The following is a 144,179-nucleotide window of genomic DNA, read 5'->3' as shown; positions in this document are numbered from 1 at the left end:
TGTCCAGCCCCTCAATCTGTTGCACCATCGGACTTTATTCCGTCTGTGGAACGGCCTCAAAACGGGTCCAAAAAACGGCCTCCTGGGTCTTATGCTATGTTGTCGCAGTCGATTGTGGATTGTTTATGAGTTAATTCTTCTCAATCCTGGTATCTCACCTACAGTGACTGTTGCGTTAACAATTCGATTCCGTAAATGAAATACTCGGATGAAGCGATCTTGTCCAGGAGTCGTTTCCCGAAGTCGTTCTCTCCTCGGGTGGTCCTTAGTACAGCCAGTCTACTGGTATCTGTCCAAAGACGCGAAATTGTGCTCTGATTAATATTTTCAGTTCTTGTTACTTCACTTTGGGACACTCCGGCCTGGAGACGGCCGATGTCGAAATTTTGAATAATAAGGGCCAATCAGGGCACTGCAGCGTTTTAATGTTGTGGTGAATTAAATCGTTGGTCCTGATATGTGCATAAGTGTAACAGTTGAGTTGACCACAAAATTCTCGTGAAAAACGTTATCAAAATTTCGCGGCCAAAAAGGTCATATGTACTTTTAGCGAGTCACAAATTTCGTGTGACAGAGAGCCAAATCAACAGAACGGGCATCTAAAGTTCAAACCTTACCTGTAAAAATTCGAAGATGCAATTGACCGTTTCATATTTCCATGTGAAATATATATTTTGCATTTTGAAAAATTCCTCCGAGCTATGTGTTTCTTTTTTTTTTCTTTTAACAGTATATAAATCGCCTGAATCTAGAAAATGTCCAACATCTTACACCAACAATCAATCTTTATAGATCAAACTTTTTCAGACAGCTACTGATTCTATGCGTATATATAATTATAAATGAACATCTAGATCTTCTAAAAACGAAACATATAAGGCAACAATTTATAAAAAAAATAAAAACAGACGCAAACATGCATATACACATGTAAGTCAAAATAGAGATTTTCAGAGATAACAACTGTAAAGAAGCTCATTATGGAAACCAGGATTGTTGCACGTTTGATCGACAAAGGACTCATCAGTGATGCTCCAATCAAAAAGTTTAAAAAGCCCAAAAATATGTACGAATTTGAAGAGCATTGAGGACCTAAAATTCTATAAGATTTTGCCAAATGCAGCTAAGGTAATATACTGGTACAATGTATGAAAATCGTTACGTAAGCAAAAAAATCCTAATGCAAACGAATTTCTACGGTGTATTGACAACACTTTTGACGATATTGTCTTTACATGTTCTTATAATGTTAATTTGTTTTTTGGTTTTATTTTTGGAATTATTACTGACAACAAAGAAACTCATTCATATCATTTATGATATACTTTAATAAGAGAGGTAAAAGATACCAAATGAATAGTGAACTCATAAGTCGAAACAAACTTAGTAACAATGCCATGCACAAAACGAAAAACGACTAAAAGACAAAAATATTAAAGATGCATTTCAGAAAAAAAAGACATTGGACAAACTAAAACAAATTGTTTTTAATGGTCTGTGTATGTTTATTTTCTTGCTTTCCATATTTTAACTATTTCTCATGCTCTTCCTTTCATATGTCTGAAAGATGTCTTTGCATTCGCTTTGATGCATTCATGCTGTAGCACATGTGAAAGTATATGTCGATACTCAATTTTCAGGTTGTGGTCGAATCATCAGAAGACGGCAAAACAAAAACAGGTAAATGTCATTATACTTTTTATATTCTACAGAAACGTTTTATTTCTGAATCGTGTATTTCATAACTTTTATAGATCAACTAATGATGCAATTCATAGCTACTTTTTAATATATATATACGAAATAAGTTAAAAAGACAACAGCTATTGCTGTACGTGCTGTCCGTGACAATGTTAAAACAATGCATGACATTATAATTATGTTGAATTACTCCCCTTAATTTTCATATTTACATCTAGTTCTCAGTTAAGTTTGTCTTATGTCAAAGTTTGAAAAGGTATTTCGAAGTGCAAGGTTTTGTAACTGTAATTTTCTAAATGTTTGACAACAAACATGGATTCTATAAATGCTATATATATATATATATTGTTATCATTATATTTTATAGATTTCATTATAATTGTGGTCATAGTAACAGTTTCAGTAGTTGCTGTCATTGCTATAACAGGTGTAATTTGTTTCAAGATGAGGACCAAAGCTTCAAAGTAAGTGATGAAATGAATAATTCTAAATATCAAAAGCTGTTAACCAACTCATTTTCGCTCATACTCTATTTTGCGATAAGATATTTCTTGCCAACTTCACGGTCATTTATTTTCGCGATCTTCTCATTTTCTTGATATATTATATAAGAGATGATTAAAGTTTCACGTATTTGCGACGATTTAAATTCGCGTTAATTTTCTAAACGCGAAAGTCGCGAATATAAGCAATTGCCATCAAATTCAATATATTTGACAATGTTGACAATTCTTAATATTATGTTACAAGTATGTTATTGTGTAAGACTATACAATTCGATCAGTCAAAGCAAGAAATTATAAGTTTTTTTCTATCTTGAAAAATGCTACACACAACGCCGAGCAGACACCAAAATATCACATGACTCACAACAATTTTGATAAAATTTCAAACGAGAAAACATTATTAATAACATAAGACAGTACTTAAAAGTAAAGAATCGTGATGATGAAAAAGAAAATCCTGCACTATATCTAGTGAAGAGATCAAAGGTCAAAGGCTCTTGACAGCGCTTTGGTAAAACGTTTTTGATTTAACTGTTGTTAAAATTGTTTATTATTTTGTCCATAAATATAAGGAGATGTGGTATGATTGCCAATGAGAAAAACATCCAGCCAAACTACACATGAAGTGAATGTGAGCAATTATAGAAAAAATAATGAGAAAAAACCCATACCGTATAGTCGGATATGAAAGTCCCCGACATGGAAAATATGAAGCAAATCAATTGTGAAAACTAACGGAATAACTTATGGTACCTTTGATAACTAATTATAGCTGGGGATGTCAAAAGATCTGAGGTTAATTCTCGAGTACTCGAGTACTCGGATAAATTTTAAGCGTCTAGTGAAAAGTTTAGATTTTTGTTGGGATGCGGTTTTTTTTATTATATATAAACCTAATAATAATATGATAACATCGCTAGACATTTTAACGAAAGACATACGCTTTATTGCATAACTCATACTGTATGACTACAAAATATAACTTGATTCTTGGTTATGTGTATTACTAGTCCTTTTGTGTCAATAGAACAACGAATAAGTTGTTATAAGTTATAACAAAACAAATATGACAGACATAAGCCAAAGACAACCACTAAACTACAGGCTTGTGACTTGGGATAGGCACATAAAGAATACCGCGGGGTTAAATATGTTTGAATGCGCCCGCACTCTTCTATCCTCGGGTACAAATAACAGCAATTAAAAACCACTCAATTACAGGCTCCTGGTTATGGATAGACACACATAAAATGTGGCGGAATTTAACATGTTCGAAGAATCCACTCCCTACACTTTTCCCCCGACCGTGTACTACGTGTACTACAACATAATAAGAACAAACTATAAAAATCATTTGAAAAGAGCTGAACCCATCACATCAATGGCTGCTTGTTTTGAATTGTATTATTTTTAGCATCCCACATTAGTGACAGTATTACGGAGACAGACACACAAGCGGGACACAATTTTTAATTACTTTAGCATCTGACGTATCTCACGTACAAATAGTGCATGTGTTATGAACTTTTTGTTCATTTGAATTATATTCTGGTAAACGTGAAAATGTTCCGTCGCTCATTACAAATGCAGTATACGTCTGAGTCTTACATAAAGTAAACATTATGTATAGTTGCGTTGCTTGTTTTTCTTTTTCACACTCACACATAAAAACGTATATATTTTCACTGAAATAATGAATTTCTGAAATGGCTTTTTACAGAGCAAAAAGTGCTTCTTACGGAGATGAACCTGATCAGAAGACCACGTCATCAGACAATAGGATAGGTAGAGAAAATACTGTTAGCGAACTGGAATCCAATTTGAAGAGAACGTAGATGTAGATGTTTTTGAAATGCAGTATCCTCCTCGAAAAGAGAATAGTGGTGTTTTATAGAACGGCAAATTTTAAGACTTCTAAATAGCGAGTTCTCTGTTATCAGATGAGATATTATGTGCCTTTAATTTTTCTAATTTTTATGTCGTTATTTGTTTTTTATCACTTTAAAATTTATTGTACGTGATCATCATATTAAGCTATTGAAGCATTTTATATTCTATCAGATAGATAGATCTTTATTCTCATTAACTAAATAACATAGTTACAGAGATGAAAATATAAACAAAATACAACATATTTTGCATGTGTGAAATATACATAAATAAATGTAATTTAATCAGGAGGACAGACTTTCACTGATATATACACATGATATAGTTTATAAATCTACACATTTTTTCTAGTAAGACAATATTGACTGTAGTGAATACATTTTTAAATTTAAGAATATTAACATTTGTACAACAATAGTGTGGTAAATATTTATATCGTTCTTTTTTGAAAAAAGGACCAGACATTACATAATGGAATTTATCGCCGATGTCAGTAGATTCACAAAGGTGGCATAGTCTCTCGGGTCTTTGAACATTTTGCAATTTTTCAGTTTCAGTGAATTATTTAACGATAAAATTGAAATATAATTTTCAAATTTAAGTTCTGTTTTGAATAATTTATAACATAGACCTTTTGATGATTGATTTACATTTGCTAGCCATTCTTGTCTAAACTGATCTTTTAACTTTTTTTCAATGCTTAATACAATCCATATTTTTGAGATACAATCTTGATTTTGCCATATGTTTGACATTCCACAATTATCAAAAATACTTTTGATACATAACAACCATTTGTTTTCAATTCCATACTTATTAAAATTAATAATTAATAATTGACGAAATCTTGTTATCAAGTGTGTTATCAAGAAGGTTACACCAAAATTTTATCATCCGTAATTTAACGTATAAAGAAATAGGATATCTTCCCAATTCCCCGTAAACCATAAAATTTGGAGTTGATCTTTTTAACCGTAAAACATGTTTACAAAAACTCAAATGTACCCTTTCCAAAATGTCAAGATTTTCGTATCCCCAGATTTCGGCCCCATATAAAAGTATAGGTAAAACAGCTTTATCAAACATATCGAGCTGGCATTCTATAGATAGATGGTTAGATCTACACTTCTTAATAACACAATACATAGCTCTAGTAGCTTGGTCTTTAAGAAATGTTGTAGTTGCAAAAAAAGAAGCATTTCTAGAGAATATAACACCAAGGTATTTATAGTTCTTAACAATTTCTATCTCTTCGTTATTAATATAAAACTTCAAATTATTCTGTGGTCTACCTTTTGAAAATATCATTACCTTTGTCTTGTTAACATTATTTTTAAGTTTCCACTTTTCACAATATTGAGAAAAACTATTTAAAAGTAATTACAAATCTGTGCTTGTCTCAGCGAGTAAAATCGAATCGTCAGCATACAATAAGACAAATATCTTAAAATAAATATCCAGTTCATCTTCTATATCAGAAGTAATTGAATGTATACCTTTTAAATCACTATTTTCTAAAAATCCATGAAGATCATTAAATATAAAGAAAATAATATAGGAGAAAGATTTTCTCCTTTGCGGACTCCAATATCACTTACAAACATGTCAGATGCTTCATTATTATGTACAACTCTTGATTTAACATCTTTATACAAATTTTCTACAATTCTAAGAAATTTACCAGTTATCTTATTTAAAACAAGCTTATACAAAAGTGAGTTTCTTTGAACAAAGTCGAAGGCTTTTTCAAAGTCAACGAATACACAATGTAATTTTTTTCGTTTGACACATAGCAACTCGAAGAGTGCATATAATGAAAAAATATGATCGTTGGTAGAGTAGCCCTGTCGGAAGCCTGCTTGGTTTTCGTTCAAGATATTTAGTTCATCAACAAATTCCCCCAATCTATCATTAAGAATAGATGTAAAAATCTTACCGAGGCATGACAATAAAGTAATAGGCCTATAATTTTTTGCTTCTTATTGACATCCTTTGTTCTTGAACACTGGTATTATGTTTCCAATAAGCCAGGCCTCCGGCAGATACCCGTATCAAAAATAAGATTAAACAATTTAGAATATACATCAATCATACTGTCAAGAGAATTTGCAACATATTCATTGATTATTTTATCTTCACCTGGCGATTTGTTGTTTTTCGCCTTTTTAATAGCTTTAATAATCTCGTCATGTGTAATTACACCATTCAGTGTCTCATTTACATGATTTGAGTTCAAATCATTATCGATGACAAACTCGTCTTCAAACTTGTTGTCATTCAATTCTTTAAAAAAATCAAATAAAGTTTCAATATATTGCTTTTTTCTCGTTGTCTACCTCTGTTAAAAAGTTTCCAAAATTCTTTGGGATTTTTGAATTTTAATTTTTTCATATAATCACTTATTTCTTTATTATACTTCTTAATGTGTTCATCCATTACACTTTTATAGTAATATTCACAGTGTCGTAATCGTTCTTTAAATAAATTTGACCCATAATGTTTATACATTCTTTGTGCCTTTCTCAGTTCTTTCTTTCCCTTTTTACAATCAAAATTATACCATTGTTTATTATGCTTTCTATTACAATTCAGCATATTTCCATTAAAATTATGTGTACCAAATGTTGCTTTTGCAGAATCAATTAAAATATCAGTAATATTTGTAACTACAGTATTTATTTCATATTTTGTTACATTTTCTTGATTACTATAAACAGATAATTCATCAATAACATTTCTTATTTTGTCACCATCTATGTTATTCTTGAAATCATTCACTTGCTCAAATTTCCATTTTCCAATTTTACTTTCTTCTTGGTAGGATAACTCTGTAGTGTGTAGTTCAAATGAAGGGTTCACGATATTAATAGATAGTTTCATAGGCGAGTGAACATCAGAAAAAAGTTTAGAAAATTCGAGAATTTCAAAATTCGATACGCATCTTAAAAAGTGTGAAGTACAAACAATATAATCTATAACACTATTATTTCTACTGGTAGGTCGACCAATAACATCTTGACCAACTCTACCGTTTAAAATAAATACTTTGTTATTTTTACAAAATTCAAGAAACTTTCTACCATAACAATTTACAACTTTGTCTGGATTATTTCTTGTTCTTGATATATTTAAATCGTCTAACATATATACATCAGTATAATCAGATTGATCAGTAAGGTAGTCAATAACAAAATCATCTATATCATCTTCATCATAAAAATCGGACAAATTTGCTGTTCGACTGTTAAAGTCTCCGACCAAAATAATATAATCAGATTTTTCAGAAAATCTCTGAAGTTCAAGTTCTATCTCATTAAAAGCTTCTTCAGATGTATAATTTGTATTTACTGGTGGTATGTAAACTATACCAATAAAAACGTTTTCAGGTAAATTTAAAACTTTCTTATCAATAGTATACCAATAAACACATTTGCATTCAGTTTCAATAGGTTTAATATATTTTTCTAAATACTTCCGGTAACCCAATGCAATACCACCAGATCTATGGTTAGAAAGTTTGTGTCTATTTTTAAAACTAAAAATAAATTCATCACAATTAATTAAGTCGCAATCATCTAGTTTAGTTTCTGTAAGACAGATAATGTCATGATTACACAATAGGGATTTAAATTCAGGGTAAAGTAATCTATTTTTAATACCACATACGTTTAAACACAACAGATTAATAATATTGTCAGTTTTATTTACAGTTAAATTCGAATCACAAAGGTGAAAGTCACAGGTATCGGTTGACTGGTCACTTCGTTCTGTATCTTTGCCTCCAGGGTTGTCCTAATATTGTTTTTGGAAACGTCTCCCGTTGTTTTTTCTTTGAGTTGATTTTGGGCGAGCGCCTTCATCATCGTAGTTTCGTCTCGGTTGTTGTCTTGACACTCCAGAGTTTTGCTGGTCGGTTTTCTCTGTTGGAAAAAATGCAACTCCATCTATGAAGAGGCGATCCCTCCTAAAGAAAGCCTTTTTACTCTGTCTTCGTGCTTCTTGTATGTAAAGTATTTATGCAATTGGACATTATAATTACTTTAAGTTCATCAAATAACATTTGATAATTACATTATAATCGTTGACAAAATTAATTAAACTTTTAAATAATTTATCCATCAGTTTAGTTTTTTTTTAAATGCTAACAAAATAACGCTTGATAACGTGCTCTTTTATAATTGGCTGTTTCGGACCAAAGATCGGTGTTTGTATCTGGCTCCCACCACCGAGAATAACAGGCTACTATGATATAATCAAGAGTGCCATTAAGGAACCAATCGAAATTTTAAAGCATAAATACATTCAACGGACATAAAACGTATCTTAATGGATGGCTAATGTACCAAAACATTTGGTTGTTGCTTTTCCACACCTAATCTTTGAAACAAAACGATTATGTCTTTACAGCTGAAATATCATAGCGTGTGTGCCACGTGAATATAAGTTGAATTTGCAGTAAGTGTGTATTTTACATGTTAATACATGCATTGTTTTATTGTTCATTTTCGAACCAAACAACCGTAATGGCATCATTGCTGGAATTCGTATTTTAAGTTCATTCGAACGATTTAATTATTCAAAATTAGTATAAATTCATCTCTAACATAAGATATTCAATATGGTTTTCAACAGAAACCTGTATCATTACTTTTATAAGAGAACAATTGCAGCTAAATAATCGCAGTAAACAATGTGTCAAACATTTAGCTGAATATGATCTTTCGGTCGAATCCCGGTTCATGGACACGAATCAAGGGGAATCAAAGAAAACAGGCGCTTTTGCCGCTGTCATTATCTACAAATCAAAAGTAAGGCCTTCAATACGAAACAAAAACTCCACCGCACTACTAGTTTAAAACGACCAATTCCTCCGCTTTAAGCACCACACAGATTACATACCAAACAAATGAATGGAATATTCTTTCTTAAGAAAAGACGTCGAAATTAGCTAGAAGAGATAAGTAAATACATAGCGTTTGTATTCTTAATTAATATGCTCAAAATAGTCGGATCCACAAGACGTGGGTGGTACACCCGCTTTCAACTTATTGAGACTAGAAAATGTAACTTTATCTCACATGTAGTTCATGTCAGATTTATGTTATCAAATTAGCATTAGATTAATGTAATATTTCTGATAATTTGAAAAAAGTATATTCATTAATCTTGAAACTTATGAAAAGGTTTCTACTATTTTTTAAGAAAGAGTTTCATTCTCTAAACGACTACCCTAACATTGTTAAGATATAGTGTGAGTTACCAATACAAATATGTTTTTATATATTTTTAAATTAAATGTGATTCATGGAAAGTAAGTTTTGGCTCTACATATTGAGAGTTTTGCCGATAAAGCGTAAAGTCCTTTAACTTTTGATTTGCATATTTGTCCCAATGTTTAGTACTAACAATACGTTTTATGCAAAATTCCTAGATCTCTATTATTTAAAAGGAGCGAATATACCATAAGGATGACCAGAAAACAACATAAACAACACAATGATCAACAGAAAAACAACGATCCACAAAACAAAATTAAACCAAAACAGAGACAATCTACAAATTGTCAAAATCGAATTGCAGCTTACTTTTGTTAGTGCACATTGCCGGCACACATACGCTTAGTCCACTTGTGGCACCAACGTTATATTGAATATAGCTATGGAAGCTGACAGGTGTTCTGAAAAACAAATTTGTTTTATAAAATGTTATTGTTGAAGTGAAATATCACTACTTTGTGTCTTTGTGTTTTTTTTTTGTTTTGTTTTTTGTATTTTTATTTAGCAACATTATTTTAAGAAGTGTATACTCTTGTAAAGATAATGAAGGCAATAAACGAAAAGCATCTCGCAACTTTTCAATACCAAACATTGTGTTTCAACATTATGGCGTTAGTCTTTTTTATTAAATAGAACACGAGCCTTGACTACATATTTTTTGGTACATGGTATTTTTCGACTTCTTGTTTTTTAAACCTAAATTCTAAGAAACCCACACTTCACCTTGTACTGCTGTTGCCTAGTGAACAAAAACCCCGTATCGCACTGCAGGTAAATTATGACGTTGTGATTGGTTTAACGCCGTCACATGGTGACCCCCTATAGATCCGTAGGTGGTTAGTAAATTTCTTATGGGGTTCATGACGTCACGTCTACTGTTAATGGTAACGTAATCTATTGATGATGTTGTATTTCATTGTTTTGTTTTTCTACAAAACGCAGCAGGAAAAGTCCCGTGTGTAATAAATTCGTTATACGGTTCACTACTGACCCCCTACGGACCATATAGGGTGAGTAAAATCCATAGGAGATTCGGCCTTCAGCCAAACCCTTTGGATTTTACTAACCCTCTATGGATCCGTAGGGGGGTAGTAACGAACCATATAACTTATAATTAGAAAATTCATTTTTAAGTTAACGGAACAAAATTTGAGTAAAAATTGGTTTTGAAATTCGCCAACGTAGACAATTTACATATCAATTTGCTATCGTGTTTCTTATGGAATGTACGAAATAATATACATTACGGGTGACATCATGCAATGTTCTAAGTCAGTCCATTCGTCTTTTTGTCCATTTGTCGTTCGTCCGAAAATTTCAAATCGTCATTATATTTGGAACTGTATAATTCTAAGTTATACTTTAAAATAATATTAAGATCAATCAGAGAATTCCAGTAGGTGAAATCAAGTTTGTGGTATGCCTAATTCCCCTTTGTACATGATTAGAAGTTTATAGAAAAGTGAGCAAAAAGCAAGGGAGGAACACGAACTTCAAAATTCAAAGTACTAAATTTTTGCCCGAATGCCGATAACGCTATTTTTGGCAATTATTGAAATTTAATATTTCAATAAATTGTTTTTCTATGGAAAACACTTATGTCCTATAAAACACTATTTTCATTCGTGTTGTTACCGCACTCAAATATATAACAATAGTATGTGTTTTCAGCCGTGTATCACCTTCACTGGTGATCCAATGGATGAATGGATCTGTCGTGTAGTTGTCACTTATTTATACGTACTTATCAAATAATTATTTCTGTGACTGCATCTTACGATCCTTTACGATAGATAATTTAGCTAATCTGCAATCAATTACATCTTAATGCCTAATCTATCATGTACTGAGTTACAACTCTAGATTCTACTGACGAGGAAAGTTAACACTGGGTCACCGAAAGCTGAATTTTTAGTTCAGTCTAGGTGGCCGAGTGGTCTAGAGCGCTGGACACTGTGCAGGCGTAGTTCTCTCGATATCCCAATAGCATGAGTTCGCATCCCGGCGAGAGAGGATCAAACATTTGCTTCCGCAAATTTCCAGATTTAACATTGTTGTGCTGATATTTAGAGTAATTCTAAACAAGTGACAACTCTACGACATATCCATATATATATATATATGTTCTCATGGATGGCTTTTCTTTTGGAATTCTTTGGTTTTGTTTACCATACATTTTTACCTAACCATTTCGCAGAAATTTTCTGAAATTTTGATAAAATTCCAAAAATCGCCAGCCCTTCATAATATACGTTTGAGGACAAATGTGTGCTTGAATTAAACTTTATTCATAATGCTTCCCAGGAAAAAAAAATTAAAAATTATATAACAACCAATCACAGATATCTGGCTTTTTTTTTATCTGTATGCCTTGATTCCTTCGAGAATGGCTGCGCCCATGTAACTTTATTTAGAACATTGTAACCTTCAGATTCCAACTGGAACATACAAGGAATTCGGAAATATGCAAACTCGTGTTTCTAACGGAAAACATACACCTATTGTTAATTATCCATTTCTAGATGGTGACTTCCCTTGTCACCATCTGATGGTGTTTATATATCTCAACTTGTTCGATTTGCTCGTGTATGTAACAATGTTTTGATTTTAACGAAAGAAATCTCTGTATTACTGAAAAATTATTACACCAGGTTTTCGATATCACAAACTAGTCAAAACACAAAGCATTTACTAAATTTTATCATCGGTACAGGTTGCACTTTGTTAATATAGCTGTTTCACAAACAATGCCTCTTTTGGGGAGGTATAATTATAATATTCATAGATATTTTGTTTTGTTTACGTACTGGTTCCACGATGTGAACTCTATGTTTCATTTTATAGAGACATAACTTGGGAATGTTATCAGTATAAAAACACATGGTAGCGGTGAAAATTGAATTCTGAGGAAGACCAAAAGTGAAGGTAGGAGTAGTACAGAATTTTAGTATAAGGTTAAACTCTTAGAATTTCTACGCATATAAATGTTGCAAACATGCCACACAGTCCTATGTTTTGACCTTTGAATAAAATAGTAGTGCACATAAACTTTCCGTTTTAGGATATATTTTTTACGAAACTCTATAGTAAAAGTGGCACAGTTTTTACCGCAATGGGAAATTGCATTGTCTATATTTACAGTAGTGCAACTTACAAGGACTTCATTCGTAAATATAAATCAACATGCAGACATCTATTACGTTCAGATATTTTACATCCAATCTTTTATGGTAATTTTCTATACAAAGCACACAAATGTCGTCATTCACTTCAAAAGCTAACCAAACCTTTAAACAGACTTATAAAGAAGGGATATAGTTACGATACTGTTGTCCAGTCATTAAAAAAGATGGCATATTTTGGAATTAATATTGATTCACTAATAGGGTCTTTGCATCGGAAATAAATACATTTGCTCTCAAAGAAATTGTTGGCATGATACGGGTTATATTCTTCTCATATACTTTATGATGGTATGATACATAACCCCTAACGGGAGGTACAGTGCTTGATTTTCATATGATGAAGACATAATCTTTCATTCAGTTTAATTGATGTCTGGAGCTGGCATGTCAGTAACTGCTAGTTGACCTTTGTTAATTTATGTATCATTGTCATTTTGAGACAACTATCCATCCAAGTCACAATGTGTAAAAAGTAAACAATTATAGGTCAAAGTACGGCCTTCAACACGGAGCCTTGGTTCACACCGAACAGCAAGCTACAAAGGGCCCAAAAGTGACTAGTGTAAAACAATTCAAACAGGAAAACCAACGGTCTAATCTATATAAAACGAGAAACGAGAAACACTTATGAACCTTATCAACAAATAAACGTGTACACATTTGTGTTTAGGGGCCAGCTGAAGCCCGCCTCCGGGTGCGGGATTTTCTCGCTGTGTTGAAGACCCATTGGTGACCTTGGCCTGTTTTCTGCTCTTTGGTCGGGTTGTTGTCTCTTTGACACATTCCCCATTTTCATTCTCAATTTTACCGTTCTCCTTCACATTCTCGTCCTTTGATCTCAGCTAGATTGTTGTCTCATTGGCAATTATATGTAACATCTCCTTATTTTTATGAGTGTTTAAATTAAGACTGAAGAATTAGCAACAGCATTGGGAACTCACATGCCAAAAGTATAACAAAAATATCGAACTCCAAGGTAAATTGCAACAGCCATAGCGTGGACTTAAGGTGATAGGGAAAGTTTTGATGTGTTGCTGGAATGCAGTCACATTAATGGAGACCCCAGTTTCCCAGGGGTACACATCATAACCGAGCTTATTATATGGGACTACTATTTGATTTTCTAGGGCGAGGGGGGGGGGGGGGATTAAAAAAAAACAAGTACACCCTCTCTGTCCCCAAAATCAAACGAGCGTTGCTTTTACAAAAATATAATTTATCAGTACATATCTTACGTTTCTAACAAGAAAACATACAATGCTGTCCTTTAGTAGCCGCTTTAGTCTCTGGAAGATTTTTTTCGATTTTTGAACACCCAAAAGAATATACAGTCATAGAAATGTGCTTACCTGTACTTCTCACAATTGACAGTAAAGTCCATTCTAAGGAGGAGCGTTTGGTTGTTCGGTTCGTAAATACACACACACGTCGGTTGGTATAGGGACTAACATAAAATGCTTTTGTACAATAAGACGCTCTGCACGTACAAAAACGTTCTTCCCAAAACTTAAATACACTTTTATCATTAGTAATCATATTTGTTTTTTCTCTCTCCATTCTGGTCAACCGATTTTGCAGATCCATGCTTAAATGTCTAGTCTTGTTTCCTGACACAATATTGTCTCTATATATACTAGTACCGTAAGCGGACTTTCGGGTTGAATATTTAAAGTGAAGCTATTGAAATCGAAAATATTTCATCAGGAGACCTAAATGTCATGATAAAGTAAAAATGTATGGGCAATCCCATAATCTCAATACGAGGCATGTAAATCAAATAATCATCCCCGTAGCATACCTTTGACATGTATAATAACAAAACATATGTTATGTATGGGACAAAATCAATATATGTTTTGAAAAAGAAATCGTCATACATCTATGCAAACTTTTTTTGTATCTCCTTTGAAATTTTTGTTTTGATTGCCCATTGTTTTCCTTACTCTGAGAAATGATAATCAAAGGAGTGGGCCCGGTAAGACCCCTTTCTGACCCCAAAATATAGCACTTTTACAAATTTGTTAAAACGTAAACTTCTAGCTATTGATTGGAAAGTAGAATACTTTTGTTACATAAATATGGGCTGTTTTTGACAATACAATGCACATGCATCAGGTACGAGCATCATTAATTCATGCAAAATTACAAATATATTTACAATTTTAGCATTTGTACTAATTTTTTGACAGATTTTGTCTAAAATGGAAGTGTGTTCAGTCTTAATATTTTAGTTTTTGTTGTATTTGAGGATGATACATAACATACATGTATATAAAAGAGACCGAACACGTATGCGGCTACTTATATTTTAGACAAGAAACATCGGCAAAGTGACATTTTGCGGCTTTTTTGACAGATTTTGCATATTTAAGCTTGAATTTTAGCGTCTTTAATGACCAAATCAGTTTAATGTTTTTACACCAACTCATTGAATCGACTGCGGTGTTTAAAAAATGTTAAAAATCATTATTCAGATGTACTTCAAATTGTAGGCCAAAATTAGCCTTTACCGGACCTTCTCCTTTAGTATTAACTAGGACAGCTTAATTTAAATGGTTGCTTGTTTTTGTTTAGTTCAACCTCAAATGGCCATACATGTCATCATCTTCAAGTCCTTACTGATCGTTAATCATCTGCAATCCTCTAATAAGTTAGAGCAAATGAAGCTTGACGTTCAAACAGATATGTATTTGGTCTCAGACAAATAATACTTCATAGGATGGAAATTTGAAACTGAAATATGAAAGAAAACCCGATAAGGTCAAAAGAAAAAGCAAAATAAAACCACGATCAACAAAACATTACATAGATAGCTATAGGTACAAAGATTGTGCAACCCGAATCATTCCTTAACCTGGATGAATTCTAGTACTATGGACATTGGTTCGTTCCTGCACTTGACAATTGACCGATGATTTATGAAAAAAATTCATATTTTCCATATATTTATATATCGTTATAACAGATGCAGACGTTGAAGGATTAGATTATCTATTATGATTTTCGAGATATAAAACAATAATGGATTTTACCCTTGTTTTCTATTTCTAGCCCTGGGGCCAAATTTGTTAACTGAACGAAAAAAGTCAAACTTTATGCATGTTCTATATAATCTAAGGTTCATTTTTCCAAAGTTTAGTTGAAATTGGTTCAGTAGTTTTAGAGGGAAAATTCTTTGAAAAAGTACAGAAAGTAAACGAAAATTTAAGACTATACGCAGTAGACACATTGTTCAGTTGTATTCGCATTTTTGTAGATGTTCTATATCTGATTAGTTTGCTTTATACAGTTTCTTCCTAACTATTATACATGGTTTAGAAATAAAAGGCACAACAACCAAATTTAGCCAAAAATCGTCATTTAAGGGCATTGACTCCTTACGTAGTTTTCAAATGGTTAAGGTCATATATGCATTTGTGTAGTTCTTGTATTTCTGATTATTTTTAACCATGACAGTTTTTACTTATCTGATATACTACTGTAGTTGTTTTAGATAATAGGTAAAAACATGAAAAAATGGCAAAACATCGTCATTTCAGGTCAATATTATATGAGGGTCTGGATGAGGGTCATTAAGTTCTGTATTCTTTAAAGTTTTATGGCATTTTCTTTATTTTTAAAATAACGCTTGTTCTGTAAATTGCTCATGAAATTAACTTTACTATTATTTTTTTCTGTAATTAGATATTTTTTTTAATTCTGTATAGCATTTATTTCTGTAATTAGTATTATAATATAATAACCTAATTGTTTTACATTCCACAATTATTCTCTATTCTTTTCTTTATTGCTCATGTTTCTCGATTAACTTTTTTGCCATTATTCTCTATTCTGTAAACCCCATACATACCCCGTTATGTCTCCTTAGGGATTCATCAGTCGAGTAATTTTGCTGAAAAAAGGAGTTAGGTAGATTTTGATATTTTTTTTTTTTCATTTTTTGCCCTGCAAATTATCTCTATCTATTATGATCAATATCATTCACTCAAAGTTTTGTTGAAATTAGTTTGGTAGTTTTAAAAGGAGAAGATCTTTGCAAAAGTTTACGACGACGACGACGGATTCCGTGTGATGAGAGTAGCTCATGTGGACTAATGGCCAGTTGAGCCAAAAAGGACATAACAAATAGCTATATTTACTACTGGTCAACTTTGCCTGAAGGGGTACGAACCTTGGTTTCTTAATAATTTCTCAAATTTATTGACGGATAATTTAATCGCATGTTTAAGTTTGTTATAAACCATGTCAGTACCGAACCACTGACAACTCAGCTGTTGATACCCTAGAGGAGTAACAGTCCATCAGGGAATATACCTGTGATATCAAGTTTGTTGTCACAATGGTAATTTCCTTAAAAAAGAAAACATGGTGTTACATGTATTGAAACTAAGGTGTCAACTCCCTCAGGCAAAATTAGCCTTAGGTGGATTTGGCTATTTTTAGGTTCTTTTTGGTTATATAGCTCTTCAATTGTTTTGGTTCTTATAAATCCTTGGCTTTCAAATAGTTGCCTTGAGCGTTCCTGGTGAAGGTTAATCCAGAAAAGCGCTTCGGACGCATGGAATTTATATAACGTGTTGTTTTCATGTTTTACTTACAATTGGAATAAAACTTATGATACGAAATGATTTCTTTTTGAATTAAACGACAGAGTGATGGGTGTCACTAGTGAAACTGGTTGTGGGTTGCTTTTCCTGTCAGAGCATTTTAGTTCAGTCCCGCTTTAACTGTGTTTTGCACAGGCACTTGATATATGCGATGGTAAAGCACCTTTTCTTTCTTAACCAAAGAGGGAAGGTTTTTTTTACCATGGCATGAAACAAGTACATTAGGTATTGTGTTATTATAATAAAGGGTCTGGGTGGGACTCTCAGACTAGAGAATAATAGATAAAAAATAAAGAAAATAGAAAAATGAGTAATAAAAGGAAGAAAAATGAATAATTGGGTTCTTAAATATAAATATAGAATAGAAAATAATTGGGTGCTTAAATTTAAGTAACAGGGAGCTAACACATAAAGAATAAAGTCTAATGGGTTGCTAGAAAATATATAAAAAAACGGAGAACAATAGGAGGGGTGGATAATGAATAGAGAAAAATGGCCTAAAAACTTTTAAAATACAGAAATGAAGACCTTGTTCCTTCTCTCTCTATCTAATCCTCTTAAGATGTAAAAAGGGAAATCAGGAATCGCCAAAAAAACATTATACACAGACGACATCACATTTGTTAAAATTTTACCGCTTCTTCCTCGATTTATGGGGTTTCATTCTCCTGATCGATCTCCGGCACACAGATCATTCCCGTTCCGTTCCATACTGCGTAGTTCTATACCTTAAAGTATTGTAGAGCACGTTCGTAACTGATATGAACTCTGTGATGGAGATTATCGAGAAAGTTACGATGGTGCTAAGAGCGTATCTCCAAACCCCCTCGTGGGTTACTCTTAACAATTTTACAGCTATCTTAGTATACACATACGACTGCGAGTAAACATAGTACTCCTATCGACTTTTCGAAGTGATCGCCTTTGATTTTTGAAGAGAATATTAAGGCAAAATCGATAGTAAAAGTCATCTGTGCGTTTAATAGAACGGTCGAAAAACATACTTAAAATACTTGTTTTTATTGGTTGTTCTTATGTTGTACTGTTACACCACTGTCCAATCTTAGGGGAGGGTTGGCGCTTAGAAACATATTTAACCCCGCCTTATATTCTATATGATCCTATATGTGCCTGTCAAAAGCTCGGTCCAAAGTCATTAGTTGATTATTGACCATTGATTGCTATTGAGTGGTTGTCGTTTTTTTTTTTTTTGCTCATATGGTTGTCGTTAGTATATGTCTGTCATATATGTTTTTTCGTGAATTGTTTTGTTATAAATTAGGCCGTTAGTTTTATCAATTGAATAGTTTCATATTTTTCATGTCTATTCCTTTTATAGCCGACTATACGGTATGGGTTTTTCTCATTGTTGAAGACCCTACGATTGCCTATAAATGCTTACATCTACTTCATTTGAACTTTGGTGGATAGTTGTCTCATTGGCAATCATACCATATCTCTTTTTTTTTATACTAAAGAAATATTTTCAAACATTGAATAAAAAACAAAAAGGGCAGAAGGAGGTGCTCCAAACGGTCCGAAGAAAACAAGGGATGATTTTTCTTTCCCTATTGTTAATTTTTCATTTTTTGACGGTGATGTTTCACTGGCACCGTCTTGCGGTGTTTATATTTCCCAACTCGTCCGCTGTGTCCTTGTCTGTAGTGACGTTTTAGATTTCAATGAACATAATATATGTGTTACTGATAGATTATTAAAATGATTAAGTCCAGGATTTCGTTACCTCAAATTACTTAAAACCTGAACTAAATTTTTCCATAGATACACAGATTTGGATTGCGAGTTCGGCTCTACCTGTAGAAAACGTATTTCAAACAGAATAGCAGATCCTAATTTTTACGGTGATTTTGTTTGAGGGTTGTAATGGGGGTACCTTCATGACGAATAACGGTAAAAAAATCTTGCCAAATGACGTTAACGTAATTTTTAATACATGACGATAAAATGTACATTTTCTTAATGACGATAAAAACGACTGATTTTGACGAATCACGATAAATTCTTTCCAAAAATAAAACGGTAACGAATGATTATTTGAGACCTGTGACGAATCAAGACAAGGATATTTTGACAAATCACCATTTTTGACGTTAACGGTAGCCGAAAATGACCGTTTGGCGTCTGACGGTAAAGGGCATTCTTACCCTCTTGTTTACCGAGCCTGAAAATTTAGAAAGGATCCGGGTAAACTTATCAGGACTTATCACTCCTTCAAATAAACTTATTCTAGAAGGTTACCAATTCAACACTCTAATCATTATACCTTTAATATTATTTTTATTGGTATGAATATTGATTTTGTTATCAGTAAATCAGCAAGCTGTCAGTAACTGCGAGTACCCTCAGATCTATACTTTGTGTCTTTTTTGTTGTTAGGGATGTATAAATACCATGCGTCATGTCCGGTTTGTGTATTTGTTAGCTGTTCTGCTTTGTATCGATCTGATTAGTTAAGCCTTTTTCAACTGATTTACAGAGTTTGCTCTTGCTGTAACTCCACTGACCCAGGTTAGGGGAGGGTTGAGCGCTCTCAAACATGTTTACCCCACCACATTCTGTATGTGCCTGTCCCAAATCAGGAGCTTGTAGTTCAGTGGTTGACGTTGGCTCATGTCTGCCATATTTGTTTTTCGTAAACTGTTTTGTTATAGATTAGGCCGTTGGGTTTCTCAATTGAATTGTTCATATTTTTCATGTCGGAGCCTTTAATAGCCGACTATATGGTATGGGTTTTTGTCATTGCTGAAGGCCGTACGATTGCCTACAATTGCTTACATCCACTTCATTTGAACCTTGCAAGATAGTTGTCTCATTGGCAATCATACCACATCTTCTTATTATAAGAACAGCCAATTTTAACAAAGATGAATCGAAAACAATGCTGACAGTTATTCAGATGAAAAAAAATACTGTTACATGTACTCGGGACATTTTCCGATATTGTAATCACGGATAATTCTACTGTCGTCTAGGAAATCCAATGGATTTGTTCCATCTCTGAAGATCCTCATGGATATCCTATTTTGCTCTCTTGAACGCACAAGCAAGAACATTGCAAGCGCCATTTTATCAACTAAGAGAGAGATAGGGGTGCCCCTGACCACTCTTAGAAATTTCTGTTCAGTTTTCAGTAAAAAAAGAATGCTGATACACTTAAAATTTGCTAAGAGTAATCAAAGACGATCTTAACTTGATTGTCGACGTTCAAGATACTCGGTGGTTAAGATTAAAACTAAGAGAGCGTTCCGAGAAGGATAAAGAGTACTCTTAGGGTTGCGAGTGCGACATGCATTTTAAGGGCTGTCAATCATTATAAGATTACTTCAAGATACACTCTTAGCAGATAAGATCATCTTAAGATCATCTTATGCACTAATATTGCTTCATGATACTAGCACAGGTTTAGTTCAATTTTGTTAAAATAAGCTAAAAACATCGCTTATGAATTTTTCACTTGCAAGTGGATAGTTCGACCTCATTGGTCCGTATCCATGTAACCTTCAATTTAACCCATTAACAAGAGATTGGTTACGCATGTATTAGTCGTGTTCAGCGATTAAAAGTAAAAAGAATGTCAACATTGAAAGTGAAACAAAGGTGAACCATTTCGTTGACTGATTCGATCCAAAAAAAATCATTCTTATACAGGTAAAAAAACGACGAATTTAACTTATTTTTATCTTTTAACCTAATAACATGAAATCTAACAGACCAAGAAAAGTCCAATTGGACGAGGTCGCTATCTTTTTTTATCTTACCTCTTATACATTTCTAGGTATATGATTAGTTAAAAGCAACGGCGTGGAGACCGTTTACATTTCATATGGGGTTAGTAGGCGTGATTTATTTCCATACACGGTTAGTTCTGGTGTTACGTCCCTTTGTAAAAACAACACGGTGTTGAGAAAAAATCTGTAAGGTTTCAACAGACGAAGAAATTGATGATGAACGATTGAAATAAATTCCTAAAACACATTAAAAGCTTTCAAGTTGTTTCAGTTGGCATTTGTTTTTGTAAAGACCAACGGAAGACTTTGATATGCCATTAGTTTAAATACCACACGTTAAGATAGTCGGTAAGATAAATTTGTTACACAGTGTGCTAGTGACCTAATACGACATATATGGGGTCAGTCAATTCCATATGGTGATTTTAGCTTCGCTCTCATCCAATATGGAATTTACTGACCCAATATATATATCGTATTAGGTCAATAGCACACTATGTAACTAATAATATTTATGTTTATGTTTATATCGGGTTATGTGACCGTCGGCAGTCTTCGGAGATCTAGATGGCGTACAAATATATAGACTAAAATACAAACGAAATGCTGATATATATTATCGAGTCAATGCAATGTTAATTGTTTATTTCAGACTTATTGTAATTTGGATATACGTTTCAGTATGTTATAGATCAAATATGAGAATTTGAGTCAAATCGGTGAATATGAATTTGACAGCTAATGCTCCTTTAACTAAGACAAAACTAGATAAGCCAAATCCTTGGGCAAACAAGGAAAATGTTTATTCTCGGTAAACAATGGTGAGGGACGAGTTTTGTATGTGATTTCCACTTAATAAAAGGACTAATATGTGTTCAACAAACAAGTCAAAGCTTAATTGCATCAAACTACTATAATTTTACGCTATTTTTCATATGTGACCACTGCTACTTCGATATAAAGTTTAGATCTTGTCAATATATTGAGATATGAGATATGTGGAACAACTTTAGATAAAAAGTTATTTTGCTACTAGATGTATTTTACATAGATTTTAATATGTGTAAACTATCTTATCGGTTTTGGTGAAAGCTAGCTGTCAAAAGGTTAAAATATGAAATTTATATTGACCTGTTCATTTATCAATACAATTAACATAATACTGAAAGGCTCGAGTAATTTTACTACTTTTTTTCAATTTCAGGGGCCGAATAATGGCTCTTATTATACCTCCTCCTTTGTATTTTAGACACTTGGGTATGATAATTGCTTACATGTGGCAACTCGCAACTTATTCAACTAACGCCACCATGACTTGGTTGACTGTCACATAATACTAGTAACTTTGCCACAACACGATTTATCACTGTGATATTAACTTGTCACGAACAACTAACCGAAGCATACGAGTTCACCCCGAATTTTAGTAGGGTTTGTTTTTTTCAGTATGGGAAGTGTTTTGTTGGAATTTGGTATTTAATTTATACTTCGTGGTTTATGACTTAATTTTTGACTTCTGTGTGGACATGACTTATTATTTATATGGTCATAAATATAGATTAACTGTTTACAACACTTAGAATTTTTCGAAATACTAAGGATTTCTTCCCCAGGAAAAGATTACATTAGGTGTATTTTGCAAAACCTCTCGGAATTTAAGGTCCGCAATGCTCTTCAACTTCGTACATTATTTGGCCTTTTTGGCATTTTTGATTCTGGCGTCACTGGTGGTTCTTTTGTGGATGAAACGCGCGTCTGGCTTACAAAATTTTAAGCCTAGTACGATGTGTTTATGATGAGTGTTTTACTTTATACAAGGGTCACTTTGGGTTCTCGGCGTATATAAAGACTGTCTCATATAATGCTGATATCAACCCATACAGGGAGGTTCCTCATCGCAGTTTTTGTTGGTGTTATACATTTTGAAAGTCAATGAAACGTCTTTGATTTCCCTTCTAGCTTTCAGGTTATATAATGTAACTGTTTTTGTATATTGGGAGACAATTTTCTCTTAACCATATGTTTGTTGTTGTTTTTTTTTTTAGAAATTAAGAAATTACGATCTCTACGAATTTGATTCATAGCAGTGCATTATAAATTGTACACGACTTTGGCATACGTTTAGTAGTTTGACAAAATTATTTGATTGATTGGTTGTTGCTTGCTTAACGTACAGCGGCAATGGACCTCATTAAAGTCCTGTTTTCAGTCAGATAGTACCGTAGCTATATGAATCAATACTGCAAAAAAACATGTTTCAAAGGTATTATTGAAAGATTCACCCTGATGTTCTGGTAATAAACTGTATGATTTATTTTCTTTCTACCATTTTAGCAAACAAAACTACTGTTAGCCTCTTGTTCATTTACTGTTTGTAAAAGTACAACAACGTTAAAATCTGGTTAAATAAACATGGCGCATCTTATCTAAACAACCTGTTGTTACATACATTTAATATAAAGTTATTGTCAATTCATCAAAATTAATATAACTATGTTTTTAATCTAACTTTATTAATATACTGTTTGTCTAGCTTTTTGATATATCATATATCGATAGTATATTGTAGATACAAAAAAAAACCAAACGTGTTTCTAAAGAAAACAGATAGATTTTTATTTCAAATGTATTTGATAACGTTTATTTTCGAACAAAACAAATTGATTTGAAACATTTGTCATACAGACGTAGAATATAATATAACTATAATAATTATATAATATGAAAATAATTGATATTCTGGTCTCTAATTTGTATAGAAACTTTTTGTATATGTTAATTTTGTCATTTAGATAGGCAATTCAAAGTCAATAAACACTGCTGTATGGTAAATAAGATATTAAAAACTTTACATAAGTTCATATAAACTATCCTTCACTTTTAAACTGCCTTCCAAAATTTTTGGTTTCGAGGGATTACGTGCACATACCGATAAAACCGGAAACATTACTTTAATCGGTATCATTCGTCCATTTTGTTTTTTTGAAACATCGGTGACTAAATAGTCTAGTATGCATTAATTTATGTGCAACAATGTTTTTTAAATGCAATGTTGAACATTGAATGTATGGACATTGTCAATCAAAACAATGAACTGTCGTTTTTGTTGAGCTTCATTTGATATTATTTATTATTTTTTTCTTGATGATCAGAACCAAAAGAAGAAACAGCCGCGAAAACCATTAAACAAGTAGTTAGTTGTATATTCAAAAGGGACCTAAATTTCTAAAAACAAATATTATACAAAAATCGTCAATTGTAAACATTTTGAGTGCAACCGAATATGCTTTTTATAAGGTTGCACTTATATCAATCAATACATTTCCAGCACATTTAGTGAAAACAGTCTAAGAAAGAAGGACCTTGTGTAAGTTTCAACAGGATGTAGGAGCATAAGTGTTAGATCAGCATTTTGTGTGTTTTGTCATTATGTTAGTGATTTTTGCACTTCATACCGATCTAACTTGTCAAGCTGTTTCCAACTGATTTTTGCAGTTTGTTCTAAGCTTATGTTGTGCTGTTAGACAACTGTCACAGGTTAGGGGAGGGTTGTTCACAAGATGTAGAGAATGTCATACTTCTCTTATGATGCAGTAAATATCGAACTTTCTGGTAATTGTATGTCCAACTGTGACTGTTTTCAATCTATGTCTATCAAAGATTTTACGTACAGTTTTGTAGGCTTTTCTTTGGCTTTGATAATGAGGCTCATAATACAACTGGTCATCCGTAAGTAAATGACTGACTCATATAATTATGATGATATGAATATTCTATGCAAAATAGAAAAATAATTATTTTCATTTATTTGCATTACATCTAACATATTTTCATAGTCGATAAGAAAGTATTTGATACGTGGTGCATTGTCAATGTAATTGATAAAAAATCGCATGATATACAAATCTGTAACAACCGATGGTTACATTATTACAGAGTATAGACTGCATCGATAGATTATAACCACATAGCAAGTAAGCCCATAAATATACTTTAAGCAGCCTTGAAGTTCTATGAGTAGAGGTAAACAGACCATTTCTATGAATAGAGGTAAACAGACCATACTTCAAAAAGATATGAATAGTCTTAGAGTGAAACTAATATAAAAATAAAGGAGATGAGGTGTGATTGCAAATGAGACAACTATCCACCAAAGTTCAAATAAAGTGTATGTAAGCAATTATAGGCAATAGTCGTAAGGTTTTCAACAATGATAAAAACCCATACCGTATAGTCGGCTATTAAAGGCCCGACATGAAAATTATGAAACAATTAAATTGATAAAACTAACGGCCTAGTCTATAACAAAACTATTAATGAAAAACAAATATGACAGACACGAACCAACGACAACCACTGAACTACAGGCTCCTGACTTGGGACAGGCACATAAATAATGTGGCAGGGTTAAACATGTTTGTGAGCGCTCAACGCTCCCCTAACCTGGGACAGTGATGTAACAGCACAACATAAGAACAAACTATAAAAATCAGTTGAAAAAGCTAAACTCATCAGATCGATACAAAGCAGAAAAAAACATCAAACATAAACCGGACGTAGCAGGATATTTATCCATCCCTCATCCCTAACAACAAAAAGGACACTAAGTACAGATCTGAGAGTACTCGCAGTTACTGACAGCTAGATCAAAGCCAATAACAACTATGAAAAAATCATGTATCTAAGACTAAAATATCCATCAGTACACATCCAACATCCAATAAGAATATACTTATAGCTGACTATGCGGTATGGGCTTTGCTCATTGTTGAAGGCCGTACGGTGACATATAGCTGTTAATTTCTGTGTCATTTGGTCTCTTGTGGAGAGTTGTCTCATTGGCGATCATACCACAACTTCTTTTTTTATATTTACGATTTACGAGAACTTCGAAGGCTAATTGCTAACTAGCATCATACGGTAGGGTCAGACAACCCTACCAAACCGCTTCTTATAAAGAGGCCTTATTTACCAAGATACTTGTTTTACAGTAATAATTGTAAACATCATAATCAACAATACGTATATTAAAGAAATTAATGGTAATGTCATTTTGATTATGAAGACTAGGTTGGTAAACAATCATATCTCAACGAAAAAGGTGAACTTTAAATTTTTACTGGTGACTCCTGTTGCCAACTTCTAGTATAACACGATGAAAAAGTCGACACAGTAAACTATTCTTGTGGTATCTAGCTTTACGTGTTAGTCCTTTAAAGCAATACACTTCATGCCATAGATAATTCGGTACTTGAGTTCTTGATTTAATTTTAACTCGAGGGCAAGTCCGTTTGAAATTGACTAGGAAAGACCTTTGTATATAGATATAAGAAGATGTGGTATGAGTGCCAATAGGACAACTCTCCATCCAAGTCAAAATTTATAAAAGTAAACCATTATAGGTCAAAGTACGATTTTAAACACGGAGCCTTGGCTCACACCGAACAGCAAGATATAAAGGGCCCCAAACACTACTAGTGTAAAACCATTCTAACGGGAAAACCAACGGTTTAATCTATATAAAAACGAGAAACGAGAAACACTTATGAACCACATCAACAAACGACAACTACTGAACATCAGATTCCTGACTTAGGACAAGTGCAAACAAATGCAGCGGTATTAGACGTTTTAATGGTACCAAACCTTCACCCTTATCCGAAACAATAGTGTAACATCACAACATAGAAAGACATTCTATAAAATATCAATTGAAATGGCTTAACTCAATCAAAAGACATATTTATACCAGTGAACATACACTGAACAAATAAATTTGATCTATGATACAATGTAAATACAAAATAAATAAACTAAGGGAAGAATAATTAAAGTAAAATGTTATAACGCTGTGAAATGTTAACCAATTTAAGAAAAACAATATGCTTGAACAAAAATATCAGCCATTTGCAATTACTTTAAACACAGGTAAATGAAAATAATTTTGTTGTTAGGTATACGTGTACAGTTCAAATAGAGAAAGGAAATATTTGTACAAAATAAATAATTTTGATGTTCATAGTACGAAGAAGTGAAAATCTATATTAATAACAAACACTTATCAAAGCTGGTATATAGACTAGATTTTACCCTGAATAGCATTAAATAACAAAAAAAGCATTACAATTAGTATCAACAGGTCAAATAAACAAGAAAGTACGATTTGAAAGTTAGTTAAAAGCCAAAAACAATTAGTAATAAAAAATCATGCATCAGAGACTAAAATCAACTAAAACACATCCCAGGGATTTAGTATTTTAACGTCATGGACAGTCAAAGAAGATATGACTTGTGCAATGCCAAAAATAAATGTATCGACAGGCAGTAGGATAGTTAGGAGTTAACCTCTTTATATATCACAATGAACGTGGGTGTGTCTTTTTACATCCCGTTTGAAAAGACTACAAATTTAGTTATGTTTTAATTTGCTATCGATATCAGTGCCAATGTAAACTATATTCAAAGATCTAATTACAACATTGGTAAGATAACCTTTACTAATACGTTTGTTTAAAGGTTCGATGAGTTTACACATATCACATGGTGATTTCCGCGCTTTGTGTACAACATTTGTACCTACTTGCTTATGTGTTTTGCAAAAGAAATCTAAGCGTTATGAAAAAAATTGTTTCATGATCTACATGTACAAGTATTAGCTTGTGCATAAAGATACACAGTCAAAGAGGATATAATGTTTCGATCTTCTGTTAAAATATTAAAATCTTCTGTCCGGCAAATAGGTTGACTTCTAAAATGTGAATTTAATCAGCGAAAAAACGAATGTCCAGAATAATTTCTCTGTCATTTAGCCGTACACAAACCATCGTGAATCGTATGTTATGGTTGTCATTTTTGTCATATTGTTTCATATGTAAGGAGCCTAGGTGACCGAGTTGTCTAAGTAGTCATTAGCCTGTCAACACCGAGGTTGTGAGTTCGAACCCCGCACGTAGCAGTTACGCTCGACTCTTATCTTAATTGACTAGGATAGTTAGTTTTCCTGCAAAAGGTCGGTGGTTCTCTCCGGGCACTCCGACTTCCACCACCAATAAAAACTGACCGCCACGAAATAGCTAATAGTGCTGACAGCATGATAAATCAAATCAAATTTAATTAGTTTTTTGAATGTTCAATTTTCATTTGAATCAATCTCAAACATATTTTGGGTAGGAAATATTTTTGATTTCATCTTTGACCTAAGCGTTCATAAGTTGGAAAGTATTGGAATATAATTACATTGGGATATATGTAAACAACACATCACGAAAACACTAAGAACACCAAGAACCGCCAAAGACCAGCTTTTCCCAATGTAAATTGATTCACAATAACTGATTTAATCATCTTTAAAACTATGTCTAAACGTCTGAACAAGCGCATGTATATCGGTAAAAGATAGACACACCAGAAATCAAAGCAAAAAAACAAACAACAAAAAAAACAACAAAAAAGAAAAAAAAGGAATAGCTCAAACTATTATAATAAATCACCATTTTACAAACAGAATTAAACTCAGTTCAATCTGTACATGCAAATGACGAAAAAAAGGACACCTATTATAGATAGACACATATCGGATATAAAATAAATAAATAAATGATCTTTATTTCAAGAGAATAATCCCATTAGTTAAAACTCTCTATTCCTGAAAGTCCTCAAAATAGTAATCATATATTTATAAAGTACATACAATATTATAATGATCTATAAACAGTAAACAATTTTATATATATATTAATGAAAAAGGCATATACATTTGCACAATTTATGAAAAATTTGTAACATTTTGCTTTAAAAGATACAAGTGTATTACTCATCTTTATTTCATTTGGTGGGCCATATATTGCAACAATAATCAAACAATGGCAGAATATAAGCATTACAATAAATAATACGTATATGCATAGGTAAATACTTTCTTATCTTTTGTAATAAGTTGATTGTATTTGATATGGTACATGACATTTTATCTATTTGCTGATTCCAATTTAGGTTTTTGTCGATATATAAACCAAGAAATTTTTCACAATCTATATTCTCTATTTGTTCATCTGAAATATTGATATCTAAAGTGTTCCCAGTTGACATATATACACATATAGACACATATACATAGATAGACACCTATCGGGACATATATATAAATAAGAAGATGTGGTATGAGTGCCAATGAGACAACTATCCATCCAAGTCACAATGTGTAAAAAGTAAACAATTATCATGATTATAGGTCAAATAACGGCTTTCACAAAACGGAGCCTTGGCTCACACCGAACAGCGAGCTATTAAGGGCCCCAAAAAGACTAGTGTTAAACAATTCAAACAGGACAACCAACGGTCTAATCTATAAAAAAAAAGAAGAGAAACGAGAAACACTTATGAATCACACCAAAAACGACAACCACTATACAACAGGCTTCTGACTTAGGACAGTTGCATAAAAATGCAGCGGGTTTAAACGTTTTAACAGGCGCCAACCATCACCCTAACCTGAAACAGTGGTATAACATTACAACATAAAGACACACAATAAAATATCAATTGAAATGGCTTAACTCGATCAAAAAGACAATACACAAAAACAAGTAAATATACACAGAACGAATAAGTTTGATCTATGACACAATATAAATAATAAAGATGTTTCAATGTCAAAAATACAACTTTAACCTAGGACAAAAAGGCGTTAAATAAAGTAACATACACAGGTAAATTTAAATATAATAATTTTGTTGTTAGGAGTACACATATAGATAGACACATATAAGAACATATACACAAATAGACACATAATAGGACATTTACATGATAGATAGACACATATCGGGACATATACATAGATAGACACATATCGGGAAAAATACATAGATAGACACATATCAGGACATATACATAGATAGACACATATCGGGACTTAAACATAAATAGACACATATTGGAACGCATACATCGACACATATTGGAACATATGTATACATAGTAAGGCGCATATCGAAACGCATGAATAAAAATAAAGGTAAGTTAGGAGAGTAAGGGGATAAATTAGAATACGCTTCCTCTTCTTATTCGGAAAACCCGTATAAGGGTTTCTTGTGTATTTAAAATCATACTGTGGATTCATTTATTATGGCACCCTCAACTCTCCGTTGGGGTGACATATTGTTTATATACTGTTATTCTACTTTTCTTTTTTTCTGTTTTTATTTTTCTTCCACTTATTTTGTCCAGCTTATATCTCGAAATATTATGAAACAATGTCATGGAACTATACCATAATGTTTACCAGCATGTGCAGATTTGCAATCAGTGTATGTCATTTTCAAGAAGGCCGCCGTTACCATGGAAACTGCAATAATGTTCAAAAATCAATATGCACCAAAGTTAATGAAACTTCACACAAATATTGACTGGCATATGCAGATGTCCCGTTTGACTTTGGAATTTCCAAAATGGCCGCCGTTACTATGGAAACAGCAAAATTGTCAAAAATTTCAAAATCCTCCAAACTTAATGAAACTTTATAATAATGTTTATTGGCATGTGTAAATGCCTTTTTTGACTTTGGAAATTAAAAATGGCTGCAGTTTTCCTGGCGATTGGGGAACGAGGGTGTCATCCGTTATTGCTAGCAATTACAAATCTAGTTTTCGTTGGTACCAGTTTTCAGGGATTAAAGAAACATTGTGTTTTCGTGGATATTTGATTACATGGTTTTGCCAAATATATATAAGAAGATGTGGTATGAGTGCCAATGAAACAACTCCCCATCTAAGTCACAATTTATAAAAGTAAATCATTATACGTCAAAGTACGGTCTTTAACACGGAGCCTTGGCTCACACCGCACAGCAAGCTATAAAGAGCCCCAAAAATTACTAGTGTAAAACTATTCAAACGGGAAAACCAACGGTATAATCTATATAAAAAACGAGAAACGAGAAACATTAATGAAACACATCAACAAACGACATCTACAAAACATCAGATTCCTAAGTCTGTATACAATATAAAAATAAGGAGATGTGGTTCATGTATGATTGCCAATGAGACAACTATCCAAGTGGATGTAGCCTATATAAAATTTGTATTTCGTTGAAAATATAAATTTGTGGTTCACCGGTATCTACGAAATCCGTGAAAATTGGTATCCCACGAATAATAATAATCCTCGATATGCAAATGCTACATTTGCCTCTTGGTTGATGATCTACAACGTTTTGATAACTAGATTACGTATCAGAATTGTATGAAACAGTAGTTTTTCCTTCATTTTTAGATTTTGATTTTAAGAGGCATATATATGCAAGCTGTTCGCTTTTCTTTTCTTATATCTTTTCATCATTGAAATAGTTTTTCTCGTACTTTTTCGTTGTTTGCTTACCATATTGCGTAATAAATATCATTTCTACATTTTGAAAATACTATAAAATTATTGTTATGCAAGCTGCTGGTAACTCAAAACGTTTGTTCTTAATAAAACATTTGACAGTATATATCCAATACATATCAAATATTAAACAATATTTTAAAGTAAACAATGTTACATGAAATTCAACGTGTAATCAGTCGAAAAATTAACACTTTAACTTCAAATGGTTTCAATGTAAATACAAAACACGATTACATTTGCTCAATACGATAAGTCTGATGTCCTGGCGCGCAGTATGAAAAGAAGTAGTTTTCAAGAAGATATATTTTTGTTCATCAAAGAATATAATCTATCGGAATAGTTTGAGTACAAAATAATATAAAGCATATGTGATGAAATTAGATAACGACAGTCTGCTAACAAATTTCAATGACACGCCCACCATATATAGATATATATATATTCATTATAATCTCTGTTTAATTAAATTTCACGCTGTAGTGTATAAGTGTTTAAGGTAAGATTATGTTGAAGATTTAAAATGCAAAGGACTGCCGAAAGTTTTGAGTTAAAAATTGAAGAAATAATCAAAATTAACAAAAAATGGCTTTAAGTTAGACAAATAAGCAACAAAATAAATACCAGGAATTTCTCAGTGTATTTATGACTTGATTTTTTTAATAAGTTTTAAAAATAAGTTTAATTTAAAAATATGAAAGATGTATTAAAAAGTCAACATCTTCCTTTATTTTGATTAAAAAGTAGTATAGTATTATGAAAATTGCAACAATATTTAGTTAACTCCGAGAAATCTTTGAAAACAAACGAATGCAACGGAATAAAATGTTTCTCAGTGTATTTATGACTTGATTTTTTTAAATAAGTTTTGAAAATTATTTTAATTCAAAAATATGAAAGATGTATGAAAAAAGTCAACATCTTCCTTTATTTTGATTAAAAAGTAGTATAGTATTATGAAAATTGCAACAGTATTTAGTTAACTCCGAGAAATCTTTGAAAACAAACGAATGCAACGGAATAAAATGTTTCTCAGTGTATTTATGACTTGATTTTTTTTTATTTAGTTTGAAAATGAGTTTAATTTAAAAAATGGAAGATGTATTAAAAACTCAAACATATTCCTTTATTTTGATAAAAAAGTATTATTTTTATTATGCAAATTTGCCATGAGTTATGCATCTAATATACCTAAAAGAATTTAGAAAAGTGTTTGTTTCTATCCCTGTGTCTTTAAATGCCTTTCGTTTGTCCTATAAGGGAACAACAGTGCTCTAGACGCAATGCTATGAGTCTTCAATATAAAAGTTTCAAAATATAGTATTGGTTTTCATGGATTTCTTCAAGCATTTTTTGTATACCACTGAACCTCGACAAGCATGTCGATATATTGAGACTGAACTCTACTTTTCGAAATTGATAGAACAGCACAAAACGTTTAAGACATATGCTTTTATTAACGCGCATGTACAAATAAATTGAATTGATATTGTTCATATGTAGAGATTGTATATTGTATATTTTATATTGTTTTTCTTTAATTGTTTAACATTTCTTACCGATATAACATGTTACTTTTATTATTCTTCCCTTAGATTATTTATTTTGTATTTACATTGTGTCATAGGTCAAATTTATTTGTTCAGTGTATGTTCAATGGTGTTAATATGTCCTTTGATTGAGTTAAGCTATTTCAGTTGATATTTTATAGTGTGTCTTTCTATGTTGTGATGTTACACTATTGTTTCAGGAAAAAGGGTGAAGGTTTGGTACCAATAAAATGTTTAAACACGCTGCATTTGTTTGCACCTGTCCTAAGTCAGGAAACTGATGTTCAGTAGTTGTCGTTTGTTGATGTGGTTCATAAGTGTTTCTCGTTTCTCGTTTTTTTATATAGATTAGACCGTTGGTTTTCCCGTTTGAATGGTTTTACACTAGTAATTTTTTGGGGCCCTTCATAGCTTACTGTTCGGTGTGAGCCAAGGCTCCGTATTGAAGACCGTACTGTGACCTATAATGGTTTACTTTTATTAATTTTGACTTGGATGGAGAGTTGTCTCATTGGCACTCATACCACATCTTCTTATATCTATTATATTAGGAAAGAGGAAAACGATTTTCTTTTGCAATTTAGTATGTCTATTGAAATACTACAGTTGTAGATACGTGTAAAATACTAGTGTAGATACGTGTAAATTACTACAAGACTTAGTGTAGATACATGTAGTTTTAAATTTTACTGAAGATATCCTTGACCTGTCGCTGTTTATTTCATTCGTAAATTCTCTTTAGTACTTAAATAAATTAAACATGTTAAATTCATGGTTTTCTTTATTTTGTTAATTTCATAATATTAAACAATGATTATAGAACATTGAAATTAAAATGAGCAAAAACATTGTATTTCACGTCTGAAATGCATACGGAGATCTACGATACATCATGTACCGTCGTATTCACGAATTGAACACGATGCGACATTGCCCAAGGTGGACGATTTATCGCGTAAAATTTTATTCCCCAAAATACTTTCTTCAATATTAGTCTTTGAAATTGCATATCCTATCTAAGGTTTATTTTCTACACTTTTTATTTAAAATTGAATGAACCATTTTGTCTATATCTAAAACGTATTTGATCGTTTCTCAAAAACATCCGGGAACTCACGGTGTTATCCAAAATACGTCCAGTCGAAAAGCACAGGAAAATCCAGGAATGTCCTCTTTGCAGACTCAAATATGCAAAATTCATGACTTTATCAAAAAAGTGCAAATACATCAACTGTTTGTCAATTTTTGTAAACTGTTTTTGATAACTTCGATGGTTAAAATGAATTTCTTTTCTGTAGGAAACAACAAAATAAAAAACTTTCGTAAAAATATGAGAATATTCACCGTCAGAAACTTCTTCGATCAGACCGTAATTAAAAATACATAGAGAAGTCAGTTTAATATACGAAATTTCTTTTATTTGATATAAAATAAAATCAATGGAGCAGTAGGTTTATTGGAAGAAATTTCTTCTATCAAACGTTAAATGAATAACTTCAAGTTGCATTAGCTCCTTAGAAGAAATTTCTTCTATCAGATTTAAACCTGAAATAAAATATTTAATCAAAGCAGTTAGTTTGTTGGCAGAAATTTCTTCCATCAAAACTACATTAGGATCTGAAATGAAATACATGTAGCTGTGAGTTCGTTGGAACAAATTTCTTCTATCAGAACTGAATTTAGACCTAAAATAAAAAAAAAATAAAGTTGTTGGTTCGTTTTAAGAAATTTCTTCTATAACATACATAGACATAAAATGAAATACATGCGACAGTTTATAGTAAATTGGAAGAAATTTCTTCTATATCAGGCCATCATTTAGATCGAAATTCAGATACATGTAAATTTCTTCCATCAAACTAAGACGTAAAATGAAATACATTTATCTATAAGTTAGTTGGAAGAAATTTCTTCTATTATACATAAACCTGAAATGAAATACTTCTGGCAGTTAGTAATTTGGAAGAAATGTCTTCCATCAGACGTAGACCTTTAAGTTAAATTAAATACATGGAAACGTGAGTTCGTTGGAAGAAATTTCTTCTATCAAACCAAAATGAATTTCATTGAATGTTTTCCAAAGCTATTAATGTCTAAAAAAAGTTGATAAAAAAAAACTCCAGACTCTATCTTAATATTATCTGCCAAAAAAAGTTTGTCATCAATTTATCAGAAAAAAAAACGGAAAAGGGGGGATTTAAAATTTTTTTTTGGATGTTATTTTTCGATTATGAAGAAGCCTTTCCAAGCTTCATCAGATTTCATAAAGATTTACAAATGGTAATTGACGTCTAAAAACTTAAAACTTAGACTTAAGCTATATGTTAAGTTCAAAAAACAAATTTATCCATTTATTAATAAAATTTGGAAAAATGAAGGAAAAAAAATATTTTCAATTTTTTTCTGTAGATGCAGTCTCTCGATAAATGAAATGGTTCTGTCCAATTTTCATTCTGTAAAGTTTTGAGAAAGTTATTTATGTCTTAAAAATACTTTACTTCATTTCAACCCTGATTAATATTTGTCTCAGAGGCAATCATACCACATCTCTTTATTTTCAATATTGAAAAACAGACTGAACCTAAAATGTTGACGGCAGCCGACGACGACCGAATGTAAGATAAATGTTTTCTCGCCTTCGTGACTTTTGTTCCAGGCAAGACAAAAATGAATGTTTATTCAAATGAACTGTCGAAAATGTCTCGCCTTTATGTAATTTTGATAGTATTTTCAAATGTTAAAATCGAAATGGCAATATTCAAACATGTAAATTATGCAAAACATTCAAAGTCATTGAATCATGAATGAAGCTGCAGTGCCAAATAACCTCCATAGAAAGGAGAAATGCCAATGTTTACGCAACTTCATATCAAGTATACTATTGACTTATCATAAGTTAACTTTAACATGTAACCTATGCAAAAGTTTCAAATCGATGAACCATGATGAGGGGACATGGCATATATAACCTCCATGAAAATGAGACTTGCAAATGCTAGTACAACTGCAGATCAAATATCATTGACCTTATCGTAAACTGATTTTATAACAAACTTTAACATGTAAACTATGTAATACATTCGAAGCTCATTGAACCTGACTGAGAGGGACGGTGAAATAATCTACATGGAATTGAGATGTGTCAGTGATAATACATCTGCATACCAATTAGCATTGACAATTAGCATTGACCTACCACTATTGGTTCACCTTAAACTGACCTAATCACAAAATAATACAAAAAGTTTCAAAGTCAATAGACCATGACTGAGGGGAGGGTCATGTAATCTTTACGGTAAATATAAGTGTTAAGAATTAGAACTGAAGTAATAGAGGTTACAAAAATGATATACACTTACAGCCAACAAGAAGGTCGTAATGTCCCCACCGTCAGAATATGCACGATGGTATTGGTTGGTCTAACCCCGGAACCGTTCTTTCTGATTTAAAGGTTGTAAATAAAAACAGAGAAAATGTGAACACAGAATTCGTGAATGTTATTTGAAAATCCATACATAGAAATTATTAAGTACGTGCGAATCTATAAAGCCATGTTACGAAATAAAAGTATATTTCTGTCAGGTATTTTGAGGCCTGGTAATATTCATTAATCAACCTCATTTCTGTTTAAAAACACTCTTCAATTCCTCAGAAATGACGCAAACCTTCTATTACAGTCCCTGAAAAACGAAAACTATACAACACTGTCGGAAAATAATATGCATGCATCAAATTCCGTTTACTTTTTGTTTTAAGTTATTATATATTTTTTTAAATATCTCTACAGATCAACCAATACATGTAGCACCATAGATATGATATTTTTACCAGGATGAAACGATTAAATAAGCTTAGGATTATATAAATACAAAACAGAATACTAAACATTACAATGTAATAATAGTTAAAAATGTAAAAAAAACAAACTTTTAGAACTATAAATAATTATTGAATACAATACACTAGTTATCTCACGACTTTTCAAATGGTTCCCTTTTCAAATACAATAGCATTTCATAGGATTAAAATAATGGTAAATAAATACTGACCAGAATAACTTTAGTATCATGTTGATGCTTTTTAATCCAAAACAGTCCAAAATATTATATTGAGACATATAAAATGTCTCGGATTAGAAGTATGTGTAGTATTAAGAAAATATAATGTATGATATATGACCAGTCTTATCAGCTGGATAGTAATTAATTAACTAGTGTTAATTTTGAGCATTTCTATCAAGCTATCCATGTGTCCGTTGAACCAGTACAATAATCTTTAGAATTAGAGCTAACACTGACTGGTTCTTTTTAACACACGAATGCCATATAACACGTACATGTGTACATGTGGTGTAGTCAATCACATCATCATTCAGATTCATTCATGAATCAGTCACGTCTCAGTCATTACAACCGGTCAGCTCCTCTTTAAACACTATCTGCGATTTCGGTTTACTTATAGATGGCTCATCGACTTACTACATTCGATGACAGAAACCAATCCAACGCTGTACAGTCTACATTGTAGTCTTTGTAAATAACCGCGTCAGCATCCACTCAAAAACCCATTATGGATGGGGGAGTGTTATGCCGAGTGACGTCCGAGGGCCTGTATCCTAGGTGTTAGATAATGGACCGCCATTTCACTGTCTTACGACATTGGTCCTGATAATGCTTCCTGTCATCGTTATTACTATGTTCGAGACTCATCGACCAGTACTCCAAACCAAAAAGATCTTACCAAAACCAATCAGTCTTTCAACTTACGGCCATTTTGTGTAATGATATTTGAATAAGACGCACACCACCTATTTTTGTCCCCCATTGCTTTCTTCGTTACATCTTTCACATTCAAAAATTAAACGGAAACGGGGTCAATTTACCGTTATTTACATATTAGACCGTAACGGAACTTTGGATATACCAAACCAGCTGGTACTTCATATCTAAACAGGCAATATATGCCCTCAATTTTAGAATTCGTTCATACATTTTTGTATTATTCAAAATTATCAGTCAAACTGTGTTCTACAAAAATGTATTCTACATAGTTGATATTTACAACTATATATGCGTAGGAACTATTTTGTTTTAAATATGACTTGTACTACTTTCCGGTATGTTCTTTTTGACCGGGCCCGAGTTGTTGGTGTTACGTCTTACATAGTCTACCCGAACTATTTGCCATATACTTGCAGTATTTTCTGCTAAGTTATCTTACATATATCTCGATGTGCCCCATGGCTGTCTAGATGTTTGTATTGTTTTTGAACTTGCACGCTTCAGTGTGATTGTCGGGCTAAATTACAATACATGTTTGATTTCTTTGCGAGATTTATTTTTTGTTATTTTTTCCATGGCTTTGTTCTTCAATTCACAGTTGTAGCGTGATCGTTAGTTTGCAAGGAACTCCGCTCAAACCGGTACTAGGGGTCGTTGTAAACTTGCAGTGAGGTGAGAGTGTTTTTGCTCCTTGTTGAAGAACTCACTGTCACTTTGAGATGAAGAACATCAATAAAAGCGCTGTTTCTTTGCTTTTTGTGTTTTTGCTGTGAACATACTGATTTTGTGTCATGGATGGATCCCCTATATTCTTTCTTTTTTATTACATGTATATAGTTTAATTCAGGCCATCATAATCTTTTATCCTTTAACAAACAAACATCTAAAAAACTCAGCGATTCCATTTTAAACATATCTATTTTTTTTAACATTGTTGAGAATTTTGTGAATGAAAAAAAGATGATGTATATGTTTAAAAGATATAAACAATGCGTTTACAAAATAATGGAGGTAAATATGCTTTTTTGAGTGAACTTGTGTTGTTGTGTTTTAATCCCACATCTATTTCAATTTTTACTTTGTTAAGAAATGTAATTTTAATCTTATTTTGACTAATATGATTAAAAGGAGATGTGAGGTATATACACCAATAAGAAAGCGACCCAACAAAAAATATAAAGACACTCAGAGGTCAACATACGACCATTAATATATAGCATAGATATAATAACCATAGATAAAGTACTGGACCCACATCAAAAGCAGATGATATTTGCCGAAATTTTATCACTCTCTTATTATATACATGTCACGCTTGGTGTTAATTAGCCTTCATTGGCAATTGCCGTCGATCGATATCTAATAAATTGTGAATCGGGAGACTTTTAAACACACGAATGTGCTACATAATGACTTTTAACCATAATAAAAAAACTACTTTTTTTTTAACTCTGCCAGGTCCAAAGATCGGATAAAATAGGAGGGAAGTCATGAAAAGTAAATATTGTAAAAGCGCAAATGTCCTATATAAAAAGCGCAACTGTCCATTTTGAAAAGCACAAGCGTCCTATGTAAAAGCGCAAACGTCCCACGCCGGAAAGGATATATAGCTGTATTTATAGTACGAATCACACCTCTAACACAATTGTAAGAAAGAAGAGGAAAAAACCATGAATGACACAGGACAAAACTCCTATATTTTCATTTTATCATAGCCATTATAACGCTTAATCTATATATTGTTTACTTCAAAAATGAAATCGACAATCAGATTATACCACCATCTTTTTAATAGCAAAACAAGCACAAAAATGGTAAGCGGAAAGGTATATAGAAGAAACAAATTCAGAGACATGATTGTGCTATTTCCCAATTATTCAATGTATTCAGTGTGTCCACTACATACGTTTTCTTCACCAAACGGCGTTTAATAAGTGAATAATGTATTCCCTTTTTTCTTCTTTGTTTTCTAAAACTTCGTGTTACGACAGAAAGTTTCAACACTTGTAAAAATCTTTTTTCTTTTCTAAAAAATAATAATTTCTTCTTTCTGGCATAAAATATGATTACACTATTTTGAATCTCGATAAAAAAGAAATTTCTTTAACTCGCCATAGAAAAATTCGACCAGGTTCGACCTCTTAACCACGTATACCATCAGTAAACGATATGTCTCTTCTGGTCAATCATACAGGTCTTATTTTCCGAGTGCAATCGATGCAAGTGCTATGACAATTTAATTTTACATGCCTGTTAAGTCCATTTTCCATGATTTCTCTATTTTATTCTTTTAACAACAGCATAATCTTTTCATTTGTTGACCGATTTTCTCCAAATAAATTACAATCCGAACAACTTTTACATCCAGACGCTTTATATTGCTTCCGCGTCACGGCATATTATTACTTGAGACAGGTAACGCATATTAATTATCGGTTGATAAGACGAGTGCCCGATGATTTAAATATAATTATGATAAGTAAGTAGTCTATTGGGAGGATGTCGGCAAATATTATCTACATCATAGGCCACTACGCGCAGTGCCTTGCTTTTGATATTTCAAAAGAAACTACATGGGGCTCACAGTGACAAATTATGGGTACTTTATCTATGGCTATTATATCTATGCATATAGTAAGTGATTGATATTAAAGCTCAATAAGGTTATAGCCAATACTATAGATGATCATCACGTCTCGTGGTATCATGCGGCTCTCAAATTCAGGATTATGTTAAGTAACTTCCCTCTTAGAACAAAACTTAAAAAAAAGAGTGGACCGCAGTGTCCCATTATTACGTTAAAGCGTTATTTGGGAGTAAATTTTATAAAACTATCATGTGAAAATTTCGGAAAAATTTGAATTTGGTATTTATCCTATAAAAACAAAGGTGTTATAATGTTAACATTTATTTCGACCACTAACTGAAATTAATTCCTTTTTTTTTTTACCTTAATAAACTCGTAAGATTTCACGTCACATAGATAAAGTACTAAAAATATTACCCACTGAGTACCCTGTAGTTCACAGTGAAATAGCAAAGGCACGGCACTGGGTGTTGTGCTCTATGGTGTACATGATATTCACCGACATCCATTTATGGTGATTATAATTTTACCCGTATGTTATATTTCACACATGTATAGTAGCTTGAACACATTTTAAAACATCTTGATAACTATATTGAATTGCAGCAATAGTGTTTGGGTTACTTAAGAATCTACACAGATCTCATTTAGCTACATGTAGGACAGTTCATTCACATGATCAATTTCTTTAATTATGTAAATTAAATTAAATATATACATGTTTACTTACAAATACCGCGTACATGTAAGTCATCTGGATATTATTGAATAAGATATTATAAAGGGTAAGGTTACAGTGTAACTCCGAAATGTTTTTATATACTAGAGCTATTTTAAAACAGTTATTTAATCTTTACCACCATTTAACAATTGATGAAAATCAAATCAAATTATACATGCTTAAAAATGGTTCAAAACTTTATCATTTTTCTTGGTTGATTATTTAGTATTTGGAAAAATATGAATAAATGTTTTATTCATTACAAAAAAAAATAATTCAATTGGAAGTAAAGTGGTAAAATGTTTTTTTTTTTTCGAATATACAAATATAATTGAATTTGGGTTGCAGTCTTATTAATATATCACTCTTATCTTATTCATACTGATAATACAAAGCGTTACATGCAATTGTCTTCATCAATAAAACTGTACATGTATTGTGATTTTAAACGTGTAGAAAGACATGCTCATTTGATTTTTGTAACAAATGATGTAGTTATTTTCAATGTTCAATTTTTTTACACAGCTGTCATTACTTAAATCGATTAATCAGCATGCGTTCATGTATACATTTACTTGTTCATAACAATATAGTATTTCAACGCTTTAACATTCTGAGTGTCTCTGAGAACAGGTAAAACAATTACATATTCTTTTGAACATTGTTTTGTTTTTAAAATTAGAAAATGTAAGGTGGACATATCCTTCAAACGCACCGATCATTCTTATTCTGTCTGTGCAAAATGAATTATTTGCTTGTCAAACAGATTTTTTTTTTATTAAAGTGTAAAGTTGTGTGACCCGAAAATACCCTTCCCCAAAATAGGACAAAAAAATACCATACCTAATTATGTTCTGCTGCACTTCTTTATTTATGCTGTTTGATGCCAAAATGTCAAGTAAATTCATTTGATCTCAAGATAAATTTCCATACAAGTACATCTGACCAGTTCCTGAGTATAACTGTGTTACTCACAGTCACGTTATTTGCTTCATAATTGATAGAATTTCTACCAATGATCTAACTTTATTTAAGGCTATGCGGTATGGGCTTGCACATTGTTGAAGGCCGTAGGGTGACCTATAGTTGTTCTGTGTCATTTGGTCTCTTGTGGAGAGTTGTCTTATTGGCAATCATACCACATCTTCTTTTTATAGAAATGTTTCCAACGATCTAAGTGCTCCAAATATTCTAATTCAGATTTTATATTTTAGGTCTAAGTCTGATAGTTTATTTGCAGAAATTTCTTCCAACTTTCTAACAGCTACATGACTTTCATTTTAGATCTACATGTATGTCTGACAGAGGACACTTGTTCCAACTTACTAACTGCAACAAATATTTCACTTTAGGTCTATGTCTGATAGAAAAAATTTCTTGCAACGGACTAACTGCCACAAATATTTCATGAAGATTTGATAGAAAAAATTCTTCCGACTTACTAACTGCCACAAATATTACATTTGAGGTCATGTTTGATAAAGAAATTTCTTCCACCGAACTAACAGCTACATGTGTTTCATTTTAGATCTAAATGGAGGTTTGATAGAAGAAATTTCTTCCAACGAACTAACGGCTTAGATTAAACATTTCATTTTAGGTTTAAATCTGATAGCAGAAATTTCTTCTAACGATCGCTAAGCTCAAAGTAATTCATATTACGTTTGATAGAAGAAATTTCTTCCAACGAACTAACTGCCATGAGTATTATATTTTAAACATAAGTCTGATAAAAGAAATTTCTTTCAATGCTCCAATGATTTTATTTTGTATTGAATAATAGAAATTTCTTCCATTAAACTGACCTCTCTATATACTTCTTCTATAAGGTCTGAGAGAAGAAATTTCTGTCGTGTAATATTCTCATAGTTTTACATAAGTTTCTAATTTTATTGTTCCTTACAGAGACGAAATTTCTTCTAACCATTGAAGTTATCAAAAACCTTTTGCAAAAATTAGTAAACAGTTGATGCATTTTTGTATTTTTTGATAAATTCATGAATTTTTTTATATTTTAGTCCACAAAGAGGACATTCCTGGATTTTCCTTTTTTATTTTGGACTGCCTCATACGACTACAAGTTTATTTGGTTTTTATATATTTACTTGCAGATACATCCTATGTAACAATGAACAAGTTTGTAATGTTGTCCACATTGGTGGCGCTGGTTTCTGCTGTTTCTAAAGATGACTGCCACAGTAAGCTTTAAAATATTTGAGAGTAGAAAATGCATTAAAAAAAAAAAATAACCACATCCTTTTAACAATCTTGAAATCTTGAATCTTGAAAACAAAATAATTCATATAGAGAGACAAAACATCTGTAGACAAAAGGGAAAAAGATATCAAGGAGCCCAGAACAAACATGAGTGGAAGAAAGACACACGATCCAATGAGCAATTCGCCGTTTCAGAATCTAATGCATTCTGGGGAATATTTTAAAAAGAGTACACCAAAACGATTCGATTGGTTTAAAACGTTCTAAACAATGCAAATTTAACCAATGACGTTATGTTATTTTCATTTTGGTGTACGAACAATGAAATTACCCATAATCCTTTAGATTCTGAAAAGGCGAATAACATGTATAAAGAAAAAATGACGAACACAAAATTTACAGAGCAAAAGAGGATACACAATAAAGTAAACCTCGAGCAACACGAATCTCACACAAGTTAATAGGTTAAATATCTTAAATTAGGTTTTTTTTCCAAGACCAAACAGAGTGCCTTATAATTTTTTTTATTGGTTTTTTTAATAGTAAAATTATTGATCATCAGTGATCCGATATTTATTTCAAAATAAAAAAGTTTGAAGTATCCCCCTATACAATCATGCACTTCCATGAGTTATATATTGAATATACACTTTCAGTCTTATACCTTATGTTTTATAGACGCAGGCAAATGTTTACTAGAAGTTGAGGATCAAAACATCAGCGAATGTATGGACGTTTCTTCAGTCAAGACTGTAAATTGTGCAACTTACAGCTGTAACGACCAACTCTCAGTTAAAATTATAGAAATGAGTAAGTACTGTTATCAAAAACCAAGTTAATCTCCACAAACCCCTCGCTGACATGGCCGACCCGATAGTTGTCGCCGAAATCAATCAATTTATAAACGTGAAAAAAAGATGTTGAAATTATCATATTATCGGATATCTGTATCTATGAAAAGGATAAAGGAAACCTAGAGTGTTTTCAATATAAATAAGATGTGGTATGAGTGCCAATGAGACAACTCTCCATTCAAGTCACTATGTATAAAAAGTTAACAATTATAGGTCGAAGTTTAGTCTGTTTGTAGTCGTCTTACCTACAGGAAGATATTTCAGAAACACGTCTAGTACGAACAGAAATCGGTCTAACATTTATATAAAAATAAGAAGACCATGTGACATAGAAGTTAACACCTATAGGTCACCATACGGCCTTCAACAATGAGTAAAACCCATACCGCATAGTCAGTTATAAAAGGCAAATGTAAAACAATTCAAACATGGAAACTAACGGCCTGATTTATATACAAAACAATATACAAAAAAAAAAAAAAAAGTTTATTTTACTACAGTGATTGGTCGGTACGACTGTTGATAGATTGATATTTCCCGAGGCATCTTTCGCCGAAAGGTCAGTGCTTTAGTTCTGGAGAGATTAAAACAATGTGATTGTTAATATTCAAGGTAAAATCTCAAACCTAACGCAATTTTGGATCGTTTTTTAGTCTATCCATAATTTGTTGGAGACCTTTATAATAAAACTAATACGTAAAGCAAAACTCAAAGAAACCTTGTTATATCTGACAGACTAACATATTGTGAATATATTTAACAATGTCATTTAAAAGATTTATCAGAAGTGATTGATCCGACCTTCAGAAAGAAAACAGCGCCATCTGCGTTCTGAAAATGTTATAGTATTGTTTAACAATACAATAATTTAAACAACAAATCTATTTGTAGAATGTAAGTACGACGGACAATGTGTTAGTGATGGAGTTGAACAGAAAAGCACAACATGTACAACATACAGATGTGAAACAAGTTCAAACGTTGTTGGCGACGTGACACACTACAAATCGTCAATGGTGATCATTGACATAGGTGACAATAGTTTTTACAAACTTTCTTTAAATTACGTAAATGACTTATGAGTTTGAATTTCCCTCTTGTATCCTTCGCCTCTCTTTAACAGCCCCTGTAACTGATAAATGATTCCAGAGAAACAATTAAGAAAAAAAGGAGATGGATCATAATCTATGGAATTCACCATTTGCATCATCTTACATAACATGCATTTATTGTAAGAGTTGCAAACGGGACTATTGTCAGAGTTCATGTACACTTTTCCATTTTATTTTATCTTTTATATCTTGAAGATTATTATTGTGCGGATAAACTCTTTTCCTTACTTTTTTTGCAATTTACTCTTCTTAATATCGAAAAGAGGGGAACATAATATGTTTGTAGTTAAATAAATTGCCCTGTAAATAAACGAAGCAGAAGAGGTTATTCAATAAGGTTAATTCAAGATGCTGGTATCGTTTTATTTTTCATTTAAGAATTGAATGCTTCTTTTTGTAACTTCATTGGGGTGTAAAAGCGTTGACCGAAGTACATCTTGTATGAAGCGTTAAAATCCCTTTTTTTTAAAAAAGGGATATTAAAGCGTTGATCGTGCGCACATTTTTAATATGAAGCGCTTCATACAGCATGCTGTATTCAACGCGTTTACATCCCAATAAAATTACTTACAGAAGCATTGAATACCTAAATGAAATTACAAAAAGAAGCATTCGATCCTTATAATTACATCTTTATGCTACAATCATGGAACAACGAGTTAAATCAAGTCTTTCGTTTGTTTTTGTTTTTTGAATTGTTGTAACGTTGTCACAGAGTGCACGTGCAGTCATATATGTTGCATTTTATTTTAGAATTGAAAAGTGTTTCCTTTTAAATCTTAATGACATGAAAGAAAGTGACCATCACATTTTACATGACGCGTGGCATATGAAACACAAAACGTCAACAGAAATTGTCTAGTGAGATTAAAGCAGTATCGATCCACGTGAAATCAATCATTATTCGTCATATAGCTGAAACTGGCACGGTTTCCTCCGCCTCATTTTTAGACTTATACATCGACCGAATTTGACAGAAACGGTCATCTCAGTACCAGGATGTATGACAAACGAGACGATTTTAATTTTGTAATTATCAATTTTCCCCCACCTTAGTAGCAATATACCAACTTCACCTGCATATGGTATATACATTGTTTTGTACATTTCCCAACTCATACGGTAATCAAGAGCTTGCAGCTGCTACTTAGACTTTATAAAACGTCACCAGTGTCTGAGCAGAAAGTTGATAGGAACCAGGGTTATGTCAAAGAACGTCTTGTCCTTTTTCTTAAAAAGTTCATCGGAAGATACCAAACCTTGTTGATAAATATTCCGTATTAACTTCACAAATAATACATGATGGTCTTGAAGTATAGATTATAGGTACTGTTTATCATCTTAATAACGTGTTATAGTGTTCTTTTATTTGTCTTTATAAACTATTACCTTTACTTTAGTCCATTTTTGATAACATCTCTTTGGCGTGGCTCGGTACTTATACATCCTGTCATTGTGTTTTTGTGCTATGGTCAATTTTTGTATTCTTGTCTTTCATTTTTGCTTATGTGCTTTGTCTTTATGCCATTTTGTTTTTCTTTGTTGATATATTTGTTTGTTTTTATAGTGATTGAGATTATAACACAATGTTGACTGCTGTACCCCTATTTTTGACATGTTCACCTATTATGTCTGTTTTTTTTTTGTTTACACATTGTTGTCAATATATTGAATTTAATGCGACTGTCATACAAGTGAGAGGTTGAGCTAGCTATGAAACCAGGTTTAATCCACCATTTTCTACATAAGGAAATGCCTGTACCAAGTCAGGAATATGACAGTTGTTTTCCATTCGTTTGATGAGTTTGAGCGTTTGATTTTGACATTTGATAACGGACTTTCCGTTTTGAATTTATCTTGGAGTTCGGTATTTATTTTACTTTTTTTTTTGGCATATGAAGAAGTCAATTTCAAAGTAAATTTGAATCAGTATGGTACAAGTATATAATAGGATACTAATTAATGTTATATGTTTATACCAATTATCGATTATGATGCTAACAAGATATATTGTCAACTACTTTTTTTTTTAAATTTGTGACTTTTTTTAAAGCATAATCATTTGCACAAAGTACATCAGCAATTGCGAAAAATAAAAAAATGTGTTTATTAATAAGGTAGGCGGAGCTAACTTAATAATTCTTGAGTAACTTTCACAGTATGGGCTGATTTCATATGGCAAAGGTTGCTTTCATACGAAATGATAGCATATGTCGGAATCAAATTATTCGTCTTTCAGGCAATAACAGATCAGCATTTGCATACATTGAACACCTACTTTCACTTTTTGAATGCCTCGGTATATCAAACCTATGGAATCGTATGGAAGTTCTATGTGATATATATTAATTTAAATTTGTAAATAACCACCTTTTCAAAAGTAGCATTGGATAATTGTATTGTATTGCGCAATGTACGTATCTACATTATAGCCAATAAAAAAACTGTTTTGATGTTTACATAAAGCTCAATCAAAATTGAATGTTCAACCTCAATTAAGAACACGAGTAAACACTATTGTGAAAGCAACATAACGACATCAATGTCCTAGGAATAGTCATAATATAATAGATCATCCTGCAACCATTAATGTCACAAAATACCTAAAGTATAAAGAAACCTCTTATTGTCATTGTCAATATATTTGTAAGTCGAGAATGTTCTCAACACAGACGCCATCAATTTTGTTTTCACCGAATCAATAGACAACTTTCGAGTTCGTTGCATTTCCGTAAAAAACTTTGGTTTTAGTGAACATCATTCTTGCTTTTAGGAGCGTCGTCACTTCCGTTCCTATGTTGAGTTATTGGTTGAAAAATGATAATGCTATATTGCACGAATTATTCGGAAAATTAAATTCTTATAATTGATATTCAGCATTGATATCGTTAGGGAATTGTAATTAAGTACTTAAGGAACAAATATTATATCTAGTTTATCCTGCATAATGGCGACCACAAAGACTCTTAATGAACTTTAATAGAGCAGGGATACAGGCGATCCCCTCTATCTGGTAAATGACGTCACAAAGGCGCACAAAATTGACGAACTCTATTGAATGCAGATAACACAAATAACAAGGACAACCACTAATCTTGAACTACATCAACACGTTGTTTAATTCTCTTCTCATTTAGCTCAATTCATGGAGTAAGCAATTAAATCAATAATATCGACACTACAGAAAACATACATGTAAATATAGATAAACATTACATTAGTTAAATGGTGTTTTTATTACAGAATGTACAGACGTGAATGGAGATTGTCATGCTGACCAGGAAATCTTACCATATAAGATAGGAGACAAGATATATAACTGCAAATGTAATATCGATTTTGAGAATAATAGCATTCGCTATACCGCTTGTATGGCTATGCCATAATACCAATGAATGCAGGACAATTATATTTCAGAGAATAAAATTCGCTGCAAAATAATGATTTTGGTGTTGCTTTTTTGTTGTTGTCCGAAATGTTTTTTATGGATATACCTTTGAAAGGAACGCTCAACCCATAATCCAGCCATTTAAGTCAGACGTTTGTCTTAGTGTGTGTTAGAGAATATCTTAATATGTTTATATGATCCGTTCATCCTATTTTGACTACTCAAAGTTCAAGAGTCTGTCCTAAATTGAGGTAAATTGTATGGCTTTCCAAATACCGGTTTGATTCCTAACATCACTGAAGAGACATTAATTGTCGAAATCCGGATATGGTGTACAAAAACCTTTGCACCGTTTGTTTGCGGTATACCATCTTTTCCGCAAGTTTATTGTTTTCTGTTTAGTATTAAATTTATAATTAAGATCAATTTATTACATCGGTGATCCGTTTTTTTTTGGCAATCGCCAATGGAAGTAAGCAGGGTTTAAGAACATTTGTTGTTCGACGTGTTAGCCAAATGCGTTTTGTTAAAATTTACCTTTTTCACTGTTTTGGTCTTTTGGAAAATGTTGTTTGTGCTGTATTTAGACCCCTCTAACAAGAAATTTGTTTTGCATGCACACGTATAAAAATTGCGGTTTTTATCCAACGCAATCATAGGTTTGAACGTTGTTTTCAATTTAGTATATATATATATTACTAAATTTAAAAATTAGGTTTTATCAGCAAGAACTCCTTTTAAAATAAAAGAAGAAGAAAAATAATGTGGCATGCCCGGTTGCATATCAGGTATTGAACAACTGATTTGACCTGGTCATAAAGAACATACAAGAAAGTAGTACATATTTTAAACAAAATAGTTCCTACGCATAGCTGTAATTTTGGCAATAAGTACAATATTTGGATAATTTTGGTATCAAATGAAAGCTTAAGGACTTGGGATCACTGTAGAACTCTTGTTAAAAGTTTCCTTTGAATATTAAAAAAAAAGTTTGAAATTAAGATAGACCGGCATATTTTCCCTGTTGCTCAGATCAGAAGTACCAGTTTTTGTACTACCCAAATTCCTGGAACGAGTGTGCTTTTATATGCAAATAAAGGTATGTTGATTTTGTGTAGAACAAGTCAGGATAAGGTATAGTTTTGACATGAAATGACTACCACTTTATTTAAACTTAAGACAAATTAGCTATGAATGCTTGAAGCTGCAGAATTTAACATAGAAAGCAAGGGGTTATGAATTAGTGGTGTTATTCCATCAGGGCTTTGTCATTGAGGAATCTTACGATTATTCTCTCTCTCTCTCTTTCTCTCTCTCTCTCTCTTTGTCATTGAGGAATCTTACGATTATTCTCTTTCTCTCTCTCTCTCTCTCTCTCTCTCTCTCTCTCTCTCTCTCTCTCTCTCTCTCTCTCTCTCTCTCTCTCTCTCGGAGGTCTTCGGATTTCATCAGTATTTTTTTTTATGCAAAGATATATTTAAAGTTATTTTGTCATCATAAAATGAGATTGGTATGTTGTCAATCTCTTGCGTCAGACATTTGTTTTTTTTATACTAGTACGTTAAAATGCCAGATTTTGATTGGCTGATACGAGGGAGGTAATTTACTCAATCTCATGGCTCAGCGGGAGACATTTTTTTCTAAATTTCGCCCTTTCGTGCAGACCAATGTACATCTGCTATATCAAACGTCACGTTAAAATTTTAGATGTTGACTGGTTAATACGAGGAAGATAATTTACTCTATCCAATGGCAAAACACTCTATCGACCTTCAAGGAGACGCTTGATTAATTATGCGCTTTTTTAAGTACGGATTGTTGTTATGTACAAGACATTATAGATTATTACTTTGAATTTCAAATTAAATAGACAGCAATAAAAGAACATTCAGTATGGCAAACTAAATAGCACATAGCTAAGAGGGTGATACAGTAGATTGGAACCCCTCGAAAACACGTTGTCAACCTTGGCTTCACCTCGGTTGACATGGTTGACCATGTTTTCTCGGGGTAACAATCTGCTCTATCACCCTCTCAGCAATGTGCTATTTATATATTATGCAATTGAGTTTGGTATACAAAAATAGTCTCCATAAAAAATTAGTACAATGAGTGTTTGCGTAAAAAAATCGCATAAACAAAAAAAAAACTAAAACAAAAAACACCCCCCCCCCCCACGCCTTTTCAAAAAAAAAAAAAAAAAAAAAAAAACATACTATGATATTGCAGTTCTTATTGTTATTGAACGGAAGACCAAAAGGAAACAATGCAATTTCAAAGCCAATTGTTTTTTTTTTTTTCAGTTAAAAAAACCCTAAACAAAATTCGATTTACAGTTGTCTTCCTTTTTATGAAATGCCGTTTCTATTAATTAGAGGTTTAGTAATGAAAGGGCGCTTATAATGTTTCTAGATTTTTTTAGCTTTGGCCTATTTTTGTCAGTCAATTAATGTTTTACTGTTTTGTGCTACTGTATTGATGTATACTATTATACTTCCTTGTCATCTACATGTTTGTGCTCACGTCATTTATCTATTTTCGGATGCTTTGTGTTCCAGTGTATGCAAAAAGCTCATTATTGAGCCCAGTGTTTGTATTGATATCTGCACTTAATCAAAATAAAACGTATTCGTAAGAGTGTTTTCCATTTGAAGTAACGAAGCTATTCATTCATTGTTTTGCCATTGATATCCTTAGTTCATGATGACAAAGCTATTCATTTATTGTTTTACCATTGATATCCTTAGTTCATGATGACAAAGCTATTCATTCATTGTTTTACCATTGATGTCCTTAGTTCATGATGACAAAGCTATTAATTCATTGTTTTACCATTGATATCCTTAGTTCATGATGACAAAGCTATTCATTCATTGTTTTACCATAATGATTGATGTCCTTAGTTCATGATGACAAAGCTATTCATTCATTGTTTTGCCATTGATATCCTTAGTTCATGATGACAAAGCTATTCATTCATTGTTTTACCATTGATATCCTTCGTTCATGATGACAAAGCTATTCTTTTTTTGTTTTATTCTCATTTTTTATATAGATTAGACCGTTGGTTTTCCTGTTTGAATGGTTTTACACTAGTCATTTTTGGAGGCCCTTTATAGCTTGCTGTTTGGTGTGAGAGCCAAGGCTCCGTGTTGAAGGCCGTACTTTGTCCTATAATGGTTTACTTTTACAAATTGTGACTTGGATGGAGAGTTGTCTCATTGGCACTCATATCACATCTTCTTATATCTATATAAAGCTATTAATTCATTGTTGCACCATTGATGTCCTTAGTTCATGATGACAAAACTATTCATTTATTGTTTTATCATTGATGTCCGTAGTTCATGATGACATTCATCGATGCTAAATTTCATTCATTGAACATCTTCATTAAATATAAAGCACACATTCAGTGTACTTTCACAAAAATACTATAAATATTTAAAATAAGACATTACTTTTACATCTCTTTTTATCAAATAGTACGTTATGATGTGTTGTAAATTATATAGTTTGGTGGTATTAAACCAAAAAAGGAGTTCGAACTCTGCATGTGATATGTGCGTTCGACTCCAATATTAATTGACAAGAATTGCAACTTTTCCTGCCGAAGGTCAGTATTCCTCTCCAGGCACTCCAGCTACCTCCTCCAAAAAAAAAAAAGCTGACCGCCACGATATAACAAATAGCATAGAAAATGACATTAAACACCAGCAATCAATCAAGCAATATATTGTACTATAGCGCTAAAACATTTACAAAACACAATACTACATATACTGTACAACGTTAGTGTTTCATTTCTATTCAAACACTTATATGAGTATAAACCTATTTTTCAAAATTTCTTTCTTTTATCTTAAAACATTATTTTTTCTAACTTGATTTTTTTTCAATTCTCTTTTAAAAGAGCTGTTCTTATACTAATTAACCATAGTCTTGAAATAGCGAAAGCTCATTGCTGAGAAATATTCCTACATTTTCTATTTCTAGATCTAATCGTTTCTTCAGAAGACCAAAATGGATAGTTTTACATAAACAATTTCTTCAAGGACATTTGACAATTTGTTAAAATTAAATCAAGCAAATTATTTGAAGGTTGATGTTTTATATTAACGGCATTAATCGGGATTTGGTTTTATTTATTATGGATGAGGGGTGGTAAATATTGCCATCCGATCGACCTAATCCATATCATCGTTAAGTAAGATTGTACACCAGATTGACAGTCTTTCTCTTCTTAAGTTAATATTAATAATAACTCTGTGAAATTTCATATTCTAATCACTGTAAAAGAAGACCGGGAGATAACAAAGGTATGTTCAAACTCATAAGTCGAAAACGAACTGACAATGCCATGGCAAAAACGAAAAACGATGAAAAGACAAACAAGTCTACTTAACAGAACATAGAAAACTACAGACTGAGCAACATGAACCGGGGATGATCTCAGGTACTCCGGAAGCATAGGCAGATCCTCAACATGTACAATTATGTGGTATGATTGCCAATGTGGCAACTATCCACCGGGGACCAAATGGTGTAGATGTAAACAACTTACTGTAAGTCACTGTACGGCCTTCAACAGTATGCAAAGACCATACAGTATAGTTAGCTATAAAATGCCCGAAATGACAAAATTTAAAACAATTCAAACCAAAAAAACAACCAAAAAACAACGGCCTGATTTATGTTCAAAGCAATAACAGAAACACACACACAAAAAAATGATACAATAGACACCGACAAACGACAACCATGCACTAAATAACAGGCTCCTGATTTGGGACAGGCACATGAAGAATGTGACGGTGTTAACCATGTTAGCAAGCAATTTTTGACGTTTTTACCTTTAATGTCTGTTTGACTTGCTCACACATTGTTGTCAATATAATGGAATTCGATGCGACTGTCATACAAGTGAAAGATTTAGCTAGCTATAAAATCAGGTTTAATCCACCATTTTCTACATAAGGAAATGCCTATACCAAGTCAGGAATATGACAGTGGTTTTCCATTCGTTTTATGTGTTTGAGCATTTGATTTTGCCATTTTATAAAGGACTTTCCGTTTTGAATTTCAGTTGCAGTTCGGTATTTTATTTTACTTTTTTTAACCCTCCCCTAACCCAGGACATTGGTTTAACAGCACAACATAGGCACACATTATTAAAATCAGTTGAAAAATTACTTACTTATCAGATCAACAAAAGCACAAAAACCAAAACGACTAACAAAAAAACTAAAGACACAAAATTTTTGAAAAAATATCCAAATTCGGAGACCGTTATCGATCCGTGTCTTATACGCTTTCGCGCATGCTCAGTCGACGTACTGCTCGACAACTTGGCCCACGGCCAACTTGCCCCACTCAAACACTCTCACTAATTATTACAACTTGCATTACTTTATCAAACTCGCACTAGTCAAAAAAAAAAAAAAAAAAAAAATATAACAATCTCGAAGAAATGTGTTTAATCATAAGATTGTTTTCTTCTTCTCTTAGTAAATTCCTCCTTTCTCGGAGCACCCGTGTCACACAGAGACAGAACTCGCAACACTCGAAAAAAAAATACTACAAACTCGCACCACTGAAGAAATGTTTTAAATCATCAGAGAGTTCTAGACTGTCTCCTTCTTCTCCGAGTTATTTCTTCCGTTCTTGGAGCACCCGTATCACTCAGAGACAGAACTTGACTCGCACCTTTCGAAAAAAAAAAAAAATACTACAAACTATCACCACTGAGATATGTTTTAATCATCAGTGTTCTAGGTTGTCTCCCTCTTCTCTGAGTTATTTCCTCCGTTCTAGGAGCACCTGTGTAACACCGAGACAAAAGCTACTAATTGGACATTCAAACTCCTATGGAAGAAGAACTGACAAACTAATAAAAACTATCAACATAATGCATCATTGCATAAAAACAGTTTAAGAAACACGAACCCAAGCTGTGTATCACCATAAACATTTCAACTAGTCTTCAAGCCGCGCTCGCGCGGGTTTTTTCTAGTATGATTAAAATCAGTCGAACGATGGACGTTTCATGTGTGATATGAATTGGTACAATTCTAAAATTTCACAGGTGACGACAGTTAAGATGTTACAACAACGATAGCATGGAAATACATTTCCAATAAACAGCACTGACTGATCTACGCTGGTATACTATTTCAAATTTGACAACAGTAGAGTAGTAACAACAGAGGTTGCGTATTTAAACATCCAAGATAAATCGCAGTTTGATAATGATTAAAACAATAATAATAAATTTTGACAAAGGTTAAAACACCAGTTTAAATTTGCTTGGTTCTATTCATTTTAGAGAAATGAACAAGTACGCAGTATCGTTCAATTATTTAACCTTTGCCAAAATTTGTTATTATTGTTTTAATCATTATCAAACTGCTATTATTTTTGGATGTTTAAATACGCAGCCTCTGTTGTTACTACTCTACTGTTGTCAAATTTGAAATATTATACCAGCGTAGATCATTATCAAACTACTATTTATTTGGGGTGTTTAAATACGCAGCCTCTGTTTTAATTACTCTACCGTTTATTATTATTGTTTTTATAATTTTCAAACTGTTATTAATTTTGGATGTTTAAATACGCAGCCTCTGTTGTTACTACTCTACTATTGTCAAATTTGAAATATTATACCAGCGTAGACCATTATCAAACTGCTATTTATTTGGGGTGTTTAAATACGCAGCCTCTGTTTTAATTACTCTACCGTTTATTATTATTGTTTTAATCATTGTCAAACTGCTATTAATTTTGGATGTTTAAATACGCAGCCTCTGTTGTAACTACTCTACTGTTGTCAAATTTGAAATATTATACCAGCGTAAATCATTATCAAACTGCTATTTATTTGGGATGTTTAAATACGCAGCCTCTATTTTAATTACTCTACCGTTGTTAAATTTGAAATATTATACAAGCTTAGATTGGTCAGTGCTGTTTATTCGGAATGTATTTCCATGCAGTTGTTACATCTTTACTGTCGTCACCTTTGGACTTTTAAAGTTGTGCAAGCTCATATCACAAATTATTACTATTTTTATTTTAGGTATGTCGTTGCGCCGTGTTTGGAAATACAATTTTACTAGCATCTCTATGATGTTCTGGTAAAACTGGTTTTTTTTGTATAGAATTCAAGATTGCTATAGTTTTACAATCAGAATAGGTTAATAAGATTCATTTTACATCATGATCATACTGATGAAGAATATCTGTTATCCGAAATATTTATAGTTACATTTGTTCATTTTATTGTTATTTTTTTAATTGATGTTGTACCCTTTTAGACTGGTTATATATTATATTTTGTAGTGTACTGTATCATAATTATAAGATCCATCGCCCCGTAAGATTTATCGTTGGCTATTATTTAGTCATTATATATATGGCAGTCAGCAGGGTTTAAGAACATCAGTTGTCCGACCTGCTAGTCAAATGCGTTTTGTTATAATATATTTTTTCACTCTTTTAGTCTTTTTGGAATATGTTGTTTGTGCTGTATTTAGATCCCTCTACAACGAAATTTGTTACATGCACACGTTTAAAAATTGCGGTTTTTATCCAACGCAATCATAGGTATGAACGTTCTTTTCAATTTAGACTTGTATATATTTATTTCGTTTGGGCTTGTCTTATATTTTCCCTCCGGTTAATATAATCCGTTCATCCTATTTTGACTCATAAAAATTCAAGAGTCTATCCTAAATTTAGGTAAATTAAATGGCCTTCCAAATATTTATCGATCCCTAACATTCATTGCCGAAATCCGGATATGGTTTTAAAAATAGCACCTTTCGTTGTGATTTACCATCTTTGACGCAAATTTATTGTTTTTAACTTCGTATAAAAATAATATATAGATCCATTTTGTTACACCTTGTAATCAATTTATTTGGCAATCGCCAATGGCAGTCAGCAGGGTTTAAGAACATCAGTTGTTCGACCTGCTAGTCAAATGCGTTTTATTATAAGATATTTTTTCACTCTTTTGGTCTTTTTGGAAAATGTTGTTAGTGCTGTATTTAGACCCCTCTACAACGAAATTTGTTACATGCACACGTATAAAAATTGCGGTTTTTATCCAACGCAATCATAGGTATGAACGTTGTTTTCAATTTAGACTTGTTTATATTTCTTTCGTTTGGGCTTCTATTATATTTTCTTTCCGGTTTATATAATCCGTTCATCCTATTTTGACTCAATAAAATTCAAGAGTCTATTCTAAATTGAGGTAAATTAAATGGCATTCCAAATACTTTTCGATCCCTAACATCACTGAAGAGACATTCATTGTCGAAATCCGAAAATGGTGTAAAAAAATTAGCACCTTTTGTTGGGGTTTACCATCTTTGCCGCAAATTTATTGTTTTTAACTTCGTATAAAAATAATATAGAGATCCAATTTGTTACACCTTGTGATCAATTTATTTGGCAAACGCCAATGGCAGTCAGCAGCAGGGTTAAAGAACATCAGTTGTTCGACCTGCTAGTCAAATGCGTTTTGTTATGATATATTTTTTCACTTTTTTGGTCTTTTTGGAAAATGTTGTTTGTGCTGTATTTAGACCCCTCTACAACGAAATTTGTTACATGCACACGTATAAAAATTGCAGTTTTTATCCAACGCAATCATAGGTATGAACGTTGTTTTCAATTTAGGCTTATATATATATATATATATATATATATATTAAGAATTAAACAATTAGCTATGGTCAAATATTACATAATGTATTGACAAGTGTAAACAAGTTATTTTCTAGATAAAGAAAGATAAATAATTAACAACTCTTTAAGCAATATCTCTAATTTAAGAAGGATAAAGAATTAAGCCGTAAGGTATTATTGTCACTTTGTATATAATGTTTATTGTCAATAATGTATTATAGTATAACTTATTGTCTAAGGAAAATTATATAATATAAAACATAATTAATGATAAATTCTTTGAGTCTCAAACATAGCATTAAAAACGTAAACACAGCTGAAAGTCATTTTAACTCTGTCATAACTAACAAAAGATGTTTATCTTTAACTTCAGAAATATATCTTGATACATGCCAATTACAAATGAATGAATTTCACAATGGATAAGTTCTGAATATTAGATCAACTCTTTCAAGAAAAAATGTTTTTTTTTTTTATCAGAGAAAAATGCAGGCGCAAGGCCAATTTTTTTTCTCCTTTTCTTCATCTTTCTCTAAAAAACTCCGGTATGTTGTAAGGTTTTGTATAGGTAAAAAAAAACAAAAAAAACACACAAACACACCACACAAACGTAATATTGAACAAAGGTAGGGGTAATTTCTTTTTGAAGAATGCAACTTTCTGGAACCTGTTCGACCAACACGATATGTTTGTGTATCACGTCACTACCGACGTGTTTTGCAGTCTTAGATCTTTAGATACCAGAAAAGTCGTGTAACCTGTAAGTTTACTGGTTGTGTCCTATTCCCGATTTTGACATTTTCAGTGATAGTGAATTTAATTTGCATGGCGGGGAATACATGCATAGTAGAAGAAATGCTTACCCTGTCTATGCACCAGTTCTTGCTTCTTTTGAAGTTCAAGCGATTCCGTAATCTTTTTTGTGTAATTTGTCTTTTCCTATCGATTTATGAGATTTTAACATAGGTAAACTACTGTCGCCTACATTTATGTTTAAAAGTGATCATGTACTGAACATATGAATATTTCTCTATTATTAAGTTAACAAATTATTATTTATTGAACTAATTGAAATGATATGATAAATTTTAATATGAAATATAATTATCCTTCAAATAATAAAAAAAAAAAAAACATTTCGGACACAAACACGTTTAGATTTAACCCAGCCATATTCTTAATGTGACTGTACCAAGTCATTAGTCTGTTTTTTCATTTGTTGTCGTTGGTTGCTGGCTATGATAAAAAAAAATTGAATTGTTTTGTCTTGCATCAGGCCGTTTGTTTTCTCGTTTGAATTTTCCCTCTTTGTGTCATGTCGGTGCGTTTTAAAGCTGACTATACGGTATGAGTTTTAATCATTGTTGAAGACCGTAAGGCAGATAAATAAGTGCTGATATCAACGTCATTTAAACTCTTATGCATAGTTGTGTCTCATTTTTCATTTGTATATGCTTTTTCAAGTGAGAATTTTCTATAAGAAGAGCTAAGTTCTGAATAGATATACAAAAGACCTTTTGGGCTTTAATACTTTTTTAACAAAAATATCTCAGTTTACAGATAATAGCTGGATATGTGTTATTTTATTGTGATATTTGAAATGTAATGAATATTTACGGAGATTCGACGGTGATAGGTTAGGAAATTCTGAAATATGGCAAAAACTATATATGTTTTCACGAAAACTTGAAGAAGGCCTTAATTGTGATGTTGATTTTATACCAGATCCTTTTTCCAAGTTGAGCAGTCACAAGAGAGGCGTACGATACCAAAGGGACATTCATTAGTCGAAAATAAACTGACAACGTCATGGCTAAAAACCGAAAAAGACCAACAGACAAACAATTACACAAAACACAACACAGAAAACTAAAGAGTGAGCAACACGAACCCCATCAAAAATTGGGAGGAGGGGGTGATCTCAGGTGCTCCGAAAGGGTAAGCAATTAATTAAATGTCAGTTGTCATAAATTCTAAGTGCCAATAGTTATTTTCTTAAAAAACATTAAGCAAGCATTTGTACCTCAATTAAACATTGAATATACAGTAATTTTTGTTTTGATAATGAATTAATAACCACAAAACATGATGTTGTAGAAAACTTAAAAAAAACGTTTTTTTCCCATTGTGATACACACAGACACATTCTGTTCTTTTTTGTAACATTTCAGGTACATGCATTATTTACAAGTTGTGGTTCCGGGTTACCTGGTACTTCATGCATTTGTGGAATAGGAATACGGAGCAAAGAATCGTTGTTCGTTCTACGTACATTTGAAAAGATTTCAAGGGGTGAAACATATTTTCTCAAACAACCGGTTATCACACTGACTCCTTATGATAAAAATGATTTGTCAATCATTAACACCAATAATAATTACAAGATTATCATGGACTCTAATTCTTTTTATAAAATTTGAAAGATAGGCTGGGTTGATAACAAACATAATAATCTTGACAATTTAAATTTCTTGATTGCGGATTTTCCTTTTTTCAGACTACAAGTTTATCAAATCACGCGCATATGTTGCATATAAGCAATTGTTGCACTTCAAACTTGTTTCTTCTTACTCTAGAAGTGATTTTAAGGTGGCTCAATCCCCGTATTATCCAGAAGTTCAATTTAACGTTATCTGGTGTTACACGAGCTTGTCGAACGTAAATTAAATGTTATAATTATTTTCAAAAATGTGAGTTACGTTTGATGAAATATTAAGGATATAAGATGACAAATTGGTTAAGGGTCGCGTTGCATCGGGTTCTCAATTAATTGATGACATTGAAAGTCGGTCATTTTCCCAACATAACGGTTTTGGTACATTATTCACAATCGTATTTTTTTATATTCTTAAAAAAGATTATAAACGTACAGCTCAGCAACACCTTCCTATGATCATATATCTTTCAGTTGATACGATTTTCCAGAGATTGCATTTCCTATGTAAAGTTTCTTTATAGCGGGTTCCTTCTAACAAGGAAGCTAGTAAGCCAAGCGTTCAATGAGGTGAAGTGGAAGTCACCTCTTAAGAAATTAAAAGTCGCCATTATGAGTTGATTGATCGTTATGGAATACCTGTTTCATAGATGTCGACGGATATGTTCCAATTGTCGTTACCACTATCTTATCCTCTCATGAATTAGACTTATCACCGGATTTGTTCTTACATAAACAAAACGAAGGGTGCCTAATGTGGATCAGGATCTGTTTCCCCTTCCGGATCACCTGACATCACCCAAAATGTTCTGTGTTTTGTAGACCGTTGTTTGTCCTTAGTCGTTTTTCGTTTTGCCATAGCATAGTCAGTTTGTTTTCGACGTATGATTTTGACTTTTCATTTGGTATCTTTGGCCTCTCTTTTACAACTGGATATGAGTGATTGATGCATAGTAGGAGATTCTTAAGACTGTAAACATCTGAATTGACCTTATGCAACTAGTACAGTAATGCATACGTGAATCATTATTAATTTTGACCTTAGGAAGATAACTGTTCTTCAGTAGCTACACGTGTAGGTTACTTTTATGGTGTATACATTCATAGCTATCTTGTCGCTTGTGCTATCCTATAGTTTAGGTGCCTTCTAAATGTTACCGACGGACATGAGGTGCGCGTCCAATGACACACTCGAAAACTACCATTGCATAAAAGTGCGTCTCTTATATTTTTACTAGAGCACACCCTGGAGAATTTCAGAAAAAGTATCAAAAGTCATAGGTACTTGAAGACAGGACAATATTTTTAAGCCCTCACTTTTTTCCAAAGTCCGTTATTTTTTTTTTTTGTCGAATTCCATTATTTTCGCGTTTCTGTATACTATGAAGTCCTATGAACATACGTATATTATAAATAAAGTGTATATATATATGTGCTATTACAGTGGCGGATTCAGGGGGAGGGGAGGGGGGGGGGGGGGGGTGGAACCCCCCTTTTTTTCGACGATCAATGCATTTGAATGGGGACATATAGTTGGAACCCCCTTTTATCCTGGGTTAGGAACCTCCCTTTTATAAATGGCTGGATCCGCCCCTTTATTAACTATTAATTCCACGTTTCTTCTCCACGGCGATCACTGCTATAATATATACAGAGTCTCTATATGTTATAGTAGTATAATCATAGTATACATGCAGATAAGCGCGATAATGACTGTCCATTCCCCGAGGACTTATGAAAATTATTTGTAAGTTTTAAACCGGAAGTTTTGTTTATGACTTAAAAGTCGGTCTGATGACGGAAACAATATCCGGACGTCTTTATTTTCGTTTTTCTCCCAAAATAACCCAAACTGAATAGTCATAAGAATAGATGACAAATGCGACTATGCAAGGTACCTATAGGACACAGAGGCATGATGATTTATTTATTGTGGAAGGAAGAGAAGCGACACACAAAATGAGGTCTTTTCGTTTAATAGTATAGATTCTTGTTTGATTGTATTGACACAGAGAAGTGTCTCACTTGAAAGTGCGGGTACAAACCATTGTAGGGGTTCATAGAATATTCCCATTAATACATATATATTTAATCTGTGACATCCTAATTAGATTTACACGGATTATTTAAGCTGTGGCAGAAACATTTTTGCAGATAAAGCTGTTAACTCCAGTCCATGTTTACATTCATATATAAATGATTATGTAAAATGAATGACGAACAGATATCAATTTTTCGTCTAGATGTATTTTTTTTACTCTGATCTGTCGATCGTTATATTTAATTTTCTATTTGAATCAATCAAGTGTCTAAACAAAATCAAAAGTAAAATCACTGTGTTGTTTTGTTTATAGTGACTTTAGGTATTCTTTATACAAACGTACATAAATATGTAACTGTCTCTGCATTATTTCGCTAATTAAACATTTTTCAATTTACAATGTAGATTGTATTGCCAATTGCAACAGAAATACAATTTTCCATAGCGTGGCGATTTATAGGCCTTCAACAGTAAGAAAAACCAATACCATATAGTAGGCTATAAAAAGCCCCAACGTGAAAAATATGAAACAATTCGGTTGAGAAAACTAACGGCCTAATTTTTAACAAAACAATTAACGAAAAACAAACATGACAGACAAGAACCAACGACAACCACTGTACTACAGGCTCCTGACTTGAGACAGGCACATACAGAATGTGGTCCAATATCCAAAATCTAAATACATTTGTACAAGGTTAGATTCAGTACCAAGAATTTAATCTACTAGTATTCATCAATGGACAATAACAGGTAAGTTTGTCAAGGGGTTAGCTTAAAAAAAAAATTATATATATAACATCACTGAAGAGACATTAATTGTCGAAATCCGGATATGGTGTACAAAATTCTTTGCGCCTTTTGTTTGCGGTATACCATCTTTTCCGCAAGTTTATTGTTTTCTGTTTAGTATTAAATTTATAATTAAGATCCATTTATTACATCGGTGATCCGTTTTTTTGGCAATCGCCAATGGCAGTCAGCAGGGTTTAAGAACATTTGTTGTTCGACCTGTTAGTCAAATGCGTTTTGTTAAAATATACTTTTTCACTTTTTTGGTCTTTTGGAAAATGTTGTTTGTGCTGTATTTAGACCCCTCTTACAAGAAATTTGTTTTGCATGCACACGTATAAAAATTGCGGTTTTTATCCAACGCAATCATAGGTTTGAACGTTGTTTTCAATTTAGACTTGTTTATATTTTTTCGTTTGGGCTTGTATTATATTTGCCTTCGGGTTTATATGATCCGTTCATCCTATTTTGACTCCTCAAAATTCAAGAGTCTATTCTTAATTGAGGTAAATTGTATGGCTTTCCAAATACCGTTTCGATTCCTAACATCACTGAAGAGACATTAATTGTCGAATTCCGGATATGGTGTACAAAATTCTTTGCGCCTTTTGTTTGCGGTATACCATCTTTTCCGCAAGTTTATTGTTTTCTGTTTAGTATTAAATTTATAATTAAGATCCATTTATTACATCGGTGATCCGTTTTTTTGGCAATCGCCAATGGCAGTCAGCAGGGTTTAAGAACATCTGTTGTTCGACCTGTTAGTCAAATGCGTTTTGTTAAAATATACTTTTTCACTTTTTTGGTCTTTTGGAAAATGTTGTTTGTGCTGTATTTAGACCCCTCTTACAAGAAATTCGTTTTGCATGCACACGTATAAAAATTGCGGTTTTTATCCAACGCAATCATAGGTTTGAACGTTGTTTTCAATTTAGACTTGTTTATATTTTTTCGTTTGGGCTTGTATTATATTTGCCTTCGGGTTTATATGATCCGTTCATCCTATTTTGACTCCTCAAAATTCAAGAGTCTATCCTAAATTGAGGTAAATTGTATGGCTTTCCAAATACCGTTTCGATTCCTAACATCACTGAAGAGACATTAATTGTCGAAATCCGGATATGGTGTACAAAATTCTTTGCACTATTTGTTTGCGGTATACAATCTTTTCCGCAAGTTTATTGTTTTCTGTTTAGTATTAAATTTATAATTAAGATCCATTTATTACATCGGTGATCCGTTTTTTTGGCAATCGCCAATGGCAGTCAGCAGGGTTTAAGAACATTTGTTGTTCGACCTGTTAGTCAAATGCGTTTTGTTAAAATATACTTTTTCACTTTTTTGGTCTTTTGGAAAATGTTGTTTGTGCTGTATTTAGACCCCTCTTACAAGAAATTTGTTTTGCATGCACACGTATAAAAATTGCGGTTTTTATCCAACGCAATCATAGGTTTGAACGTTGTTTTCAATTTAGACTTGTATATATATATATAAAAAAATCTGAAAATCAATTTATATGGAATAAAAACAAACCTACCGCCAAGTTCTCAAAAATCTTTACAGAGGAAATGAAAAAAAAGACAATTCACAAAATATCATTCATCATTAATACAATATCTTTTGAAAAATCCATAAAACTTAGTACCTTTAATTATTTTTTAAAAAGATCTAACATTGAATAGAAAATATCAAACTATACTTACATATAATTTCTTATATAAATTAAAATTTAATGCGGTATCTATTTTAAACTGTAAATCTACTTACACTTTCTATTAAGTGTGCAATACAACTCTGAATTTTGATTGTGATCAAATATATGACATATCATAGGTTTCCGACACAGAATGAATGTGGTCTAGAACTTAAAAAAAATGAAATTGGATATTTACCTATCATGACCCAATACCCAAAATACAAATACAGGTGTAGATTAAGCAATTAAAAGACCCCTTGAATTCAATTTTTTTTTAGATCAAACTAAAATTGATTATGAACGCGTTGGACATTAATGTGGGCCAATTTGAAAACCGGGCCCAAAATTAAAAATCAAAATACACGGTTAGATCCACCATAGCAAAGAACCTTAATAATCTCTTTTTTTTTTTATTAAAATCAAGCAAAGTTTAATTTTGGACCCTTTGGACCTTCATGTGGACCAAATTGAAAACGGACCCCAAAAAAAAAAGAATCTAAAAATACACGGTTAGATTATGCATATAAAAAAACCCAAGAATTTAAGACTTTGAATTAAACCCCATTGAAATTGGTCATGAAATGAGCAAGTATGCAAAGTATAATAAAAGTATTGTTTTGAGCCCTTTTTCCTAAAACGATTCATTTTAGACTTATACTTAATTTATTGTCCGGAAACCAGAAAATCCTATTTTTTTAGTCCGTAATTCTTGAACTTTTTGGGTCATAACCCCCAAAATCAGTCACAACATTCCTCATGAAGTATGGAACCATGTGGTACAAATTCATAGAGATTCATACACTTGTAATTAAGTTATTGTCCTGAAATAAGAAAAACGTTTGTTATTGGTCCTTAATTCCTACAAAGATGGGACAATAACCCTCAAAATCAATTCCAACCTTCCTTTTGTGGTACAAAACCTTGTGGTACAACTTCATAAATATCCATACACTTACATGTATACTCAAGTTATTATTTGGAAACCAAATGTCTTCGGAAGACGACGACAAACGTAATACCATTATACGACCGCAAAATCACTCTTTTATGCAAGGTTGTGCCTGCGGTGGTAACAAATGATGGCTTTTTAATGTCCAATGGCAAATTAAACGCATATTCAGGACGATAACATGTTATTTTAATATGAATTATTAACCTGCTTTGTATTAGATCGACACACTGAGCCGGACGTGCTAGCTCGCGATGCTATAGTTCGCAGGAAGACATGTCATCCTACGCGGATTCATTATTTTGACTCGGAGCCGCCCAGTCTCTGATTTTACTTATTAATGCCACGTGCTTGAAGAGAAGCAGCACAAACCAATTTTAAAATCCTTGGTTTGACCAGACCGAAGTTCCCATACTCTCCGTAATTTCATGCACATCTTCACATTACAGGTTGCAACAGTATGCAATGTCATTGGGTTCCAAACAACGTTTAGAAAATTATGTCAATGTTCTTTCCCATAGGATTCCCACGTTAAAAGAGTTGAGGCATTGAAGGCCAAATAAATTTGCATATTTCACATTCTTGCGGGTCGAATTGTAATCAGACGGCCATTGTAGAGTTCCAAGAAGTTTATAAATTAATTTAATACAAAGGCAAACTTTAATGAAAAGTTTCATTGGTGAAATTAAGGCGGCAATACAAATAATTATTATGATAACAACAACAAACATGACTTTCGTTCGGAGTAACATGAGCAAATCCCTGTTCAATCAATCAATCAATCAATCAATCAATCAATCAATGTATCCAAGTTGTAGTTATTGCATGAATACTGTCTTAATTTTAATATTTGTTTTGTTTTTTACCTTCTTATTTTCTCGATCATTTATAACGAAGTAACTAATAACCATTGTTTTACGTGGTTTCATGTGAAAGACAACTGTGTTCTTATGAACTGATTTGTGCACCCCCAGGTATGAATTGGGGAGTATCACTCGAATATATTGGCCTGTTTGAAGGCAGGAGCCTTTGATTCTCACGGCTGTCTATCGGTATATCGAGAGAAATTATCGTGAAAGAATACCTTACGGTGTTCAAGCATTGCGATCGGATCGTGAAAGATCTGGTATAGGATCGTGAATGTAATTACTTGAAATTCTACTTCAAAATCTGTGAAAAATCTGTTGTATATTAAAAGTGCGGAACAAGTCCGAAAAAAAATAATAATGGCAGACAAAATGATTCAACTTTCTCAATAATACTGTGCAATAAGATAAATAAAATATGCTGTACTTTATGTGAAAACACAAAAGGCGCAACACAAGTATATGGAATTCATTAAAAAAAGAACACGTTTTGTACCTATAATGACTACATTCCAATATATAATGATATATTTGAAACTTAATCTTTGGTGTGACAGATAGTACAGTAAAATAAAAGTGTTTTTCATTGAAACCGTTCCTAGCTTTAGGTTGGCCTTGAGCTTCTTAAAACACGCCGTAAAGTTCATAGACTCAGTACATACCTGTACAAAATAAAAAATCATCTTGTCCCAGATTATCTACATTATTCCATCATAACACCGAAAATTATAACTTTAGACGACATGCCAACTTGATATTTATCAGGTCAAGAACAGTAGCATACCATAATTCATTTCTTCTAGCTACGATTAGAGACTGGAAGAGCTTGTCAACTGAACTAATTTCAGCAACAACTTTGGCGAGTTTCAAAAGGTTGTCAAAGAAGATTCTCAATTTGTGTAGTAAAACAATATATTCATGAGGCATGGTTATGAGAAAAAGATTACGCTTAGGGCTTAGTGCCCTTAATGACCACTTGTACAAATATAATCTTACATTGAATAGGTTTTGCTAAAGGACATTTGCGCTTTTAACTTTGATACACTTGAACAAAGTATACAAGATATTTGCGCTTTTTACCTATAATAGTTGTATATCTGTAATCTTTAAAATTTACCAAAGTCATGGAAAGATGTTCACATATTCATTGAAAGGCGGATTTGTGTACGATGGAATTACTTTTCGTATAGACAGAACACTTAAACACTTAAGTCAGGGTATATTTCATAGAGATGCATCGTAAATAATGGCAAAGGTATTTCACCGGATTCCCATTTTCCTCTAAGTCTTTGGGCATTTAATACTAAATAAATGTAAGAACCATTTGAATCATTAAAATGAAATTACATTTTTCAAAGAAAAGTTGTTTAGTCATTCGAATTATCAAAAACATTTAGTTTGATTACATATTTAATGTCATTGGAATGTCGATGAGCAATCTGCCTTTTGTAGTTTTGTATGAACGGTTTACTTTTAAACCTTGATTTTACTCAGATACTAATCATTATGTTGAACCATTTTGACAGACAATTTTAGTTTCAGTGTGTGTGAGTTTCTTCGTATAATTCATTATTTTAGATTAGTAATTGACCTCGCATATGTCTTCTCGATATGATTGAATTCACGTTACTATATCAGAGCTTTCACGATCAAATCGTAAAAAAGGGACGAAAGATACCAGAGGGACAGTCAAATTCATAGATCGAAAACAAACTGACAAAACCATGGCCAAAAATAAAAAGACAAACAGACAAATAATAGTACAGATGACACAAAATAGAAAACTAAAGACTAAGCAACACGAACCCTACCAAAAACTGGGGGTGATCTCAGGTGCTCCGGAAGGGTAAGCAGATCCTGCTCCACATGTGGCACCCGTCGTGTTGCTTATGTTATTACAAATCCGGTAAATAGTCTAATTCGGTAAGTCACATTCGTGAAAAGGGAAGGGTATTGTAGTTACGACATAAGGAACATATCCGATATCATCTGTGAAACGGTTATTCCATAACGGTCAACCAACTCGTAATACTTGACCACCTTTAGGCATTCTTTCACGATTTTTTTTCTCGATATATCGAATGACACCCGTGATTCTGTTGTTGTCTTCGGTAGCTTTATGACATATACACATAATATGTTTTTTTTTCAATTATTGTTTATCATTAATTAAAGGGACCACCATTAATGAAATTATATTATTTTGCACGGGGGAGGAGTGGGGGATAGACAGGTTTTGAAAATGAAAAGTATAACCTGGTGTAAATAAAAAAAAACAGGCACAAGATTATGAAAGAAGAGTGACGCTACAGTACCAACAGGTGAAATGTACTGTTGTTTTCCCCCGCCTAACCCTCCTTATAAAGATAAAACCAGAAAAATGCTTTGGACGCAATAAATTAATATTTTTTTTACTTTTTGTCACCAGGAAGCAAAGAAGTTAAGTAACCATATGCTGACAAATTATTGAAGCTCACGTTTTAATTGATAGTCATAAAAGTAAAGAGAAAACGTATGATTACCAATAACAATCTACTGGAGACAAAAAAAAAAACGTTGGTATAGGCAACTAACTACTAGTATGGGGGTCTGGATTGGGGTCATTCATTTCTGTATTCTTTAATGTTTTAGGCTATTTTTTTCTAATCATTATACTTTTTGCCAATTATTCTCTATTCTTTATATTCTAACAGTGCATTATTCTTTTTTCTTTATTTTTTTATCCATTTTCTCTATTATTATTTATATTTTTGCCCATTATTCTCTATTCCGTAACACCCCTTTCACACCCTCTAGTATATGTCACCATATAGCCTTCACAAATGAGTAAAAGTCATCACGAATAGGCCGTAAATGGCAAAATGATTGAATGCTAATCACCATTTTGAATTGTAAACTTTCGGAAATTTGTTTTTCAATCAAACGATCTTAATAATAAAATATAATCAGATTATTGTCCTGAATGTTCGTGTAATAGTACTAATACTGACAGAAGGACCTAGGTCATCAGTTCTAATCATCTAAGATAACTAACCTTTCAGAACAGAAAAAGTAAAGATCATGCATCTTTATTGTTCAGATTGATAAAGTGTTTTCCATTCGTCGGCATTATCTCCGATTTAAATACTATTGATCCGATAACCGCAACATTCATATACTTAACGACAGGGCTAGTTTTCTTATCAGATAAGTAGTAACCTGCCTTGTTAATGTGATGTTGTAATCAATCGTATTTTTACCATCTTTATATAATAGTTCATTGTATTATTTACATTTGTTATTCAATTGATATTTAAATATAATAATTTTATATTTTATTATAGATAAAAACAAGGAAATTTGAAATTCTTTGATTCATTTATCACCTTTCAAATCATAAGTCAGGCGGTCTATTCTGTCTACATTAAGTAGTAAATACACCGGGGTATCAATGGCTATGAAAAAGGAAAGAAAAACATTGTATAACGTAAAACGAGAATTAAATAGAGCGAAATGCAGAAATTGAATGCAAATGTTGATTCTTTTCTTATTTAGAGAAATCAATAACGAAAAAACAAAAACACTTATGATATTCATTTTGGTTTTTGAAAAATGAAAAACGAAAAATGAAAAGACTTCCGTTTTCCGTTTTGGTTTTCGAGAAATCAAAAATGAAAAACGAAAACACTTTTGTTTTTCATTTTGGTTTTTAAGAAATCAAAAACGAAAAATGAAAACACTTTCGTTTTTTGTTTTTTGTTTTTGATATTTCAAAACGAAAAACAAATGGACGCAAATATACACGGACCTATATACTTATACATATGCACATTCATGGTTCTACATTATGCTATACCTGTATTTTGGCATTGCACAAGGTCATGTTTTTCTGACAGTTAATGACGTCTTTACACTAAATTCATTGGGTGTTGGATGTGTACTGATTGCTACTTTAGTCTTAGATATATGGTTTTTTATTAGTAGTTCATGTTATTAGCTTTGAACTAGCTGTCAGTAACTGCGAGTACTCTCAGATCTGTACTTAGTAGATATAAGAAGATGTGGTATGAGTGTCAATGAGACAACTCTCCATCCAAGTCAAAATTTATAAAAGTAAACCATTATAGGTCAATGTACGGTCTTCAACACGGAGCCTTGGCTCACACCGAACAGTAAGCTATAAAGGGCCCCAAAAATTACAAGTGTAAAACCATTCAAACGGGAAAACCAACGGTCTAATCTATATAAAAAACGAGAAACGAGAAACACTTATGAACCACATCAACAAACGACAAATACTGAACATCAGATTCCTGACTTAGGACAGGTGCAAACAAATGCAGCGGGTTTAAACATTTTAATGGTAGTGTCTTTTTTTTTGTAGGAATGTATTACATGTAATATCCTGCCCCGTCCGGTCCGTGTTTTTGTTACTTGTTTTTCTGCATTATATTGATCTGATGAGTTAAGCCCTTTAAACATTTTTCAACTGAAACTTATTGTTTTTTTCATATGTTTTACTTTAATACCACTGTCCCAGGTTAGAGGGGATTCGAAGCCGCTAACATGTTTAACCCCGCCACATTATGTATGTGCCTGTCCCAAGTCAGGAGCCTGTAATTCAGTAGTTGTCGTTTGTTGCTGTATTTTTGTTCCTTCACTGTTTTTTTTTTTTTTTTTATATGAATCAGGTCGTTAGTTTTCTTGTTTGAGTTGTTTTACATGACACGAGTTCTTCCATCACGTTTCTGAAGCATAAAACAGGACTCATCACTGAACCAGATTCTATGCCAGTTGCGGAATGTCCAGCACCTCAATCTGTTACACCATCGGACTCTATTCCGACTGTGGAACGGCTTCAAAACGGGTCCACAATACGGTCTCTTAGGTCTAATGCCATGTTGTCGCATTCGATTGTGGATTGTTTGCGAGCTGATTCTTCTCAATCCTGGTATCCCACCTTCAGTGGCTGTTGCAGCAACAGTTCGATTCCGAAGATGAAATACCCGGATGAAACGATCTTGTCCAGGAGTCGATTGGCGAAGTCGTCCACTCCTCGGGCGATCCTTAGTACAGCCAGTCTGCTTGGTTTTGTCCAAAGTCGCGACATTGTGCTCTGGTTATCATTTTCAGTTCTTACTACTTCACTTTGTGACACTCCGGCCTGGAGACGGTCGATGTCGATATTTCAAATAGCAAGGTGCAACCTTTGCATGGCAGCGTTTTAACGTTGTAATGAAATTAAATCTTCCAAGTTGGTCGTTATAAGCGCAGAAGTGTAAAAGCTGAGTTGACCAAACAATTCTCGTGAAAAACGTGAGCAAAATTTCGCGGCGAAAAAGGTCTTGTGCAAAGTCGCAAATTTCATGTGACAGAGAGCAGCATCAAAAGAACGGGCATTTAAAGTTTAAAACTTACCAGTAAAAATTCGAAGATGCAATTGACCACTTTATATTTCCGTGTAAAATATTTATTTTGCATTTTGAAATGAAAATCAAACTTTATCAGACAGCTACTGATTCTATGCGTCAATTACAAATGTATATCTAGATCTACTAAAAACGAAACATATAAGGCAACAATTGAAATTATAAAAAATAAAAATAAAATTTAGCTATTATACCTGTATAACAGACGCCAACATGCGCATACACATGTAAGTCAAAAAAGAGATTTTCTGAGATTACAACTGTAAAGAAACTCATCATAGATACCAGGATTGACGCGCGTTTCATCGACAAAGGACTCATCAGTGAAGCTCCAATCAAAAAGTTAAAAAGGCCCAAAAATAAGTACAAATTTGAAGAGCATAGAGGACCTAAAATTCTACGGTGTATCGACAACACTTTTGACGATATTTTCTTATAATGTTAATTTGTTGGGTTTTTTTTAATTATTACTGAAAACAAAGAAACTCATTCACAGCATTTATAATATATTTTAATCAGAGAGGTAAAAAGATACCAAAGGGATAGTGAACTCATAAGTCGAAAACAAACTAACAATGCCATGCAAAAATTGAAAAACGACCAAAAGACAAACTGGAGTATAAAAAACACAATAACAAGCTTTTAGCTGTCCGGTATGTTGAGATGTTACAATATTAAAGATGCATTTCAGAAAGAAAAAGACATTGGACAAACTAAAACAAATTGTTTTTACTGGTCTGTGTATGTTTATTTTCTTGCTACCCATATTTTAACTATTTTTTATACTTTCCCTTTCTTATGTCTCAAAGATGTCTTTGCTTTCGCTTTGATGTGTTTATGCATGTAGCACATGTGAAAGTATATGTCGACAATAAATTTTCAGGTTGTGGTCGAATCTTCAGAAGAGGGCAAAACAAAAACAGGTAAATGTCATTATACTTTTTATATTTTACAGAAACTTTTTATCTCTAGATTTTGTTAGTGTATTTCATAACTTTTATAGATCAACTAATGATGAAATTCATAGCTATTTTTTAATGTTATTTAAAATGTACGTATATACGAAAAATAGTTATGAAAACAACAGCTATGGCTGCTATCCGTGACAACGTTAAAATAATGCATGACATATTATAACTATGTTGAATAACTCTCCTTAAATTTCATATTCACAACTAGTTCTCAGCTATTTTTGTCTAATGTTCAAGCATGAAAAGGTATTTCGAAGTGCAAGGTTTTTCTATCTGTAATTATCTAAAAGAGGGACGAAAGATACCAGAGGGACAGTCACACTCACAGATCGAAATCAAACTGACAACGCCATGGCCAAAAAGAAAAAGACATACAGACAAATAATAGTACAGATGACACAACATAGAAAACTAAAGACTAAGCAACAAGAACCCCAATGTTTTACAGCATACATGGATTCTAAAAGTCTATATTGCTGTCATTATATTTTATAGATTTCATTATGATTGTGGTCATAGTTACAGTTTCAGTGGTTGTTATCATTTCTATAACAGGTGTAATTTGTTTCAAGATGAGGACAAAAGCTTCAAAGTAAGTGATGAAATGAATAATTCGAAATATCAAATACTGTAAACCAACTTATTTTCGCGCATGCTCTATTTTGCGATAAAATATTTCTTGCCAACTTCACGGCGATTTATTTTTTCCTTCTTTTCATTTTCCTGATATATTAAAATTGGAAAGATTCAAGTTTCACGTATTCGCGACGATTAAAATTCGCGTTATTTTTCCACTCGCAAAAGTCGCGAAAAGTAGTTTACAGTATTCATAAATAATTGCCCTCTAATTCCATATATTTATAATTACAATACATGTTTGTTTCATTATAATACGTTATTTTGATTGGCTAACAGCAATCTCGCGTCATTCTGAAATTAACCTTCATTTCAAAATGAAATGTAACATTCAGCATGTGTTCATGATGACACGAGCTTCCACAATAAAGTGCACAGGTAAATAAAAAAAAAACTTGATAGAAATCGTGTTTTCATGATCCTAGCACAACAAAATGTAATTATAAGTATTGAATGCTTCTTTTAGTAATTTTATAGGGTTGTAAAGGCGTTGACCGTGCGCACATTTTTAGAATGAGGCGCTTCCGCTCCATACAAAATGTACTTCGGTCAACGCTTTTACACCCAAATAAATTTACAAAAAGAAGCATTCAATTCTTAAATAAATGTTGACAATTCTAAACATTACAATACAAGTATGCTATTATTGCGTAAGACTATAGTTTTCAATCAGTCAAAGTTTTCAAGAAATTATTATTTTTTTCACTCTCGAAAAATGCGACATACAAGGCCGAGCAGAGACCAAAATATCACATGACTCACAACAATATTGAGAAAATTTCAAACGGGGAAAACATTATGAATAATGTAAGGCACTACTTAATAGCGAAGAATCGTAATGATGGAAAAGGAATCCATGTACTATATCTAGTTAAGAGGTCAAAGGTCAAGAGCTTCTGACAGCGCTTTGGTAAAAAGTTCTTGATTCAAATGGTGTTGGGATTGTTCATTATTGTGCCATATAGATATAAGGACATGTGGTATGATTGCCAATGCGAAAACTACCCAGGCACATAAAGAATGTGGCGGGGTTAAAAATGTTTGCATGCGCAAACCCCCACCCCCCCCCTCCCCCCTCTAACCTGGGACAGTGTTGTAACGGCACAATACAACAGCAAACTATACAAAACAAAAAAACGAAATACAAACATGGGAAACAGCAATTATTGACAACCACTCAATAACAGTCTCCTGACTTGGGACGGGCACACATACATGTAGAATGTGGCGGAGTTGAACATGTTCGAAGGTGCCACCTCCCCCTTCCCCCCTCACTCGGTACAGTTCAACATAAGAACAAACTATAAGAATCAGTTGAAAAGGCCTGAACTCATCGGATCGATGGGTTTTGATTGTATTACCTTTTGCATCCCACATTAGTGAAATTATTTCGGAGACAGACACACAGGCGAGACACAATTTATACTTGACTTTAGCATCTGACGTATCTCGCATACAAATAGTGCATGTGTTATGAACTTTATTTTCATTTGAGGTATATTCTGGTAAACGTGAGATTATCTAATTTGAACCATGTTCCGTCGCCCATCACAAATGCAGTATACATCTGAGTCTTTCATAAAGTATACATTATGTATTAGTTGCGTCGCTTGTTTGTCTTTTTTTCACTTACACACATTAACACGTAATATACATTTTCACTGAAATGATGAACTTCTGAAATTGCTTTTTACAGAGCGAAAAGTGCTTCTTATATAGATGAACCTGATCAGAAGACCACGTCATCAGACAATAGGATAGGTAGAGAAAATACTGTTAGCGAACTGGAATCCAGTTTGAAGAAAACACAGATGTAGATGTTTTGCAATGCAGTATCCTCCTCGAAAAGAGAATATGCATGTATGGAATAGCGAGTTCTATACCGTATATCAACGTCACCAGATACGATATTGTGTGCCTGTAAAATTTTAAAATTATATCTCATTGTTTTTTATTTGAACTTTAGCATTTGTAGCATTATTCTATCACGTCTTGTATGTAAAGTATTTATGCAATTGGACGTTATACCTACTTTAAATTCATCATATAGCATTTGATAATTACATTATAATCGTTGAAAAAATTAATTAAACTTAAAGAAATAATTCATCCATCCGTTGTATTTTTTTTTACTACTATCAAAATAACGCTTGAGAACGTGCTCTTATAGGATTGGCAGTTTTTGGGTCGAAGATTGGTGGTTGTATCTGGCTTCCTCCACCGAGAATAACAGACCACCATGATATAGTCAAGAGTGCCATCAAGGAATCAATCGGAATTTAAAACATAAATAAATGCAATGGACACAAAACGTATCTTTACGAACGGCTGTTGCACCAAAACTTTTGGTTGTTGCTTTTCCACACCTAGTCTTGTGAAAGACAACGATGTCTTTACAGCTGAAATATCATATCGTGTGTGCCACGTGAATAAAAGTTGATTTGCAGTAAGTGTGCATTTAACATGTTAATACATGTATTGTTTTATTGTTCATTTTCGAACAAAACAACTGTAACGGCATCATTGCTGGAATTCGTATTTTAAGTTCATGCGATCGATTTTATTATTGTAAATTAGTATAAAATCATCTCTAACATAAGATATTCAATATGGTTTGCAACAGAAACCTGTATCATTACTTTTATAGGAGAATAGTTACAGCTACATAATCGCTATAAACAATATGTCAAACATTTAGCTGAATATGACCTTTCGGTTGAATCCCGGTACATGGACACGAATAAAGGGAAATCAAAGAAAACAGGCGCATTAACTGCTGTCATTATCTACAAATCACAATAAGGCCTTCAATATCATGAATATGAAATAAAAACTCTACCGCACTACTAGTTTAAAACTACCAATTCCTCAGCTTTAAGCACCACACAGATTACATACCACACAAATGAATGGAATATTCTTTCTGACGAAAAGACGTCGAAATTAGCTAGAAGAAATAGGTAAATACATAGCGTTTATATTCTTTATTAATATGCTCAAAATAGTCAGATCCACAAGACGTGCATGGTACACCTTCTCACAAATTATTGAGACTAAAAAATGTAACTTTTTCTTACATGTAGGTCATGCCAGGTTTATGTAATATTTCTGATAATTTGAAAAAAACTATATTTTATTAATCTTGAAACATATGAAGTGTTTTCTACTATTTTTTTAAGAAAGAGTCTCATTCTCTATACGACTACCCTAACATTGTTAAGATATAGTGTGAGTTACCCAATGGCATATAAATGTGTTTTTATTTGTTTTTAAATTAAATGTGATTCATGGAAAGTAAGTTTTGGATCTACATATGGAGAGTTTTGTCGATAAAGCTTAAAGTCCCTTAACTTTTAATTTGCTTATTTGTCCTAATGTTTTGGTACTAACAATACGTTTTATGCAAAATTCCTAGATCTCTATTATTTAAAAGGAGTGAATATGCCATAAGGATGACCAGAAAACAACATAAACAACACAATGATCAACAAAAAAACAACGATCCTCAAAACAAAATTAAACCCAAAACTGAGACCATCTACAAATTTCAAAATCAAAATGCAGCTTACTTTTGTTAGTGCACATTGCCGGCACACATAGTCCACTGGTGGCACTAACGTTATATTGAATATAGCTAGGGAAGCTGACAGGTCTTCTGAAAAACGAATTTGTTTTATAAAATGTTATTGTTGAAGTGAAATATCACTACTTTGTGTCTTTGTGTTGTTTTTTTTTTTATTTAGCAACATTATTTTAAGAAGTGTATGATCTTGTAAATATAATAAGGCAATAAACGGAAAACATCTCGCAACTTTTCAAAACCAAACATTGTGTTTTAACCTTGTGGCGTAAGTCTTTTTATTAAATAGATCACGAGCCTTGACTACATATTTTCTGGTACATGGTATTTTCCGACTTCTTGTATTGTGTACCTAAATTCTAAGAAACCCACACTTCGCCTTGTACTTCTGTTGTAGGAAATATTGCCTAGTGAACAATAACCCCGTATCATGTTTTATCGCACCGCGGGTAAATTATGACGTTGTGATTGGTTTAACGCCGGGGTTTAACGCCGTCACATGGTGACCCCTATTGATCCGTAAGTGGTTAGTAAATTTCTTATCAGTGGTAAAGCAGGTCACGGTTTGACCCCAAGTCTATCAGCAACAATAGAGGTCACGTGACCGTGAAAATTCAGTAAAACTACGGATGAAACAAACCTCATTTTACTCACTAAAATACCATTGTCGTGATAAAAACTTATAGTTTCAAATAATCTTAAATATACATAGTTCTTACTCGTCAAAACTTACACATCAACTCAAAGTCCTTTATTCTTTATTGTATCTTCAAACTTGAAGTTTGTGTGAAAATTGTCAAGTCTCCTGATCGAAAAATCTAAATATTTTCGAGGAAACTAAATATGATAGGCTGAATTTAAATCTAATAAAACATTTCATTAAGACAAACATTCGATATGAATATCTAGGCAATACAGTTTTAGATACGCAAACGTCAAGTTATGTTCAACACGAAGCGGTGGTTTTTTGCCGATTTGTGTAAGGGGTTATCTCCCCTTGATATCACCAGTCAAAAATAGAAACCCACCAGTTTGAATAAAAAGGAGTTTATTTTACAAAAATCAAGAAGAAAATAAAAGAAAATCGATTAACAACTACGTTATTATAATATTAAAAAGAGATACTTCCCTACTTTTCAGAGAAGGATTACAGGTAAAAATTAAAAGACAAAAAATTGGTAAAAATTAGATCTAGAAACCTAGCTGAATTGATATAAATTAGCTCTGGCTGAGGAAATTTACTTTCAGTTTGTAATTTTCATAATGGGATATGTGATCACTCCTAACGGATTTTTGTTTAAATACTTCTAACAATGTTTAATGCAATAAAACATACTGTATACAATGTAAATAATCTTTCTGAAAAAAAAAAATAGTACTGACCATTTATATTTTATATTTTAATAAAGTGGGACCAAGAGTCACAATTTAGTTTCTTCAAAGTAAAAAAGCCTTTTAACTCAAGCCTATTTTTCTTAGTTGAACAGTACATTACTGCCTAGAAAATATTATAAAGAAAAAGGATAAGTTTACCAAAAATATTGACAGAAATTCTGTAAAAAATAATATTTAAAATTATAAGTGACATAATTTTGACTTTAAAATCATTATTAGTGTAAAATTCAATTATTAGATTAGCAACCACAGCTAGTAGCCCTTGCCAAATTTCTCAGGGTATTGTATAGATTATGAACGAAAACTTTTAAAAAAAAAAAAAAATTGGGCTTCTTCTCTTCAGATTGCTGTATCAGCTGGTATACATATTCATAAACAAAGTATTGTATATTTTACCTTAATAATTGGATATCTATATCACAGATGAAAGTTGGTGGAACAATTCTTGTGCCTTTTACTTAATTATCAACGGATTGATAAATTTGACAAGATTAGTTTGCCATTGATTTGAATAAATTCAATTTTGTAAGAACACATCTCTAGATCTATGAATTAAATTTCTTGTTTGACTTCATAAGCTATTTTTTTCACTTATTACTGTGGCTTATTTAGTAAAGAGATTACCAAAAATGCAAGGTTTTCAACTTTTAACCTAAATTTAAAATTAAATTAAATTAAAATTTTTAGGGAGGTCGCCAATGCGGTTATCGTAACGTTAATGATTTCCTTGCGACGGCAAAAATATCGGATTTTACCCAACTTCAATTGCTTCGAAAAAGGTGAAAAATATATTGTGTGACCAAACAATTGATATTTATCTTTCTAAATATATAAGTTTTATGGGTATTGCAGTGATTTGGTACGATAAAAAATCGTTTGAAGTGGAGATGTTTTGAAAAAAATGGCCGCCAGGAAAAACTATGTGTCAAAGGTACTACTGATTTTGAAATTCATTTCGCAAGCTGTTCCTCGTCAGATTTTCTTCATTGATGGCTTAAAATTTTGAAAATATATTCATGATCCGGTTGTCAGTCATGCTTAGGTGTCGATTTTCAGTATAGATATAAAAAATCTTTGAAAAAGATGTGAAAAAAAAAATCTTTTCCGCCTTTGTAAACTACACTGACACTCGGATTCGTAAATTCCAGAACTTTTTCCTTCCATACGTATCCATGGTTTCTAAATTGGTTTTTTTTGTTTTAATTTTTGTTAATTTATAAAACAAAAGGGACTTTCTATCAGCAATTTTTTTTAAACGCTCCCAATTGCCTTTTTTATAAAATATGAATATGTAATGAGGTAAATTCTTCTAACGTCGGAATGTGATCCATTCGGAACATCTCGGGTTTTATTAATTGATTATTTTCGGATTTTTCTGTGCTTTACCTTGTATTGTAATAATAGTTGGGAGAATTTGAACAGAATACATTTCTATTTTTCATTTTTGAAACAGAATTATGTTGTTTAAGCCATATATTAATACTTTTGTTTAAGCCATATATTAATACTTTACCAAAAATATATTCAATCTAAACTTTTGGATGAGTCAAAATAAACAAAATTTATCATTTTTAAAGATGCTTACTGTCAAAAATGTATATGATAGTTTGGGAGAATTTGCGCACAGTACATTTCTATTTTTCATTTTTAGCCAGAAATATGTTGTTTAAACCATAGATTAATATTCAACGAGGTATATATTTATTCTCAACTTGTGGATCAGGCATAATGAACAATGTTTTTCTTTTTCAAAGATGATTTCTGTCAAAATTGTCTATGATATTTTGGGAGAATTTGCACACACTACATTTATGTTTTTGATAACACTACAGTATGTTATTGATTATTTTGAAAACTTGTATACTGGTCATAATACAATATAGTTTTTTTTTCTTAAATATGTTCACGGTTTAAAATGTGAAACACAGACTAAAAATATTGAATGTGTGTCAAATATACTCATTTATGTTAAAATTATGACTTATAATGTATGCATATATTGTTATCACATTTTCACTTCAGTTTATTTCATGTGTTTTTTTTAACTTTATTTCATTCATTTTATGTTATTTAAGAATTTTATTTTATATTTACAGCTTTTATTTTATTCCTGAAGTTTTGAGTTTAATATGTCACTTTTAATTTATTTTGTTATTTAATATCTATGCCTATTAACTGATACATTTATGTTTAAACAGGATTACAGATGCTGTGTTTACTCATAAATCATGTACTACTTAAATATATGATAAGGATAAAACATCTTTTTTTCTTTGAACAATTTCAGTAATAAAAATTCAGATCATTGGAATAACAGTTAAAGTTTAATTTGCCTAAATGTTTTATTGTCTTTCTGTTTAAAAAGACTATAATCAGTAAATCCTTATTTATCTTTCTGTAGTATGTATATATTTCTATGAAACACTATTTGCATTTTTATTTCAGAATTGTTTTCTTTCATTCTATGATTTATTTCAGAATAAAGTCAATTATACTATGCAGACTGACTAGAACTTCCTTAATTTTGTTAAGATATTCATTTAAAAGTGAACATGGATTTTGATCTTTTGTTTATAACTTTGTTTATTTTTTTATTTATTTTCTTTTGTTTTTTCGTCATTTTAGTTTGATTTTATTGAGTTCTGGAGATATTTTTAATACATGGTAAGTAAATTTTTAAGTTTTTTACGGTTTTAGTTAAAATACATAATATATAGAAGAAAATATTGTATTAATAGAACATTTATTCAAATAAATTAAATAGAAGAATTAATTTCAACTTTTGTAATAATTAACGAGCCAACAACATGGAGCAGTTTTCTTAATATTTGTTAGTCTCTGTGAATCACAATGGCTTGTACATTAATGCTTATTGTTTATTTATTTCAGATGACATGAGAAGCATAGCTGACTATGCCAGTAGACGTTTTGGGACTGAGTTTGAGGTAGGACCATCTGGGGATGGAATGGCGAGTGGTACTCAGTCCACAGTAAGTATAGCAGATATGGTCTAGACTGATCTGTCAACCAAGCCTGCTTTCCCATCTATCATTTTCTGAGAAGTCAGCTGGATAGAGTAGATCCTACTTCAACAACACAGGTATGTATGCCCTCTATCCAGACGCCAGGGCCAGAGATGAGTTGGAGTACTTGCCAGAGTGCAGACGGAATAGACTGACAGAAGCTGACCTACTCAACACTGGTGCTTCAAGGAAGCTTCCTTCTGGACAGATGTCTCTAGGACTATTGATGGAAATCCACAGGTATATAGATAAGTATAGCAGTATTAATAAAGTAGAAAGATTTCATAATATAATATGTTCTTTATTTGAAGTAACCAAGATGACTGACACTGAGAAGAATACCATGCATGTTAGGGTAAAGAGAAGTTGACAGGATGAAAAAGATGAAGAAAGCAAAGCAGACTAGCCAGATAGAGATGCTGAAACGAGAGTTGTTCGACATGCCTGGTAGTAGTGATGCCTTGGTTGACAGATTGAATGTTGGATCTGAAAGGATCTTCTCCCAGTTAGACAGCCTCATAAGAGTCATGCCGAAAGCCACCACCAACGCCATGGAGGGGATCACCATGTGGACACAGAACCATACAGCGAACTGGTTAGGAAGCTTGGATGAAGCACATTGTGAACAGGTATGTGTATGAAAAAAATTAAATAATACATTTAAATCTATAGCTCAACTAAATGAATTTATTCTGCTCTGTATTGCCAGAAAATGTTTTTAAGAACAAATTCATTAATACAATGCTAAAAGAATACCACCAATTAAAGCAGTTAAGTGAAGTAAAATCAAGGGTTCCCTGTACTAGCTAATCACAGTTAAAGCATCTTCTAAACTGCATTGACAAAGCATAGAAAAATAATCAGAAATACAGTATAATACAGAAAACATGAATTAAATACAATGTAAAAATGAGCAACGATATCTCCACAAAAAAGTTAGTACTGGCACACACATGTATATGAGTGTATTTAAATAAGATACTTCATGTTTTATTTTAGTTTTTATACCTGCTTTTAACGGTCTAGGTTTGTTTTGATTATCTAAAGGTTCTCCGCCAGGCCAGGGAAGACTCTAGGGAATAACGCCAGAGGTACGTAGAGAGGTTAGCAGACATTCGCCAGCAACTCCAGGAAGCACTCGCCATGAAGAGGGAGAAGAAAGAGGCAAAGGAACAGCGTGATCGGGCAAAGAAAGAGGAACTCACACAGAAGCTACAGGAAGTAGGAGGTTTGTGGAAGACACCAAGTGAGATTGACAGACAGTTACTTTCCCTACAGAGCGAACAGCGAGTTAAAGCCTTACAGACTCAGTTGACATTTAGGCGGTATGTATTGGGTACTCCTAACACAGGTAAGATCCTTAATGTGGTGGCAGGCGGTAAGTATCTGGTTGCAGAGAAACTGACAGCCAATCTGAAGTGTGTGCTACGCCAGGCAGAAGATGAGAGAGAGGAAAGACAAGTAGTGCAATAATTAAGTGGTCAGGCTAACCCCCTTTCTAGTCTTTCTCTTCGGGCAGAGAAGGAGAAGTTTCAGAAACTTGCAGAAGAAGAAAGGCAGAGAAACACAGAGGCTCCAAAGAAAAGGCAGAAGACACAAGGTGGAACACGTAGTAGTAGGGCAGTTCCAAACACACCAGCACCTGACAAACCTGAAGATCTGATTGGTAAGAGAGTTCAGCACTTGATAGAGGAATTTGATGGATCCAGCAAATGGTACTATGGTATAATTACAGGTCTAAAGGTAAGGCCTGGTAAGTATATGTACACCTTAGTTTATGATGGTGAGACCGAGACCCTCAGCTTCCCTTTGCTAGACGACATGGAGAAGGATGAGTTGAGGATTGTGCCCCTGGATCCAGCTTTTATTGTAGGTAGACGAGTGGATCACAGATTTTGTCGAGAGGCTGATGGGGAGGAGTTTTGGTATACAGGGACTGTCACAGGGCATGATGCAGATACAGGGTTGTCAACTATTGCATACGACTTTGAGGAAGATTAATGGTTGTTTTCTTTTCCCTTCTTTCAGCACTAATTCTCTTTGTTTTCTTTTAGGTTCTTAACACATTTTTTCTTCTTTTATAGACTTTTATCCAGGGATTTTTTTCTTTTTTTCCAGGTACTAATTTTCATTTATTTTGTAGGTTAGTTGCAGCAAAGTATTTCGAACGCAGAAAAATTATTTAAATTGAACTATATTGAGTTTTGTTTTAAAATTTGGCCATGCTTACATTTTGTCATCAAGCGTTCCTGATGACGGTTAATCCAGAAAACCACTTTGTCAGCAGCCAATCTCAAATAAAGTAGTCCCTTTTTTTTTTAGATTGCATGTAAACCAGATATCATATGACTTGTACGAAACTGCAGGTACTCCAAGATAAATGAACAAATGCAAAATATTTAATTTGTTTAATATAAATATATTCTCTTTTGTAGATCATGGTAAATGTTGGTAAAGAAACAGCTCCGACCTGAAAATGAAAACTTAAAGAACATTCAATGAATTTAGTCAAATGATAAATAGTTTATTTATCATTTAAACAATGCATACAATTGCATGCATCCAGTTCAGATAGTCACTGCTGCAAAAACCAATTGATTATAGGACTTAAAGACTGCATCGGTCTTGGTCTTCATATTTAATAAGTTCTCAACATAGCCTTTTTTTATTAGAAAAACAGCTTTTTTCGTAAAATGTTTACTTATTTTTTTGAATAATTGGAATATTTTAGTGAAAATAATACAATTTCCAAGAGAAAACAGCACTATAGCAAAGTCTGACTAAGCAATGACTTAACTCTTAGAGTTCAAATGGAATTTTTTTATTTTCTCGGTCAAAGTTTTGGTTTTTTGAAACAATCGATTTTTTTTCATGCAGGTATAGGCCTAACCAAAATCCATCTAGGATAAATATCAATCAGCCAAATACAATGAAATTAGGTTCATTTGAAAGCTAAGAGTTTAAGCTTTCATATGATACCAAACATATGTAAGGAATCTCCAATATTCCTTTCAATTTTTTCATAACTGCGCAAATATTTGAAAAAATCCGCGATTTCCAAAATTGTCAAAACATTCCCATTTTTGACCGTTTTTCAAAAATTTTATTGCATTGAATTCTATTAATATATGACAAAAAAGTGCTTTTGCATGTAAAGTCACAGTAACAGTCACTAACTTCTGTAAAACATTACTGTCAAATTAGATATTTAAGATTTTGTGTAAATTTCAGTGTTTTTTTGGTGAAAAATAGCTCAAAAACTTACGCCAAAATGCTGATTTTCTTATTCATAATTTTTTTTTTAGCTTTAAGAGCTTATTTTATTTGTGAAACATCTAAATACCAATACAAAACAAGTAGTAGAAAAAATTAGGGATTTTTTTTCAGCATTTTCTGACCAAAAATGTATTTTTTTGCCAAAAAAACGTACCTAAAAAAAGGGGGGCCTGCCGGCATGACTTTGAGTCGACTAAAAAAAAAATTCAGATATGTTGGCAATACGTTTGTAAATATATTTCTGTTAACTGTTTAGGTCTCTACATACCTGCAAAAAAACAGACCTCTGCCTGCTTTCCATTTGAAGATGTGAATATCTAAACATAGCAGTTTATTCAAAGATGCCCTTGACACATGGCAAAAAAAAACTAAGTCCAAATTTTTTTTTTTACAAAGTTTGAGATATTGTAGTTTTCTTAATATTGATGTTACAAAGGACTTTAGTGGCTTAAATCAAAGCATAAAAGAGTCTTATTGCAAAAATGCAGATAGATTGCTTGTAGTTCCTAACCCTTTTGTTATATTTGGCCTAAAAAATAGCCCAAAATATGATATTTTTGCCTTCGCAAGGAAAACGGCCAAATTTTTGAAATCTAAATGGTCATAACTTTTGAACCGCTTGACCGATTCCAAAAATTTTGGCACCAATGAATAAATTTTTTTGTGCTCTTTCATAATAATGTAATTTCATGCATTTTCTCTATACCTTATATTTTGGCTGACCTCCCTCGGCTAAATATAATAAACTGACCTTCATTTCCTTTTTCATGTTTTTTCCTCCAGAAATTTTCATTACAAGGTATTTTCTATTGCTATTTTTTGTGTTTTTGTCCATCCATAGGCTATCATTACTTTGTCAGATTTGCTTCCAGTATGAATGAAATATTCTAAGACGTACAGTTTCAAACGATGATCTTTGTTTTACCTTTTTAATGTGTAAATTTTCACTATGCACATGACCCTGACACATATTTTGTTAACGTTATATGACGTATGTTGAAAAAAGAAAACAATGTCACCGTCAATTTGTGTAGGGGATCAAGAAGGGATTTAGATACTTTGAATTGGAGGTTTCGTATGGAATTGTGAAAAACAACACCTTTTAATCACAATTACATTCATATCTCTAATAAAATCAGTATTTAGAGTACTTTGGAAAAAGGTACAATGAAAAGAGATGAACATTCACTGTTTCAAACTAGAAATGCAGCCAAAACCTGCTACAACTTGACATGACTTGTGGTCACTAAAATTGTTGTATTAGAGTACAAAATGATGGCTTCATAATTTTGTAGAAATTTGAAGTAGGTTACCCGGTTTCATTTAAGATGTAAAATAAATTAGCAATGAGTATATTATCTTCACTTTTTTAAAGATAAGAAATATATAAAAAAAAATTATATTTCAAGGTTTAAAGTATTTTTAAATAGTGTTGTATTGAAAACATCGTTTATAACAATCTTAGAGCAATATTTTTTATAAAATTACTTTTACATCGCTTTTTCTAATTACGGCTATATTGACGCGGAAAAAATTATGGACAGCGGGAAAGCACTGTTCTACAGAGAGGCACAAATTTTGCAATATCACAAATATGAAACGTCAAGATGCTTTTGGCGCGACAAAGCAAGAAATAAACTCGGCAGCAAGAGGGTTAAGGGTGACATCATGCAATGCTCTAAGTCAGTCCATCCGTTCTTTTGTCCATTTGTCGTTCGTCCGAAAATTTCAAATCGTTATTATCTTTGGAACTGTATAATTCTAAGTTATTCTTTAGAGTAATGTTAAGATCAATCACAGAAATCCAGTAGGTGAAATCAAGTTTGTGGTTTGCCTTATTCCCCTTTGTACATGATTAGAAGAGATCAAAAAGCAAGGGAGGTACACGAACTTCAAAATTCAAAGTACTATATTTTTGCCCGAATGCCGAGAATGCTATTTTTAGCAATTATTAAAATTAGATATTTCAATAAATGGTGTTTTCTATTGAAAAAACTGGTGTTGTCTAATATAACACTATTTTCATTCGTGTTGTTACCGCACTCAAATATATAGTATGTGTTTTCAGCCGTGTATCACCTTCACTGGTGATCCAATGGATGAATGGATTTGTCTTAGAGTTGTCACTTGTTCAGACGTACAAATTATTGTTTCTGTGACTGCATCTTACGATCCTTTACGATAGATAATTTAGCTAATCTGCAATCAATTACATCTTCATGCCTAATATATTATGTACTGAGTTACAACTCTAGATTCTACTGACGAGGAAAGGTAATACTGGGTCACCGAAAGCTGAATTTTTAGTTCAGTCTAGGTGGCCGAGTGGTCTAGAGCGCTGGACACAGTGCAGGCGGTGTTGTCTCGATATCCCAATAGCATGAGTTCGAATCCCGGCGAGGGAGGACCAAAATTTTGCTTCCGCAAATTTGCAGATTTTACATTGTTGTGCTGATATTTAGAGTAATTCTAAATATGTGACAACTCTACGACAGATCCACATACATGTGGTCTCATGGATGGCTTTTATTTGGGAATTCTTTGGTTTTTTCTACCATACATTTTTACCTAACCATTTCGCAGAAATTTCAAAAATTTTGATAAAATTCCAAAAATCCCTTAATAATTTACGTTTGAGGACAAATGTGTGCTTGAATGAAACTGTATTCATAATGCTTCCAAGGAGAAAAATATAAAAATTATATAACAACCAATAACATATATCTGGCTTTTTTTATCTCTATGCCTTGATTCCTTCGAGAATGGCTGCGCCCATGTAACTTTATTTAGAACATTGTAACCTTCAGATTCTAACTAAAACGTACAGGGAATTCGGAGATATACAAACTCGTGTGTCTAACGGAAAACATACACTTATTGTTAATTATCCATTTTTAGATGGTGACTTCCCTTGTCACCCTCTTATGGTGTTTATATATCTCAACTTGATCGATTCGCTCGTGTATGTTACAACGTTTTGATTTTGACGAAAGAAATCTCTGTATTACTGAAAAAGTATTACACCAGGTTTTCGATATCACAAACTAGTCAAAACATATACTAAATTTTATCATTGGTACAGGTTGCACTTTGTACATATATCTGTTTCACAAACCACGCCTCTTTTGGGGAGATATAATTATAATAATCATAGATATTTTGTTTTGTTTACGTACTGGTTCCCAGATATGATCTCTATGTTTCATTTCATGGAAACATAACTTGGGAATGTTACCAGACCGAGTATAAAAACACATGGTCGCAGTGAAAATTGAATTCTAAGGAAGACCCAAAGTGAAGGTAGGGGTAGTACATAATTTTAGTTTAAGGTTAAACTCTTAGAAGTTCGGGGCCTATACATGTTGCAAATATGCCGCACAGCCCTATGTTTTTAACTTTTAAGTTGGATAAAATAGTAGTGCATATCAACTTTCCGTTTTAGGATTTATTTTTTTACGAAACTTTACAGTAAAAGTGGCACAGTTTTTACCGCAAAGGGAGTTCCTATGGGAAATTGCATTGGTTATATTTACAGAAGTGCAACCTACAAGGACTTCATTCATAAATATAAATCACCATGCAGACATCTTATACGTTCAGGTATTTCACAACTAATCTTTTATGGTAAATGAATATTCTATACAAAGCATAAAAACGTCGTCATTCACCTCAAAAGCTAACCAAACCTTTTGTTGTGAAATTTTGCCCCCGAGCGGTTTGAATACTTTAAGATAAGAATCTGATGGCAAATTATTCACGAAATCAAAGTTCAAAATCGATATAATTTATTCACATGGATATAATACGAATATTTAAGAAATAAATCAGTACAGCTGACGAAATACAAAATAACACAATTAACCTGTGTGTCGTGAATTTTGCCTAACCCGGTATTAAATATTAATTACATATAAATAACAGAAACAACAATTTTAGGTAAGGATAAATCCCCGGACTCTAAAATAACTTTCAATGTAAAACACCTAGATTCCGTTATTTCCAAGTCGCGAACTTCATCGCTTTATGACTTAAAAATATATAAGAATATAGGCAATAATTATTTACTAAAAATATTAACCTTATATTAATTCTTTATCCAATATTTAACCCAAATTCTAAAAAGGTGAGTAGCTCAAAGTGTCACGTCCGAGCTCTGGGCAATCTAAACATTGCTTACCGTTTTGTTTTTCCTCCGTTGATTGACAACATAAATCACGCCCCGTTTCCCGCTATGCAAATTGTTTCGCGGAATTAATAGCCGTGTAACAAAGTAAAACAATAATAAGGTCTTTAGGTTTCATCATAGAATATTACCTTATCATGCAATTCAGAAATAATTATATACAAATTTACAATGAACATACATTCTAATAATAAAAAGTCAAGAGATTAATGTTTCCAAAGAACGATAACTCAAGCGCAAGAGTTCAAGATGTAGATTGGCGGAATTTTCAACACGAACATGAAACTATGTAAATTGAGTGATAAATATCCCTTTAAAGTAAGTTTCAAGAATACACCTAAGTTCCACTTTATTTCGTTCATCATGTCAGTTAAGGAGAACCCTATTAAACTAGTTTAAGTGATTAATCTTGTGCAAATTTCCAATAAATGAAAAGACTCGCGTCAATTTTACAACACCCTTAAACAGACTAATAAAGAAGGGATATAGTTACGATACTGTTGTCAAGTCATTAACAAAAAAAATGGCATATTTTGGAATTAATATTGATTCACTTATAGGGTCTTTGCATCGGAAATAAACACATTTGTTCTCAAAGAAGTTGTTGGCATGATACGGGTTATGTTCTTCTCATATACTTTATGATGGTATGATACATAACCCCTAACGGGAGGTACAGTGGTTGATTTTCATATGATGAAGACATAATCTTTCACTCAGTTTAATTGATGTCTGGAGCTGGCATGTCAGTAACTGATAGTTGTCCTTTGTTAATGTATGTATCATTGTCATTTTGCTTAGTTTCTTCTGTTACCTATTCTGACATCGGACTAGGACTTCTTTTAAACTGAGTTTTACTGTGCGTATTGCTGTGTGTTTGTTTATTCTACATTGGCTAGCTATATAAGTATAGGGAGAGGGTTGAGATCTCACTAAACGTGTTTAATCCCGCCGCATTTTTACGCCTGTCACAAGTCAGGAGCCTCTGGCCTTTGCTAGTCTTGTATGGTTTTTTTAGTTTAAGTTCATTTATGTGTTTCGGAGTTTAGTGTGACGTCCTTTTTCACTGAACTAGAAATAAGAAGATGTGGTATGAGTGCCAATGAGACAACTCTCCATCCAAGTCACAATGTGTAAAAAGTAAACAATTATAGGTCAAAGCACTGCCTTCAACAAGGAGCCTTGGTTCACACCGAACAGCAAGCTACAAAGGACCCAAAAATGAGTTGTGTGAAACAATTCAAACAGGAAAACCAACGGTCTAATCTATATAAAAAACGAGAAACGAGAAACACTTATGAACCACATCAACAGAGGTGTACACGTTTGTGTTCAGGGGCCAGCTGAAGCCCGCCTCTGGTTGCTTGATTTTCTCGCTGTGTTGAAGACCCATTGGTGGCCTTGGTCTGTTTTCTGTTCTTTGGTCGGGTTGTTGTCTCTTTGACACATTCCCCATTTCCATTCTCAATTTTATTCATATATCATTTTTTGTTCTAATTTATAATCATTATTATTTTGATTGTTTCGATTGTTGTTGTTGTTTCTGAGCCATGATTCTTTTAGTTTTTTATTTATTTTTGTTGTACTGCTGCATATTCTTCAACACGCGGACTCTTATCATTATGATACTGGTATATAAAAATAAGGAGATGTTACATATAATTGCCAATGAGACAACAATCTTGCAGAGATCAAAGGTCGAGCATGTGAAGGACAACGGTAAAATTGCATATATGAATGAGTGTTCAAATTAAGACTGAAGAATTAGCAACAACATTGGGAACTCACATGCCAAAAGTATAACAAAAATACAGAAATCCAAGGTAAATTGCAACAGCCATAGCGGTGAATTAAGGTGCAACGGAAAGTTTTGATGTGTTGCTGGATTGCTGTCACATTAATGGAGACCCCAGTTTCCCAGTGATACACATCAAATCCGAGCTTAATATATGGGACTACTATTTGATTTTCTAGGGCAAGGGAGGGGGGTAAAAAAAAAAAAAAACACCCTCTCCCGTCCCCGAAATCAAACGGGCGTTGCTTTTACAAAATTATAATTTATCAGTACATATCTTACGTTTCTAACAAGAAAACATACCCGTAGCCGCTTTACAGACTCGTCCTGTAGTCTCTGGAAGATTTTTCCGATTTTTGAACACCCGAAGAATATACATAGAAATGTGGTTACCTGTACTTCTCACAATTGACAGTAAAGTCCATTCTAAAGAGGAGCGTTTGGTTGTTCGGTTTGTAAATACACAGACAAGTCGGTTGGAATAGGAACGTAACATAAAATGCATTTGTACAGTAAGACACTCTGCACTTACAAAAAGTTATTTCCCAATCGTAAATACACCTTTATCATTGGTAATCATATTATTTTTTCTCTCTGTCCTGGTCAACCGATTTTGCAGATCCTGCTTTTTGTAAAGATTGTTCATTTGTTTTCTTCCTGATTGTGTATGAAATATTTGTCAATGGACGTTAAACAATTAATGTTCCTGCTCTGTTCATGACGTTGCTGTATCAGATCTTTTTAAAGGTACAGTCGCCGATATTAGAGCATAGCACGGCATAGTTTCTTTACCGCCAGCTTAAGTTCTTTGAGACAGACTGCGTTACTTTGGTTTGCATTGTTTTACATGTATCTGCGTTCTGTGTTGTCTATTATACAGGTGAATCATAGAGTTGAATGCTTTGTTTCAACTGAATTTTCATTGTACATCCTTTAATATATCTTATTTTATAATCCTGATCGACTGATCAAAATTTCAAGGGAGCGAGTGCTAAATGCCTTCTTCATGTGGTTGTCCCAAGACATGAACCTGTTCAGTGGTTGTCTTTTTTATATTTTAATTTTATTTGTTATTTATTGAATCTGGTATTTTTAACACACTCTTGCAATGATTAAAGATGAGGGACTTACAGCTTGATATTTTCTGATAACATTTGTTCATTTTTAAAGAACGTATCTAGTGACCTTTAAATACTCTTACTCAACGTAAACCAGAAGGTTCCAGTTATTATTGACAGAAACAAATTATTACTAACACAATCAAACCAAATGACGATCAGATAAGTTAAACCGAATTTTGTATCTAAACACACCGAGATAGAAACGAACGCTACATTGTCAACATGCCTAACTGTCTAGTCTTGTTTCCTGGTGCAATATTCTCTCCATATATACTAGTACCGTAAGCGGACTTCCGGGTTGAATATTTAAAGTGAAGCTATTGAAATCGAAAATATTTCATCAGGAGACCTAAATGTCATGATTACGAATGGGCAGTCCCGTAATTCCAATACGAGGCATGCAAATCAAACAATCATCCCCGTAGCATCCCTTTGACATGTATATTATCGAAACATATGTTATGTATGGGACAAAATCAATATATGTTTTGAAAAAGAAATCGTCATACATCTATGCAAACCTTTTTTGTATCTCCTTTGAAATTTATGTTTTGATTGCCCATTGTTTTTTTTCCATTTTTGTCTTACTCTGAGAAATGATAATCAAAGGAGAAGGCCCGGTAAGAACCCTTTCTGGCCTAAAAATATAGCTCTTTTACAAATTTGTTAAAATATAAACTTCTAGCTATTAATAGGAAAGTAGATTACTTTTGTTACATAAATATGGGCTGTTTTTGACAATACAATACACATGCATCAGGTACTAGCATCATTAATTCATGCAAAATTACAAAAATATTTACAATTTTAGCATTTGTACTAATTTTTGGACAGATTTTGTCTCAAACGGAAGTGTGTTCAGTCTTAATATTTTAGTATATGTTGTATTTGATGATGATACATAACATATATAAAAGAGACCGAACATGTATGCGGCCACTTATATTTTAGACAAAAAACATCGGCAAAGTGACGTTTTGCGGCATATTTGACAGATTTTGCATATTTAAGCTTGAATTTTAGAGTCTTTAATGACCAAATCAGTTCAAATCTTTTACATAAACTCATTGAATCGACTTCGGTGTTTAAAAATTGTTAAAAATCTTTATTCAGATGTACTCAAATTGTAGACCAAAATTAGCCTTTACCGGACATTCTCCTTTTAAATTAGTATTAACTAGGTCAGCCTACTCTAATTGGTTGCTTGTTTTTGTTTTATTCAACCTCAAATGGCCATAAATGTCAACATCTTCAAGTCCTTACTGGTTGTTCATCATCTGCAGTCCTCTAATAAATTAGAGGTAAGGAACCTTGACGTTCAAACGGCATGTGTTTGGTCTCATACAAATAATACTTCATAGGATGGAAATTTGAAATTGTAATATGAAAGAAAACCCGATAAGGTCAAAAGAAAAAACCACGACAACAAAACATTACATAGACAGCTATAGGTACAAAGATTGTGCAACCCGAATCTTTCCTTAACCTGGATGAATTCTAGTACTATGGACATTGGTTCGTTCCTGCACTTGACAATTGACCGATGACTTATGAAAAAAAAATCATATTTTCCATATATTTATATATCGTTATAACAGATGCAGACGTTGAAGGATTAGATTATCTATTATGGTTTTCGAGATATAAAACAATAATGGATTTTACCCTTGTGTTCTATTTCTAGCCCTGCGGCCAAATTTGTTGACTCAACGAAAAAAAGTCAAACTTAATGCATGTTCTATATAATCTAAGGTTCATTTTTCCAAAGTTAAGTTGAAATTGGTTCAGTAGTTTTAGAAGGAAAGTTCTTTGAAAAGGTACAAAACGTAAACGAAAATTTAAGACTATACGCAGTAGGCACATTGTTCAGTTGTGTTCGCATTTTTGTAGATGTTCTATATCTGATTAATTTGCTTTATACAGTTTCTTCCTAACTATTATACATGGTTTAGACATAATAGGCACAACAACCAAATTTAGTCAAAATTCGTCATTTAAGGGCAATGACTCCTTACGTAGTATTCCAATGGTTAAGGTCATATTGGCATTTGTGTATTTCTTGTAATTCTGATTATTTCTAACCATGACAGTTTTTACTTATCTGATATACTACTGTAGTTGTTTTATATAATAGGTAAAAACATGAAAAATGGCAAAACATCGTCATTTCAGGTCAATTTATATGAGGGTCTGGATGAGGGTCATTAAGTTCTGTATTCTTTAAAGTTTTATGGCATTCTTCTTTATTTCTAAAATAACACTTATTCTGTAAATTGCTCTAGAAAATAACTTTACTATTAAATTTTTCTGTAATTAGATGATTTTTTTTAATTCTGTAAATCATTCATTTCTGTAATTAGTATTATAATATAATAACCTAATTCTTTTACATTCCACAATTATTCTCTATTCTTTTTTCATGTTTCTCAATTAATTTTTTTGCCATTATTCTCTATTCTGTAAACCCCATACATATCCTGTTATGTCTCCTAAGGGATTCATCAGTCGAATAATTTTGCTGAAAAAAGGAGTTAAGTAGATTTTGAGATTTTTTTTCATTTTTTGCCCTGCAAATTATCTCTATCTATTATGATCAATATCATTCACCCAAAGTTTGGTTGAAATTAGTTTGGTAGTTTTAAAAGGAGAAGATCTTTGAAAAAGTTTACGACGACGACGACGGATTCCATGTGATGAGAGTAGCTCATGTGGACTAATGGCCAGTTGAGCCAAAAAGGGCATAAAAAATAGCTATATTTACCACTGGTCAACTTTGCCTGAAGGGGTACGAACCTTGGTTTCTTAATAATTTCTCAAATTTATTGACGGATAATTTAATCGCATGTTTAAGTATGTTATAAATCATGTCAACTCAGCTGGTGATACCCTTGAGGAGTAACAGTCCATCGGGGAATATAACTGTGATATCAAGTTTGTTGTCACAATGGTAATTTCCTTAAAAAGAAAACATGGTGTTACATGTATTGAAACTAAGGTGTCGACTCCCTCAGGCAAAGTTGGCCTTAGGTGGATTTGGCTATTGTTTAGGTTCTTTTTGGTCATATAGCTCTTCAATTGTTTTGGTTCTTATAAATCCTTGGCTTTCAAATATTTGGCTTTGAGCGTTCCTGATGAAGGTTAATCCAGAAAAGCGCTTCGGACGCATGAAATTTATATAACGTGTTGTTTTCATTTTTTACTTACAATTGGAATAAAACTTATGATACGAAATGATTTCTTTTTTAATTAAACGACAGAACGATGGGTGTCACTAGTGAAACTGGTTGTGGGTTGCTTTTCCTGTCAGAGCATTTTAGTTCAGTCCCACTTCAACTGTGTTTTGCACAGGCACTTGATATATGCGATGGTAAAGCACTCTTTCTTTCTTTACTAAAGAGGGAAGGTTTTTTTTACCATGGCATGAAACAAGTACATTAGGTATTGTGTTTTTATAATAAAGGGTCTGATGGGACTTTCAGACTATAAAAAATAAAGAAAATAGAAAAATGAGTAATAAAATAAAGAAAAATGAATAATAAGGTTCTTAAATATAAATATAGAATAGAAAAAAATTGGGTGCTTAAATTTAAGTTACAGGGAGCTAACACATAAAGAATAAAGTATAATGGGTTGTTAGAATATATATAAAAAACGAAGAACAATAGGAGGGGTGGATAAAGAATAGATAAAAATGGCCAAAAACTTTTTAAAATACAGAAATGAAGACTATGTTCCTTCTCTCCCTATCTAATCCTCTTAAGATATGAAAAGGGAAATCGGGAATCGCCAAAAAAACATTATACACAGACGACATCATATTTATTAAAATTTTACCGCTTCTTCCTCGATTTCCGGCACATATATCATATCCGTTCCGTTCCATACTGCGTAGTTCTACAGAGCACGTGCGTAACTGATATGAACTCTGTGATGGAGATTATCTCCATATTATAGTTTCTTAGTCCTAAATGGACATTAGCTACGAGATACAAACAAAATCGAAATTAGATTTTGTTTTTGTTCTATCATTAATGAAAATGAAATTGCGAATAATAATTCGCTTTTAGTAGCCAGCGGCCAGTATCATGAAAACCTATCTTAAGTTTCATTTAAGAGAAAACTTACGAACGCTTTACGAGAAAGTTACGATGGTGCTAAGAGCGTATCTCTAATCCCCTCGTTGGTTACTCTTAACAATTTTAAAGCTATTTTAGTATACACGTACGACTGCAAGTTAAGATAGTACTCTTATCGACTTTTCGAAGTGATAGCCTTTGATTTTTGAAGAGAATATTAAAGCAAAATCGATAGTAAAAGTCATCTGTGCGTTTAATAGAACGGTAGAAAAACATACTTAAAATAGTTGTTTTTATTGTTTGTTCTTATGTTGTACTGTTACACCACTGTCCCAGCTTAGTGGAGGGTTGGCGCCTATACAAACATGTTTAACCCCGCCACATTCTATATGATCCTATATGTGCATGTCCAAAGCTCGGACATGTTTCTTTGGCACCGTCTTGCGGTGTTTATATTTCCCAACTCATCCGCTGTGTCCTTGTCTGTAGTGACGTTTTATGAATTAAAATTATTAGATTTCAATGAACGTAATCTATGTGTTACTGATAGAATATTAAAATGATTAAGTCCAGAATTTCGTTACCACAAATTACTTAAAACCTTTACTAAATTTTTTCATAGATACACAGATTTGGATTGCGAGTTCGGCTCTACCTGTAGAAAACGTATTTCAAACAGAATAGCAGATCCTAATTTTTACGGTGATGTTGTTTGAGTGTTGTAATGTTGGTACCTTCATGACGAATAACGGTAAAAAATCTTGCCAAATGACGTTAACGGTTATCTTTAATGCATGATGATAAAATGTACATTTTCTTTATGACGATAAAAAACGACTGATTTTGACGAATCACGATAAATTCTTTCCAAAAATAAAACGGTAACGGATGATTATTTGAGACCTGTGACGAATCAAGACAAGGATTTTTTGACAAATCACGATTTTCGACGTTAACGGTAGTCGAAAATGACCGTTTGGCGTCTGACGGTAAAGGGCATTCTTAACCTCTTGTTTACCGAGCCTGAAAATTTAGATACGATCCGGGTAAACTTATCAGGACTTATCACTCCTTTAAATAAACTTATTCTAAAAGGTAACCAATTCAACACTCTAATTATTATACCTTTAATATTATTTTTATTGGTATAAATATTGATTTTGTTATCAGTAAATTAAAACCATACTAATTATTATTGTTATACATATATGCACTTTCACGGTACTAGAATTTGTTGATACCTATAGTTTGGCATTGCAAAAGGTCATGTGTTTTTCTGACTGTTAATGACGTCTTTACACTAAATCTATTGGATGCTGGATGCGAATGACTGATATTTTAGTCTTAGATACATGATATTTTTTATTAGTTGTTATTGGCTTTGGACAAGCTATCAGTAACTGCGAGTACCCTCAGATCTGTACTTTGTGTCTTTTTTGTTGTTAGGAATCTATAAATACCCTGCGCCATGTCCGGTTTGTGTATTTGTTAGCTGTTTTTTCTGCTTTGTATTGATCTGATTAGTTAAGCCTTTTTCAACTGATTTACAGAGTTTGCTCTTATGTTGTGCTGTAACTCCACTGACCTAGGTTAGGGGAGGGTTGAGTGCTCTCAAACATGTTTAACCCCACCACATTCTTTATGTGCCTGTCCCAAATCAGGAGCCTGTAGTTCAGTGGTTGACGTTGGTTCATGTCTGCCATATTTGTTTTTCGTAAACTGTTTTGTTATAGATTAGGCCGTTGGTTTTCTCAATTGAATTGTTCATATTTTTCATGTCGGAGCCTTTAATAGCCGACTATATGGTATGGGTTTTTATCATTGCTGAAGGCCATACGATTGCCTACAATTGCTTACATCCACTTCATTTGAACCTTGTAAGATAGTTGTCTCGTTGCCAATCATACCATATTTTACTATTATAAGAACAGCCAACTTTAACAAAGATGAATCGGAAACAATGCTGACAGTTATTCAGATGAAAAAAAATGCTGTTACATGTACTCGGGACATTTTCCGATATTGTAATCACAGACAATCCTACTGTCGTCTAGGAAATCTAATGGATTTGTTCGATCTCTGAAGATCCTCATGGATATCCTATTTTGCCCTCTTGAACGCACAAGAAAGAACATTGCAAGCGCCGTTTTATCAACTAAGATAGAGATAGGGGTGCCCCTGACCACTCTCGGAAATTTCTGTTAAGTTTTCAGTAAAAAAAGAATGCTGATACACTTAAAATTTGCGAAGAGTAATCAAAGACGATCTTAAGTTGATTGTCGACGTTCGAGATACTCAGTGGTTAAGATTAAAACTAAGAGAGCGTTCCGAGAAGGATAAAGAGTACTCTTAGGGTTGCGAGTGCGACATGAATTTTAAGAGCTGTCAATCATTATAAGATTACTTTAAGATACACTCTTAGCAGATAAGATCATCTTAAGATCATCTTATGCACTAATATTGCTTCATGATACTAGCTCAATAGATATAAGAAGATGTGGTATGAGTGCCAATGAGACCACTCTCCATCCAAGTCAAAATTTATAAAAGTAAACCATTATAGGTCACAGTACGGTCTTCAACACGGAGCCTTGGCTCACACCGAACAGTAATCTATAAAGGGCCCCAAAAATTACTAGTGTAAAACCATTCAAACGGGAAAACCAACGGTCTAATCTATATAAAAAACGAGAAACGAGAAACACTTATGAACCACATCAACAAACGACAACTACTGAACATCAGATTTCTGACTTAGGACAGGTGCAAACAAATGCAGCGGGTTTAAACGTTTTAATGGTACCAAACCTTCACCCTTTTTCCTGAAACAATAGTGTAACATCACAACATAGAAAGACATACTATAAAATATCAACTGAAATAGCTTAACTCAATCAAAGGACATATTAACAACATTGAACATACACTGAACAAATAAATTTGAACTACGATACAATGTAAATACAAAATAAATAAACTAAGGGAAGAATAATAAAAGTAAAGTTTAGTTCAATTTTGTTAAAATAAGCTAAAAACATCGCTGATGAATTGTTCACTTGCAAGTGAATAATTCGACCTCATTGGTCCGTATCCATGTAACCTTCAATTTAACCCATTAAATAGAGATTGGTTACGCATGTATTAGTCGTGTTCAGCCATTAAAAGTTAAAGAATGTCAACATTGAAAGTGAAACAAAGGTGAACCATTTCGTTCACTGATTCGATTCACAAAAAATCATTCTGATACAGGTAGAAAAACGATGAATTTAACTTATCTTTTAACCTATAACATGAAATCAAACAGACCAAGAAAAGTCCAATTGCACGAAGTCGCTATCTATTTTTATTTTACCTCCTATACATTTCTAGGAATATGATTGGTTAAAAGCAACCGCGTGGAGACCGTGTACATTTCATATGGGGTTAGAAGGCGTGGTTTTTTTCATACACGGTTAGTAGTGGTGTTACGTCCCTTTGTAAAAACAACACGGTGTTGAGAAAAAAATCTGTAAGGTTTCAACAGACGAAGAAATTGATGATGAACGATTGAAATAAATTCATAAAACACATTTAAAGCTTTCAAGTTGTTTCTGTTGGCATTTGTTTTTGTAAAGACCAACGGAAGACTTTGATAGGTCACTAGTTTAAATACCACACGTTAAGATAGTCGGTAAGATAAGTTCGTTACACAGTGTGCTAGTGACCTAATACGACATATATGGGGTCAGTAAATTCCATATGGTGATTTTAGCTTCGCTCTCATCAAATATGGAATTTGCTGACCCAATATATATCGTATTAGGTCACTAGCACACTATGTAACTAATAATATTTATGTTTATGTTTATATCGGGTTATGTGACCGTCGACAGTCTTCGGAAATCTAGATGGCGTTCAAATGTATAGACTAAAATACTAACGAAATGCTGATATATATTATCGAGTCCATGCATTGTTAATTGTTTATTTCAGACTTATTGTAATTTGGATATACGTTTCACAGTATGTTATAAATCAAATATGAGAATTTGAGTCAAATCGGTGAATATGAACATGATGAGTTTGATAGCTAATGCCCCTTTAAGTAAGACAAAACTAGATAAGCCAAATCCTTGGGCAAAAAAGGAGAATGTTTATTATCGGTAAACAATGATGAGGGACGAGTTTTGTCTGTTATTTCCACTTAATAAAAGGACTAGTATGTGTTCAACAAACAATTGAAAGCTTATTTGCATCAAACTACTTTAATTTTACGATATTTTTCATATGTAACAAGTGCTACTTCGATTTCAAGTATATAGATATAAAATTTAATTTGATAGTTATTATACTGGGAAAAAAATAGGTTTTTATAACAGTTATTACATTGTATCAGAATAAATTAAATTTGTAACAGGTTGTTGTTTCATGTTTACATGTCGTTGAAATCGATTAGTCAATAATTGTTTTAATTATCCCCTGTTATAGCGACGAAGAACGGACTTGGAAATTAAAAAGTTTCTGCGAAGGAAAAAGTATGATAAGGCCCCTTTTTTGCCCCCTGAATTTGAAAATCAAAAAGTATCCTAAATCTACAAAATAACATCCATCAGATGATCATAAGACATTAGTCTACCAGACATCAGTACTTTTCAGTACCCGGAAATTTAGAAACGATCCTGGTAAACTTATCGATCCTTTAAATAAACTTATTCTAAAAAATTACCAATTCAACACTGTAATCAGATCATTAAATATTGTTTTTATTGGTACAAATATTGATTTTGTTATCAGTAAATTAAAAGCAAGCTAAACAGTATTGTTATATACATATACACATTCATGGATCTACAATCTGTAGACACCTGTATCTTGGGATTGCATAAGGTCATGTTTTTCTCTGACTATTTATAACGTCTTTACACTAAATCCATTGGATGTTGGATGTGTACGGATTGATAATTTAGTCTTAGATGCATGATTTTTTTTATTAGTTGTTAGTGGCTTTGGACTAGCTGTCAGTAACTGCGGCGAGTACTCTCAGATCTGTACTTAGTGTCTTTTTGTTGTTTGGATGTACAAGTACCCGGCCACGTCCATTTGTATTTGTAGTATTTGTATTTTTATCAATCTGATGAGTTAAGCCTCTTTCAACAGATTTACAGAGTTTGCTCTTATGTTGTGCTGTAACTCCACTGACCCAGGTTAGGGTAGGATTGGGATCCCGCTAACATGTTTAACCCCGCCTCATTCTGTATGTATGTGCCTGTCCCAGTCTGTAATTCAGTGGTTGTCGTTTGTTTATGTGTTACATATTAGTTTTGTCGTTCATTTTTTTTCATAAATTAGGCCGTTAGTTTTCTCGTTTGAATTGTTTTACATTGTCATTTTGGGGCCTTTTATAGCCGACTGTGCGGTATGGGCTTTGCTCATTGTTGAAGGCCGTACGGTGACCTATAGTTGTTAATTTCTGTGTCATTTGGTCTCTTGTGGAAAGTTGTCTCATTGGCAATCATACCACATCTTCTTTTTAATATTATAATTTTAAATGTTGTCTTGCATATTTGCATTACGGATTTAGATTTTTTGGAAACTTTATAAACTGCCATAATAACCTTATTTTTAGATCTTGTCAATATATTGAGATATGAGATATGTGGAACAACTTTACATAAAAAGTTATTTTGCTACTAGATGTTTTTTACACAGGTTTTAATATATGTAAACTATCTTTTCGGTTTAGGTGAAAGCTAAGTGTCAAAAGGTTAAAATATGAAATTTATATTGACCTCTTCATTTATCAATAAAATTAACATAATTCTGAAAGGCTCGAGTAATTTTACTACATTTCAAATTTTAGGGGCCGAATAAGGGCTCTTATCATACCTCCTCCTTTGTATTTTAGACACTTGGGTAAGATAATTGCTTTCATATAGCATCTCGCAACTTTTTAAACTAACGCCACCATGACTTGGTTGACCGTCACAGAATACTAGTATCTTTGCCACGACACGATTTATCACTGTGATATTAACTTGTCACGAGCAACTAACTGAAGCATACGAGTTCACCCCGAATTTTAGTAGGATTTGTTTTTTTCCAGTATGGTAAGTGTTTTGTTGCAATTTGGTATTTAATTTAGACTTCGTGGTTTATGACTTTTTGACTTCTGTGTGGACATGAATTATCATTCACAAAAAACTCGTACGATTTACGTTTACGATTAAGATTTTAGCTACGAGTGTTTCACAAAGGTGATCGTAAACGTAACGTAAACTTACGATTACAAAGAAAAAAGGGTGCTGTCTTTGACAGCCGCGTTAATGCCTACAAAAAGTTTTTTTCTTTCTAAACCAGGAAGAAAATTTATATCACAGATTTTTTTTCAGCTCAGCTTTCAAAATCGTCTTTTGAAATGGTTATCAGTTTTGTTTTTTTTTTGTATGGTAAATAGGTTTTGTGAGGTAAGTGTCCCGTCTAGTTTTAAGATATTTTTTTTCTTTGGTTTTATAAGAAAAATTAGCTTTAGGTGGGTTTTTTTTTTTTTTTTTTTTTTTGCAAGGTGGGTCTGTTTTTTATATTGTTGAAGAATGATAAAATCATTTAAAAAACAGACAAATTCATTAGGACTTGTCTTCGGCATTTCTTGAATCCAAATCAAAATGAATTTCAACATTGTTTTCATGAAATTATACGAATCTTCAAATGTTAATTATCAAATGATATAACATTCATTAAGCATCGTGATAGTTTCTGATGCGTGTCTAGGCTTTTTTTTTAAAGAGGAACCCACCGACAAGACCGTTAGGATTTGGACATGTAAAAAGTCTATGCATAAACATACGTGTAACTCTATAAGGGGGCGCCCCATCCCCCCCCCCCCCCAAAACTCCCACTCAAATCCACCTCTGAGTTTTAATACTGATTCAATAAGACTTTTACTTCAAAGAGACACGACATCGAGACTTACTGTAGAACAACTGATATTTTGCTATAAACGCCTAAAACTATATTCCAAGCTCCCGTTAAAAACCTATATAAAAATAAGGAGATGTGGTATGATTGCAAATGAGACAACTATCCACAAAAGTTCAAATGAAGTGGATGTCAGCAATCATAGGCAACCGTACGGCCTTCAACAATGAGAAAACTAATACCGTATAGTCGGATATTAAAGGCCCTGACCTGAAAATTATGAAACAATTCAATTGAGAAAATTAACGGCCTAATTTATAACAAAACAATTTACGAGAAACAAATATCTCGGTATGACAAACATGAACCAACGACAACCACAGAACTACAGGCTACTGACTTGGGACAGGCACATATAGAATGTGGCAGTGTTAAACTAGTTTGCTGGCGCCAAACCCTCCCTTAACCTTGGACAGTGGTGTAAAAGTACAACATAAGAACAAACAATTAAAATCAGTTGAAAAGGGCTTATCTCATCAGATCGATACAAAGCAGAAAACATCTAAAGAAAACACAGACCGGAGTTGTCAGCGTATCTATCATCCCACAACAAAAAAAGACACTAAGTAAAGATCTGATAGTACTCCCAGTTACTGACAGCTAGTTCAAAGCCAATAACAACAAATACAAAAGTCATGTAATTAAGACTAAAATATCAATCATTACACATCCAACATCCAATGGATTAAGTGTGAAGACGTCATTAATAGTAAGAGAAAAACATGACCTTGTGCAATGCCAAAATATTATAGGTATCGACAGATTGTAGTACCGTTAATGTGCATATATTCATTTCATATTTTATTATGCGTGTCTAGGCTTTTTTTTCTAAAAAGGAACCCACCGGCAAGACCGTTAGGATTTGGACATGTAAAAAGTCTATACATAAACATATGTGTAACTCATGTCCAAATCCATCTATTATATAGTCCTTTTATAAAATTTACTGTTTGCAAAATTATAAATTATTCTAAATAATAGGGATGTTCTTGTCCCAGGCAGAAAACCCTGGCCGTGTTAGGCGCAACTTTTTGGAAGTTTTGGTCCTCGGTGCTCTTCAGCTTTGTACTTGTTTGCTTTCAAACTTTTTTCATCTGAGCGTCACTGGTTGGTCTTGTGTGGACGAGACGCACGTCTGGCGTATTGATTTTTAAGCCTAGTACCTTTTGTTAGCTATTATTCGTGTGTTTCTTTGTCCTATATGTTCTCCCATTTATTTGTATTGTGGTCCTGTCATGTGATGTTGTCGTTTTGGTGTTGTGTTTGACGTTGCCATAAAAGCGGGAGGTTTGGCATGCCACAAAACCAGGTTCAACCCACCATTTTTATCTTAAAATGTCCTGTACCAAGTCAGGAAAATGGCTATTGTTATATTATAGTTCGTTTCTGTGTGTGTTACATTTTAATGTTGTGTTTTTGTTGTGTCGTTGTTCTCCTCTTATATTTGACGCGTTTCCCTCAGTTTTAGTTTGTAATCCAGATTTGTTTTTATCTCTATCGATTTATGAGTTTCGAACAGCGGTATACTACTGTTGCCTTTATTTATTATGCTATGCATTTGCTGACACTAGACACAAAATCTGAAAGGCTACAAGAAAGACACAAAGCAAGCTACAGAGTACTAGACAAAAATGTTAAGCGATTGGCTAGAGCAGACAAAAGAGCTTACATGGAAGACCTTGCTAAACAAGCTGAAGAAGCAGCAGAAAAGGGTGAACAGGGAAAAATTTACAAGATAACAAGAAAATTCTGTGGCAAATTTCGTAGCAATAATGATGTCCATATAAAAGACAAAAATGGAAGGCTATTGACAACAGAAAACGAGCAAAAAGCCAGATGGGCAGAACACTTTAAAAAAAGTATTTAACAGACCATCTCCAGATGACAAAGCAATAATAATTGAGGCAGTTCAAGATTTGGAAATAAATATCAACTTACCAGACAGACAAGAAATAATAACAGCAATAAAATCGTTAAAAAATGGAAAATCACCAGGGCAGGACAATCTGAATGCAGAACTTTTCAAAGCCGACCAAGAACTTGCAGCTGAAATTCTTCAATCACTATTTACATCGATATGGAAAGGAAAAATAACGAAAAATAATACCTGACGATTGGACAAAAGGCATAATAATAAAGTTAGCCAAGAAGGGAGCTCTAAGTGACTGCAACAACTGGCGAGGTATAACCCTCTTGTCAATTCCAAGTAAAATCATGACCGACCAAAACTATTATCCAAAGAATAATAGATGCAGTTGATAAACAGCTAAGAGAGGAGCATGCAGGATTTCGTAAAGGTAGAGGATGCATTGATCAAATCTTTGCTTTACGTAACATCATCGAACAATGTACAGAATGGCAAAGGCAGCTTTACATCAACTTTGTGGATTTCCAGAAGGCTTTTGACAGTATCAACAGAAAGAGCTTGTGGCGAATACTTAGAGCATATGGAATTCCAAAAGAAATAATCGAGCTTAGCAAAAGTTTCTACAACAATTTCAATTGCAGTGTAGGGCATAGCAACATCTGGTTTGAGGTAAAAACAGGAGTTAGACAAGAATGTATGATGTCTGCTCTTCTTTTCAATTTGGTCATAGACTAGGTAATGAGAAAAACAACAGAGATGCTCCAAGAGGAATAAGATGGAACATTTCATCAACATTAGAAGATCTTGATTTTGCTGATGATCTCGCTCTTTTATCACATACCCACCACCATTTACAAGACAAGACCAACCGCCTTAATACTTTTGCCAGTCAAGTTGGACTTAAAATCAGCCAAACGAAAACAGAAGTCATGACCCTTAACATCAATAACCCAACTCCTATCCTAGTAGATGGAAAAGATCTTCCCATCACAGAAACATTTACATACCTAGGAAGTACAATAAGAAACGATGGAGGTGCTGGAAATGACATCATGAACAGATTAAATAAAGCCAGAAATATATTCAGATCACTAAACAATGTATGGAAATCATCACAGTACAGTAAGCGGACATAACTAAAACTGTACCAGAGTTGTGTATTATCTACTCTGTTAAACGGATCAGAATGCTGGAGGATGACAGAAGTCGATCTAAACAAACTGTCAGTTTCATACCAAAAGCTTGAGAAGAATCCTGCGCATTTTCTGGCCAAACAAAATATCCAATGAAGATCTTCTAAGACTGTGTCATCAAGATAGCATGTGTATAATATTAATGAGAAGGCGTTGGAAATGGATTGGGCATGTGATAAGAAGAGATAGAAAATCAATCACTAGAACGGCATTACATTGGACTCCAGAAGGAAGGCGCAAACGAGGAAGACCAAAAAACACATGGAGACGTACTGTAGAAGGAGAACTGAAGACCATGAAAAACACATGCGGAACAGTAGACAAGATGGCCAAAGACAGACAGAAATGGAGAACCTTTGTTGCTGCCCTACATGCCAATGGCATACCGGGCAGTAAGTAAGTAAGTAAGCATTTGCTGAGGCATCCAAAAATATAATGGTCATCAGGAGATTTTAAAGATTTTTAAAAGCATTTAATAAATGTCTACGTATTTTTTGTTATTATTTTTTTTTTTGTATCTGGGGGTTGTCGTTTCTCCAAATTTCTAATTCATGTAAATGACGAAAATCAAATTGAATTTGTTTGTTTGTGTATCTAGAAAGGGCGAATCTAATATCCCGCTGATGCACATTACCAGACCCCTTTTGTCTCAATTTCGTTAGGAGTGCGCTATGGCCGTGAATTCAATGTAACTATATAATGAGATATCAAGACTATAAGAGGGTGTGGGTTGGGTTTCCTTCTAATCTGTATTCTTTATTTTTTTTTAACCATTTTTCTCTATTCTATATAAATTTTGCACATTGTTCTCTATTCTGCACATTTTTATCTGTCCTTATTATTTTGGCCTATTTTTCTCTATTCTTTTTTTATCCCATTTCTGTAATGTTAGCCCTTTATATTCTCTATTCTGTAAACTCCATTCAGACCCTCATATAACTTTTTTTTTTAATTAACAAATTGAATATCCTTCAAATCTGTATCCTTTAATTTTTTTTAACCCTTTTTCTCTATTCTTTATAAATTCTGCACATTATTCTCTATTCTGAACATTATTCTCTATCCTTATTATTTTGGCCTATTTTTCTCAATTCTTTATTTTTTCCCCCGTTTTCTGTAATGTTAGCCCTTTATTCTCTATTCTGTAAACTCCATTCAGACCCTCAAATAACTTTTTTTTTAACTTCCAGGACCAGTCAGCAATTTGTGGCCAAACATTAATGTTAAATAAATCTATGCATTAATAATAATCGGTGCAAGATTATGTGTCCATAGGACACCAATCCCCGCTCCCACTATTACGTATCCATGTTTTGTTGCATATTTGTTAAACAGTTCTCTGCATAATGAGCATGCGCACCAAATTTCATTTTGTTGTGATCTCAAAGTAACTTAAAACAAAAATTTAACCTCATACACGTTTTAACTGACATTTCATTGAAAACTGACCCTTGAGATCTTGGTCAAACCATAAGGACAGGTGGCGATAAGGGTCGTTTTTTGGACCCGTCGCCACTTTCATTTAATTTATCATGTTGTTACCATCAGGAAATCGTGACAGTTTTGTATTTATTTTATATACCGATATTCTGTTCGTAGCAACATGTATTTGGAGGTGATAAAATAAATAAATATGCTTAAAATACAGCTTTAATTCATTTCTATGACAGATTAAACCGGGTGAATAGGACATTTATACATCAATATGCTTTTTAAGTATTACACAAAATTAAGTGCATATTTTTGGCAATGGTTTTTACATTTTAATTGTGAGAGTTTTCGAATTATACAGATACTAGTAGATACATGTGGTAAATATACTAAACTCGAAGGTAAATTTCAAAGATAGAACAAAATTTTCAATACTATCAATAAACAAACCTATAGATAAATAACTAGTCTTCTAGAGAATTCTAAGTAGTTCAACTACAGGATTCACTAGCCTGTTAACACTAAGGTTGTGAGTTCGAACCCGCTCGTGGTCGTACTTGACCTTAATTGACTTGGATTCTCCACGATATAGCACAGAGTAATACAAGTGGTGTTAAACATTAGCAATCAGTCAATCAATGTAACGCAACGAACATCAAGAGTCTTTTGTGGAATACAATATACCAATTGGTTTTATGGAGAAATAGTTCATTCGTTATATATTAGTCCGTAAAAAGGTTTTTCATACATGAGGAGTATACTTTTGTACTTTTACATTTATGTCATAACAATTGCCGTATATGAACTACTATACGTTCTATCTTTCAACCCCCAATGAATTGACTGGTATAGATAAAAAATGTACTGCCTGATCTTCTCTTGTCACAAAGTAAAACCCTCGCTGAAGCGGTCGTCAGTTCGGAGGTGCTGGATGTATAAATACGCAGCCACGTCCGCTCGATATGGAAAACGTTGCCCCGTGCATGCGAATTCCACACTCTCTGCACGTTAAAGATTCCTTGTTATAACGTCATTATGGGTCTGTTGGTGGCCGGTTGCAAGGCAAAATTTCTGCCCTATCCAATATGCTATCTTTTTAAAGATGCATTTATATATACATACCTTGCAGAATTGACATTTTTTGTTTTCATCTGCATGGAATATTGCTACTGTATGTTCAATACGGAACATCAATTTCCTGCCAAATAATATAACTATATATATATATATATTGATGGGATTATTTTTTGATTTCTTTGTTTGTAATTTGTTGATGTTCCTATTGCTGTGTTCTTTTATGCATACATGTAGAAGTACGTACAATGATCGACGATGCTAGGGACTGTCTTAAAATTGTAATGACATTGTATATATCGAATACATTTTTGACAAAGACAAACATATATATAGTAACAATTAAAAGGATAAATCGAGAGGAACAACATGTTTAATAACGGAAAACATACACGAGCAATAACGAAATGAATATTAGTTCGAGCTGATACAACTACTACAATTACAAAGAGGGGGAAATTAGGGACTGCCTTGATAAATTATCTGTTGCACTTTTATTGGGGGACTGGTCCTTTCTAACTGAAGGGTGAGTGGGAGGAAATTAAGGGGGCCTTGTAAAATTTTGGGAATGGAAAGGGGGAGTATCCAACTTGTTGCACCGAAGTGTTTTCAAAAGATTTGAGCAGCTCTGTATTTCAAACATGCAAAAATCATAGCTAATTGATGAATACACTATTTTTCCTTGATGACCTAGAGATGCGGAATCAAGAGACGCACACCCTACCGTGCGCTCACCATACATTAAAAAAATGTAATATTTTGGCACAAAGAAAATGATTTCCTTCCGGCTCAATTCTTAAGAAGTGGGGTCTTGAATTTATTTTATTTCTTCAAGGTGGGGACTTGAAAAAAATAAGAGAAATTCAAATGTTTCCTTCAATCCACTGGAATGCTCAAACATAAGAATCTCGTCACCTAAACAAAAATTTGAAAATGAAGAAAACATATTTAGGATTTGAAAATTCCAGTTTTTTATACCTGCAACTTCTAAATTTGAAAATGAAATTTTATAAGTATAAACACAAACAATCACATACTGGCAAAGTGAAATATCATAGTTTTCAAATTAACTAGAATTATAGAAATGTTTTTAATTAAAAAGAACAAAGCATGTATTGAGTACGGGGTTGAAACATACATTTTATACCGCAAAAGAAAACGCGAACCTGATAGAGCGCATGGCAACTGGTGTAATTACATTGAAACTATGGATTCATAGCATACAACTCTACCATTACATTCATGTAATTATTGTTTTCTCAATTTCTGGACTGTTATTTGTTTTCAAATAATCGTAATTTATATACAAAAAAGTCTATTAAATAAAGAGCACCGTCCTCTAATGTAGACTAGTGTATAACCACAGGACATACATTCTAGGAGATGATTGCAATTTAAGCTTGTCATATATTTTTATTGTTAACTTCTTAAACTGCGTGTAAAACGCCACAATTGGGGTGTGTAATGCTGTGTATCACTTAGATTAAAGAACTAGTAAATAAACGTTTTAAAATTTTCTTTTTTGAGAATATTTAGTACCAAGTTGCATGGAACGTACCAATCCCCCTTAATTAAAAGCAGACGTCCCTAATGCTGTGCTAGCTCAATAACTTCTAAGTTTTTATGGTCAAATATTTGGACTTTTGGAAGCAAGGTGCTTGTGTTAGTTCAATTAAAATAAACTCAAATGTAGGAATGGTAAATTTACGATTATTTCAGGAATTTAAAATTTCAGTTACTTATGATTTGGACAAAATAACAGGAATACATGTATACTGTTCATCCAGTGGAACTTAATTTTCTTTAAGATAATTTAATGTTGTTGATTTTAACAAAATGTCAACAGGTTTAATCACTACGATTTGACTTACGACTGCCTGTTAACACTCGTAAGTTTACGATCAAACTTACGATAAAATTCTACTTCCGATTGTTTATGAAACGGTCAAAAACTTACGATTTGACGTACGACCGACGTAAGATCTAAGATTGTCGTACGATTTTTTGTGAACCGATTGCCTGTTTACAAAACTTAGAATTTTTCGAAATACTAAGGATTTCTACCCCAAGAAAAGATTACCTTAGCTGTATTTTGCAAAACCTCACGGAATTTTGGGTCCTCAATGCTCTTCAACTTCGTACGTTATTTGGCCTTTTTGGCATTCTTGATTCAAGCGTCACTGGTGGTTCTTTTGTGGATGAAACACGCGTCTGGCTTACAAAATTTTAAGCCTGGTACGATGTATTTATGAGTGTTTTACTTTATACAAAGGTCACTTTGAGTTCTCGGCGTATATAAAGACTGTCCAATATAATTCTGATATCAACCCATACAGGGAGGTTCCTCATCGCAGTTTTTGTTGGTGTTATTCATTTTGAAAGTCAATGAAACATCTTTGATTTTCCCCTCTAGATTTCAGGTTATATAATGTTACTGTTTTGGTATATTTGTGAGACAATTTTCTTTTAACAATATGTTTTTTTTTTTTAGAAATTAAGAAATTACTATCTCTACGAATTTGATTCATAGTAGAGCATTATAAATTGTACATGACTTTGGCATACGTTTAGTAGTTCGACAAAATTATTTGATTGATTGGTTGTTGCTTGCTTAACGTACAGCGGCAATGGACCTCATTAAAGTCCTGTTTTCAGTCAGATAGTACCGTAGCTATATGAATCAATACCGCAACAAAAATGTTTCAAAGGTATTATTTAAAGGTTCACCCTGATGTTCCGGTAATAAACTGCATGATTTTCTTTTTATCATTTAAGCAAACAAAAATACTGTTAGCCTCTTGTTTATTTACTGTTTGTAAAAGTACAACAACGTTAAAATCTGGTCAAATAAACATGACTCATCTTATCTTAACAACCTGTTGTTACATACATTTAATATAAAGTTATTGTCAATTCATCAAAATTAATATAACTATCTATTTAATCTAACTTTATTAATATACTGTTTGTCTAGCTTTTTGATATATCATATATCGATGGTATTTTGTAGATACAAAAAAAAAACGTGTTTCTAAAGAAAACAGATAGATTTTTATTTCAAAATGTATTTGATAACGTTTATTTTCGAACAAAACAAATTGATTTGAAACATTTGTCATACAGACGGAGAATATAATATAACTATAATAATTATATAATATGAAAATAATTAATATTCTGGTCTCTAATTTGTATAGAAACTTTTTGTATAATTTATGTTAATTTTGTCATTTAGATAGGCAATTCAAAGTCAATAAACACTCTAAGAAAGAAGGACCTTGTGTAAGTTTCAACAGGATGTAGGAGCATAAGTGTTAGATCAGCATTTTAATTGTGTGTTTGTCATTATGTTAGTGATTTTTGTACTTCATACCGATCTAACTTGTCAAGCTGTTTCCAACTGATTTTTGCAGTTTGTTCTAAGCTTATGTTGTGCTGTTAGACCACTGTCACAGGTTAGGGGAGGTTTGTGCACTCACAAAACTGTTTAACCCAGCTTAATTCTATATGTACCTGTCCCAAGTCAGGAGCCTGTAATTCAGTGGTTGTCATTAGTCTGTCATCTTTGTTTTTCGTTTGTTGTGAGATAAATCAGGCCGTAGTTGTTTTCGTTTGAATTGTTTCACATTTTGTCATGTCAGAATATTTCAAAGCTGACTATACGGTATGGGATTTACTAATTGTTAAGTACGGTGACTTTCTATTACTTCATTTGGACTCTGTTGTCTCATTGGCAATCGTAACATATAATCTTATTTTATTTAACTGTGTAAATGTAACGATACACATGTAGTAATTTTATAATCTATTAAAACAAAATCAATGTAAGAACCGATAAATACAGTATCCAACATGTCCAAAGATCTTATTTAACAGTGTTCAATTGGTTATTATAACATATAGAAAAAGTTTATCGAAAGGTTCAATAAGTTTACACGGATCGTACCTAGATTTACGGGTTCTATGAATAACATCACCATTAGAAATAAGAATGTGATATCCCGTTTGCAGTAAAAACTTCCAAACCAAATCATTGTACAACAATTTGTCATAAAACGAAATTATTAAATTTTTAAGTGATTTGAGGTAACGAAATTCCCTACGTTATCTACCAGTTTTACATTGTGTTCACTTGTATTTTAAAAGCCATGCAATTCAGACACTGGTATAGCGACGAAGTAGGGAAACGCATACACCGTTGAAAGGAAACAAAAAGAACATTACATTCATTTGAAGCGGCATTTTTGACGACGTTTTTAAATATACTCCGACGAAGGTATCTTTTCAAATGGATATAGCTTAGAATGTTTGTCATTCTTAAACTTGAAAGGCACTGTTTAATCTTTTAGCAAAAACAAACAAATAATTTTTTTCCACATTTTTACATTTACAAAGTTGTAAATCAAAAACAAAAGAGCAAGTCTCTGGTATTTTTAATTTCCCTATTGACACTAAATAGTAACTGGCTTGCTGCAATAAAGGGCTGATAATAACTAGATGATTAAACAGGTAGGGCCAAATTCTCCTGAATTTATTTTACACCAGGGCAATTTTAAAGTCTTTCAATCTTAAGTTCATAACATCACACCCCTATCTGTAGATTTCAGAAGGAAAAAAATTATCCATTGGCCACCATTTTTTAAATGAATGTCAAAATTCATAAATTCATATTGCTCGAATTTAAGCAAAACTTTATAACTACGCTGAGGCAGTCTGACTAATGCCAGCCCCACGATCCACTTGCGTTTGTAGGTACAAACGCAAGTGGATATTGGGGACTGGCATTATTCCGACTAACGCTGAACAAGACTTCATCAATTAAAATATATTATACCATATGAACATGTATTGCTTTGTTGGAGTAGTATTTTGGGGTATTACGCAAATTCATTTCTCTTGCATATGATTTGACTATGGACAATATTTTCTGCAGGTTGTTTTTAATTTGCAATAATGTATTATTAATACTTTTCGTTTCAAGTTGTTAACTAGTTATATATAAAATGAATATAAATTTTTAGTATCCGCCTGTAATTTCAATGCAACATGATAAGGTAGGAAATCGATACATTAATTGATTGATGATTGCTTTACGCCGCATCACCAACAAATAAAGCCTTTATCGCGGCGATTGGAAGGAATCAAAGGCAACCCTCGTTATACAGAACAGCTGTTACACATTACTGTGGTATAAAAACAGTAGTCGACAACAGCATTTGCAAAACGATTGTCTACCAGACATTAAACAACAAAAATCAAGAAACATATCATCCACCACTACGGTCACAGTTTTGTAATACTGTTCGTCTTTCCTGCTTGCACGTTTGCTGCAGGTAAGTAATTTGTAAGATAATTTTGATCTCTGATTTTGTAATGCTCATAGGGTCAAAGCTAAAATATTGAGTCTATATCAATGAAGTATACTGCAACATATTGTGTCACAATTTTACGTATTTGAATAAAATCAGTGAAATTCAGCGCTAATATGTTGCTGTGGAAGGTATTTTCATACAAAATAGCGAAGGGAGTAAACACTAATTTCCCCTGTATTTATTTTACTAGCAGGATGACATTCTAAAATTTGTTTTTTATATATTTATCTTTATTCCACTAGAAATTTAATATTAGAGAGTCTATATTATATAATTACAATATCATTTAGCAATTGTACACATTTCCATAAACTCAAAATACTATTCAGCGCATCATGTTGCTATTGAAGACATTTTCATACAAAATTATAAATTTTACATGTTTTTCAAATTTTGCATCAAAGTACACTGATAACCAAAATAAATTAACTGGTATCCAAAAGACAATGCAATGCTTCACTTTCAAAATAATTTTGATGGTGGTTTAGGATGATGTTCTTATACCTTTTTGTGACAAATACTCAAAATGAGCTATGAGAAACGAAAACGCTTTCTTATTTTAAGAAATTTGAAGTAGACTGATTTTGAATATAGTCACCATAGAAATGCTCAACAATATTCAATCAGATCTTTTAATTTTTGATAAATTTGAAGATTGCTTCCAATGGCTCGTAATTTCTCTTCCATTCTCACAAAGTTTTGAAATAACAAGAAAGGGGCCACTGATGACTTAACGACAGTTTTGCAGTTCAAGAAGATTGAAGATTTTTCCCTTTTTTTTTTAGAACATTTATATCAGTCGGTCCGTGATGGAAAATGACAAAAGCCCCTTGTAACTACAAATGTACTTGACAAAATAAGGTCAAATCAAGACCTCGATATTTCCGACAACAGCGTCAATAAACATTTACACAATGCTAATGATATATTTCATCAAGGAATTTGGAAGTATCAAATAAAATAATTAGTTATTGGGTATTACATAAGAATGGATGCACAAAATTAAGATAACTACTGTCAATGTTATGCCAGGTAAATATATACATTAAGAAATAAGTCTGTGCAATGCTTTATAAAATCTACCAAAATTTACTTTCTTACATGTACATTTTGGTTTTTAAGTTGTGACCTGTACTTTCTTGTCATTTAATTGCATGTAGAATGTATATATATTTTTTTAATTATATTTAATATCTCCAAACTGTTTTTTTTTTTGTTTTTTTTTTGTGGAAATAAATCAATATCTGAGATCAATTTTTAAACTTTGATTGGTATAAACATGATATATTTGAGGTAAATGAGCGAGACATTCAAAGAATTTACGAAAAAGACTTGATGGAACTTTAATGTGCATAGCCCTCAACCTTGACTAAATGCAAACATCAACAATACTTATTTGTATACAATAACTTTAGAAGATAAATACTGACAGAAGGGTCTTACAGGCCAATTTTTAAAAAAAGTACACGGGTGGTCAAATTGGTCGGGATTTGTTTTGCTGCCGAGTCAACATGCATGTTGAATGCATCTATCCCATCGAACTTGAAATAAAAGATAGTTTATCTCATATGTTGACTTCCATCTGGCAATTGGCAATGAGGGTCGATTGAAAACAAAACACTACGACAAAAGAGATGATAATGTTCGTTCGATTTTTATGTAGCAACATTCTAGCAGTTCCTGCATATGGAGTATATCTCTCAGTGCGTACGAAATTTACGACCTTGCATTTATCATCATGATTTACTTGATAGGGGGTTGCTGTTTCCATGAAAGCTATTAAACCAAGAGTTCCAAGTGAGAAAGTTGAAGCCATCTCTTTGAAAATGTTACGGACACTATCACAAGTTGGTTTACCGTTATGGAACATCTGTTTCACAGATGACGACGGAAATGATTAAATTGTCGTAACCACAATACCGCCCTCTTTTCGTCTGGTGTGACCTACCGAATTAGACGTATCACCGGGTTTGTTCTTACATGAGCAACACAACGGGTGCCACATGTGGAGCACATTCGGATTACCCTTCCGGAGCTCTTGAGATCACCAACAAAATTTGGTGGGATTCGTGTTGCTCAGTCTTTAGTTTTCAAAGGTGTTTTTGCATGGTCTTTTTTTGTCTTCCCCCATAGCATTGTTAGTTTGTTTTCTACTTATGAGTATATGACTGTCCTTTTGTCTTCCTAAAAATGTTATTGCAAGGTTTCTATAATTTGCAAAGACGGTGGCATAAACCTAAAAAAGACGTATCGAATTCAACTGTTGCATTACGATCAGACGTGGTTGTGTACGTAACGTTCCGTACATAGTCTACCGGATGCCCCTCTTTGGCATGGCTCTTATTATGGCAGATTGAGAAGACCTGATTATATTTCAATTCCCTAATCAGAAATTTGGTCAAATATAGTTAGTTATGATTTGGTCACTTTATCATGCTACTGTTGTGGAGTTGTGAATTTAAGCAAAGACTTAAAGCCTTGTTTTGACTTCCACTACAAAACGGGACTTGACTGTTTTACAGCATATACTAAAGATCTGTATACATGTGCGTAATCTAATGAGTTTTTGAAAGGTTTATTTCACATTCAGAGAGCATATTACAATACAAACATGAAGGTTATCGGATTTATCATTCATATTCCAACTAAATACGATTGAGTATTTGGACATTCCTTGTGAGCATCCATTTATCAAATTACTACAACCAGAAAGAAGAAATTTAGATGGCCTGCGACTAAAAGGTAGACGAGTTAACTTAATAAAGCCCATTAACTAGAAAGGTACCGGGTAAGCATCAATTATATTACAAAAACCTTAATTAAATTCCAAGTCGAAGTATTTAGTTAAATGAGTTATCATGAGTATTTAAGACAGGAAATACCGAAAGGAAATTTTAATCAATACAAATTAAATATGTCATTTGCAAATTCCATAACATTCGTGCAAAATGTCTTTAAAATGGCAAGAGACACTAAAAACTACGTTCAAACAGAAAATTTATTTAACTTCTTTTTGTCGCAATTCATACCATGTACTTTAAAGTCAACATCTGCCAATTACAGAATGGTTCACCATAAAGGCTATGTAATTTATCTAAATTGTTTTCAAGTATATTCGCTAGTTACGTTTATTTAATTGAATATCATAAACAAAGAAACAAAACGTATCCCATGTATTTCTTCATTGTAAGCGTTTGTTCATCTCATCGGTATGGCAGTCAGAGTACTGAGTTGGAATTATATTAAATGTCACAGAATATATTTGTATTTAATCTAATCTGGACAAGTACTTTCCAGTCCTATTGTAAACTGTTGTATTATATTCCAGGCGCCATATATCTTATTGGCCTTTGTTAATGTGTACTTTAAGTGCTTCAATGCGAAAGAGCGTTCGTGTCAACATTAGGACATCCAGTGCAATGCTAAGAGTAAAATGCAAGGTTGAAAATATCGATCTAAACGCATGTAAATGGGATACCAATTCGAATTTCGAAAATCTCTATACCAACAAAACAAAAAAATCTTAGAGATAAAATAATTTCATAGGAAAGACGTGTTTGAAAATAGAACACGTAAAGTTTTGTGAAGGCGCGACCTACAATTGCTCAAATTTCAATTTTGACGGATATTAAGTTTGCGAAAACAAATGGTATTATAATACGTTTGCGCGAATGTACCTATAATTTACTGAGTTTTTACCAGTATTTTAATCCTAAGAATATTCCCGAAATTTACAGAATTTGTGTTATCAATTAAGTGTATTGATAAAATGATAACCAAAGAAGTCTTATATCAACATTAAAAAGAACTACAAGTATGTAAAATCAAAATCTTGAACAAAAAAGATAAAATTGGGAATGGAAACGGCGAATGCGTCAAAGATACAACAACCCGACCAAAGAGCAGAAAACAGCCTAAGGCCACCAAAGGGTCTTCAACACAGCGAGAAAATCCCGCACCCGGAGGCGGGCTTCAGCTGGCCTCTAAATAATAATGTATACTAGTTCATCTAATGGACGTCACACTAAACTCCGAAACATATAAATGAACCAAAATAAAAAAAAAACATACAAAGGCCAAAGGTCCCTGACTTGGGACTGGCGCAAAAATGAGGCGGGGTTAATATGTTTTGTGAGATCTCAACCCTCCCCCTTTATCTCTAGCCAATGTGGAATAAACAAACACACAGCAATACGCACAGTAAAATTCAGTTCAAAAGAAGTCCGAGTCCTATGTTAGAATAGGTAACAGAAGAAACTAAGCAAAATGAAAATATTCAAAATTAAAAACCAATTGTTCAGAGAACAATTGAAGGTCTTTCCACCAGTAAAAATCTGTTTTGATATGAAAATATTTAAATTCGGTTTAAAATGTCATTTCAAGCGTCAAATGATGGCGTATTGTATGCTTATTCCTAAAATATATGTTTTCTATTCAATTTTTTTTTAATAAGGGAGATAATTTGCGACTTCCGGTTTGAAAACTGACACTTCCCGTATTATTTGATAATTTACTTGACACCGATTCCAAAAATATATGGTTCTATATACTTTTACATCAAATATGTACATAAAAAACTACTTCCGGTTCACACAAGGTCACTTCCGGTTGGCTTTCCAACTTCAAATGATAATACAAAAAGTCCCATGACTTCATCATGTATACATATGACGTAAAAGCAAAGGTCAAAATCTAGAAAATCAAATCTACCAATGACCTTGAGCTCAACCAAAATGTATGTATTCCAACATGTCGCAACTAACAATTGAGTAAAAATATGTTGTCGATATCGTATACGGTTTTTGAAAAGAGGTGAAAATAAGCCAAAATCAAAATTTAGAATATGACCTTGACCTTTGACATTGACCTAATTTTCTTTTCTTTGGACCAAGGACCTCAAATCAAATGACCTTAGGTTTCTATCACTTATGGTTTACCAGTTTCACATGCATATCACTTATATCAAATGCATAAGAGGAAATAACTCTCATATGGAATCTCATTACGGCTTCGGTCAAAATTAATCAAAACATCCTGAGGATTTAACGAGCAATTTGATAAAATAAATTTGTCGTAATCTTTTACGGTAACGAAGGAGTAGACTACACAAGAAAAACAGTGCTTGTGGAGATAACTCTTACAAAGTAAAGTTTTTTGTTTCGCGGTGTCAGTTTCAAAAGACTAGTGTATAATAATTAACTGTATGATATCATATACCAAAAAATTAAGCGACATATTTGGAATCAAAACTTAACTGGTACTTGCACCACAGCGATATAAGATAACATAGGTGTGAAATTTCCCCGGTGAACTGAATGTTTAACATGACCCGAGGGATACCTATCGCAGACGTTTAATATACGTAAGCAAACCTATACAATCACGATCAGTTCCTATGATACATTTGCATATTTTCTTGGTGCATCTATTGAAAATTTCTCTATTTTTCAATGCTATATCTTCACGCAAAGTATATCCATCGAATATCAAGCATGTCAAGGACTTTTCCCATTTGTATTTCTTAGTGATGGTATATATAGAAATAAGAAGATGTGGTTTGATTGCCATATGTTTGTTTTCTTATGAAGTATATATACTTGTACTTGTACATCTTGCGATCCTCTTTAATGAAAATAGACAGACCAATACAAACCCCTCCCCACCAAAAAAAAAAATACCGGGGATTACTTGTATCTCAAATGCTCCAGAAGGGTTAGCGAATGTATATTTGTATCGTGATATATAATTTGGATATCGTTTTGGACTGTCTAAACTCCTTAAAAGTTGTCACCTTTAAAAGCCAAAATGTAACTAATAATACGCCATATTGGTACTGAGATAAATTGTGTTTTGCATTAAAAATTTTCCAGTCTCTGAATCGCTTTTCTAGATAAACCTCCTTTTGATAAAGCAGAAATAAAACGTAATTGTGTTAGTGCATGTAAACTTTGATATAGATGTAGAGAATGTCATACTTCTCTTATGATGCAGTAAATATCGAACTTTCTGGTAATTGTATGTCCAACTGTGACTATTTTTAATCTATGTCTATCAAAGATTTTACGTACAGTTTTGTATGCTTTTCTTTGGCTTTGATAATTATGCTCATAATACAACTGGTCATCCGTAAGTAATATAATCATATAATTATGATGATATGAATATTCTATGCAAAATAGAAAAATAATTATTTTCATTATTTGCATTACATCTGACATATGTTCATAGTCGATAAGAAAGTATTTGATACGTGGTGCATTGTCAAAGTAAATAATAAAAAAATCGCATGATATACAAATCTATAACAACCGATGGTTACATTATTACAGAGTATAGACTGCATCGATAGATTATAACCACATAGCAAGTAACCCCATAAATATACTTTAAACAGCATTGAAGTTCTATGAGTAGAGGTAAACAGACCATTTCTATGAGTAGAGGTAAACAGACCATACTTCAAGAAGATATGACTAGTCTTAGAGTGAAACCAATATAAAAATAAGGAGATGAGGTGTGATTGCAAATGAGACAACTATCCACTAAAGTTCAAATAAAGTGTATGTAAGCAATTATAGGCAATAACCGTACGGTCTTCAACAATGAGAAAACCCCATGCCGTATAGTCGGCTATTAAAGGCCCCGACATGAAAATTATGAAACAATTAAATTGATAAAACTAACGGCCTATTCTATAACAAAACAATCAACGAAAAACAAATATTGACAGACACGAACCAACGACAACCACTGAACTACAGGCTCCTGACTTGGGACAGGCACATAAATAATGTGGCGGGGTTAAACATGTTTGTGAGCGCTCAACCCTCCCCCTAACCTGGGACAGTGATGTAACAGTACAACATAAGAACAACCAATAAAATAAGTTGAAAAAGGCTAAACTTATCAGATCGATACAAAGCAGAAAAAACATCAAACATAAACCGGACGTGACGTGACAGGGTATTTATCCATCCCTCATCCCTAACAACAAAAAGGACATTAAGTACAGATCTGAGAGTACTCTCAGTTACTGACAGCTAGTTCAAAGCCAATAACAACTATGAAACAATCATGTATCTAAGACTAAAATATCAATCAGTACACATCCAACATCCAATAAGAATATACTTATAGCTGACTATGCGGTATGGGATTTGCTCATTGTTGAAGGCCATACGGTGACCTATAGCTGTTAATTTCTGTGTCATTTGGTCTCTTGTGGAGAGTTGTCTCATAGGCGATCATACCACATCTTCTTTTTTATATTTACGATTTACGAGAACTTCAAAGGCTAAATGCCAACTAGTATCATACGGTAGGGTCAGACAACCCTAACAAACCGCTTCTAATAAAGAGGCCATATTTAGAACGATAATTGTTTTACAGTAATAATTGTCAACACCATATTCAACAATACGTATATTAAAAGGAATGAATGGTAATGTCATTTTGATTATGGAAACTAGATTGGTAAACAATCATATCTCAACGAAAAAGGTAAACTATAAATTTTTACTGGTGACTCCTGTTGCCAACTTCTAGCATAACACGATGAACACGTCGACACAGTAAACTATTCTTGTGGTATCTAGCTATACTTGTTAGTCCTTTAAAGCAATACACTTCATGCCATAGATACTTCGGTACTTGAGTACTTGTTTTAATTTTAACTCAAGGGCAAGGCCGTTTGAAATTGACTAGGAAAGACTTTTGTACCTTCTTGCTTTTGTGTTTTGCAAAAGAAATCTAAGCGGTATGAAAAAAATTGTTTCATGATCTACAAGTGTAAGCTTGTGCATAAAGATGCACAGTATCACAGGATATGATGTTTCGATCTTCTATTAAAATATTGAGATCTAATGTCCGACAAATAGGTTGACTTCTAAAGTGTGAATTAAATCAGCGAAAAAACGAATCATGTCCTGAATAATTTCTCTGTCATTTAGCCGTACACAAACCATCGTGAATTCGTATGTTGTGGTTGTCATTCTCGTCATATTGTTTCATATGTAAGGAGCCTAGGTGACCGATTGTTCTAAGTAGTCATTAGCCTGTCAACACCGAGGTTGTGAGTTCGAACCCCGCACGTGGCAGGTACGCTCGACTCTTATCTTAATTGACTAGGATAGTCAGTTTTCCTGCAAAAGTTCGGTGTCCTCTCCGGGCACTCCGACATCCACCACCAATAAAAACTGACCGCCACGAAATAGCTAATAGTGCTGACAGCTTGATAAATCAAATCAAATTTAAATTTTTAGTTTTTTGAATGTTCAATTTTCATTTGAAACAATCTCAAACAGATTTTGGATAGGAAATATTTTTGATTTCATCTTTGATCTTAACGTTCAAAAGTTGGAAAGTATTGGAATATAATTGCAACGGATCTAATAATCTTTATAACTATGTCTAAACGTCAGGTATATCGGTAAAAGATAGACACACCAGAAACCAAAGCAAAAAAAAAAAAAAAACAAGAAAAAAGAAAATAAAGCAATAGCTCAAACTATTATAATAAATCACTATTTTACAAAAAAAAAATTAAACTCAGTTCAATATGTACATGCAAATGACGAAAAAAAAATAGGACACCTATTATAGATAGACACATATCGGACATGAAATGAATAAATGAATAATCTTTATTTCAAGAGGATAATCCCATTAGTTGAAACTCTCTCTTCCTGAGAGTCCTTAAAATAGTAATAATATATTTATAAAGTACATTCAATATTATAATGATATATACACAGTATACAATTTTATATAGATATTAATGAAAAAAGCATATTAATTTGCACAATTTATGAAAAATTTGTAACATTTTGCTTTAAAAGATTCAAGTGTATTACTCATCTTTATTTCATTTGGTAAACTGTTCCATATTTGTGAACCAGAATATATAAATGTTTTCTTCAAAAAAATTTGTTTTTGGCTTCGGAAGATTTAAAATAGTTTTTCATCAGATGAACGTAACTTATCATTTTGATTATCAGTAAAATGAAAATTTTCTTGTAAATAGTTAGGAACCATATCCTTTAATGATTTAAATACAAGTATTGCCTTTTGATATTGAATTCGTTTTTCCACATTTAACCAATTTAAACTATTAAACAATAAACCGGAGGATGTCATTATGTCAGCTTCTACTATAACCCTAGCAGATTTCTTTACTAACTTATTAAGTTTATTTATTCCACTTCCATAACAACTACCCCTGGGCAATATATTGCAACAATAATCAAACAATGGCAGAATGTAAGCATTAAAATAAATAATACGTATATGCATAGGTAAATACTTTCTGATCTTTTGTAATAAGTTGATTCTATTTGATATTGTACATGACATTTTATCTATTGCTGTTTCCAATTGAGGTTTTTGTCGATATTTAAACCAAGAAGTTTTTCACAATCTATATTCTCTATTTGTTCATCTGAAATATTGATATCTAAACTGTTCCCAGTTGACATATATACATATATAGACACATATCGGGGCATATACATAGATAGATACATATCGGGACATAACATAGATAGACACCTATCGGAACATATACATAAATAAGAAGATGTGATATGAGTGCCAATGAGACAACTAACTAGCCTTGGCTCACACCGAACAGAAAGATATAAAGGGCCCCAAAAAGACTAGTGTAAAACAATTCAAACAGGACAACCAACGATCTAATCTATATAAAAAACGAGAAACGAGAAACACTTATGAACCACACCAACAAACGACAATCTCTGAACAGGCTCCTGACTAAGGACGGGTGCATAAAAATGCAGCGGGTTTTAACAGGCGCCAACCTTCACCCTAACCTGAAACAGTGGTATAACATTACAACATAAAGACACACAATAAAATATCAATTGAAATGGCTTAACTCGATCAAAAAGACAATACACAAAAACAAGTAAATATACACTGAACGAATAAGTTTTATTTATGACACAATATATATAATAAAGATGTTTCAATGTCAAAAAGACTACTTTAACCTGGGACAAAATGGCGAATAATAAAGTAACATACACGTGTAAATTTAAAAATAATAATTTTGTTGTTAGTACAGAAACATATTTCACAAAATAAATTTGTTATTCATAGTACGAGTACAGAAGTGAAATTTTTTATATATATACATAGATAGACACATATCAGGAAAAATACATAGATAGACATGCATATATAAGAACATATACATAGATAGACACATATCGGGACATATACATGATAGATAGACACATATCGGGACATATACATAGATAGACACATACCGGGAAAAATACATAGATAGACACATATCAGGACATATACATAGATAGACACTATAGGCCCTTTATAGCTTACTGTTCGGTGTGAGCCAAGGCTCCGTGTTGAAGACCGTACTTTGACCTATAATGGTTTACTTTTATAAATTTTGACTTGGATGGAGAGTGACCATTGGCACTCATACCACATCTTCTTATATCTACATATCAGGACATATACATAGATAGACACATATCGGAACGCATACATCGACACATATTGGAACATATGTATACATAGTTAGACGTATATCGAAACGCATGAATGAAAAAAGGTTAGTTAGGAGAGTAAGGGGATAAATTAGAATACGCTTCCTCTTCTAATTCGGAAAACCCGTATAAGGGTTTCTTGTGTATTTAAAATCATACTGTGGATTCATTTATTTTCGTTGGTACCAGTTTTCAGGTATTAAAGAAACATTGTGTTTTCGTGGATATTTGATTTCATGGTTTTGCCAAAGTCTGTATACAATATAAAAATAAGGAGATGTGATATGATTGCCAAATGAGACAACTATCCACCAAAGTTCAAATAAAGTGGATGTAGCCTATATAAAATTTGTACTTCGTTGAACATTTAGATTTGTGGTTCACCGGTATCTACGAAATCCGTGAAAATTGGTATCTCACGAATAATAATAATCCTCGATATGCAAATGCTACATTTGCCTCTTAGTCGATGATCTTCAACGTTTTGATAACTAGATTACGTATCAGAATTGTATGAAACAGTAGTTTTTCCTTCATTTTTAGATTTTGATTTTAAGGGCATATGTTCGCTCTAAAATTCTTTTCTTATATCTTTTCATCATGGAAATTGTTTTTCTCGTACTTTTCTTTGTTTGCTTACCATATTGCGTAATGAATATTATTTATACACTTTCAAAATACTATAAAATTATTGTTATGCAAGCTGCTGGTCACTACAAACGTTTGTTCTTAAATAAAATAGTTGACAATACATATCCAATATATATCAAATACTAAACAATATTTTAAAGTAAACAATGTAACAAGAAATTCAACGTGAAGTCAGTCGAAAAATTAACATTTCTTAAATGCTTTAACTTCAAATGGTTTCAATGTAAATGCAAAACACGATAACATTTGCTCAATACAATAAGTCTGATGTCCTCGCACGCAATATGAAAAGAAGTAATTTTCAAGGAGATATATTTTTGTTCATCAAAGAATATAATCTATCGGATTAATTTGAGTAGAAAATAATATAAAGCATATGTGATGAAAATAGATAACGACAGTCTGCTAAGAAATTTCAATGACACGCCCACCATATATAAATATATATATATATTCATTAGAATCACTGTTTGATTAAATTTCACGCTGTAGTGTTTAAGTGGAATAAGGTAAGATTCTGTTGAAGATTTAAAAAGCAATGGACTGCCGAAAGTTTTGAGTTATAAATTTTAAAAATTTTAAAATTGACAAAAAAGGGCTTTAAGTTAGACAAATAAGCAACAAAATAGAAACCAGGAATTTCTCAGTGTATTTATGACTTGATTTTTTTAAATAAGTTTTGAAAATAAGTTTAATTTAAAAAAATGAAAGATGTATTAAAAACTCCAACATCTTCCTTTATTTTGATTAAAAAGTAGTATAGTATTATGAAAATTGCATCAATATTTAGTTAACTCCGAGAAATCTTAGAAAACAAACGAATGCAACGGAATAAAATGTTTCTCAGTATATTTATGACTTCACTCAGTGATATTTTTAATTAGTTTGAAAATAATTTAAAAAATGGAAGATGTATTAAAAACTCCAATATCTTCCTTTATTTTGATAAAAAAGTAGTATTTTTATTATGCAAATTTGCCATGAGTTATGCATTTATACCTAGAAGCATTTAGAAAGTGTTTGTTTCTACCCTGTGTCTTTAAATGCCTTTCGTTTGTCCTATTAGAGAACAACAGTGCTCTAGACGCAATGCTATGAGTCTTCAATATACAAGTTTCAAAATATAGTATTGGTTTTCATGGATTTCTTTAAGCATTTTTTGTATACCACTGAACCTCGACAAGCATGTCGATATAATGAGACTGACCTATACTTTTCGAAATTGATAGAATAGCACAAGACGTGTAAGAAATATGCATTTCATTTACGTGCATATACAAATAAATTGAATTGATATTGTTCATATATAGAGATTGTATTAGGAAAGAGGGAAACGATTTTCTTTGCAATTTAGTATGCCTACATATCAATTTAGCGCGTAAAAAAATGCAGCATATTTCAAATGGGACAAGCACCTACAGCATGTGTCTGGGTGAAACATTAAGTCCGTTGTTGATACGTGTAAAATACTACATGTGTAGAAACGTGTAAAATACTAGTGTAGATACGTGTAAAATACTAGTGTAGATACGTGTAAAATACTAGCGTAGATACGTGTAAAATACTACAAGACTTATTATTCCACTGTTTATACCTATTGATAATTTAATCAATATTTGATTGGTTGAGACTATCCAACGTGTCATTGAACAAATCTTCATATTCCATTCAGAGGATCATATTCCCCTCTGAAATGTCGGGATTACATCGTGCGACGTTACGAGCGGCTAATGTACATAACGTTTTGAACTTCTTATTCTTTTTAAAATATCGATAGCAAAAATCATTATCATGTTCAAATTTATTTCAGACGATGAAACAAAAAGACTAATAATTAAATTTTGCTCCGTACTGTTAATCAATGGGAATATATGTTGTGTTAAGTTTAACTTATTAAAACAAGCGGATAAGAAAACAAAATGTATGCAAAATAATTTTTAATGTATTGATAGTAAACAAAGCATAGGCAGTGGAATAAAACATTCATTTCCCTTTGCCTCGGGAGATATGAAGATTTGCTCACCCTCGAAAAAATCATATTTCCTTCGGGCAGAGCCCTCGTGAAATATGAATATTCTTGGGTGAACAAATCTTCATATCTTCCTCAGGCACGGGAAATAAATGTATAGTGTAGATACGTGTAGTTTTAAATTTTACTGAAGATTATCCTTGTGCTGTCGCTGTTTATTTCAGTCGTAAATTCTCTTTAGTACTTAAATAAATTTAATTCACGGGTTTCTTTATTTTGTTAATTTCATAATATAAAACCTCGATATAGAACATTCAAATTAAAATGAGCAAAAACATTCTATTTCACGTCTGAAATGCATATGGAGATCTACGATTGTGATACATTATGTACCGTCGTATTCACGAATTGAACACAATGCGTCATTGCCCAAGGTGGACGATTTATCGCGTAAACTTTTATTCCCAAAAATACTTTCTTCAATATTAGTCTTTGAAATTGCATATCCTATCTAAGGTTTATTTTTACACTTTTTAGTTAAAATTGAATGATCCAAAAAAGGTATTTTGTCTATATCTAAAACGTATTTGATCGTTTCTCAAAAACATCCGGGAACTCACGGTGTTATCCAAAATATGTCCAGTCGAATAGCACAGTCGTCAAGAAAAGTGGAATTTCCAACAATCGAATAGTACATGTATGCATATATATAAAAGTTTATACAAGGCAATCCAAAATAAAAGAGGAAAATCCAGGAATGTCCTCTTTGCAGACTCAAATATGCAAAATTCATGAATTTATCAAAAAAGTGCAAATACATCAACTGTTTGCCAATTTTTGTTAAACTGTTTTTGATAACTTCGATGGTTAGGAGGAATTTCTTCTCTGTATGAAACAACAAAATACAAAACTTTCGTAAAAATATGAGAATATTCCACGTCAGAAATTTCTTCGATCAAACCGTAATTAAAAATATATAGAGAAGTCAGTTTAATAGAAGAAATTTCTTTTATTTGATATAAAATAAATTCATTGGAGCAGTAAGTTTATTCAGGAACATAATATATTGTTAGATATACTGTTCCCAGGTTTATTGGAAGAAATTTCTTCTATCAAACGTTAAATGCATAACTTCAAGTTGCATTAGCTCCTTGGAAGAAATTTTTTCTATCAGATTTAAACCTGAAATGAAATATTTAATCGAAGCCGTTAGTTCGTTGGAAGAAATTTCTTCCATCAAAACTACATTTAGATCTTAAATGAAATACATATAGCTGTGAGTTCGTTGGAAGACATTTCTTCTATCAAACATTCACCTAAAATGAAATATTGGTAGCAGTTAGCAAGTGGAAAGGAATGTCTTCTATCAAACCTTCAATATTTGAAGAAGTTAGTTCGTTGGAAGAAATTTCTTCTATCAGACCTACAGTTAGATCTAACATGAAAAAATAAATGTAGCTGTTAGTTCGTTGGAAGAAATTTTTTCTATAACAGACATAGACATAAAATGAAAGACATGTGACAGTTAGTAAGTTGGAAGATATTTCTTCTTTATCAAACCATCATTTAGATCCAAATTCAGATACATGGATCTGTAATTTCGCTGTAGGAAATTTCTTCCATCAAACTGAGACGTAAAATGAAATACCATGAATGTTTTCCAAAGTTATTAATGTGTAAAAAAAAGTTGATAAAATAAGTAAACTCCAAGTCTATCTAAATATTATCTGCCAAAAAAGGTAGTCATTAATTTATCCAAAAAAAAAACGGAAAAGGGGGGATTCAAAATTTTTCTTTAGATGTTATTTGTCGATTATGAAGAAGCCTTCCCAGAAGTTTCACCAGATTTCATAAAGTTTCACAAAGAGTAATTGACGTCTAAAAACTTAAAACTTAGACAAAAGCTATATGTTAAGTTCAAAAAACAAATTTATCTATTTATCAATAAAATTTGGAAAAATGGAGGGAAAAAATATATTCAAATTTTTGATGAGATGCAGTCTCTCGCTAAAGGAAATGGTTCGGTTCAATTGTCATTCTGTAAAGTTTTGACAAATTTATTTATGTCTTCAAAATACTTTAATTCACTTCCACCCTGATGGATAGTTGTCTCATAGGCAATCATACCACCTCTCTTTATCTTTAATATTGAAACACAGACTGAACCTAAATTGTTGACGCAGCCGAGAACGACCGCATGCAAGATAAATGTTTTCTCGCCTTTGTGACTTTTTTTGCAGGCAAGACAAACATGAATGTTTATTCAAATAAACTGTTGAAACCGAGAACTGTCTCGCCTTTATGTAATTTTGATAGTATTTAACAAATGTTTAAATCGAAATGGCAATATTCAAACATGTAAATTATGCAAAACATTCAAAGTCAATAAACCATGAATGAAGCTGTAGGGCCAAATAACCTCCATAGAAAGGAGAAATGCCTTATCGTATACTAATTTTATAACAAACTTTAACATTTGAACTATGCAATACATTCAAAGTCAATAGAACATGACTGAGAGGGACGGCGAAATAATCTCCAAGGAATTGAGATGTGTCAATGCTAATACATCTGCATACCACATAGCATTGACCTATCACTATTGGTTCACCTTAAACTGACCTAATCACAAAATAATACATGTAAACCAAGAAAGTAATAACATCCTTGCTGAAATTAATTCCTTTTTTTTTATCTTAATAACCTGGCAAGATGTCACGTTACATAGATATAGTACTAAGAATATTACCCAATAAGTACGGCACTGCGTGTTGTGCTCTATGGTGTACATGATATTCACCGACATCCATCTATGGTAATCATAATTTTACCCGTATACTGTAAATTAAGAAATTATTGCGTGCATTTATTATTGCGATTTTGTCATTTTAGACTAAAATGCGATTTTAATTTTTGCAATATTGAGAAAAATCCTGTTTAACTCATATAGAAAATTTCAAAATGCGAGTTTTTATTATTGCGATTCGCATTTTTCGCAATAATAAAAACATCGCAAACATTTCTGAATTTACAGTATTATATTTCACACATGTATAGCATCTTGAACACATTTTAAAACTTCTTGATATATTATTGAATTGCAGCAATGGTGTTTGGGTTACTTAAGAATCTACACAGATCTCATCTAGCTACATGTACAATGTACATGTAGGACAGTTAATGCACATGATCAATTTGTTTACTTATGTAAATTAAATTAAATATATACATTTTTACTGGCAAATATCGCATAAGTCATCCGGATATTATTGAATAAGATATTATAAAGGTTAAGGTTTCAGTGTAACTCCGGAATGTTTTTATATACTAGAGCTATTTTCAAACAGTCATTTAATCTTTACCACCATTTAACAATTGATGAAAATCTAATTAAATTATACATGCTTAAAAATGATTCAAAATTTTTATCATTGCTCTAGGTTGAGTATTTAGTATTTGGAAAAAAATGAATAAATGTAACAATCATTACAAAAAGAAATAATTATATTGGAATTATAGTGGTAATTTTTTTATTTCAAATATAATTGAATTGGGGTTGCTGTCTTAATACTGATAATACAAAGCGTTACATGCAATTGTCCTCATTAATAAAACTGACCGATGTGAATTGTATGAATTAATACTTTTGGGACTCTACATTGTATAGCAGGTGGAAAATTCCGTAAATTTAAACAAAAAAATTCAAATTGTTGAACAATCTCTGTAATTACGGACATTATGTACATGTAAATGTACAGTGATTTTAAACGTGTAGAAAGACATGCTCATTTGTTTTTTGTAACAAATGATGTAGTTATTTTCAATGTTCAATTTTGTTTACACAGCTGTCATTACTTAAATTGATTAATCAGCATGCGTGCATGTATACTTTTACTTCCTCATAACAATATTGTATTTCAACGCTTTAACATTTTGAGTGTCTCTCAGAACAGGTAATGCAATTTTATTTCTTTTGAACATTGCTTTGTTTTTTAAATTAGAAAATGTAAAGTGGAAATATCTTTCGAACGCACCAATCATTCTTATTCTGTCTGTGCAAAGGTGGGATGGGATGCTTTTTAAAATGAATTATTTGCTTGTCAAACAGTTTTTGTTGTTAAAGTGTAAAGTTGTGTGACCCGAAAATACCTTTCCCCAAAATAGGACAAAAAAATACCATACCTAATTATGTTCTGCTACACTTCTTTATTTATGATATTTGATGCCAAAATGTCAGGTAAATTCATGTGATTTCAAGATAAATTGCTATACAGGTACATCTGATCAGTTCCTAATGATTAGTATCATTGTGTTACTCACAGTCACGTTATTTGCTTCATAGTTGATAGAATTTCTACCAATGATCTAACTTTCATTTTATATCAACATGTAGGTCTGACAGAGGACATTTCTTACAACTTACTAACTGCCAAAAATATTTCATTTCAGGTCTATGTCTGATAGAAGAAATTTCTTTTTAACGGACTAACTGCTTCAAATATTTCATGAAGGTTTGATAGAAGAAATTTCTTCCGACTTACTAACTGCCATAAATATTACATTTTAGGTCAGGTTTGATAAAGAAATTTCTTCCAACAAACTAACAGCTACATATGTTTCATTTTAGATCTAAATGTAGGTTTGATAGAAGAAATTTCTTGCAACGAACTAACGGCTTAGATTAAATATTTCATTTTGGGTTTACATCTGATAGAAAATTTTGTTTCCAACGAGCGATCAGCTCGAAGTAATTCATATTACGTTTGATAGAAGAAATTTCTTCCAACGAACTAGCTGCCATGATTAAGTATTATATTTCATGCATAAGTCGGATAAAAGAAATTTCTATCAATGCTCCAATGATTTTATTTTGTATCGAATAATAGAAATTTCTTCCATTAAACTGACCTCTCTATATACTTCTTCTATAAGGTCTGTGAGAAGAAATTTCTGTCGTGAATATTCTCAAAGTTGTACACAAGTTTCTAATTTTGTTGTTTCTTACAGAGACGAAATTCCTTATAACCATTGAAGTTATGAAAACCCGTTTGCAAAAATTAGTTAACAGTTGATGCATTTGATATTTTTGATAAATTCATAAATTTTGGATATTTCAGTCCACAAAGAGGACATTCCTGGATTTTACTTTTTTACTTTGGACTGCCTCATACGACTATAAGTCAATTTTGTTTTTATATATGTACTTGCAGATACATCCTATGTAACAATGAACAAGTTTGTAACTTTGTCTACATTGGTGGCGCTGGTTTCTGCTGTTTCTAAAGATGACTGCCACAGTAAGCTTTAAAATATTTGAAAGAGTAGAAAATGCATTGAAAAAAAATAAAATAACCACATCCTTTCAACAATCTTGAAATCTTGAATCTTGAAAACAAAATAATTCTAATAGAGAGACAAACAATCTTTAGACAAAAGGGGAAAAGACATCAAGGGGCTCGGAACAAACAGGAGTGGAAGAAAGACACACAACCCAATGAGCAATTCGCCGTTTCAGAATCTAGTGGATTCTGGGTAATATTTCAAAAAGCGTACACCAAAACGTTGCGATTGGTTTAAAAAATTTTAAACAATGAAAATTCAACCAATGACGCAATGGTATTTTCATTTTGGTGTACGAACAATGAAATTACCCATAGTCCTTTAGATTTCTGAAGAAGCGAATAACATGTATAAAGAAAAAATGACGAACACAAAATTTACAGAGCAAAATAGGATACAAATTAAAGTAATCCATGAACAACATGAATCTCACACAAGTTAATAGGTTAACTATCTTAAATTAGATTTTTTTTCAAGACCAAACACGATTGCCTTTTAATTTTATTTTATTAATTTTTTTTTTTATTAAAATTAATGATCATCGGTGATCCGATATTTATTTCAAAAGAAAAAAAGTTTGAAGTATCCCCCTATACAATCATGCACTTCCATGAGTTACATATCGAAAATATTTTCAGTTTTATACCTTATGTTTTATAGATGCAGGAAAATGTTTACTAGAAGTTGAGGATGAAAAAATCAGCGAATGTATGGACGTTTCTTCAGTCAAGACTGTAGACTGTGCAACATACAGCTGTGACGACCAACTGTCAGTTAAAATTATAGAAATAAGTATGTACTGTATTGGTTAATCCACCAACCACTCGATGACATGGCCGACCCGATAGTTGTCGCCGAAATCAGTCAATTTATAAACGTGAAAAAAAGATGTTGAAATTATCATATTATCGGATATCTGTATCTATGAAAAGGATAAGAGAAACCTAGAGTGTTTTCAATATAAATAAGAAGATGTGGTATGAGTGCCAATGAGACAACTCTCCATCCAAGTCATAATGTATAAAAAGTTAACAATTATAGGTCAAAGTTCAAGTCTGTTTGTATTCGTCTTACCTAGTCGTCTTACCTACAGGAAGTTATTTCAGAAACACGTCTAGTACGAACAGAAACCGGTCTAACATTTATATAAAAATAAGAAGATTTGGAATGATTGCCAATGAGATAACTCTCCATCAAAGACCATGTGACACAGAAGTTAACACCTATAGGTCACCATACGGCCTTCAACAATGAATAAAACCCATACCGCATAGTCAGCTATAAAAGGCAAATGTAAAACAATTCAAACAAGGAAACTAACGGCCTGATTTATGTGCAAAACAATATACCAAAAAAAAAAAAAGTTTATTTTACTACAGTGATTGGTCGGTACGACTGTTGATAGATTGATATTTCCCGAGGAAACTTTCGCCGAAAGGTCAGTGCTTTAGTTCTGGAGAACTTAAAACAATGTGATTGTTAATATTCAAGGTAAAATCTCAAACCTGACGCAATTTTGGATCGGTTTTTAGTCTATCCATAAATTGTTGGAGGCCTTCATAATAAAACTAATACGTAAAGCAAAACCCAAAGAAACCTTGTTATATCTGACAGACTAACATATTGTGAATATATTTAACAATGTCATTTAGAAGATTTATCAGAAGTGATTGACTCGACCTTCAGAAAGAAAACAGCGCCATCTGCATTCTGAAAATGTTTTAGTATTGTTTAACAATACAATAATTTAAACAACAAATCTATTTGTAGAATGTAAGTACGACGGACAATGTGTTAGTGATGGAGTTGTACAGAAAAACAGAAAAACATGTACAACATTCAGATGTGAAACAAGTTCAAACGTTGTTGGCGACGTGACACACTACAAATCGTCAATGGTGATCATTATGAGAGGTGACAATCAGTTTTACAAACTTTCTTTAAATTACGTAAATGATTTATGAGTTTGAATTTCCCTCTTGTATCCTTCGCCTCTCTTTAACAGCAAACCCTGTAACTGATAAATGATTCCAGAGAAACAATTAAAAAATGGAGATGGATCGTAGTCTATGGAATTCACCATTTGCATCATCTTACATAACATTTATTGTAAGAGTTGCAAACGGGACTATTGTCAGAATTCATGTACAATTTTCCATTTTATTTTATTTCTGATATCTTGAAGATTATAATTGTGCAGATAAATTATTTTCCTTACTTTTTTTTGTTTGCAATAAACTATTTTCATATTACCGACTTTTGACTCAGGATTATATAATTTGTCGACTGGTTACCTTGGACATCATGGTACTCGGTCAAGTAAGAGCAACCAAAATAAGTAAAATCAAACATATAATCGGTGTAATTTGAGGGGAAAGTTTATTGTTTTCCGATGATTTTGTAGTGAAAAAAAATGTTAAGCAGGTAATTTTCCCCCAAAATTGTACCGATTGAACGCTTGGTTTTACTTGACTTGGTACCATGATGTCCAAGGTAACCAGTCGACAAATTATATAATCCGGAGTCAAAAGTCGGTATTATGAAAATAGTCTATTTACTCTTCTTAATATCGGAAAAATGGGAAAATAATATTTTTGTAGTTACATAAATTGCACTGTAAATAAACGAAACGGAAAAGGTTATTCAGTAAGGTTAATTCAATATGCTGGTATCATTTAATTTTTCATTTATAATACAGATGGTATTTTCTTGTCGATAAGCACCTTGCAGAAAATGATACGGAGAAGAATACTTCCAGTAGCAAATATGTCATGTAAATTTAGCACGTGCATGAATGAAAAATAAACCCAATAGGTACATTTAGGTTCTTAAAAATAGGTCAACAAGGATGACGTGCATGAATTTCGACTGCAACTAGAAAAAAATAGAATATGCTGGATAGGGAACAGACCATCTTCTAATCTCTAAAAGAGTTCTTGCAATGGTTCTTTAACGCGCAAAGAGTGTGGCACTCTTCCTACATGAAGCGTTGGATTCAATGTTCCGATTCCAATCAGAGATGACTGCATATTTATGCATCCCGTTTAGCAAAACAAACATCCCTCTTTAGCATGGGATTTAAGAAGTCAAGGGGTGATACTTTTTTAAAACAGCAGTTTTTTTTTTTTTTTTTGATTTCTAAGAAAAGTTTGTATATGATACGATGGTGCTTAATTCAGTTATCAATCAACTATCATTCGACACCAGATCATCTAGAGTAACGAAACTGTTAAACATTAAAAACTGAAAAAAGTAGTCTACCATTTGCAAATATTAACTTACCTTGCTAACACACTTTCTATTTTTACCAAATTCTTGCAAGACTTTGACTTGAGATCAAACAGGTCTCTTAAAGAGAGAAAACACACTGATTGTCTCAATTTCAAATTTTGGATGTAAAACAACAGTACGATCTAAGGATATTATACCCGTATACAGATTTCGAACTGAAAGAGTTCATTCTTTCACCCACGGTATCATTTCAAACGACGTATCAACTTAACCGCAACTGGTATTTTACAGATTTTGATGTCAATATTTCGTGAATAAAAAGAAAGAATGCTCACCATTTTAAAATTGAATCAAATCGTATATTAAAAAAAATATGAATATAAATATAAACAGACACTTCATAATTGTTTATAATTATACATAAGAAATAAGACAAAATACTGTAAAACAATTAATATTCGCGAGCAATTTATTTTTCAAGACTTTCGTCATTAGAAAAATAACGCGAATATGTAAATCTCGGATCTTTCCTTATTCCATTGCATCAAGTAATTATACATAAGTTTGAAAATCGTGAAATTTAATCGCCCCGAAGTGGTCTAGAAAGCGCCAAATGCAAAATAAAGTATCCGCGTAAATAAGTTGGTTTAGAGTATGCAAAATGATAAAACAAATAATGAGTATTAAATATACATGTTAATGTTAATGCGTTACTTGGATAATTTTTGTGGGGTTCGTATTGTTCAGTCTTTAGTTTTCTATGTTGTGTTTTGTAAACTGTTTTTTTTTCTTTTGATCGTTTTTCTTTTCTTGCCATGTCGTTGTCAGATTGTTTTCGAGTTTGAATATCCCTTTGGTATCCTTCACCTCTCTTTAACAGCAAACCCCATAGCTGATAAATGATTCCACAATGTAAAAGAGGAGATGTATCATAGTCTACGGAATTCACCATTTAAATTATCTTTAATAACAAGCGCAATGGTCCAGACAATTATGTAAACAACCTTGTGTGTATAGTTACATGACGTATTTAAAAGTGACAGACGAAATAAAAACACGCGCTAAAACTAATTATCAAAATTAAACAAGCAGGGTTTTTTTTAGCTTACCATACGGTTTAGGACTTTCTTGTTATTGAAGATCGCAGTCACCATGGTGACATGTAGTTGTTTACATTCTGGTAAAGTTTAATCTCTGGTGGATATAGTTGTCTCATTGACAATCTTAACACATCTCCATTTCAATATATTTGAGAAATAAAATTAGGCTGTTAAAAGCAATGATGTTTAAGTTCCCTATTTAAACGAATTCAAATACATATTTACAATTTTTAACATGAATTCTCTGTAAATATCAAACAGTGTCAGATATAGGGTATGGCACGCCTAGTCTCAGGAAAACTTTAAAACTTGTCAGTTATCACACTTTGATAAATAAAAAATATATAATAATAACCATATGGTTGCTACGGTCCATGGCAACATATTATTTTATTTTTCCCTCCAAAAATCCCTAGATCTGACACATGCTACGATCTTTAATAGTGAAAATAATGGAAACAAATAAACCATCACTTTTGGTGTATTTAAGAAGTAAGTGAATTTATAGAAGGAAAACTTATGACACTCTTGCATGATTTGTTTACGGAAGCCTTTGGTCTGGAGGTGTATACCCGATTAAAGGTTTTCCAAACGCACGCGTTGTGCGCACTGAAGGTAAAAATAAATGATTTTTTTGCAATGTGGATAGTAAATATCCAATCTAAGTTCTTGACTATATAAATGCCGGTCAAGTAGACGTTCGTTCTATTATTTGACTATATTTTTACTTTAGTTATTATTTATATTTTTTCCGCAGAATGTCCAAATCCTCGCTTTATCTATGAACCAGAGGCAAAAGACTATTACTGTATCGGTGTTGGGAAATACAGAAGAAACCGTGAAACATGTGTCCAATATAACTGTCTTAGTATGACAGATGCTGATGGTACTGTAACTGGAACAAAGGTCGAAGGGAAACATTATGGTAAGATCGAACAATGTGTTACGACATTATACTGTAGGTATTATTACATATGACGGGGACACCAACCGCTTGATCGGCCCAAGGTTAAAATAGGATTATAAAGAAAACTATACCAACACACAGAAAAGTGCCAAAGTGTTAAAATCAAAGGCGTACGGCAAACATCACGATCTTTATGATACAGATCGTAGCACATATGATAACTGTACAATCAGATGCTCGACTTAAAACTGGATTTCATACACCAGAGTTTTTGACTCGTGTAAAAAAATCGACCATGTGCAATGCCTATTGTAGACTTTAATACACAACTTAACTACAAAAGATTTAAACATCGTTGATAATTCGTCGTTTTAATCGATATTACACCCCCCCCCCCCCCTCCTCGTATGCGTCCCGCCGATATTGTATATTCATGCTCTGCTTCGCGTTTTTATTTAGCATGTGTAGATAAGTTTTGCTAGATGTTTAAGTTGTTTCTTATGACCAGATTTTTTCGGACTAATTAACTACTTTACTTTCCTGCGCTACATTAAGTCTTTGCAAGAATTGCATGGACCGGTCGATTTCAGCTTTTACTATCATGTAATTTTTTTTTGTTTAGGATGTGTAAATCCACGACGAGGTGAACCTAGACAGTATATGTGCATTAACGAAAATGTATACCGAAGAACATTCAATAACTGCCAGAAACATACATGTATCGCTGACGATTACGACGGAAAGAAGATTTTAAGACTAAAAACGGAAGTGTATGGTAATTTCATATTTATACAACTCATCACCTGAGAATTACTTGTCATGATCAGATATAGATAGATATTGACAGTTCAATTTTTTGTTCAGGTAAATTAATCAGTGAGTGATAGATTTCTCTTGGAAGAAATTTAAAGGTCCCATCAAATAAACTACACAGAGAACAATAGCTTTTGTATTTATTAGATGGGACAAAAGAACTTACAAAAGTTTAAATCGACAGGTAACTTGCAGGTGAATCTGTGGAACAGTATCATTGGGTTCGCAATAACTTCACAAATAATACATGATGGTCTTGAAGTATAGATTCTAGGTACTGACGTTGTTTATCATCTTAATTACGTGTTCTGGTGTTCTTTTATTTGTCTTTATAAATTATTACCTTTACTGATTAGTCCATTTTTAGTAACATCTCTTTGGCGTGGCTCGGTACTTATACATTCCGTCATTGTGTTATTGTGCTATGGTCAATTTTTGTATTCTTGCCTTTCATTTTTGCTTATGTGCTTTGTCTTTATGCCATTTTGTTTTTCTTTTTTAATATATTTGTTTGTTTTTATAGTGATTGAGGTTATAACACAATGTTGACTGCTGTATCCCTATTTATGACATGTTCACCTATTATGTCTGTTTGTTTTGTTCACACATTGTTGTCAATATAATTGAATTTTATGCGACTGTCATACAAGTGAGAGGTTAAGCTAGCTATGAAACTAGGTTTAATCCACCATTTTCTACATAAGGAAATGCCTGTACCAAGTCAGGAATATGATAGTTGTTTTCCATTCGTTTGATGAGTTTGAGCGTTTGATTTTGATATTTGATAAGGGAGTTTCCGTTTTGAATTTACCTTGGAGTTCGGTATTTATTTTACTTTTTTTTGACATATGAAGAAGTCAATTTCAATGTAAATTTGAATCAGTATGGTACATGTATATAAAAGGATATTAATTATTGTTATATGTTTATACCAAATATCGATTATGATGCTTCTAACAAGATATATTGTCAACTACTTTTTTTTTTAAATTTGTGACTTTTTTTAAAGCATAATCATTTGCACGAAGTACAACAGCAATTGCGAAAAATACGAAAAAAAATGTATTATTAATAAGGTAGACGGAGCTAACTTAATAACTCTTGGGTAACTTTCACAGTATGGGCTGCTTTCATATGGCATATGTTGCTTTCATACGAAATGAAAGCATATGTCGGAATCAATTTATTCGTCTTGCAGGCAATAACAGATCAGCATTTGCATACATTGAACACCTACTTTCACTTTTTGAATGCCTCGGTATATTAAACCTACGGAATCGTATGGAAGTTCTATGTGATATATATTAATTTAAATTTGTAAATAACCACCTTTTTAAAAGTAGTATTGGATAATTGTATTGTATTGCGCAATGTAGGTATTTACATTATAGCCAATAATAAAACTGTTTGATGTGTACATAGAGCTCAATCAAAATACAATGTTCAACCTCAATCAAGAATACGAGAAAATATTATTGTGAAAGCAACATAACTACATCAATGTCCTAGGAATAGTCATAATATAATAGATCATACTGCAACCATTAATGTCACAAAATACCTAAAGTATAAAGAAACCTTTTATTGTCATTGTCAATATATTTGTAAGTCGAGAATGTACTCAACACAGACGCCATCAATTTTGTTTTCATTAGACAACTTTCGAGTTCGTTGCATTTCCGTCAAAAACTTTGGTTTAAGTGAACATCATTCGTGCGTTTAGGGGCATCGTCACTTCCGTTCCTATGTTAAGCGATTGGTTGAAAAATGATAATGCTATATTGCACGAATTATTCGGCAAATTAAATTCTTATAATTGATATTCAGCATTGATATCGTTAGGGAATTGTAATTAAGTACTTTCGGAACAAATATTATATCTAGTTTATCATGCATAATGGCGATCACAAAGACGCTTGATGAACTTTAATAGAGCAGGGATACAGGCGATCCCCTCTATCTGGTAAATGACGACACAAAGGCACACACAATTGACGAACTTTTCCGGTGAAGGACTTAACTCGAAAGTGGTCTATTGAATGCAGATAACACAAATAACAAGGACAATAACTAATCTTGAACTACATCAACACGTTGTTTAATTCTCTTCTCATTTAGCTCGATTAATGGAGTAAGCACTTAAATCAATAATATCGACACTACAGAAAACATACATGTAAATATAGATAAACATTTCATAAGTTAAATGGTAGCAAACTCAAAATGTGTTTTTATTACAGGATGTACAGACGTGAATGGAGAATGTCATGCTGACCAGGAAATCTTACCATATAAGATAAGAGACAAGATATATAACTGCAAATGTAATATCGATGTTGAGAAGAATAGCATTCGCTATACCGCTTGTATGGCTATGCCATAATACCAATGAATGCAGGACAATTATATTTCAGAGAATAAAATTCGCTGCAAAATAATGATTTTGGTGTTGTTTTTTTGTTTTCCGAAGTTTTTTTTATGGATATACCTTTGAAAGGAACGCTCAAACCCATAATCCAGCCATTAAAGTCAGACGAATGTCTTAGTGTGTGTTAGAGAATATCTTAATATATATATTACTAAATTTAAAAATTAGGTTTTATCATCAAGAACTCCTTTTAAAATAAAAAGAGGAAGAAAATAATGTGGAATGCCCTGTGTTATCATATGTTTCAGCCGAGATTCGACGTAGACGAATACTGTCCGGTTGCATATCAGGTATAGAACCTTTGATTTGGCCTGGTCATACAGAACATACAAGAAAGTAGTACATATTTCAAACAAATTAGCTCCTACGCATAGCTGTAACTTTGTCAATAAGTAAAATACTTGAGTAATTTTGGTATCAAATGAAAGCTTAAGGACTTGGGATCACTGTAGAAACCTAAAAGTTTCATTTGGATAATAAAAAAAAAGTTTGAAATTAATATAGGCCGGCATATTTTCCAGATTTTGCTCAGATCTGAAGTACTTGTTTTTGTACAACTCAAATTCAGGGAACCAGTGTGCTCTAATATGCAATTAAAGGTATGTTGATTTTGTTTTATAGCACGTCAGGATAAGGCATAGTTTTGACATGAAATGACTACCGCTTTATTTGAATTTAAGACAAATTAGCTATGAATGCTTGAAGTTGCAGAATTTAACTTAGAAAGCAAGGGGCTATGAATTAGTGGTGTTATTTCATCAGGGATTTGTCATTGAGGAATTATTAAATATTACGATTATTCTCTCTCTCTCTCTCTCTCTCTCTCTCTCTCTCTCTCTCTCTCTCTCTCTCTTGGTCTTCGGATTTCACCAGTTTATGCAAAGAGACGCTTGATTAATTATGCGCTTTATTAGGTACGGATTGTTATGTTCAAGACATCATAGATTATTACTTTGAATTTCAAATTCAATAGGCAGCAACAAAAGAACATTCAGTATGACAAACTAAATAGCACATAGCTGAGAGGGTGATACAGTAGATTGGGACCCTCCGAAAACACGTTGTCAACCTTGGCTTCGCCTCGGTTGACAATGTTTTCCCGGGGTAATAATCTGCTCTATCACCCTCTCAGCAATGTGTTATTTTTATATGCAATTGAGTTTGGTATAACAAAAGTAGTATCCATAAAAAATTAGTACAATGAGTGTTTGCGTAAAAAAATCGCAAAAGAAAAAAAACAAAAAAACAAAAAAAAACAAATAACAACCCCCCACCCTCCTTTCTTAAAAAAAAAAAAAAAACATACTATGAAACATACTATGAAATTGCAGTTCTTATTGTTATTGAACGGAAGACTAAAAAGAAACAATGCAATTTCAATGCTAATTGTTTAATATGTTTTTTTCTTTCAGTTAAACAATTTTACATTTGTCTTCCTTTTTATGAAATACCGTTTCTCATAATCCAGAGGTTTAGCAATGAAAAGGCGCTTATAATGTTTCTATATATTTTTGGCTTTTTTTGTCATTAATGTTTTAATGTTTTGTGCTACTGTATTGATGTATACTTCCTTGTCATCTACATGTTTGTGCTAACGTCATTTATCTACTTTCGGATGCTTTGTGTTCCAGTGTATGCAAAAAGCTCATTATTGAGCCCAGTGTTTGTATTGATATCTGCACTGAATCAAAATAAAACGTATTCGTAAGAGTATTTTCCATTTGAAGTAACGAAACTATTTGTTCATTGTTTTACCATTGATATCCTTAGTTCATGATGACAAAGCTATTCATTCATTGTTTTACCATTGATATCCTTAGTTCATGATGACAAAGCTATTCATTCATTGTTTTACCATTGATGTCCTTAGCTCATGATGACAAAGCTATTCATTTATTGTTTTATCATTGATAAAATATAAAATGACGGGACTTTTTGTCCTTAGTTCATTATGACATTCATCGATGTTAAATTTCATTAAACATTTTCATTAAATATAAAGCACACATTCAGTGTACTTTCACAAAATACTATAAATATTTAGAATAAGACATTACTTTTACATCTCTTTTTATCAAATAGTACGTTATGATGTGAAGTAAATTATATAGTTTGGTGGTATTTACAAAAAAAGGAGTTCGAACTCTGCATGTGTCATGTGCGTTCGACTCCAATATTAATTGACAAGGATTGCAACTTTTCCTGGCGAAGGTCAGTATTTCTCTCAAGGCACTCCAGCTACCTCCTCCAAAAAAAAAAGCTGACCGTCACGATATAGCAAATAGTATAGAAAATGGCATTAAACACCAGCCAGCAATCAAGTAATATATTGTACGTATAGCGCTAACAACAAACGGCTGGCACCTTTACAAAACACAATACTACATATACTGTACAACGTTAGTGTTTCATTTCTATTCAAACACTTATATGAGTACATTGTATAATTCCATTTTTCAAAATTTCTTTCTTTTATCTTAAAACATTATTTTTTCTAACTTGATTTTTTCAATTCTCTTTTAAAAGAGCTATTCTTATACTAATTAATCATAATCTTGAAATAGCGAATAGCTCATTGCTAAGAAATAATCCTACATTTTCTATTTCTAGATCTAATCGTTTCTTCTATAAAACATTATTTCCGAAGTAATTGATAGATGATAGAACATTGACATGAAGGTCGCTAAAGCATAAAATATAATTACAGAAAACGAAAATGGATTTTACATCAACAATTTCTTCAAGGACATTTGACAATTTGTTAAAATTAAATCAAGCAAATTATTTGAAGGTTGATGTTTTATATTAAAAAAATATATATAAGAAAAAAGGAAAGGAATATGACAGTTGTTTTCCATTCGTTTGATGTGTTTGAGCATTTGATTTTGCCACTTTATAAAGGACTTTTCGTTTTGAATTTCCCTTGCAGTTCGGTATTTTGAGTTTTTTTTTTTACTTTTTACTTACCCAGAAAATTGGTTTAACCGCACAACATAGGCACCTAGTATTAAAATCAGTTGAAAAATTACTTACTTATCAGATCAACAAAAGCACAAAAACCAAAACGACTAACAAAAAAACTAAAGACACAAAATACCAATCTTAAAGTACTCGCAGTTACTGCATAAAATGCATATTAGGAGTATTATAGGCACTCGTGACCAGCAAGATCCTTTTAAAAGTGTTAAATCCGGACATTGGCAGTCAATAATCACATGTTTTTCATGAGGATAGTAATAATAGACTATAATAAAGATTTGGATTTGAAGTTTGACTGTACCTGTGGAAAACTTATTTCAAACGGGACAGCACATCCTAATTTTTACGGAGATGTTGTTTACCGAGCTCGAAAATTTAAATACGATACGGCTAAACTTATCGATACCTGTATCTTAATTGGCATTGCACAAGGTCATGTTTTTCTCTGACTGTTCATGACGTCTTTACACTAAATCCATTAGATGTTGGATGTGTACTGATTGATGTTTTAGTCTTAGATGCATGATTATTTTTATTAGTTGTGATTGACTTTGAACTAGCTGCCAGTAATTGCGAGTGTTCTCAGATCTGTACTTGGTGTCTTTTGTTGTGCGGATGTATAAGTACCCTGCCACGTTCACTCTACGTTTTTGTTATATGTATTTCTGATTGTATCCATCTGATGAGTTGAGCATTTTTCAACTGGTTTTTATAGTTTGTTCTTATGTTGTATATGTACACCACTGTCCCAGGTTAGGGGAGGGTTGGGCGCCCGCTAACATATTTAACCCCGCCACATTCTGTATGTGCCTGTCCCAAGTCAGAAGGCTATAATTTAAAGATACGTTTAAATAAAGAAGCAAAATCAGATTTTAAAGCTTGGGCCTTATTC

General features: G+C 32.5%; 1 protein-coding gene across 9 annotated transcripts; it reads left to right on the top strand.

Annotated features, from left to right (window-relative positions):
• Window positions 1-31,706: 31,706 nt before the first annotated feature.
• LOC127702977 (uncharacterized) lies at window positions 31,707-140,321 on the top strand. Of its 9 annotated transcripts, none has more exons than XM_052207348.1 (7): window positions 31,707-31,799; window positions 43,051-43,137; window positions 132,490-132,621; window positions 133,600-133,743; window positions 136,918-137,085; window positions 137,690-137,842; window positions 140,121-140,321. In XM_052207348.1, exons 2-7 carry the CDS (start codon window positions 43,068-43,070, stop codon window positions 140,261-140,263), a joined length of 810 nt encoding a protein of 269 aa, XP_052063308.1. In that variant the 5' UTR covers window positions 31,707-31,799; window positions 43,051-43,067; the 3' UTR covers window positions 140,264-140,321. The 9 variants fall into 9 exon arrangements, 8 of the variants coding, with proteins under 8 accessions (XP_052063308.1, XP_052063303.1, XP_052063307.1 ...); XM_052207343.1 differs by lacking the exon at window positions 132,490-132,621 and adding an exon at window positions 43,835-43,966; XM_052207347.1 differs by lacking the exon at window positions 43,051-43,137 and adding an exon at window positions 131,700-131,786 and having other exon boundaries at window positions 31,779-31,799.
• The last annotated feature ends 3,858 nt before the right edge of the window (window positions 140,322-144,179 follow it).

The sequence above is a fragment of the Mytilus californianus genome, unplaced genomic scaffold (genome assembly GCF_021869535.1).
Source record: "Mytilus californianus isolate M0D057914Y unplaced genomic scaffold, xbMytCali1.0.p SCAF_5, whole genome shotgun sequence".
Taxonomy (NCBI): Eukaryota; Metazoa; Mollusca; class Bivalvia; order Mytilida; family Mytilidae; genus Mytilus; species Mytilus californianus.
This window is presented reverse-complemented; position numbering and strand designations above follow the sequence as displayed.

Bases quoted from the DNA above. Each gene is read 5' to 3' on its own strand.
- LOC127702977 (XM_052207341.1), top strand. The intron at 133,744-136,917 runs GTGACAATCAGT...TTTTTTCCGCAG, and splicing joins AATGGTGATCATTATGAGAG to AATGTCCAAATCCTCGCTTT. The intron at 137,086-137,689 runs GTAAGATCGAAC...TTTTTTGTTTAG, and splicing joins GGTCGAAGGGAAACATTATG to GATGTGTAAATCCACGACGA.